Source organism: Pinus tabuliformis, chromosome 2_2, assembly GCF_031772625.1.
Source record: "Pinus tabuliformis cultivar Carrire ecotype Pingquan chromosome 2_2, CPIR1, whole genome shotgun sequence".
Taxonomy (NCBI): Eukaryota; Viridiplantae; Streptophyta; class Pinopsida; order Pinales; family Pinaceae; genus Pinus; species Pinus tabuliformis.
In genome coordinates, this window is record NC_142300.1 from 910,378,799 (window position 1) to 910,522,977 (window position 144,179).

At 36.4% G+C, this 144,179-nt stretch overlaps 3 protein-coding genes and 2 pseudogenes across 3 annotated transcripts; 2 read left to right on the forward strand and 3 right to left on the reverse strand.

Annotated features, from left to right (window-relative positions):
* Positions 1 to 3,315: 3,315 nt before the first annotated feature.
* Positions 3,316 to 3,867, reverse strand: LOC149195972 (mitochondrial-processing peptidase subunit alpha pseudogene; annotated as a pseudogene).
* An 11,673-nt stretch (positions 3,868 to 15,540) lies between these two features.
* Positions 15,541 to 16,485, forward strand: LOC149195973 (uncharacterized). The gene has a single exon (XM_089408085.1). It carries the CDS (start codon positions 15,541 to 15,543, stop codon positions 16,483 to 16,485), a length of 945 nt encoding a protein of 314 aa, XP_089264211.1.
* Positions 16,486 to 70,784: 54,299 nt separating this feature from the next.
* LOC149195974 (uncharacterized) lies at positions 70,785 to 71,303 on the reverse strand. The gene has a single exon (XM_089408086.1). The coding sequence runs from the start codon at positions 71,301 to 71,303 to the stop codon at positions 70,785 to 70,787; it is 519 nt and encodes a 172-aa protein (XP_089264212.1).
* A 17,520-nt stretch (positions 71,304 to 88,823) lies between these two features.
* On the reverse strand, positions 88,824 to 110,711 carry LOC149195975 (uncharacterized). Its single transcript, XM_089408087.1, has 5 exons — positions 110,583 to 110,711; positions 105,402 to 105,504; positions 105,174 to 105,218; positions 104,637 to 104,732; positions 88,824 to 88,975 (listed from the first exon to the last, which is right to left on the reverse strand). Exons 1-5 carry the CDS (start codon positions 110,709 to 110,711, stop codon positions 88,932 to 88,934), a joined length of 417 nt encoding a protein of 138 aa, XP_089264213.1. The 3' UTR covers positions 88,824 to 88,931.
* An 8,785-nt stretch (positions 110,712 to 119,496) lies between these two features.
* Positions 119,497 to 124,954, forward strand: LOC149195976 (uncharacterized; annotated as a pseudogene).
* The last annotated feature ends 19,225 nt before the right edge of the window (positions 124,955 to 144,179 follow it).

The following is a 144,179-nucleotide window of genomic DNA, read 5'->3' on the forward strand; positions in this document are numbered from 1 at the left end:
TAAAAGCTTCACTCATGGCCTTTCATTCTTCACGCACCCTAAAATTATTTTTTTCCCTGTTTCTTAATAGTGGGGTTTCCTACGAGGAGGTATTGGAAGTTTCCGGGCATTCAGCGATTCATTACGCGCGAGTGCTTTCGTAATACACTCGTATGACGGTACATTATTGATATTCAAATTACATGATTTTTCAGAAATGAAAACGTCCGGAAAAATTAGAGTGTTTATGGGCATAAATATTTAAAAAATAAATAAATGAATGCATACTATTCAATTTTTCTGTGTTTTAGTTTAAAAAAATAAATCGGGGACAGCTGTAGTTTGTGAGTTGTGCTACAACACGTTTTCAAATCAATGTGATATAATTTTTATTTTGTACAGATATGTATCATTATGATGAAGAGTTTGAGTAGCTAGTTGTATTATAATAATTATATTATTAAATTTAAATAGGCTTGATGATTATGATTTTTTTTTTTCTAAATGGAATATCTAATTATTATGGTTTATAATTAAATTATTTTAAAATTAACTTGGGTTTACGTTTACTATGGTTAAAAATTAAATTTTTTTGATGCTTAAACTTATTTTAGAATAAAAAGAAATTTAATCTCTATACTTAATAAATCTACAATTTAGATAAATCCACACTCATTTGATTATTATATATGTGATTTGTTAAATTAATCTAAGTATCAATTTATCATAATTGAATATTTTTATTATTTTATATTTTATAAAATAAAACTTTAGAAAATCAATTAAATTCAAAAAAAAAAAAAAAAAATTAATATTATATAGAAATTATAAAAATATTCTATTTAGTGGTATAATTATTGATAATCAAAATTAAAAATATATATTAGAAAAATATGAAATTATTAATAATGAATATGATATATTTTCAAAGTATTAATTAGAAATTAATTAATTTAGTGCAATATTTTCTGTATTCAGGGTTTTATGATTCATAATGAACTAAGCAATCATATAAGAGAAATTCCAACAAGTTTGCTTCATCGTGAGGACTAGATGATGAACCACACTTGTTGGTTCAAAACACTTGGGCCAAAAAATTATCTTATGTGATTTCTACCGGAAGACTTTGCTTAGTACAACCATATAAATTAAATGGCTAGTGAGTATCAATACATAATAAGTATCAACATACTTCATCTTACCACCCAAATTAACTACACTACAATTTTATTTTAAAATATTATTATTATTAATAATGATAAAATGAAATAATATGATTTAAATACATACAATTTAAAAAACGCGTAACAAGATTCTTACCATGAGCATTCACCCCACTTTATCATTGAGATTCTTAATCTATAAATAGGTTTTGTCACAAACCAATACTATGACTTGCTAATACCACATACCCCAAAATACTTAACTCATTTCATATACACTTATTTTATATGAAATTCTTTTAATTAATGAATATAATTAAAAGGGAAAAAATATATAACCTTGAAAAGAAATTTCAACCTTTGATTTTTGTATACTACTAATAATATTTGCAAATATTTGATGGAGATTAAATTCCTACCATTAACATTTGGCTTGAGAAATCCTGACTCATGAGCATCTAAGCCATAAAAATCATTTGGAGATGGATATTGTTGACATATGAATGCAAATTATTGAGTTCACAATATCACATCAATGGGGACCCTTAGATAACTTTCTATCTGGCAGTATAAAGATTATTCTCGCTAGTCGTATAGAGATTGTTCAATTTGAAATGGCTTCAAATCGTATAGTATCAATCATCCTAAAAAGTAGGTTTTTTTTATGGTGCATGCTCGAAAATGATATCCCTAATGGTGATAATCTAAAGAAGAGATGCATTATTAGGCTTAGTTGGTGTACGGTTTGTAAAGTGTGGAGGAGACAATGGACCATATGTTCCTTCTGTGTCCATTGCCACTGTTATGTGGAATATTATGCATCACTCCTTGACTTTAAATTCTATGTGGCATGGCCCTTCATGCAAAGAAGCTGGGAAATCATGGGGGGAACATGTTGCCTCAAAAAATTATGAAACATATCCCACCCACTATCTGCTAGGGAATCTGGATTGCAAGGAATAATGACATATTCCAAGCAAAGTCACAAACTGTTGAAAGGGTGGAAACTTGAATCCCAGCTACTTATGATTTTGATTCTTGAAGTTATATTGGCTCACAAACCCATAAATAATACTAACGAAGAAGTGGATCACTCCCGCCACTAGGCTTATTTTGGTGGGACTTCCTTTGTTGGTGAGATTGTGGGGTGTTGTTGTTTTATATTTATTAGAGAAGAATTGCTATAAACTTCAATACGGGCTAGGTAGGGGCACTAATAATTATGCAAAATTACTCAGTCTTAAACTATTTCTCTTGTTCATTATTGAGAGGGATTCAAAAGGCTACAATTTTTGGGAATCTTTGGTTGTTATTGTTGGACACGTAATCCTTTAAGGGTTATGGTGTGGAAGACAAAATGTAAGGGAGTCCAAGAGACGTTGGAATATGAATCCAACAGTCATATGAGTGTATTATATATGTGTATCATTTGTTAATAGCAAAGGTATTAATGCTTTACCTTATTTGGTTGTCCACGTTCCATGTATATCTAACATGGTATCAGAGCTGGCAAAGTCCTTCCCTGCTCTTAAGCCACTGGTTTTGTGGTCACTATGCATTTCAGTTCTTCCATTGTGAGCTTGCCATAACACATATCAGAGGCCTTGCTTTAAATGTGTTGACAATATCTACCATCCAATCAGGTTTTCTTCTTGTCAGTGACATTTAATAACTTCTACATTTTCACATGTCCTCCCTAGCGCTCATCAAAATCTATTACTTCATTTGGGTGCTATTTTTTTCCACTATTTTCTACCTATTCTAATGCTTTTAAGCCGTGCTCATGACCATTGTGAGCCTATTACTATCAACCTCCACTCCTTATAAGGCGTTACTCTAAGCATTTTTGGCATTCTATCGCTCTTTCTAACGCCTCTATTTCCCTAGCCTCGTAGAAACACCTCGATCTCCTTATATCTCTTATTATGATAACTATGTCCATTATTTTATTAGAGGGTATGCACATCTAATGTTACCGAGGCATTACTGCATCATCCTAGTTGTAATGTTTCTCTTGCAGAACTGTATCAGATCACTGAGTCGCTTTATTCTTTAAAATTTAGTCTGAAAATCATAGAGGAGGAGTTGATCACATTTCACTATTTGTGTTGTGTGGCATTCATTCAGAATTCAAAGCTATAGGATGCCTATCTTGACGATTTAAGTTTTCATCTTAAAAAATTGTGTCATTCAATCTGTTTATAGGAGATTCAGGAGCCATGAGAGGGTTCCCTAATGCACCAGCATAGCCAACTGAATGTAGTGCCTCTAGAATCAAATTTTGGGGATTGTTCGAAATTTTTGCAATCTCTGATTTCACTTTCGCTAGCAGTTCCTGAACCTTCCTGTCAAGAAAAAATGTGTTCTTCACACTATCAATCAACAATTCTACCATCTCAGAGAGATATGTTTCGAGAGCATCGAAAGTGTAACCCATATGTTCTTGGGATGTTGATGTCGTAACATTCCCTCTGATGGCTTCCACCTCACGCACCATCTGAAGATGGCTTTGGTTCTTTGTAGTTTTGAACACCATTCGTTCCATGAGGTGATTTTCTCCGCTGGACAACGGGGTCTCATACACGGAACCATAATCAATGCACAATCCAATTGATATAATGGGGCTCAAATAGTTTTCAGTTGCAACTTTGAGACCATTTGGAAGGGTTGTGATAATGGTATTTGTTGGTTCCACATAATCTGGAAGTGTAGGTGGAAGATTCATGTCTAGCAAAGGAAAATCTAAGGGAGAAGAGATTCTAATTTGTTTCGTGTAAGCCATGACAAGAGTTCGCTAGAGGAGGAATGTGCAATAGTTTCGAGAAATCCTCTGTTTGTTCGTGACAAAAGCCTTTCTTAGCCATGTTGAGTGCATCATGAAACCACCATATTAACTTTCTCTAGGTATGTTGTTTCTTTCTGGTAATTCATTTTAGTCAATGGTGGAATGGTACATCAGTGAATTGGTTTGGTATGTTACAATTTTTACATGAGAGCATATGTTCATATCTGAAGTAGTAGTATGATCATAATGGTGTTGTAATAAACAGTTGCATTACAAAGTCCATTGACTAGTGCCGCCCCTTTGGATATACAATATTGGTCTCCTTGTGGTTGTTGATGGTGGAATTTTCAGGTAGTTTGGCATAATGGAGCCATTTTATAGTCAATTTTAATATTATTTGAATGGTATGTGTTTTACTGTTAGCCGATGCCATAAGGACGACCCTCGTCAATTTTATAATGCCTGTACTCGAGATGAAATATTTTACATCTTTGCACATTGATATTTTATAGCTTGATGGCATGTATTGGTTGGTCGTTGGACTAGTTGTGAAATGTTGTGCATAAGTTGTGAACATCGGGAAGGTCTCTATACAAGTTTGAATTGAATAAGTAATGTGAATTGGTGTCGATAAAGTTTGTATGTGCATTAAATGCAAATTTGTTTCCCTTCTAAGGTTCCAGACAACACATAAAACAATATTCCATTAGGAACAAATATTGATCTTTTGGCATTCTTTAGTATTGAGATATATAAGTCTCCACCAAGAACCAACTTGCATTGTCTAGTTTGTTGGCTCCTTGCAAGTTTTGGGAAAGAAAGAATTATAGTTTTGAAGAAATACTCAAACTTCTTATTAGCCTCGTTTAAATAATTTTTTTGGACTCCTTGCACAAATTTCTTGAAACAAAGATGCTTATTTGTTTACTTTGAGCCTTTATTCTAAGATAATGGCCAGTCTTGATGATGCATTAGAGTTTTTGAACACTTTGATACTTTCCACTATTGATGGTATGGTAAATGTTAGCAAAGCCTCTCTCTCTCAAATTCAAAACTGTTTGCAACATGCACATGAAATATTTAGTTTTTCCAACTAGAACCTTAATTTCAGCAAGAAGAAATACAACAATGGAGTCATCATTTTGAACCTGCTTCTATTCAAAACATTGAGACACACTCCCCTTAGCAGTGAGAATATAAAGTTGATTTTGATTGACATTTCAACATTCTCACTGCAGTGTCTCCATGCTTCCCAGTTCAAAGTAGAGTTGCATGCGGAACGAGAAACTCAACATATGCTTCCCAAGCCCATCATCATACCTTGGGAAGAGCTTGTACATATCAATTACATAACCAGTCTTGGATATGAAAATGATGTCTCCTTTCATATTCTAGATTATCAAAGCCCATCAAATTTCAGAGTGTTGGATTTCTTTTTGGAAGTTCACCTTCACCTATTCCAGACTCTGCTCCACATTGGCAGCCAAAAGTTGTTAAATGCCAACATTGTGACCAAGTTGGCCATATGAAAGATCATTGTTTTGATCTTCACCTGTGTAATCATTGTGGTCAGTGTACTCACTCTTCACACAGATGCTTCAAAAACAAGCCTCCTACAAGAACAAAGATTCATCTTGGATGGATTAGTTCATGGAAATGGGCTTCAACAACCAAGAATATATTTCACTCATACAACATGATTTGTTCTCAAATATTGAAAAGTATTGTAGTTGAGATCTCTTCATATTCTCACCTTGTATCCAACAAGGGGGAAATGATGGTCATATATAAGTCTCAAAGCCACAACAAGTGAGCCAGAGCCACAATCTAACATACTAGATTTAGAGTTGTGAGCAGAGACAAAGATGCCTCTGAGAATTCCTTTGGTTGGTGTTTAGCCTTAAACCATCTATGTGGGAAGAGATCTCCTTTTCAGGTTGAAGGATTTCCTCTCCAAAGCATTCGGGACACTTATTCTAGCAGAAGATATCATCTTCTTGCTAGACTTGGAAGAGTTCCACGAACTGTACTAAGTGTTCCAGTGTTGGTGGTCATCCTTAAACCACCCTCTTATACCAAAATTTCATAGAGCACATTCAGCCTAAGGCTTCCATGCATTTTTGCACGTTTTATATTCCAACTCTCTTCTTAGACTCATACATACCCCTTCAGATTAGGGGGCGATGTTGGACACCTAATCCTCTAACGATTATGGTGCGAAAGATAAAACAATCAAAGGGAGTCCAAGAGACGTTGAAATATGAATCCAATAGTCATATGAGAGTGTTATATATGTGTATCATTTGTTAATAGTAAAGGTATTCACACTTTACTTTATTTGGTTGTCCATATTCCATGTATATCTAAAATTTATAAATTATATATTATTAATTATAATTATATAGCCTCATAATAAATCCATTGAAATAAAATTAAAAGATTGTAATAAGATTCATAATTTAAATAAGGAAAATGGAAAATGAAACATTAATAAAAAATTCCTATTTCATAACAACCCTAATAACTAATTAAACCCTAATTTCATATTAAAATCAATATATTACATTGGACAGTAATATTAAATCCAATTAAAATATCACTAATAATGGAATCTCCATTTTTAATTAAATCAACTAATGATCTAAACCACACAATTCAATTAATAAATTAATAAACAATTTAAGAAAATGTAATTCTACCCAAAATAACAAATAACCCTGGCCAACTAAATCATTTCATATTGATCCTTTCCATAAACTATATATATACTTAATATTAGCTCTATGATACATCATTAATCTCCTCTTAAACAATTGGCGTATCCCCTGAGGATGGACTCACTTGGAAGTCCAAAACGTTGGGTTAAATAAACTCTATAAATAGGTTATTCCTCTCTTATCTATAAAGTTATAAATTGGTTCAATGTTGGTTGTTAGATGTCACATGCACACTGTTTTTAATTCTTGAAGATTTATTTCAGTTGAAACATGTTTTTGATTAGATTTCTCATTGTCACATCTACAGGGAAACGAATGCTATTGCAGATGCACTTTCCAAAGTTGGTGTTGAATAGATTTTGGGCATGTAGAAGATCATTGAGTAGCTACAAAACACTTGTTATGAGTACTATCACCAGCCTTTCATAGAAAATAGGAAGACAAATGATATTGATGCCAAAGAATTCATTTTTCCTTGTGTCTCTATTTCTTCTCTGGTATATTCTTCCTGGATGACTAATTTTTCAAAAACATTTTATATGTATTTATGTACTGATGAACTCATATGACAGAACATGGGAAGGGCTTCAAAGGCGTGATATTATATCTCTATTTTTATGTATGGTTGTTGCCCAAAACAACCTTTTTTTGCATGCACTTTTGTGCATATTTAAAAATATATTTTTCAAAATATTTAATGAAAATTATGATTTTTCTTTGGAAAAAAAATAACATTAATATTAATAAATATTGTCGTTAATAATAGTTGTAAGAATAAAATTCAAAATATTATATAAAAAAATATTATTAATAACATCATTAATACAATTTGTTATGCAGGCTCCTGCAATGACTAGGGTTTCGACCTAACCGACCATCTTATTGGGTTGTGTTATATTCTTTCCACGACTAACCCACGTAGTTAACTGGGGGTTATAGGGGAGGAGGTCACAGGGGGTTTGATGTGTACCCATAACCCCAGTTTATGGGGTCTAGGGCAGTGCCCCAGAAAATTTTGGTTTTGGACCCTATGTTAGGTTGGGCGGACCCACCTAGGGTTTTGTGCATGATTTTCACACATGTTTTTTGGATGCGATGGTTTTCAGTCCATGGTATTGGATATACGTAATAAAAAATCAAGGTAGTCCTGGTTTTGGGATCCAGGGGAAAATCTATGTGTATATGTGTTTTATGTGTTTTTTCTCCCGCATTGTTTATTTTCTGTGTTTAGAATTTGTATGCATGTAATTTCTGTACGGGGTTAAAACCTACACATCTGTTGTGTGGATCTTCTGCAAACCCTGATAGAATGATGAATTCTTGTGACTCAATACTAGGGGTGTAAGTTTTTGTGTCTGCATGTGCCCATACTAGTTAATATGATTTGTCTCTTAGTCTGACGTTGGACCTGGACAGTTCCATAATGTAGTTGTACCATTCCTCCCTCCATTCTAGGTTTAGGTTTAGGTTCGTCCCTGATAGCCAGGCTTGACCCCAGATGGTGGAGTAACCAAGATTCCCAATCTGGCTTAATCTCTGAATTCCTGTTGAGTCGAGTTGATGAATAAGGCCCAAAGAAAGTGAATATTCTTCGCTGCATCCCACCCATGGGTTCTTCCCTATCTTGACTTGTTGTACATTCCCTACTTGTCAAGACAGGCCATGTTCTACAATTTTAAAAGCATCTATAGTGGCTTTCCACACCACTAAAGCATTTCCCTTTTTTTTATTGGACTCCTAATCCACTCCTCCAACGAGATGGGATCGATGTATTTCCTCTTGACCACCTTTGTCCATAGATTCTCCACATTTATTATTCTCCATCCCAACTTAGTTGCTAAAGATGGAGCAAAGGTTTTTAAGTCTTTGATTCCCCAACCCCCCCACTCCTTTGGCCTTGCCACCTTTTCCCATGCCACCCAAGGCAAGACTGGCTCCTCCTTTGATCCTACCCAAAGGAATCTATTGCAGACCCTTCTAACTTTTTCTAGTATTCCTTTGTGAACCCAAGTAAGCGTAGTCCAATAGACCGGCATAGCCATTAGGACTGATTTTATGAGGGTCAGTCTACCAGCTCTAGACAACCATTTGAAGCTCCAATGGGTGATCCTCGCTTATATTTTTGCTATTAGCCAAAGCCAATCCTGTTTCTTGTATGAATTTGGTTTAAGAAAGAATCCCAGGTATTTAAAGCTGCCTTCTAACTTCCACTCTTCAAATGGAAAATCTTTTATTATTTCATGTGCTTCCAGTCTGTTAAACCCTTCTAACATCAATTGAGATTTTTGCTTGTTCACTTGCATTCTGGTAGCCTTTAGGAAGAGATCCAGAATCCTTTTTAGTTCCTTTATTTCACTCCTTCTTCCATTACTAAAAAGTAGGATGTCATCCACAAACAAAAGATGGGTTATATACATATTGACAGCCACTTCCAAACCTTTGATTTCACCTTTCCTTTTGGCTTCTAAGAGCAACTGACTAAGACCTTCAGCTACTAGTAGGAAGAGAAGGGGAGAGAGGGTGCATCCTTGTGTTAGCCCTCTTTGACTTCGGAAGAAAGTGGATGTTGCCCCATTAATTAGCATCACAAATCTCACATTGGTCAGACACCCCATAACCCAATTTATGAAGTCTATTTGAAAGCCCAAGTGGGTGACAACCATACGAAAGTACATCCAACTGATTCTCTCATATGCTTTGGAAAGGTCTATTTTCACTACTGCACCCTTTTTTTTTTTTTGTTTAATGCTATGAATGGTTTCCTGGGCTACACCAATCGCTTCATGAATCTGTCTCCCATCCAGGAATCCAAATTGTTCTTTTGATGTGTGCCTGGAAAACAGTGGCTTTGGTATTTCAGCGATCACCTTTGCTATCATTTTGTAGATACAGTTAGAAAATGATATTGGTCTGAACTCCTCAAAAGAGGAAGGTTCTTCCTTCTTAGGGATGAGGGCTATGAAAGTTGAGCTAAAGGGGGGTAGATTGCTCCTTTCTTTCTGGACTCTTCAACTACTTCAGTCGGTTCACCTCTAATTTTCTCAAAGAAATGTTGGAACAGTTCCACCATCCATCCATCCGATCTGGGGCTCTTGTCTTTCTACATATACTTTAGGATTCCTTCAACATCCCCCCTCGAGACTTCCTCCATGATGTCACTACTATCCCCTTCATCGACATAGTGAGGAAAGTTCTAGGCTATTCGGATTACTTTTGCAAGGGATACTTCCGATGGGGCAATGAATAGACTTTTGAAGTGACCAAATCCCATCTGTGAGAGTTCCTCAAAGGTTCTTGCCTCACTTCCTCCTTCTATTTTCAAGGACCAAATAGCGATCGAGTCTTCCTTCCTTTGGCTTAATTATGGAAGAACTTTGTGTTCTCATCCCTCACCTTTAGCCAGATGGCTCTGCTTTTCAAGTGCCACTGTTCTTCTCTTGCTAATAGGATTTTGCTCCTTTGAGATTCCAACTGCATTATTCTATCCCTTTTTTCTTTCATTTCGTATCTGTCAAATTTGGGGCTTTCCAGTATTTGTAAATCTTTCCCTATTAGTATGAGGTCCTCATCATCTTTCAGCTTCTTTGCCTTTTCCCAGGCCATAGTTGCTTTTTTAAGGCGTTTCAGGTTTTCCATAAAAAGGAAAGCTTTGTCCTCGGAGTCATTGTCCCTCACAGGTCTCCATGTTTCTTTGAAGAGGGAGTTATAGGACTCCTCTAGTAACCAAGCTGAATTAAATTTGAAAGGTGTTGCCAGATTTTTGGGATATTTTGATAATTCTAATAGAATTGGCATATGGTTGGAGAATTCTCCTTCTCCCACCCACTGACGGAAGGCTGGAACCTTTTTTCCTCTCTCAGGAGAAATCTATCCAATTTTTTTGCTACTCAGGCTTCCCATATTCTTCTATTCCTCCATGTGGATCTTATCTTCAGTAAATTTGTGTCCAACAGCTTATTTTCTCTAATAAGGTTTGTAAGGAAATTTGAGAGTGGGTCTTCCATAGCTGAGGGGCCCCAAGCTTCCGTCGTGCCTATGGAGAAATTTAAATCTACCCCGATCACCAAATTCGGGTTGTTCAACAGGGATTTAGAGTATAAGGTTTTCCAGAAATGGGCTCTACCCTGGTAAGGCCCATAAATGTTTAGGATCACTAGGTTGTTGTGGAGCTCTAGGGGGAATACTTCAATCCCCATGACCTGGTCCATCCCCCAAGTATTCAACACTTTGAACTTCCTATTTTTAATCCCCATAGTTAGGCCCCCAGAGTGGCCTTTTGCATCCAATTCCTGAATGCTCCAACCATTCATAATCTTTTCAAGAGCTTTTATGACTTCTTCTCCAGCACCCAAAGTTTCTTGAAGCAGTATAATTTCTAGATTATAGTTCTGGATTACCTCTTTTAGGGCCAGTTTTTTAGGGTTACTAGCTAAACCTCTGCAATTCAATGAGAGAATTATCATTGTCCAACCTCTTAGGGGGATTTCACTACTCTTAACTGAGCCTTTGACAAATGGTTTTCCTCCCTCTCACCTTGTGATCCCCTGTATGGGGGTTTTGCATATCAATTCCCCCACTACATCCCAGGGAGGGGGCTTTTTCTCACGAGTTCTGAGATTGTAAGGGTTTATAAAGGATAGAGGTCCTTCGAATGAATGGTCACCCTTACCCAATGCATGCTCATGGTTCAGATAGGGGATATATGTGATAATACGCTCCATCTGAATGTTATCTGAATTAGAAATAGGAACGAAAATGTTTTGTTGCCTAGAAGAACTAGGACCAGATTCAACAGTAATTAAAGAAATTACAGGAGTAAAAGAAGGTAGGGTTAAGGTTGGGCCCATACCCTCTTTGATGAGAAGGAGGCTCCCAGTATTTTCTACTACTTGGTCCTAATCCTGCACAAGTCCTTCTTGCTGCTACAATGGCTGATTTCTAGCAATGATTATTTCTTGTACTCCCATACCCTTGTATGGTTCCCCATGTTGTCTATCTATGTCCATCTGATCTTCTTCCTTGCCTTCCTCTATTCGCCTATCCTTTGGTTCCTCCTCTTCTGCAGCCCTTACTTCTACCTACCTCTGTTTCCTTCGCCACTTGAACCCCATTGGGAACTCTTTTGCGAGGTGTCCATAAATATGACACTTGTGGCATCGAAACAACAAGTGTTCATAGTCTAATTGTTGGACATACTTATAATGTTTGTAATGAAGTTGTATCTCTTCTTCCAATCCTGTCAGTGGGTTTAAACTTACTAGTATATGTGCCATCCCCTGGTCTCTGGTTTGCAAAAATGACAATTCTACCTCCATGAATTTTCTGAGGTGGTTCCCAATAGCCCTAAATACAGGTTTTACCCATAGAAACAGTGGGAGCCCTGGCATTCGAACCCAAACCAGTAACTCATCCACCCTTTCCCTCTGATCATCAAACATAGGATTCCAATTTTTGAAAAAGAGCAGGTGTCTCCTAAAAGCCCAATTCCTTTCCAGAACCCATTCCACTGTTTCTTTCCTTTCGAATTTTACCATAAACTAGCCTTTTGCCAGTGTCGTGACCTGAAATGCATTATCTGGTGTGGCCTGCCAGTTTTGAGAGGTCCATTCCTAAATGAAATTGGTGGAATATTTTTTGCCTCGCGCCCTTCCAACCAGAGTTAAGTCTGCTACTTCCATGGCTTCATCAATTTTAACGTCCATTCCAAGGACCAAGTTTGCTATGGGTTCCCTTCTTCTAATTATTTTGGGTTTTTTCCTCTTCTCCCCCACCTGCCTCTGTCGTGGCCCTTCCTCCCTGATCTGTGAGATCGATTCCACATTTTTTGTTTCTGCCAGAAGTGTTCTTGCACTCCCTAATTCTTTTGTTTTCTAGCCCCCTTCGTCTAAACGCCCTCCTACAGGTTTGTATCCTACTTCTCCTACACCTCATGTTTGGTCTGCCTCCCATTATATCTACCCACTTCCTCTCCTATCATCCACCTCTATTCACTCTATCCCCCTTCCCTTCTTCTACCTTTCCCCAAGTTCCTTCTAAGTATCAGCCAAACCCTTAGTGGTTTCCAAGACCCCCGCTATTCTGACTTCTGTGACCAGATTTTGAAACAGGCCCTTACTACGTCTGGGAGTGTGAGGGTTTTTTGCCGGTTGGGCCTGTGTCAATCAAAGCTCTTTCTCATCTTGCCCTAACCCTACCCCCAAAATATGACCTGAGCTCCATTCCTCTTTACTTCTAAGCCCATAGTTAATCACAATATCCTCTAACCCTCCTGAGTAGAAATGGCTAAGAGGATAAGAGGGATCCAGAATTACTTGGAGATTTTCATTTGCTGCTGCTCCGTGCTCCGACAAGGACAGCTTCGTCTACAGTTGATACTGCTCCTCCCGGCTTTCTAGAAAAGACAAAAATAAGCTCTCCTTTAGCAAATGTATGGTTTTACCCTGCTTCCAAACCACCTCTGAGCCTCCCTTCTTCCTCCCAGTTCATCCAGCTAGACAAATATACCATTTGATGTTTTGGTTTCTTACCTCCAGACCCTAGACCGACAGGATGTCACCAGGTTCGGGGTCCAAATCAACTGTGTCATTTGGTTTGACCATTTTTTTGATGTCTGCTCCTTGATAGCTGCTTAGAGGATAAAACGCCCGTCACAAAACTATCTATGATCGCGTGCAGGGAAAATTTTAAGAACCCCCCCTAAATTTATAAATATAATAAATGGGCGAATCTCCATGGTATATAGGAAAAATGAAAGGCGATTTTATCAATAATATAATATGTATATATAATTTTTTGGCGAATCTCTCACCAGGCATGGCGAATATTTTACTCAATTATAAAATCTTGTAAGATCTTGGCAAGCCTTTCACTAAATAATAAAACTTTGTAAAGTCCTAGTGAATCTTAGCATAGGCGCTACATGCTGGTTTAATTCCCCCATTTAAATAGGCTACATTCCAGGTGAATACCATGGGTCAATACCATGTGCCATTTTGGTGAATACCATGGGTCAATACCATGTGCCATTTTTATTTTTATTAATTCTAATATTAGGGTTAATAATGGTTTTTTTGCATGCTCCTAAATTTATCCTAAGAAACGGGAGCTCTGGAGATCGCTGCTAGGGTTCTGCACCGAGCTCAGATGGCGCAGACTGATCTGCACAGATAACCAACAAGGATCTGACTACTCGAACGGGCATCTCTAAACAGTGGTGTAAGAAGGCGCATGGCACATGGGCGACCCCAGGGGTGGGCCTTGGTGACCTCCCCCATCGTACACGAAGTGCAGCACCAAAACGAGAGAACAATACGGTTTGAAACGATCCATGAGAACGTCATCAATCAAGAGAACCTGCACCAGAATGAGCGCAGAGGACAAGAAAACCTGGAAGCTAAGGTAAATGGAGAGAAGTGAAGCAAAACCATACAGATGGTACCCAGAGGGTCTCTTCAACCACCTGCAAACCAATAGCTACAGATCGACCCAGAATCGAATTGCCGGGGGAAAAAATAGAAGCAAGAATACAATACATGATGGATCATGCACTCATTGGGAAATTCATAGGGTTTTGGCCGACGGAAAAAGCCCTCTACAGTTGGATTGCAGCGAAATGGAAACCTAAGGGAGATGTGACTCTGCAGTTAGGCCCAAAAGGATTCTTCACAGCGATCTTTTTCTGTCCGGAAGACAAATACAGAATCCTGGTTGAGGGTCCTTACTTCTTCAACTCAGCCGGCCTATACTTGCGGGACTGGGCCCCCAGATTCAACCCGGATCAGGAGGATCTCTCATGGGCACCAGTCTGGATAAGACTATACTCATTGCCAGATGAATACTGGGATGAGGATATTCTGAAAAACATTGGAAATGGTTTGGGGGAATACATAAGAACTGCTGAAGAAACGAAACACCGAAGATATACATCTTACGCCTGCATATGCGTCTTCATGCGCCTAGACAAAGCCCTGCCAGAATCGGTAAGTCTCTCTCACCGTGACTATGAGTGGAACCAGCCTTTAGACTATGAACATGTTCTGTTTCGCTGCCGCAAATGCCATGCCATAGGGCATCTCTTTAGAGACTGCCCCCTGAATGCTCAAGCTAAAACCCCCTCCCCCACCGATTCTCAGACCAATGATGGCTACACCAAAGCCCCTACTCGCAAGCGAGCGCATAAAAAACCTTCATCAGGGAAGAAACCCAAACAGAACTCCACCCCTGACCATGCAGTCAGGAATAGCTTTGGAATCCTGGCTCATATCACGGACGAGCATACCACTTCCTCTCCTCCAAGCGCTGACCTCCCCTCATCCTCTTCCCAGCCACCTCCCGCGGCCCCTCCATCCAAACCCCCTCCCTCTAAAGATCCCCCAACCCACAACTCGGAGAGCAAAGAGAAGCAGGGGGACAAAGACAATGAAATGGAGGTTGATGGATCCTTTGGCCCCTTTCAAGGTCCAGATATACCTACGGAAGGAGATAATCAGGTGCAACAAATGGAGGAAGAACCGGAAAGTATAGATCTACATGGATTAGACATACTCGAACTAGAAGCAGCATGCAAGAAGAAAGCATATGAAAGCATCCCAGAGTTCCAGCTTGACAAACTGGAAATGGTCATTTCCAGGGCCTATCATCAAAATCAGCTTGGCATCCAGCCAGGAAGTCAATGGGATTTAAGCCAAACCCCAAAAGATTCCAAAAAAAGGGGAAGAAGAACCGACCTCCAAAGAACAATAGCGGTCGGGAAGATTCTGGTAGACTCCGGTAGGTATGCTAAGCTTACGAAGTACTACAAGCCCTCCACCAATAGTGACTCATGAAGCTCATTTCATGGAACCTTAGAGGGCTCAACGGCCCAGGAAAACTCAGAATGCTTAAAAATATGGTAAAAATGGAAAAGCCACAAATATGTTTTTTCCAAGAGACAAAATGTAATAGTACAACTCTAGAAAGAATCCTCTCTAAAGCTTGGCCAGGATGTCAATCAGTTGCTGTAGATGCATCCGGCGCTTCTGGGGGATTAGCCATTGCATGGAACTCTCAAGCACTCACTCTGTCGGACTTTCATGCTTCACACAATTTAATACAGGCTACCTTCCACATAGTTGGCACAAATATTCATGGGAATCTCTCGAATGTATACTTCCCTCAGGAAGCAAGGGAAAAGATTGCCCTCCTCCATACCCTAGAAGCTCTTAACGCCAATAGAAGGCACCCACTGTGGATAGCTGGAGGGGATTATAACATGATAACAAAATTAGAGGAGAAGATAGGAGGCAAAAACAAGTTGGAACAGGAAAACACCCACTTCAAAAACTTTATTCAGAGTGCATCCTTGATAGACTTACAGTTCTGCAATGGCACTTTTACGTGGAGCAATCACAGAGCAGGTTTACATCAAATAGCCTCCAAGCTGGATCGCTTCCTTATCTCAGATAACTCGGTCTACCTGGGGGTAGATTTCTCGGCGGCCATTCTTCCTCACTCTGGCTCTGATCATTGGTCGGTTGCCCTTCAATGGCAGCGTCCAGGAAATAACACACGAAGACCTTTTCGCTTTGAGGAGTTTTGGTTCACTCATCCCTCACTCAGAGACTTCGTTAACTCCACATGGACATCCTTCAGCCCTCCAGAAGGATCCAAGATGTTTCAGTTTCAACAGAAACTCAAACATCTAAAGCTTAACCTCAAGAGATGGAACAAAGAGACCTTTGGAAACATCTTCAAGGTGCAAAATGATCTTCAAAAAGCCCTGGAGGATCTCCAAAGAGAAACAAGTACATGCGGCCACACAGAGAACCCTCGAACAGGAGTAGCACATCCACAATTAGCTTGAAGAAAGAAGAAAGCAGGAGGAGATATACTGGAATCAGAAATCAAGAATCAGATGGCTAAAAGAGGGAGAAAGAAATACCAAATTCTTCCATAGAACCACAGTGCAACGCAGAATGGGCAACAATATTCCTTACATACAAAATTCAGAAGGAGAAAGGGTGGAGCAACATGAGGAAATTGAGAAGGTACTCCTCGAACACTTTAAGCAGGTCCATCAAGAACCTGACATCAACAGACATCCGGCAATTGAAAGAATCACCCGCAATATACCAAAATTAATCACAGCGGAGCATAATGAACTCCTCCTTAGCCCAATTCAAATTCAGGAAGTGGACAATGCAATGACTCAGCTTAAAGAAGGAAAAGCTCCCGGCCCGGATGGATTTACCACTACTTTCTTTCACAAGTTTTGGGATTTAATAAGGCCGGAAGTTTGGGAGGTGGTGGAGGAATCGCGGGTTTCTCACTGGCTGCTTCCCTCGCTCAACACCACCTTCATAGCTCTGATTCCTAAAGAGGAGGACGCGCTCAAACTGGACAAATTTCGGCCAATCGCACTATGCAATGTTATATACAAAGTCATCTCTAAAGTCATTGCAAATAGGCTAAAGCCCCTCCTGCCCATGCTCATCTCTCCGGAACAGTCAGGTTATGTGGAAGGAAGACAGATTTTGGACGGAATCATCCACACGCATGAGATCACCCACACTCTCAAGCATTCAAAGCAGGCAGGTATGCTTCTTAAACTTGATCTTTCCAAGGCTTTTGACAAACTCAGTTGGGATTATATACAGCAAGTGTTATCTGCTTTTGGATTCAGCCCCACCTGGATCCGATGGATCATGAGCCTTATCTCCTCCACCAGCTTCTCCATCCTAGTAAATGGGATCCCCTCTCGCCCCTTCTCCCCCTCCCGGGGTATCAGGCAAGGTGACCCCCTTTCCCCCTTCCTTTTTGTTTTGATGGCTGAGGGCCTGGGACGTCACATTAAGAATGCCCTCCACTCGCACCAGCTTAAGGGTATCTCCATACACCACCTGCCAGCTACTTCCCATCAGCAATTTGTTGATGACACGATGTTATTTGGGTACCCATCAGTTCAAGAAGCCTCCATATTTAAAGCAGTGCTAAATGATTTTTCCGAAGCCTCAGGAACTAGCATCAACTGCTCCAAATCGCAGATCTTCTTCTTCAACACCCCCCCGGTAGTCAAGTCTGCCATAGTCCGCATTCTGGGGATCCCCATAGCCACCCTGCCCTCTAAGTATCTCGGTGCTCCCCTCACTGCCTCAGCCATCAACCATTCCTCTTGGCGCAATTTAATTGAAAAACTTGAATCACGTCTCAATCAATGGACTCACAGAACTTTGAATCTAGTCAGCAGGGCGGTACTTATTAAAGCCATTCTTCAAGCAATGCCGCTGTACCTTTTCTCCATCCTGGCAGCGCCAAAATGGGTCCTAAAAAGACTAAGGAAAATTCAGAGAGATTTCCTTTGGGGAAGCAATGCAACCAACCGCAAATGGGCCCTGGTAAAATGGAGCACAGTATGCAAACCGAAGAAAAATGGAGGAATTGGTCTAAGAGATCCGGAGCACAGCAATGCCATCATGGGAGCCAAGATCTGGTGGCAGTGGCTCACCAACGCAGGCAAGCCATGGGTCACATTATGGACAACAAAGTATGCCAATCAGCGACCCCAGGAAGAGCTTATCAGATTGGAGCCCAGTGACAAAGGATCACTAATCTGGAATGCAGCCAAAGAACATTATAAGATGATCCAGCAACATAGCTTCTGGGAGGTAAGAAATGGCAATAATGCTAGATTCTGGATGGACGCATGGAATCAAATGCCTACCCTCAGCAATGTTCTGAACCTGCCTCTAAACAACATGGAGGAGGAGACACAGCAAGTCAAGATCAGGCATTATTGGACCCAGGAAGCGGAGAAAGGCTACAGAATCTGGAAACCGGGTAACCAAATCCTCACAAATGAAAATTGCCAAGCTGCCATAGCATTGGAACTGGAGCTCAGCAAAAGAAAAATCAGGTGTGACGAAAGGGAAGATATCCTAAGGTGGGGTTATAAACCAAAAGGAGCGTTCACTACGTCTGAAGCATACAAGATACTCTGCAACGACTCTGCTCCTCAGGATCCAATCTGGGGCCAAATCTGGAACTCTGGCTCCTGGCCCAAAATCTGTCACTTTCTCTGGCTGGTAGGGCATCAGAGAATCCTAACTTGGGACAAGCTCCGAAGAAGAAATTTCCATGGTCCCTCCATCTGTTTCAACTGTAATGCTCATGAGGAAACGCTCCAACATCTGTTGGACTCATGCCCCCTAGCCAACCAGCTTTGGGAGAAGGCAAGCTTTCGATGTCAAAGAAGATGCAGACTTGAAAATGAAATTACGAACTCTATACGACAGTGGCAAAAGGACCCGTACAAGAGCAACATCCTCAATCATCTATGGCGATTGATTCCCGGGCTAATTCTATGGAGTATATGGAAGGAGCGAAATAAACGCATTTTTAAAAATCAATGCTCTTCGCTGGACAATATTTGGCATATGTTATGCAGAAATATTCAAGAAACTGTGATGCTAAGACCCTGGAAGGAGGAGGACTGGCCCTCACTAGCCAACGAGAAAACTATCATGGATAATTGGCAAATCAGCTGCACTAAAAGCATGCACCAGCAGAACCACCCTGCAGCCAGCATTGAAAATCAAGTCGCATGGAAGCCTCCGCCAAAGCACACATTCAAACTCAACTTTGATGGTGCCTCAAAAGGGAATCCCGGGTTAGCAGGCTTTGGTGGAATAATTAGGAATCATGAAGGTGTTCCCATGACACTCTACTTTGGAAACATTGGATGGGATACCAACAACTCTGCTGAATTGGAAGGGCTATGGCAGGGACTTCAACTTGCTGGGGAGCTCAACCTCCACCCTCTGGAGGTAGAAGGAGACTCCCAAATCCTCATCAATATGGCCAAAAAAATCCTAAACGGATCTCAGGCTAAAAAAATAGCCACCAGTTGGAGGCTTGAAGCACGACTGGAGGCAATAGAACAGAAGCTTCGCAGCAACAGAGCCATCACCTTCACACACACAAGGCGGGAGGGCAACAAGGTTGCGGACTTCATGGCCAATGTTGGGGTGGGGAGTAATCACTCTCTGATCACAGGACAGTTGAATGCTATATTATCGCATGTGGAAGCTCAAGAATGTTCTCGATTGGTCCAAAAGGATGCAACTCCACCAGATGCGGGTGATATGTGAGACGGGACAGGAGTGGGTGGCTGGACACATGCCGCCCCTCGGCCATCACGTGGAACCCACTGCGAATAACTGGAAAGGACGAGGGAGGTTTAAGGCGAGGGGACCTGGAACAGTTAATGCTCGGAGAGCGTATTCGACCCAGCGTAAGGCAGCAGTAATGGCGGATAGGATCCCGAGCAGGGTAGGTGAGGAAGCTGAGAATAAAACAGGGTATGGGCAAGGAATGTTGGTAGTTACGTAGTTGGCTGGCCTTTCTGTCGTTGTTGAGATCCCTTCTCAGGTGGACGGGTTCATCACGCGGTCGGCTCTGGTTTCAGAAAGCCTGGTTCATCTTGTGGTTTGCTGGAATTCTCATCCCTCAATGGTGAGACCTCGACAGCGTATGCTCAGTCGTCGAGGCTCTTCCAGAGGAGGGGTCTCACGCAGGCCTGGAGGGGACAGTGCTGGTCATTGTTGCCACTGCAATCTTGCCATTTCTATTGGAGCCACCCCCTTGCACTCCAGTCAATTCATGGATGCAGGGGCATCAGGCTCGACCACCCTGCCAGCCTTTGGTTCCACCATCTTCAATTTTACCAGTTCGACAAACAACCCAAGGATTAGCGCGCATGTTTCTATTCTGTTTATTGAGAATGCTCCAGATGATGACGACCCCATGAATGTTCAGGGGCAAAGGATGCAAGTCAACCCAGAGGAAGCAGAGCAGGCTCCGGATGCTGATATGGAGCAGGAAGCAAAGGTACCGGCTACCGACCCGGAAATTGCCAAGCATACTCAGAATGTTCCAAAGGCGGGAATTGGGGAAGAGGCAGCGACCTCTCCAACTGACGCTGAGCCGGAATACTATGGGTGGTGCCCAATTGTGGAAGAGCAACCGGACGAATGATGGCGCCCGCGCTCAAGGTTCGCCTGGTCGCTCAAGTTTCAGTTCTAGTCTTTGGCGTTTTCTGTTTTGTTATCTATGTCATGTAATTTTTGTTAATGATGTGGGCAAGAGCAGTCTCCCCTGCTGGGAGGTCATGGATGGAAACCCCTTTTTTTTTGTGTCCGTTGCCCCTGCGAGGGCCTAAGTCTATGGTCAGCGACAGTCAGTCTCAGTCTCGGTCTCAGTCTGGTGCCCCTGCGAGGGCGTGGGTATGCTTTGGTGTCTGATGCATTATCGGCTCTTGGGTGTAATGCCCAGAGCCTGTCTCATACTGGTATTGCCATGATGTATTTACGAACTTTGTATATATTTTAATAGATTAGTTTTTCACCGAGAAAAAAAAAAATAATGGTTTTTTTGCATGGTATTAATAACAATCTAGTCCATGGTATTTGTCCCATAGTGTTTTGGCCATAGGTTTCACCTAAATATAACCCATTTTTTGAGTGTTCGTAAATATAAGGTGACTTATGGAGTAAATATAAAAAAATGTTTTATTTGTTTACCATACCTCTAGTTTATTTATATTTTTATTAATTTACCATACCTCTTTTACAAATATGGTATTTGGCCCATAGGATTTACTTAAATAAAACCTCTTTCTTGAGCTTTCTAAATAGAACGAGGTTTATGGACTAAATATAAAAAAAGGTTTTATTTATTTTTATTAATTTACGATACCTCTTTTACAAATATGGTATTTGGCCCATAGGATTTACTAAAATAAAACCTCTTTCTTGAGAACCTCTTTCTTGAGCCTTCTAAATAGAACGAGGTTTATGGACTACTTTCTTGAGCCTTCTAAATAGAACGAGGTTTATGGACTAAATATAAAAAAAGGTTTTATTTATTTTTATTAATTTACGATACCTCTTTTACAAATATGGTATTTGGCCCATAGGATTTACTAAAATAAAACCTCTTTCTTGAGAACCTCTTTCTTGAGCCTTCTAAATAGAACGAGGTTTATGGACTAAATATAAAAAAAGGTTTTATTTATTTTTATTATTTTACCATACCTCTTTTACAAATATGGTATTTGGCCCATAGGATTTACTAAAATAAAACCTCTTTCTTGAGCCTTCTAAATAGAACGAGGTTTATGGACTAAATATAAAAAGAGGTTTTACTTATTTATATTTTTATTTATTTACCATACCTTTTGAGTAAGTATAAAAAAGCGTTTTATTTATTTACCATACCTCCACTTTACTTATATTTTTATTTGTTTACACCCTTACATGTATATAAGGTGACTTATGGAGTAAATATAAAAAATGTTTTATTTATTTACCATACCTCTCATTTATTTATATTTTTATTAATTTACCATACTTCTTTTATAAATATGGTATTTGGCCCATAGGATTCACTTAAATAAAACCTATTCTTGAAAATGGGTGAATGGATTCACTTAAATAAAACCTATTCTTGAAAATGGGCGAATGGAAGGTTGTAAGTCCTAATTTCAAGGGCTAAATTTACCTTTTTACCCTCTCCCTAGAAATAAGGTGGGCTATTTGAGGTGATTTGTAGAAATGTACTATGATACAAAATATTCGCCCACTAAAAATTTAAAGCCCCTTAATTTTGCCAAAGGGCGAACATTCGCCCCTAAAATTATCCTTGATCACGTGATATGGGTAGGAGGCCACAGCATAACTTACCCTCCACCATAACCTCGTTTCACTGCCCAAAGTCATTTTCTAAGGGCGTTCATGAGCGTATAGGTTTCCTTGTCCCAAAAAAAATTCCTTCAACTTCCACCTGTCCCCTTTTGCGCTTCCATTCCTAACATCCTCAAAACTGCCTCGACCAGCTGTCCACATCCCGTACGGCCTCGTGTCACGATCTTGACCCTCTTGCCTCCACATACGAAAACTCTCAGCCCCTACGCCTAATCACCATCCATTGCTTAAACCCTAGCTCCCCTTACTACATTAATACCACAAATTAATCATTGTAATGGACTACATTAATATCTACATGATTATGATTATGTGGTATATGGAGGTTAAATTAAAAAATATTAGGAAATTTAAATAATAAAAAATGGGTTTCTTCTAAAATACTTTCTTAGTTATCCAAAATTTCAACATCTTTTAGATAATTATCTATTATTTTTTATTTCAGTAGATATTTTAGGAAAAAAGTAAATGCACCATTGAATTTGATATCTAAAGATTTTTTATTATATATGTAAATAATTTTATTGTAGATTTTATTCAATTTCAATTGGATATTGAAGAATATTTAAAAATAAAATGTTCTCTATTAGATTGTAGAGTTGAAAAGTTATTTGTTTAAAATTTTCATGGTATATGCATCTATAAATCTATGTACCAATTTACCTTATGCTAATGGACCACAATAACCAAATTCACTTTAAGTACAAAAATGAATACATAAATTTCCTGAAATCCATTATAATCCTCATGCCTTAGTGCATTGAAATATGGATAGCACATGTGAAAGTTGGAAAATTAGATATTATTGTGACAATGAAGTAATATTTATCCCAAATAACTTGATGAATCTTCAACCATCATTGATCTAACATTTGCTTTGTTGAAGAAAAAAAAGTGAGTACATGCACATTCTAGATTCACGTACATTTTAGTGTGATTTGGGAAGGATTTTAGTAAAATAAGTGGATACAACTATGAACTCCACACCTAACAAGGCCTTCTTCAAGGAGGAAATGTCTATATCTCTCTCTAGATTTTCTCTTGTAATATCAAAATCAAATGTTTAAATTCAACCTTGAATTCCTATTCCATATAGATATAAATACTTTGAGTAATTTTAAAAGGGTTATCTATCTCAACAAATCAAATCAAAAGGAGAATTTAATTACATTGATAATTGGATAATAGAAATAGATACTTCAAGAAATTTTAAAAGGGCTATCTATCTCAACAAATCAAAAAATTGAATTGAAATATATTTATAGCTTGCTAATAGAAATGGATATGATGATGTTAATGCAATTTTCTAATAGAATCAGAAAGATAATTGAAATATATTGATGGCTTGCTAATAGATGCAATGTGAGAATTTCAGGAGTAAGACATCCATCCAATTGAATAGAATGGTGTTTAGAGCTATATCTAATTTTTTCAAAAGAAATATTTTACAAGGCTTTTAAACAAGTAGAAAAAGGTGTGACATTCTTTACAATGAACAATGAATAGAACAACATATGGGTAGTAGTAGAAATCACAATTCAATATTTCATATATTGAGTTTCTTTAAATTTTAGAAGCGAGATTCCACTTGTTTGGGTGCCAAAGTTAATTTATAGTGCGGCATAGTTAATTTATAGTCAACAATTAATTTAGGTTATTTATGAGTAATTTAGATTCATGATAATTATGATTAATTATAAGTAACTCTGGTTTATTTAGGTTTATGAGTAATTGACTAATTCTATGTTTCAGATTTTAGGTTTATTAGTAATTTTTAGTAATTCAGGTATATGAGTAAACAAGTTATTTAATAAATAGTTATGATTTAAATATTTATTAACTATTTGTGATTTAAACAATTTTTCATTTAATAAATATTGTTTTAATCATTATTGCAAAACTTATCTGGTTTCATTAGTATAAACATCAAGATCATCGTCAAATTAAATCATGAATAATGAATGCTACATAAGTAATTTTATATTTCAAAAAATCATGAATTATAAGTAACTTAGATTTATGACTAATTATCATTAACTATGAGTTATTTAGCTTATGAGTAATTGACTAATTTTATGTTTTAGTTTTCAGATTTAGGAGTAATTTATACTAATTTAGGTATGTGAATAAGCAATTTATGATTCAATAAATAATTTTGATGTAAATATCTATTAACTATTTAGAATTTAAACAATTTCTCATTTAATAAATATTTTTTTAACCATTATTACAAAGCTTAATTAATTTCATTAAAATTAGTATAAATAAATGAAACCTAGTATTAAAAAAAGATGAATTTTTTTTTTTCATTTCTTAGATGTAATGAATTTTTAGTCAGCATAGATTTATCTTAAATGCAGATCTAAAATGCCCAGAAAGATTCAATTTCTTGAGAAGAATCCAATTTCTTGAGGTATAATTTTTTGTATGAGTCTACCTTATCTAAATGTTTTGTATAATTATTATTTTTTTTTTATTTTGACAGAGATGAACAAAATTCAAGTTTGATGACCTACCTGTTACACATCATACTCGGTTGTAAAATGAAATTTTCAAGTCAATTAAATATATATGAAAAATAATTTTAATATATGAATCTAGATTCCTGACAAATGCTTATTGTTAAATAAAAACAATCTTGTTACACCCTAGAAAGCCAATACCCAACTATAAAAAGCTACAGAGTTAAAAACCCTCCAGTCTAATCAATTAAGAGCTAAAGACTATGTAGCCAAGGAGAAAAATAGGTCGAAGGTTGTCTCAGCTTCATAAAATAATGGTAGCCATGTCCAGAACCTTCCAATTGTAATGGTCATACAAACATCGATGCATAACCTTCGCTCGGAAGAAGTCGTGGTATAAATATCCCTTTCCATATTTATCCAAATCACGGAGGTGTTGTGTATAATTTGAAAACATTGAAGATGGTGTTGTCTAGAGTTGTGCTTCTGTTTGAACATATCCTAAAGGATTAAAGGTATTAAGCAATTTTTTTCAGGTGGTATATGTTTATGCAATGACATGGATGCACTTGCTCAATGCACGTTTTTTTAAAACAAGGTAAGATGTTGATGTCAGAGAGAGACAGGGCGTAATAAACAAGAAAATGAAAGAGGCTAATGAAAACACAATATAATATACATTGCAAGTGGAGATCAACTTCTTATTCCCAAATGATGAGAAATTTGACGTTGTTCGGGAATCATGGCGCGCGACATTATATGTGCATACAATATAGTCAAAAGTGGCTAGCTATGTTTAGGGTTAGGTTTTTTTTCTATGTGTGTGCATTCAATATGGTCGAAAGTGACTAGCTATGTTTAGGGTTAGGTTTTCTTTTTTTTTTACATATGAACACATGACCTAGTTTGGAATAGGGTTATGATCCTATACTGTAAACAGAATAAAGCCCTATAAATTCCCGGAATATTCCAGAATCTGCAAGGTCAGGCATAAGTTCAGCAAGCCAAAAATGGTGACAAATCTCTGTGCTGGACTTCTCCGTCATGTGTTTAAAATTCTAGAGCATAACTTCACAGAAAAATATATATCCAAGTAACAGCGTGCGGTAGTGGATTATTCTTCCAACGCATTTTCACAAGCCTGGAATTCAATAAAATATTTTCCAATTTGTTGGGAATCTTGCTATTTAAACGTATCAATATTTCCTAGGTTAAGAAGACATGGTCTACTGGTTTCTGTGGTTAAGAAGGCATGGTCTACTAGTTTTTGTGGTGTGTATACAAGATTGATGGATGGCACTGATGCATTGACTAATTTTAGAGATGGTCAGGATCTTGGCAAAGAAGAAAAAGTTATCTGTGTGAGAACAGAGAGCGCTGAGAATATTATTGATGACGGATACGAATGGAATAAATATGGTCAGAAGCGCATCAGGGATAGAATTCATCCCAGGTATTTTCTCTCAAGTGCCCTACCCATTACTTCTTGGAGCAGAAGGCTATGAAAGATTTCTCACCAGTAAGAGAGTCGGAAGTTACCTAGTTGTTGGGAAAAGCAATTAGGATTCGATTCTTTTCAAGGGTTTTGCACAGCGAGAGAGAAAAAGTGAAAAAAGCAAATGCAGTGAGGGTCTGAGGTGGACGGAGGGAGCGGTTACACCAAAATCTAACGCCTTTTACCTCAATCATAGGATCATACCCTCATACATATGATGGTGAAAACTTAATCTCGGTGTGGAAACATCCTGGTGATCGCTCTAATACATGTAAATCTACAAAATCTGATTCTGACCACATTTTTTTTGCGATATATTTGAAAATCTCTATTCAACAACTGGGCTGATCATTGGTTTATATTATTTCGGATCATGGTAGTATAACCGACCAGCCTTGCTATTAGACTTAGCACAATTTGGATTTGGGTTACACACTAATGAGGATAAATATTGATTAGCAGTAATATTGCAGCTACTATACTCCATGAACACAATAAACTTTAATTAACGTGAACCCAATCAGAGGTATGCCGTAAGAATGGATGTCATTAATCTATATATTATTTAATTTTTTTTGGTATGGACGGTTCAACAAGATTTCAGCTAAAATGAACAAAGCCATTCCACATTAGAGTAATGACAAATCTAGTTAACAGTGACCACTGAAAACAAATCTAGTTAACAAATTGTGCACCTTTGTTAGGAGATAGAAGCAGAGAGAAGCCCCTTCAAATCATTTCAGTAATCCTTGCACCAATCCTTACACTAATCCTTCAACAATTCCAACAACCCAATCACTAATAAAGGGTTCCTCCAATACATCTTGAAGGAAACCTGAAAAAACACTAGGTAGAGAAAAGGAAGGCTATGAAAGATCTTTCAGATAGAAACCAAGAGAAGCCCCTTAAAATCTTTAGAGTAGTCCTTCCAGCAATTGTTCCAATAATCCTTCAACAATTCTGACAACCCAAGCGGTAAGAAACAAATTCATGCATCCACAGAGCCTTTGATTATAACAGATGGAATGGTAATCAATAATAAGTACAATAAATATTTAATGACAATTAGAAATGCTCAAGATGGAGTGACGGTGTTATTCTATTAATGGTCAAGGTTACAATCAGACATGGAGTGGGAGAGTTATTCTATTATTCCTCCCCGTTACAACCAGAGATGGAGTGACAAAGTTATTATTAAGAGCATGAATGGTAAAATTGATGGGCGCATGTTTTTTGGAGTTATTTGTTATAAAATTATATATTACGGAGCAATGGAACACATAAAATATTGCAAAAATATAAACATAGAAAATGCATAAAACAAGAGAGACACAGATACACGTGGTTCACCCACTTTGGGCTACATCCACCCCGAACAGCAAGTCCTTCCTTTCTATTATCTAGCAAAATGAAGAGACACAACCTACAGCAGATCTGCTGTAATATCCTTTGTTTTCTCTCACAGTCTCACCTCTCTGTTTCTCGCTCACAGAATACACATCTATATCTCAGCCTCAAATACAACACCCTCATACAAAGGGAGGGGTTGCCTTATAGGGCAAAAAGCCCTAAACTAAACATAAGTTCTACCGTCAGATCATCCGCCTAATGAACGGCCCAGATTGACTCGAAATTACTATATTTTACAAGGCAATTTTACATCTGCTTTTAGCTTCGGGGGCGCTACCCCCGAGCCCCCGCCGGGGGACCATTGGCCCCAGACCCCAGCAGGGGGAGATCAGCCCCCCAGACCCCCGTGGTGGGGACAAGTCCCCCGCGCACTCCCCGCATGGAGGGGTGTACAAACTTCCTGGGGTATACATCCAGCTGAAACAAAGACCTCTGAACAATCATGTTCCACACACAACATTATTAAGAGCATGAATGGTGAAATTGATGGACACTGTTTTTTGGAGTTATTATTTCCATTGCAGATTACTGAAATGATTGCTGGAATGGTGAGATTGATGGACACCTATTTTTGGAGTTATAAAGACCCCTGTTTTTTGGAGTTATTATTAACAGCACGAAATGGTGAAATTGATGTACAATTTAATGAAACCACAGACAATTGTTAGATTGATGTACAATTTAATGAAACCACAGACAACTGTTAAATTGATGTACAATTTAATGAAACCACACACGACTGTTATTTCGAATTGGACAAGTCACCAATGGTTTGATATGGGTGATGATCTTATTCCGAGATAATTAAAAAAAAAAAAAAACATATACTATACTTTCATATCTAAATTTTAAAATGGTAGAAAAATCTTTATCATTATCACTATCCCTCTTACTACTAAAATTTTTTAAATAATTAATAATATACACATTATCACTCTTATCACTGAAATTTTTTAAATAATTAAAAATATACACACTATTAACTTTAACTTTTGTTTTCTTTTAATCTTACTCTAAAAATAAAAATAAAAATAAAAAAAAGAGGAGTTATCAAGGGTGTGAAATTGGTTGGAGCAATGGTGTAATCACAATTCATTATGGTTCTCAGTTTCTCAATTCCAAACAATTTGTTAAGGTTCTGAGGAGTATCAGAAAATAAAAACAATTATCATGCAAGTGAATAAAGTTTATTGAATTACATAGAGTGTTTAATCTGCCACCAAATCATTGTATGGTGTTTGGTAGAGTCATTTGATAAAAATATTTTTTGAAAATAAATATTAAAATTATTTTAATTAAAGTTTATTTAAACCTTATTTTAATCAACAAAAAATTATATATATATATATATATATATATATATATATATAAAAGTGATATGATATATATTAAGTGGAAGTAAGAGAAGTAAAGAAAAAATTGAATTATTTAATCAAAGAATATAAAGGAATTTTGAAGTATAAAATGGAGAATTCAAAAATGACATAATAGAGATTCTTTTATGAGGCTTTTCCAATCACACATTATAGACTAATTACATTAAAGGGGAATATCTAAGGAAAATCAATTAATTAGCAAACTAATTATTAATTCCATAATGAAATAGAGAAGGAAAGGAAGATATTTATCATTATTTATTAATATATTAGTTCATCCATAAACTCAAAAATTAATTTATAAAATTAATTTGTCCTTCCTTTAAATTAATTTTTTTAACAACTTAAAAGCTTCATAATCATTAAATTATTATATATTGACATCTCATTATATATCAATATCTACATATGCATATTCAACACATTTCTTCATTATTTTATTCCAATATCTACATATTCACAATATTTCATCATTAGTTTATCTCAATATCTAATTATATTTTATATTATATTTGAAGTAATTTTATAATTACATAATTTATATGCTTCAAATCATTTTATTATAAAGGAAACTAGGGAAAAATAGTGAAATTTACCTATGTGTAAATATATGCAATTTTATGAAATCTTTTGATATGGATAAAGAAAGAATGCTTTCAAGATAGGTACAAAAATATACAATAAGATAGCTTGTAATAGTTGGTACAATGAAAAATATAAGTCAACAGAAAAGAAATCATTAAATGTCAATTGAAATGAGGAGATTCATAAAATGAGTGAATTCCAAAAAACTTATGCATACTCGGAATAATCCTTTAAAAAAAAAATACAAATTAATTGGCATTGTAAATTTTTATCCTAAAAGAATGTGAATATAGTTACATTCACAAAGTTTATTGCTAAGGAAAAAATTAAAGATTAAATGATAACATATTGAAATTAAGGAAAATTTCTCCTTTCTAACTAAATGTATAATAGGTTATTTTACAAGGAAATTTATAGAAGTGTTAAACATGTTAAGAGAAAACACCCTTGATCTTTGTAAGTTAGTTTTTAACTTACACTGGTTATTTAGAATTGGACACACGTTACCAATGGTTAGAAACGAATGATCATCTTATTCAAAAATACACATTTCCACTCCTATTCCAAGTGTATGTGTAAGGTGTGTGTTACATTTTGTAGTCTTCCCATTTTGGTTAATCTTGATAGGTGTCAACTAACAAATGGCATGGTAAATTTTTAATAGAGCTTTGTAAAAAATTAATTTAAACAAGGGTTAATCATGTGATTTAGATATGCAGGGAAGTTAGTGGTGTGAATTCAATCCATTGATATTGTGGCAAGAAGGATCTTTAAATTCAAATTGTCCCATCAATTTTTTTGATTAGTAAAATCATTAAAGTGCCCAACTCTAATAGGAGGGACGCCTATGGCTGTAAATATACAATAAATAAAATTTTATATAATAATAATTTTAAATATAAAATAAATTAGGTTGAGAGATGTATTTGTTTGGCACATGGGTGTAGAATAAATAATGATGGGGCGTACTCTTAATGCATTGTAATGTGGTCATAAATTCTCAATTTCGTGGAAAAAATTTCAGCCATGTTAATCGCTGGTGTGGCCTCGACACAATGTCATCTCCAATTGATTTTTAAGGCTTAGATGCCCATGAGTCATGATTTTTGAAGCCAAAGGTTAGCCATGCAGTCAAGACTCACAAAAATTAGCGAACAAAAAAGACGAGTGTTTGTTTTGGAAAACAATTTTTATAATTTTAATTTAATTTAAGTGAATGGTAGGAATTTAACCTCCATCAAATATTTGCAAATATTATTAGTAGTACACACAAATCAAACATTAAATTTCTTTTCAAATTAGTTATACATTTTTGCCCTTTCAATTAAATCTATTAATTAAGAAAGAAGTTATATGAACAAGTGTCATATGAAATGAGTTACACTTTTTGGGGCGTGTGGTATTAATGAGTCATAGTATTGGTCCATGATATTGTGACAAAACCTATTTATAGATTAAAAATCTCAATAATAAAGTGAGAATGAATGCTCATGATTGAAAATCTGAATTGTTTTAATACTTATTATGTATTGACCCGAATAATTATTTTATATGACTATACTAATTTAATTAATTTAAAAATATATCCTATTATTATCTATAACGCTGTCTTTTTTCTAATATATATTTTATTTTTATAAATTTTCTATAATATTTTTTTAATAAAATAAAATAATATCATACTGGTAAATCAAATAAATACTAAGTACGTCCGAGTTCAATCTCTAGCATATCAATGTTCAATGAAATGGCCACACATTAATATATATGAACAAATAGTAGCAAAATATTTGGAAATTGACTACGTGGTTTTGTTCGCGTGTGAATATGAACATACGTAGCTTTGTGTTGATAACTATGACGTGTTGTAGGCGGTCAATATCCACATTATTGTACAACATTTATCTGTGATCCATACCATACGATTTGAAACCAAATTCTACACCACCACACAGCAATAATTTGCGTTCATATATCTCCAGAGGGAGTAAAGAGCGTAAAAATGATTATCAAATTCATGGTGTGAATCATAAATATTGAAGTTAGATTTTAAAATGATTGTATATAATTATTGGATAAGAAATTTACAATTTTTTTAGTTTATATATATATATATATAATCTATGAGAATGATGCTCTGCAAAACATAAATAATATTAAAGATATTGTTACTTCTAAGTTCAAAGAAAAATTGTGGTGTGAGAAAGATTTAGTGTCTAAAAGAAAATTAAGTTATTATAAAAGGGTTATCAACCCCACCCTTGAAGATCAAAAATATCTCTCTATTTTAACTAGCTCAAAGAAGAAAATTAATATAGCAAAGATTAAACGAATTATCATGAGCTCCATAGTGAAACTGGTCGTTGGGTAGTCCCTAAAAAGCCATGGATAGAAAGTATCTGCCATATTTGTGAGAATAGGAGCATCGAGGATGAAAACCACTTCCTCTTAGAGTGCCCTGCATACAAGCACATTAGATCTCAATTTCACAACCTTTGTCACAATACTGACCTTCCTAGCCTTTTACAATGCCAAAACTATAGTGAACTCGGGAGGTATCTCTCCAAGCTTTTTGAGCATAGGAATAAAATCTTAAATCAAAATAAATAATTTGTCTTTTTAGGTCCGATAGATCATTATTTGGTCTCAGTGGACGTTAACCATCATCATCATCATCATCATAATTTGTTTTCTTAAATATGTAATATATCGAGATGGATTTTAGTATTTGAGTTATTTTTTTTATATTATTATAATTTTTATTATATTAAATAAGAATAATTTAAAAATATATTTTATTTATATTTATATAAATATAAAATATTTTAATAAAATTATCTTATGGATTACTCACAATTTTATTATTAATATGGATCACAAAAATCTAAAATCTAATAATAAAATATTTTATCAATTTAATTAATTTTGGAAAAAAAAAATTTATAAAATATTAAATATTGAAGAAATTCAATTATAATAAATTGATATTTAGATGGATTTATTAAGTATAGAAATTATTTTTTTTAATTCTAAAATAAATTTATATTTTATGAAATTTTATTTGTAAAACATAATAAATCTGAAACTAAATTGAATTTAAAATAATTTAACTATAAATTATAATTAATTATTAATTATAATTTTATTTTATTTTTTATTTATTTTATTCAGTGATTTGACAGCGTCAAATTATTTACGTAACATCAAAATAAAAACGTTATAATAAAATAAAAAATCCCTTGAGTTCAATAACTTTTTTTTTTAATATTAATATATATGGATACACCCCATTACTAATGCTTTTATAATAAAATAAAAAATCCCTTGAGTTCAATAACTTTTTTTTTTAATATTAATATATATTGATACAGCCCACTACTAATTTTTTTTTATTTTTTTAACAATAATTAGACATTCCATTTAAACTCGTGGTTTGAAAAAAAATACCGCCCTGATCATCAAACCTATTTAAATTTAATGATAAAATAGTATTTATAATACAGCTGCCTACTCAAACTACTCCATAATGATACATTGCTATACAAAATAAAATAAATTTCAATGTTATATAAAAATTATATCATATTGGTTTGAAAACGTGTCGTAACACAGCTCACGAACTACAGTTGTGGCTATTTCTTTTTTTAACTAAAACAGAGAATAATTGAATAATATGCCTTCATTTATTTATTTTTTCAAAATTTATGCCCATAAACACTGTAATTTTTCGTAATGTTTTCAGTTGTGAAAAATCACTTAATTTAAATATCGATAATGTACCTGCATACTCAAAAAAAGTCAATATAGAATAATGGTTCTGTGAACTATATAGGATTTTTATGTCATTTAACTAAATCATTCAGGTTTGGATTGTGTATAAAGAAAAGTAGCAGACAAAAATGGAGTTGTTTTTAGTGTGAATTTTTGGAGTTTCTAGTGCTTGAATCCGGCAGAAAAAATTGTGGTGAAATCTTGATTTGTGTTACTTATACTAGTTTTTTTACTGTATATATGGATTCAACACCTTATGGCACTTCTATTGTGCAGAGATACCCATTAAAACTTATGATTTCAATGAATTCCTATCAAATTTGAGAGGAATTAGACCGGAAAAGTACACCAGAAAATCTTTCAAAAAAATCAAAAAAATCGCACTAAATACAACTCAGACAAAAATGTCTGGAATAGGAAATTTACTATTACACAGCAGATATCAGGTAAAATAATATACATATGTTTTTGTAGGTTCCAAGCACTAGTGATGGAAATATCAGGTAAAATAATATACATATGTTTTTGTAGGTTCCAAGCACTAGTGATGGAAATAAGTTCTTTGAGTTGTAAAGCTAGAACTAAGGAAAGTTTTGAAGGAAGTGACTCTAGGCAAGAAGTGAAAGCCAAAAAAGTTCTACTACAAGTAACGTCCGTGTATTGCCCATCCCTCACCCTCATTTGGAATCGTCGCTCAGCGACTTCGTGTAGTTGAGAGCAGGGGTAAATTTGACGGGTTCCCCCATACATCAGAGAAATTTTTTAATGAAGGTTTTATTTTTAAATTGCCCTTCAAGTAACTTTTAATAATTTAAAATCCAAATCTTCGACATCAATATTAATTCAGGTTTAAAACTTCGACATCAGTATTGATTCATGTTTAAAATCTCCCTAAAATCATATTGTCTATAATAATAAAAATATATGATGTACAAAAACCGAAAACGTCCAACAAATTGAATACTGGCCTAATCTGAAAACAGTGTGGAAAATCAGTAAATACTAAATCATTAAAACCTGTACTGTCTGGCAACAATGGAGAAATTATATCAATTTTATGTGTTTAATCACACTCCTTTCTCCTAACGATTAAAACTGTTAGCAAGACATGTAAAGGTCCAAGCTCAAGCGATCCACCAAAAGACTCTTCGACCAAAAGCTGAGTTCAGGCACAGAAACAACACATAGTCAACGAAAAAAATCAAAGAAGAGCTATCCATCTACATGATTTCCTATGAAAAATACTCACCTATCCATCTACATTTGACGTTTGATTAAAAATAAAAATTATCCAGTGAATTATGATTAGTTAATTTAACTCATGTTTTAAAATAGTATTTTCAAAATGCAGACACTTCAAAAGCTTTTTTGGTTTTTTGGGTTTAAGATTCTGAGTTTTGGAAATTTTTAAACGAGTAATAATTTTAAAATAATATTCTCAAAATGCGAACACTTACCGGCAGAGCATATATGCAAGGGCCCAAATCAACTTTTCTGAGTTTTGGCTTTTTTAAATAAGCATATACACTGAAAAAGGGGAAAAGGAAGCAAGTCAAACAGAAATAACAAACATATTGATTTTGAACAGATGAGGCTCCAAGATGATATATATCACATTCTAAGTGTGACATGACTTAGACTGGCCAGCAATGGTAACTCAGTGTAATGAACAGGAAAGAGTTCAAAAATTAGTGTTACTTGACAACTTATCAGTGCAATTTACATTTTATGAACATAAAAGAAATGCTTCATTTTTATTTTGAAATATTAATCTTTTGTTTATATTTTCTATATACCTTCTCTGTAGGGTACACAAATGTCCAAAGTGTATAAATATGTTATTTTCATTTTCATTTTATAGTCAATTAGAATAAATAAACGAAAAGCACATTGCCTCAATTCAAAATAAATAAAAGTACGGACAGTTGTGCCTGGAGGCTCGTGTTTTAAAAAATATTTACAATTTCAATGAAAGTTCAAAGCATCAAAAGGTCAAAGGTGAAAGGTTTTTTATTACATCCAAATTCATAGGAATTAGTAAATTTCGAAACTCTTAATATTATTTTGTGTGGATGGTTAATTGCATGTGGGCAGATTTCTAAACCCTTATTATTATCTTTAGTGACATTTAATCTCAGTCAAGGTTTTGATATCATATTGGGCATTGATATCCATAAATATTAGTAAATTTCCAAATCATTACAATTACCTCGACTAGGCGTTTAGGCCCTATTCCTAAAATACCTGAACAAAGGAAAAGCTCTGAATAGATCCTCGGTCCTAGAGCTTCTAAGAGGAGCATCCACCATCAAATAAGACTAAAAGAACCTCTCAATGTTACAGTGGAGGCTAGCATTTTTAGGTTTAGGTCATATTTTGATAATGATTGCACTTCATAGATTCTAATATAAACTCTGCGTAGTGTTTTCTTTCCATTTTAGTGTTTTGACAGGGCGTTCAATTACTAGCTCTCGCTATATTTTCTTGATAGGATTTCTCCAGTGACTTCAGAAAGTTGTGGGCCGGGCTAATCCAAGAGGATAAATTTTAGGTAAAAATGCTTCGTTTGGCTGTTGTTTTCCATTTTTATCAAATCTATAAAGATCTATACGAGTTAATGATGTTTTACGGAGCTTGATGATTTGTATTCTAAAAAATTAAACATTTTCTCGTAGCCAAGTTTCGCAGTTAAAAAAAAAATTGTTCTGTAAAGAAACATTGTTGCATTCAGCCTATGGAAGCCCTACGAAAGAATTTCTGCAATAAATTGTTAGGAAGTGCCTTAAGAATTGTTAGGAAGATTTGGCTAATCATATAAGAAGTGACCCTATTTTGGGAATGGATCATTAATAATTTCAAAAATGAATAAAAATTTTCAATGGCAAGGAGAGATAGAAACCTTAGTATGCTTTTGAGATGACTGTTCATTCTCTAAGCCTTCAGGACCCAGAAAGTCAACATCTGTCCCAATATATAACGACTAACCTTGCACTCTTTGTCACGACTCCCAGCGACTCAATGACGATTATTCATATCCAAGGATTAAACACATGAAAGAGGTCATTAAAAAAATACAACAACACGTCGAGTGTCTTTTTTATTACGATATCCAATGAATCCATCTCCTTTGATACGTAGAGTATCAGAACTTCCCGGGTAGTTTCGGTAGAGCTCAGGAGTCAAAGTTGTTCAATATATGAAGGCACCAATGATCATAAAATCTCATTAATTGTAATTAACTTACGACCAACTTTTTCTCTCGGTGGCAAGCTCGAGATAATGCCCTGTGCCAAGAAAATATGTATGCAGATTCCGAGTAGGACAAGATTTCCATGCAAATTTTATAAAACAGACAAGATTTACTTAGAGAAACCACTCCATTAAGTGATTACTTAAGCAAGTGTGTATACAGTGGATATAGTTATTCTGGTGGGTAAAGACTTGGTAACCAAAGGTAAGGTAGGATAAATGGTGAATAACTCCTCATCCAACACAAAGATTCTTCACATGTAAAAAATAAATTCGATTTTTTTTATATGCCCATCATTATGACACTTTTTAAAATTCCAACACAAAGATTCTTCACATGTAAAAACTAAATTCGATTTTTTTTATATGCCCATCGTTATGACACACTTTAAAATTATTAGCCAGTTCAAAATGACAGGTTTTTTTTGAAATAAATTGTATTTGACTGTTAAAACGAGTGAAAAACGTGCATACCGGCGTCAATTTTAAAGCCTGGTTGAGAGCCAAATACTATGTGGGAGACAAGTGCTCGACTACGGCACCCTGATGACGTCTCATATTTAACCAGATAATCGTGAAACAAAAGCATGCAAGGAAGCACCAATAGTTGTTTCAATCATTGATCCGGTCCCGCACCAGGATTTAGTACCTAGTGTTATTCCCCTTGGTGACCAGGTTGCAATTTCTTTAGTTATTTGCCTTGATTCATTTGATCTATCCCAGAGGCGGATCTTATTTACCCATTTACCGACATAAATGCAAAACTCCTCTTGACTACTTAATGTATCAAAAATCCACTCTACAATGTAATAAAAAATTAAATTAGCACAACTACATTTACTAATGTGAACGGTTGATATACGCTTATAAGTGTCATTTTCATACATTGATTGGCTTATAAAAGGTGGAAATTGTAGATGATCAACATTTATCAATCACAATAGTAAATATGGTTGTGCTACTTATATATAGCATGCATGTGTTGGAATCATTGACCATGGTTGATGAGGGTGATCAAGGTTGATGAGGTTGGCTCTGGACAAGATTACATCAATGTTAATGCTAATATTACAAAAATGGTTACATTAATGGTTGAGATAGTTCATGGGTTTGACCATGGTTGAAGAGGGTTGACCATTATTTACAATATTTCAACTATAAAGAACTTTATTGACCATTATGGTTAACTATATTCAAACATACAGATCTTGGTCAACCATGTTTGACCATTCTAACCATGGTTGGCCATTAGGAGCCATTAGAGCATGGAATATTCTAGATTGACTATGGTTAACCAAAGATTACCACGCTTGAGCATGGTTGACCACAGTTGATCATGGTTGAAAATATTAAACCATAGTTGATCATGGTTGACCATATTGAGCCATGGTTGACAATTTTCAACCACAATTGATAATGGTTGACAATGGTTGACACTGGCATATTCTCATTGACAATGGTTAACCATGGTTGACAATGGTTAACCATAGTTGATCATGGTGGACCATGGTTAATCATGGTTTACCATAATCAACCATAAAGACCTTGGTTAACTATGTTCAACGATTCTAACCATATAGATCTTAATTGACCATTATGGTCAATCACGGTTGACCATGGTGGACAATGGTTCACCATGTTCGACCATGGTTGACCATGGTTGATCTTGGTTCACCATGTTTGACCATTTTAACCATAGAGATCTTGATTAACCATTATGGTTGATCATGGTTCACCATGGTTGACCTTGGTTTACCATGTTCAACCATTCTAACCATGTCGATCTTAATTGACCTTGCTTGACCATGGTTGACCTTGGTTTACCATGTTCAACCATTCTAACCATGTCGATCTTAGTTGACCTTGCTTGACCATGGTTGACCTTGGTTGATCTTGGTTAACCATGTTCAACCATTCTATCCATAGAGATCTTGATTGACCATTATTGTTAGTCATGGTGGACCATGGTTAACAAGTTTTGACCTTGGTTAACCATGTTCGACCATTCTAACCATGTTGATCTTAGTTGACCTTGGTTGATCATGGTTGATCTTAGTTGACAATGGTTTACCATGGTTTACAATGGGTTGACCATGGTTAATCATGGTCAACGATCGTCGGCCTTGGTTGACCATTCTAACCATGTTGATTTTGGATGACCTTAGTTGACCATGGTTGACCATAGTTGCTCATGGTTGACCATATTTGATCATAGTTGACTATAGAGACCTTGATTGACCATTATGGTGAACTATGTTTGACTAATGGTTGACTTTGTTTGTCTATGTTTGACAAATGTGGTTGACTATGTTTGATTATTAATATCAAGCAATAATATTGAAAGGCAATTTTGTTTTACCAAAGTTGAAGAGTGTTGATTGTCAAACATAGTCAACAACATTAGTAAATATGATTGACTAATTTTGTAATGTCACATTGCGATGTTGGATAAATTTCAATGTAATGCAACATTGCAACAATATTTTTCGCATGTGATGTTGGATAAATTGCAATGTAATGTAACATTGCAATAATGTTTGTCACATTCTAATGTTGACTAGAATTTTGTACTATTATTATTATTATTATTAAACATTTTTAAATCTTGATTTTGGCCAACCAAGGATGACCTTAATTGACTAAAATTGACAATGTTTGACTTTGGTCAACCATGTTTGACTATAATTGAATATGGTTGAGTTACGTTGGGTGGATAACTATGAGTGAACAAAGCTGCCTATTGTTAAATATGGTAAACATAGAGTTGACCAAGTTTGATTATGGTTAACTATTTAAACATTGACTATAAAAGTTGACTTTGTTTAACTACATTTGACTAGTGTGTTTGATTATGTTTGACTATTAATATTAATCAATAATAATAATATAGAATTATGTTTGACCAAAGTTGAAGAGTGTTGATTGTCAAACATAATCAACCACATTAGTAAACCAATGTGTTTTAAACCATATTAATATTAATATTATTAAACATTTTTAAACATTGACTATGGGTGAGCATGGTTTAACCATGGGTGAACATGGCTTGACCAAGTTCACCATGGGTGAACATGGTTTGACTAATTTGACCATGGTTGACCATAGTTTTCTATGATAGATTATGATTGTCTATATTGATAATGAATGATTTTACCATATTTAACTGTGGTTGAGTTTTTTTTACCATGTTTGATTAGAATGTAAATATTATTAATATTATTCATTAATATTAATCTTAATAATATTTATATTAACAACGTTAATTTTAATATCATTTATACTACCATTAATATTATTAATCATATTATTAGAGTAAATACAATTTTTAAATTTAATTTTTTATTAATTATTCTATTATTATTTATAAAATAAATATTATTAATAGTATTTATCAATATTAACGTTAATACTATTTATTAACAATGTTGATGTAATCAATAATATTAATATTACAAATTAAATATTATTAATGTTAATATTATAATTTAAATGTTATTAATAATATTAATGGTATTATGTTAATAAAATTCAATGTTAATAATTTAAAAAAATTATTATGATTATAAGGTCACTGACATTATTTTTTAAACATTATTAATATTTTATTAATGGTGTTATTTATTTATTTTTTAAATGAAAGGAATATAAGATTTTTATTAAAAAGAAAGTTGGGATTAAGCTTTTTCTTCAAAATTACCATTATACCTTGCAGATTTGAGACCAAGCATGATGACCCTATCTAAACCCTCAAGTAAATATCCCATACACAAAAAATTTGTTCCCTTTCTAGCTAAAATTTTTCAAAATACTCACAAGATCCAAATACATTTACAAATTCCCATTTTTTACTGTGACTTTAGTTGATTTTGACTCGCTTCTCATTTTCCTTGGCAAAGTAGTTTTGACCTTTTTTCCAACATGGATCCAACCCGTGTTTTCTGCTAAATCCGAGGGGTCACACTTCAGTGAGTGAGCATTGTTGTCTTTGGCACTTTTTTCATTTTCTCGATCATCCAAAGAAATTGCATTTTCAGTCCTATTTCTTGAGAGTTGAATGGAGAAACTAGGATTTTCAAGGGTTTGATGGGCCTCCGCTAACTCTGCATTCAGTTGATCCTCTTTCACATGCATTTATTCTTAATTTTTTTGCTTCCTATGATGGATCCTCTTTGACATGCCCTTCTTACTGGCTTTCTATTGCTTTCTCTTTGTCCTAGGTCTCTTCTTCCTTGAATACAATATAATGTTTGAGTTGAACACCTTCCAACCATTTGAGCTTCTAGCTATATTTTCAAGCTCCATTATTATGTAATCACTTAGGGAAATTTTTTATTACATGCACTCTTTCATAACATCGAAATTAAACATTTCCATAATCGTGTTTTTGAACCCATACATAATCTAGAGTCGTTAAATTAATATCAGCACGAAAACCTTTACTAAAATCCATCTCCATGCATATTTGAGCATCTAAGGTCTTGAGGAAATGCTCAGTGTTTTAACTTTGGCAATAAAATTTCTGTATTTCATTCCTAATATATGTTAACAAGGGGGGATTCCAAAGATGTGGGGGAAGGTTCGAAATCCTTATCCAAACTGGAGCTGAGGATATTGTCACCATGATTGGATTAGAAGAAGGATACCAAGGCTGCATGAAGAGACCAATGCTACCCCATAACCAAGGCCTGGAATCCCATATAATCTTCTTATCTTCAGGATTATCAAAGATAACAACAAAAAAGCCACAAGATAGGGGGTAAATATTGGGATCATCATAAAATAGAGGTTTCCACAAATTTGAGATCCACTTATTGAGATCAATTAGCCACAACCAAAACCCATTAAATCTGCAAACCAAACATCAATATGAAAAAAAAAATGCAGAGCTAAAATATTTTTTGCCCAAGGGAACATTAATGGCTAGAGCTTCTTGAATTATTAGAAGAGAGAATTTGGATTTCAACATGCCAGTTAAGATACTTTAGCTTGAGTTTCCTGAGAGCAAGAACTTGTAGATCCACCTGCCATTCCTTCACGAGAGGTTAATTTCATTGTTGAATCACATGTATTCATCATTCTATAAGGATTTACAAAAGATCCACGCAACATAGGGTCAACTAGATCGAAACCCTAGCCACCGAAGGAGTCTACATAGCACATTGTGTTAATTATGTCATTAATAATATTGTTTTTAATATTAAATTGAATTTTATTACTAGTATTATTATTAATGATGTTATTTATTAATATTAATGTTATTTTTTCAAAATAAAAAATTTAATTTTCATTAAAAGATTTGAAAAATACATTTTTAAATATGCACAGAAGTACATGTAAAAAATGTTATTTTAGGCAACAAACATCCATCAAAATAGAGCAATAATATAAGGCTTTTGAAGCCCTAGCAGTGTTTTGTCATATGAGTTCATCAGTACATAAATACAGTGCACAAAATTTGGAAAAATTAGCCATCCGGGAAGTATATCCGAGAGAAGAAATAGAGACACAAGGAAAAATGAAGTTGTTATGCATTAATATCATCTAGCTACCGACCTTCTATGAAAGGCTGGTGATAGTAGTTATAAAAAGTGTTGTTTAGATACTCAATGATCTTCTACATGCCCAAAATCTATTCAACACTAGCTTTGGAAAGTGCATCTCCAATAGTGTTCCTTTCCTTGTATATGTAACAACAAGAAATCTAATTAGAAACATGTTTCAACTTAAATATCTCTTCAAGAATTAAAAGCAGTCTGTGCATGTGACTTCTACTGACCTCATTAATCCAATTTATAACAACCAAAGAATCCCCAAAAAATTGTAGCCTTATGCATCCCTTCTTAATAATGAACAAGAACAATAGTTTAAGACTAAGTAATTTTGCATAATTATTATTGGCCCTACCTAATCTTCTTTAAAGTTTATAGATATGGTTCTCTATTAAATATAACACAACACCACCCCCACAATCTCCCCTAACAAAGGAAACCCCATCAAAATAAGCCTAGGGGTAGGAGTGATCCACTTCTTCGTTAGTATTATTCAGGGTTCTCTGAGTCGAAATAGCTTCAAGAATTAAATCATACATAACTAAGACTTAAGTTACTACCTTTTGAATAGTTTATAATTGTGTTTATTGGAATATGTCATTATTCCTTGCCATCCAAATTCCCTAATAGATAATGGGGGAGATTTCTGAATTTGTTGAGCTAACCATATTCACACCATGATTGCCAAAGTTCTTTTCCTCAAGGACCATGCCAAATAGAATTTAAATTCAAAGAGTGATGTATAATATTCCACACAATAATGACAAAGAAACCCAAAAAAAACAAATGATCCACTATCTCCACCTTTGCAAAATATACACGGGCTAGCCTCAATAATACATCTCTTCTTTAAATTATCACCCATAATTTTTTTTTGAAGTGCCCAAAAAAACCCTGACTTATTATGGTAATTGATACTATATAATTGAACCCAATTCAAATTGAACGACTCTATACCACCATACAACAACGTACATAAGAGTTACAGACTAATTTTATTACGAATATTTGAAAAAATTATCCATATTTTTAAAAAATATTTAAGTGGCCTGTGAGAGATAAGATTATGCAAACATATTTATAAAATTTTATATATTAATATATAAATATAATTAAATATATTTATTATCCATTTAATATTTTTTAAAATCTTAAAATAGTTGATCATTTTTAAACAATGTTTTAACTAAAAGTAAAGTTATACATTAATTTCTCTAAATCTATTGTGTCACATCAAACTGAAAGGATTAGATCAAAAAAAATTAAAATAGTTAAGAATTTTTAAAAAATGTTTGAACTAAAATTAATATTATGCATTGATTTCTCTAAATTTATTGTTTCACGTCAAATTGAAAGGATTAGATCAAATGGTTATATATATATATATATATATATATGTATACTCTGATTATTTTGGAATTAGGGATATAAAATAACAGAATGGGATGGAAAAAAAATGTCGTGTATACTCTTTTTTTTTTAATTTAATATTAAGATAATAAAATGATTTGTTGGATGTGTTTTTAACAAATAATTATAATATATAGTTATCATTTTTTTCTTTATAAATCTAAATAAACAAATTATATAATTAATATTAAAATTTGAAAGCAATATATTTTATTATAAAATAAAAATTATAAATTATGATCAAATATTAAAAAAGTCAGATTTATTTAAATAAGAAAAATAAGAAATTTATTAAAAGAAATGTTTAGGGCATCAACACACCAATTTTCAAATATATAAGGCACCAAATTTCACCAACTTTCAAATGTGTAGGGTACCAACTTTCAAATGCATAGGGGTGGGAGGCCATGCCCGATAATATTGTTTGCAATGGTTGGTCGAACTCTAGATTATTCTTCTATGGTTTCCTGATAGAGATGAGCTTTTATGCCTTGGGTTGTTTTTTCCCCTACTCAGGTTGGGATTTTCCTCCCCCTCTTCGTGTATGGTTTCTTTGTTTCATTCTAATAGTTGGTCCAAGGTTTGGAAAGTAGAGGGGAACTTTCTTGTTTTAAATTGGTATGTCATAACTCTTGTTGTGAGGGTGAGGAATGGTATTGACAATTCCTTGGTTCTCTAGGTGGTAGAGAGAGTTATAGCACGTAAACGTTGTTTTACATAAGTTCTCAAAAATAAAAGGCAGCCATATATACTAATGTCTGGGACTCTTTTTATAGTCAGACCCTCGTGCATGCCAAGTAAACCGAACTTAACTTTATACACAAAATCTAAATAAAACAGGGATTCGACAAGTTAAGGTATAAGCCTATGTCGTCAATCAACCCATACACTTAACACTTCACAGAAAAATCATGTATGGAACCAGAGGAGAGGTTTTCCAACCTGAAAGCAACCACGAAGCAGACAAGCCTTGAGAACTTCGGCATATGCTATCATAACCATGAACAGAGCTAGTTGTTGGTGGTAGCTTACCTGCAAGCTAATACCATCGATAACCAAGTGATTGGGAGTGAAAATCTTGCTGAGGAAGCAAGATAAATGAATGACCAAAGGGTGGTAGAGTTACATATGCTTGGAGGGCTCCCATCGATGGTGGTTCACCTTCCTTGCAGCAAAAGTCATTAACCAATTAGAACTAGAATTCTAGACTATAAAATAATGACAAATCGACCAGAGGAAACAAAAGGATTCGTATGCTTACCTTCTTTAAACCAACATCAGTCCAGGTCACCTTCCATAGAGCCAGAACATCCTCGAACCATTCCTAAATGGTGAAGGCCACGAGTTAACCACTAATCCAATCGAACAATGGAAAAAGAAACCAAACTCAAGTAGCATGAGAAGCCTGAACTATGAGAAGGTAATGGTTAAGAATACCTTGTGATAACAAGTTAACGGAGGTCGCCATAGCTCGCAGCGGGAGAGGTTCTGAGCCAGACTGAAACCTGCAAGCCAAACCAGTTGCAAAGCGACAAGAACCTCCAACATACAACCACAAATGACCACCCATCTAGCCCAACATATTGCATCAGGTAGTTGGATAAACCCTAAACCCCTCTCACAGCTGGATCACATCCCGCAAGTCAATGAATGAGAGTGAAGCCAACTGTCGCATACTATCCCGTCTCGCTGACAAATGCAGGCAGAAGGACAGGCCTTCATCATGCCGTGTGTCCCAACATTCAGTAAATATTTAATAACAAACCGTGTTACAGGTTCAAACTGCGAGATTCCAATGTGATGGTTTAATGCTAAGTATGCCCATTAATAACAACTGTGTACATAGTAAGTGTTAAATCAGAGATAACAACTGTAAACTCTATATCCGCCCCTCTATATATTTAATATAATTCGATTTTTCAATTAATGCTGCAGTGATTTTTATTTATTTTCATTTAGTAGGTTTATTAAAGGTGTGTAGGTGTTACAAATGGTATCAGAGCTTAGGTTCGCACACCGAGACTCTTTGGGAAATATATGTACATGAAATGAATGTGATTTCTTAAAATTAACTGAGTAAATATGTATGTGAACACAGAGACCCGCAGCAATACAAAAAAGGGTTAGAATGTAGAGGAGCCTAGGACCACCAAACCTGCCGGAAACAACCTACATGAATGTTAACCCTGACATTTGGATACAGCTCGGAGAAGAATCTCGTCAAGTTAACGTTGTTTTACTCGAAACCGTTCAGCAGCTATTTGCTGAGATGACCAATTTAAGGATAGACAATGAACGACTATGACTAGAACATGAAAGAATTCTCAGAAGTATATCCAATTGACAGAACCAACGAAATCCATACCCCAGCGCTGAAGACAAAGGCAAGGACCCAATGGCCCAGCATGGAGAAGAGAATGTTGTGTCAGCAGAAAAACACAGGGAAGACGAAGAAGGATGCTCAGACAATGTTTCCGATCAGCACAAAACAAAAAGACAGAAATCTAAATTACAAGGAGAATTTAAAAAAAAAAATCTTCACTCTTTGAGGGGGAATCCGAAGAAGCAGTTGAAGCTTGGTTAATTGATGTGAGCAAATATTTTCAGATTTATGATTACACTGATAAACTGAAAGCATGTTTGGCAGTTTATCAGTTAAGGGGTAAGGTTACCCTTTGGTGGGAAGAAATCAAAACAGTAAGGAAAATTGATGAACAGGTTACTTGGAAATACTTTCAAAGCATTTCAAGGATAAGTATTTGATCAAGCGTTATTAAGACAAAAAGGCAAAGGAATTTCACGAGTTAAGATTGGGGACCTTAACCATGGATGAATATGCAAAAGCGATTCACATTCCTATTGTGTTATGTGCCTTATATGCAAGAGGGAGAGGCCAAAATTCAGCGCTTCATCAGTAGCCTACCCAATTTTATGAAAGAAAATCTTGAGTTCGATTGCCCAAGGACAATGGTTGATGTAGTATGGAAAGAGCGCATCTACTACCAGCAAATGAAACAAAAAAATGAGGGACCTAAAGGAGGAGTGAACAGAAAGGGAAGGAACCTGATCCCAAATAGGCAAGAAAAATTTGTTAATGGCAGAAATATACAGCAAAATCCTCTAAGTAAATTCCGAGTAAGGAACCAGCCTAAAGTTGCATATTCTGAAAACAGAAAATCAGAAGGAGCTAATAAATCGGTTAATGACTAGTAGTCAAATCTACCACTGCAATGTTGGTGATGCAAAGAACCCCACTATTATAAAAACTGTCTGCAAAAAGCAAGAACGGAACAACTATCAAACATGTAGGAAGCATTCATGGTCGGAGAAGTGGCAAGGAGCATGCCCAAAATTAATGTTGTGTTGGATGATCATCAAGCAGAATACCAGCCCAACATGATCGAATGTAAAGGTACGGTCGATAAGCAACCTATCTCTGCTTCGTTTGATCCTAGTGCTAGCCTAAGCTATGTTAGTCCTAAGGTGGTAGAAAAACGTCAATGGCAGAGCAGTAAATTTCCAAAACCTTGACTAGTCCAGTTAGCCACCGGGAAAAAAAGAAGGGTAGTTGAAAAAATAAAATGTTGTCCTATAACTATCTCAATAAATCCCATTCACATTGATCTTAATATACTTCCTTTAGGTTCATACGACATTTTAATCGGGATGTATTGGTTGGAAAAATATTGGTCCCTAACTGACTGCAAGCAAAAAACCATTAGTTTTATCACTAAGTCAAGGAAAAGGAAGGACCTTTAGGGAATCAAGACAAGTACCAAATTCCATCCTATTACCACTAGTCAGCTAGGAAGATGTATTAGGAAGGGTTGTCAGATATTTGTTGTCCAGGTGGGATTTATGAACACCAAAAACAAAATTACCTCCCTAGAAAACATTCTGGTCATCCAGGAATTTTCTGATGTATTTCCTGAATCCATTCCTGGATTTCCACCCAAGCGTGATATCAATTTCACCATTGAATTGATTCTAGGTGCAGCCCCGGTATCTAGGGCCCCTTATCGAATGATCATACCTGAGTTAACAGAACTTAAAATGCAGCTCTAAGAGATTTTGGATAAAAATTATATCTACCCCAGCGTTTCCGCTTGGGGAGCCCCATACTACTTGTACAGAAGAAAGACGGAACCTTGAGGTTATGCATAGATTATTGTCAGTTGAACAAATTTACCATCAAGAACAAATACCCCTTGACACATATTGATGATCTATTTGATCAAGTGCAAGGAGCCAAAGTATTCTCAAAGATCAATTTAAGGTCTGGCTACCACCAAATAAGGATAAAGGATGAGGACATATGCAAGACTGCATTCAGAACTCGTTATGGACATTACGAGGCATTGCCTTTTGGTCTCACAAATGCCCGAGCTACTTTTATGAGTTTGATGCACGGTATTTTCCGGCCATATCGCAATAAATTCTTATTGATTTTTATCTATGATATCTTAATATTCTCTAAGAATGAAGAGGAGCATAAAGAGCATCTTAGGATAGTGTTGCAAACTCTACGGGAAAACCAACTATATACTAAATATAACAAGTGTGACTTTTTGAAAGACCAGATTTAGTACTTGGGTCACGTTATATCAGTAGATGGGATAGCAGTAAACCTGAAAAAGATCAAAACCATTATGGAATGGACTGCGCCAAAGAATGTTGTTGATATCAGGTCGTTCCTAGGATTGGTTGGGTACTACCGTAAAAAAATGTTTTTCCCATGACCTCTTTATAGAAAAAGGGACATGATTTCCAATGGAAAACCAAATGTCAGCAATGCTTTGAAAAATTAAAACACCTACTTACCACTACACCCATGTTAAAGGTAGAAGATCTGGAAAAATCTTTCGTGGTTTGCACGGATTCTAGTAAAGAGGGTGTTGGCGGAGTGTTAACACAAGAAGGGAAAGTTATTGCTTACGAATCACGGAAATTGAAGGAATATGAGCAGCGATATTCAACTTACGATCTTGAATTAACGATGGTAGTGCATGAACATAAAATGTGGCGACACTGCCTATTGAGGAAGAAATTTTTGTTATTAATAGATCATAACAGCCTTACCAATTTCTTCAATCAGTGTAACGTGCGTTAAGGAGAATAATTAGTTGGGAAAATATTTCAGTGATCAGTTAACGAGAATACTTAACTTTTGGATAAACTATTTTGGAAAAATTATGACTGTGAATTTCTATATGCAGGTTGAACCGGAAGGAGAGTTTCGGACATAACCTCTTTGTATTCTCGATCGGAGAGAAACCACCTTGCGGAAGCGGGCCATAACCTAGGTTAAAGTGCAACGGAAGAACTTTGGCCCGAACGAGGCCACATGAGAAAAAGAGGGATTTATGCGGGAATCTTACCCGACATTATTTTCTTAAATCAGAAGAACACCAAGGATGGTGTTCCTCTTATGGGGGGGAGATGTAACACCCCAAGCTACGTGAAAAATTACTGCAATTACTGAGCTTAATTTTATGTTTTACTACATTAAATTCTTAATTTGTGTTGTTGAAAATAACAATGACGGAGGCTGGAAGGCCAGTATACATTTGGTTACCTAATTAATGGATAATTAGGAGTTCAGATATGTTAATTAAAATAAAATTGAATCCAGTAGTTAAAAGAAATAATTACCATCTGCCCTGGAAAGGGAAATATAGATGTGGAAAGTATCCAGTGAGAGCTCCTAGAGCTGGGTGGAATAAACCAATGGGAAAAACACTCAAGAACAGTCTGGAAAGGTACAGGACTTGAGGCTGGACAGTGAAGTCCTGAGGCCCAAGGTACTTGACTATAGCTGGATATACATTTACTGACTGTAAGGAAATGAAAGTGCTCGGGGAGGGTTTAGACGTAATCGCGAGACTCATGGTTGGGAGGAGAGACTTTCAGACGAAATCAAGTTATATGTTCACAAGCACTAAGAAGATAAGTAAAATAGAATTCCTTCAGAAATGATAGTGAAATCTAGAAATTATTCATTAAAGTACTAGAACAAATTAAGGAAAAACTTCTTGAAAATATATCAGAACAAAAATAGAATTGAAGATTCTAATTCAGGTACAAATGGCAAAACATTACGTTAATTCCTAAACATTAATTAATATATATAAGCATTGCATGAAGAGTGTTTTCCCTTGTATTCAATAGTTACAGTACATAATCTTAAACTGTAGAAATCCTTTCCGTTAAAGCTATCTGAACAGTTCCTTGGATAAACATTATCAGAGCAAAGAACGATATTGATAACAACAGTTCCAGGGTTTCCAAACTGATAGCATAAGAAACTAGGCCTAACAGTTATTAACCAACTATCCAAATATCTGTTAACTTGTTGCTTGAAATAGGAAGAATCAGGAATAAACCATGCAGTAATTCTAAAGCACGAATAGCGATAGCAAACCATACATTTATACAGATTTTCCATTCTTTTAAAAAAGTATAATCATGTCCATCGGCAGTAGAAGCTGCATAATTCAAGTACACCTCAAGCAACGGTTGAATAGCCTAAAGGTGCCAACATCAAATCAACAGCAAAACTATCGAATATTAATAGAGAAACTTTGTTTTACATAAGTTCTCAAAAATAAAAGACAGCCATATATACTAACGTCTAGGACTCTTTTTATAGTCACACCCTCGTGCATGCCAAGTAAACCGAACTTAACTTTATACAAAAAATCTAAATAAAACAGGGATTCGACAAGTTTAGGCATAAGCCTGTGTCATCAATCAAACCATACGCTTAGCACTTCACAGAAAAATCATGTATGGAACCAGAGGAGAGGTTTTCCAACCTGAAAGCAACCATGAAGCAAACAAGCCTTGAGATCTTTGGCATATGATATCGTAACCATGAATAGAGCTGGGCATTGGTGGTAGCTTACCTGCAAGCTAATACCATTGATAACCAAGTGATTAGAAGTGAAAATCTTGTTGAGGAAGCCAGATAAATGAATGACCAAAGGGTGGTAGAGTTATTTGTGCTTGGAGGGCTCCCATCGATGGTGGACTGCCTTCCTTGCAGCAAAAGTCATTAACCAATTACAACTAGAATTCTAGACTCTAAAACAATGACAAAATCGACCAGAGGAAACAAAAGGATTCGTATCCTTACCTTCTTTAAACCAACATCGGTCCAGGTCAGCTTTCGTAGAGCCAAAGCATCCTCGAACCATTCCTAAATGGTGAAGGCCACCAATTAGCCACTAATCCAATCGAATGATGGAAAAAGAAACCAAATGCAAGTCGCATGAGAAGCCTAAATAGTGTGAAGGTAAGTGGTTAAGAATACCTTGTGATAACAATTAACGGAGGTCGCCATAGCTCACAGCGGCAGAGGTTCTGAGCCAGCCTGAAACTCGCAGGCCAAACTAGTTGCAGAGAGGCAAGAACCTCCAACATACAACTGCAAAGGACCACCCATCTGGCCTGACACATTGAATCGAGTAGTTGGGTAAACCCTAAACCCCTCACTGTTGGATCGCCTCCTGTAGATCAACGGACGAGAGTGAAGGCAACTGTTGCAGACTATCCCGTCTTGCTGACAAATACAGGCAGAAGGACAGACCTTGGTCATGTCGCGTGTCCCATTATTCAGTAAATATTTAATAACAAATCGTGTTACAGGTTCAAAATTCGGGATTCCAATGTGATCATTTAATGTTAAGTATGCCTATTAATAACAACTGTGTACATAGTAAGTGTTAAATCAGAGATAACAACTATAAACTCCGTATCTTCCCCTCTATATATTTAATATAATCTGAGTTTTCAATTAACACTATAGTGATTTTATTTATTTCTCTTTAGTAAGTTTATTAAAAGTGTGTAAGTGTTACATAATTGTATTAATTATCTCAAAATTCACAATATAATTAAAATAAAATATATTTTATTTTTAAAATATATATTTTATTCCTTTATTTTTACTAATAACATTTTATTTCATTTCATATTTTATTTTAATAATTTAAATTGACATAATCATTAAATAGAATCAAAAAGTGGAAATCATGATTCTACCGGATTTTTTATTAGCATAGAAACTTAAAAAGTTGAAGTGCATTTAGATTAACCTAAAAAGTAGAATTGCATTTAGATTAACTTAAAAAGTTGAAATGCGTCATGATAAACATTTTTATTGATGCAGTTTCGAGTGGCATCATTTTCAATGAAAAGTTGAAGTGCATTTAGATTAGGACTCGTTTAGAGAGGTGGAGGAGGAGGAATTGTTTAGAGAGTTAAAAGTGTCAAATTTTAGTTTTAATTAAGAAATTTAAGAACTTTTACTTAGATTTAAAAAAATCTCTGCCAAATTTTTTGAGATTATAACCAAAATTTTCAGACTACAGCTTTAGATTAACCTAAGCTGTAACCTAAGAAGTTTGAAAGTTAGAGTGCATTTTGATAAACACTTTTATTGAGTGAACTTTGAGTGGCATCATTTCCAATGAAAAGCTCATGGAAACTAGTTCATTAAAACATTAGGTTACCTAGGAAGGTTTGCATAGGAAAAAAGGCCCAGCCAAATCTCCATAGATTTCGCATCTTCTCTATCTTCCACCCATTCTTTAAGACCTTCGAATGAGAGATCTCCATTTTATGAGTTGGTGTGAACGATGCGTCCATCTAACATGGTTTTAATTAAGTTGACTAAAAGAATTTGATAATATTTCATAAATTTATTTTAAATGCTGGATTAATGTCAAAATGATAATATTTCATAAATTTATTTTAAATGCTGGATTAATGTCAAAATGATTTTGGATGGAGTTGTTTTTCTTGAGAAACATTTTTAGATAGAGTTGTTAGGGAAAATATTGTTTTTTTGGAGTTTTGCATTTAAGTTTTTGAAGAGATGTTATATCTTATTTATTTGTTATATTTAAAAATATATATATATTTGGTATAATAATAATTTGTATAAAGTGTAATTGTAATTATATATTTTTCAAAATTATAGATCATTTTTAGTTATTATAAAAAAATATCAATTATATGTATATTTTTTAATTTTATATTTTATAAAATTGTTATTTTATAATTAATATATATTATTTTTATTTAATATTAATAAAATAAAATAATGTTTGGTTTTAGACTTTTGTAATCTATATTGACTATAAGATTGTTTTTCATATTAATCACATCATTAAATTATATTATTTTTTATATAATATAATAAATATTAATTAATTTGTATCTAATTTTTTCTCATATATGTATATGCCTTTTGCAAAAAAAAATTAAAATCTTGTTTTAATTCAATCCTCTTTTTATTAAAAAATAAAATATTTTTATAATTTAAATAAAATATTAATTAAATAAAATTGTAATAATCTATAATAATAATATGATAGATTCTACTAAAAAAATAATGTATAATTTTATGAAATATCTCTTCTAAAATAAAAATAAAATATTATTTAAAAAAAAAACAATGTTTACAAATTTTCTATTTCATAATCATTTAAATTATCCATCTTTCTTCTAAATTTGCCACCATCTTTGAGTTATTTGTATGTGCTTATCTTTGAGGAACTGTTCCCACTTGTTTGTGCTTAAAATTATATTATCCCGATTTTTTTCATTGTTTTATTTTCTATTTTATTACATTTTTCATACACATGTATATAAATGTGTTAGCGTTATCAATATTTTTTTAAAAATAATTTAACATAACCATAATATTTTTCGCATATATTAATAATATCTTTCCACATATCAAAATATGAAAGTGTGTGGAATAGAGTTACAAATTAATTTTATTATAATTTACATATCAAAAATATTTGAAAAAATTGTCCTATCTTTTTCAAAACGATTTAACTTGCCATTTTTGTGTTAGGGATAAGGTTATACAAATGTATTTATAATTTTTTTTATAGACTAATATATAAATAAAATTAAACATATTATTATCTTGACAATTTGTTTGTATGTGCTTATCTTTGAGGCACTGGTCCCACTTGTTTGTGCTGAAGATATATTATCCCGATTTTTTTCATCGTTGTATTTCAAAACGATTTAACTTGCCTTTTCAAAACTATTTAACTTGCCTTTTCTGTGTGAGAGATAAGGTTATACAAATGTATTTATACTCTTTTTATACACTAATATATAAATAAAATTAAATATATTTATTATTTTGACAATTTGTATTCTAAAAAATGGTTAAAGGGTGTTTTAAAAATATTTTAACATGCATTAGTGTTTATGATAAAATTAGAGTTATACATTATTTTCTCTAAATGTAAATTGAAAGGATTAGATCCAATGGTTACAAACTATTTATATATATATATATATATATATATATATATAAAAGCCTTTTTCAAACATCCATTTTTATTTACTTTGGAATTGAGAATAAAAAAAAAAAAAAAAAACACAAAATAGGAGGAAGGAAATTTTTTGTAATTTATTTAAAAAATAATAAAATTATTTGTCTAATACTTTTTAATGAATAATTATAATATATATATTTTTTATAGCAATTTCTGGACACATCTAAATAGACAAATTATATAATTAATATTAAAATTTAAAACAATATATTTTATTATAAAATAAAAAATAAAAATTATGAACAAATATACTTTTAAAATATTAAAATAATTCAAATTTTATTTAAATAAGAAAAGAAGAAATCCCCGATGAGGGTGGCTAAACTAGAAGCAAATGTGAAAGATAGTAATGTTTCCAATGCCTAGTCGAACTCTAGATTATTCTTCTATGGTTTCAAGGTAAAGGGATGAGATTTTATGCCTAAGGTTCTTTTCTTCCCTAATGAGAGTGAGATTTTCCTTTCTTCCCTAATGAGAGTGAGATTTTCCTCCCCCTCTTAGTGTCTAGTTTCTCACTATCGTTTTGACGAGTGGTCAAAGGTTTAGAAAGTAGAGGCAAACTTTCTTATTTTAAATTGGTATGTCACAGCTCTTGCCACCAGAGTGAGGAATGGTATTGAGTATTCCCTGATTCTCTAGGTGTTAGGTAGAGTTGTAGTAAGTGTGGGTAGTAAGGTGGAGGATGGAGTCTACAACGAGCACTCAAACAACTAGTCAGGTTGCACTGGATGGAGTTTAGACTCGAGGTTCTTGATTGTCTAGGTCATGGCTTCTCTCCTCTACGTTAAACTAGTAAACTTGTTCTTTAGGCCTTATGCACTTCTTCCCTTAGTGTTTATCTATGGTTGGTTCATTGTAGGATTTGGAATAATATTTGTGAAGGTGCCTATTGTTGTTCTTTTCCTTTTATGTCTAGAGGTTTTGTTTCATTGTCAAGGATTGGCGACCACCCACTTTGGATGTTAGGTGATCTCTCCTAGTGACTTGTTTGGTGGATTGGCTTGCCACAATCCCACATTCTATTGTATGTTCTTGAGTTTGTGGGGACATTTTGGGGGTTTAGTTGATTGTTTGTATTAGGCATCTATAGGAGAAGTAGTTTGTCTCTTTTATTTTACTTTGTTGTTAATCTCTCAAGGGTTCACTTTTGATTGGAGCTATGGAAGTTGAGGGATTTGTATTTTTTGGCTCTTTATTGCCTCAGTGTTCGTGTTTACTTCATGTTGCATTGGCATATGAATTGGCACCATAGGGCAGGTGGCTATGGCCAACAAATCCACTCACAATCCCAATCGCAAGCTCAAGAGGTTATGCCTACATATTACTCAGCTACCTCTGTGAGTATTTGAGGGGATATTCAGAGGCTTGAGAGTCATGTTCCATAGAAATGGTAGGCTTACTCAAATTTTGCGTTATTAGATGAGGTCTCTCACTAGATTCCTGACCCTAGCCATACTAGGGGAAGGAGGAACCATTACATACATTTTGTAACTCTCCATTGGTATCTCAAGACCTTGTTAGGAAGGGCCTTAGGAGAAAAACATGAGGACATGAACGACATCATTTCCTTCCTGAATTATATTCAATGGAAGTTGTGGAAACTATAGGCTTCCCTCAATAGATTTGAAGCTCGCTCAGCTCATAATGAAAGTCACGTCCAATGTGAGTTTAAACCTACAATGCCACTAGGTTTGAGTGCAAAGGATCTAGTGCTTGTGACTTCATTAGACACATGAATTGGCTACCATGTTCTGGTTGTCTCTTCTTTTAATTTTATGTTATTAATGTTACTCTTTATTTCCAATAGATACTCTAAATTTTTACAAACCTACCAAGAACTTTATTTCCCTATATGGTAGAGTGAAGTCAATTCATTTTGGTTATCAATAATGTAATCCATTTTTAAAATTAATATAATTAATTTATAAAAATAGAAAAGGCATTCAAATTTACATTTTAAAGTAAATATTTATATTCAAATAATACTATATAAAATATTTTGTATTTTAATATTACAATTAATAATAAATTATTCAAAATCCATAATTTTGTCTAGATAAATATAACCCAATTATTTTACTTATAAGAACCAATAATGTTTTTTAGTTAATAACCAATAATGTTTTTTAGTTAATAACATTTAATGTTTTTAAAAGATAATGGAAAAATGGAAAATATACAAATGTGTTTGATATTTTGTGAGAAATGTAATATTCTTCATGTGAGGAAAAAATAATTATTTTTATTTAATTAAAATAGTAATTTAAAAAATAATTATATATATGAATTGTAAAATTAATTTATATCAATATAAAGTTTTACATTAAAATAATAATAAAAATGAGAATAATTAATTTTATTTTAAAATGAGAATAATTAATTATATTATGAAGAAATTAGATATATATAAAATGTATTATTAAATGTCTATGGGGTGTAGAATAGACTATCACACAAGGTTTCTATAAGACATTTAGGGCATGAAAATAATGAGCTGAAAACATTTTTGAAAAAATTTCAACTATACTAGAAAGCTAAGGACTAGTGTAGCCCAAGTCAAATGCAATCCGTGATAATGTCCCTTGGTTATGACTACTCAAACATCAAATTAATTACACCAATTATCTCAAAATTCACATAAACTAACATTAAAAAATATTATCAAATATTTTATACCATATAATTAAAATAAAATATTTTTTTAGAATATAAATTTTATTCATTTATTTTAAAATTTATAATAGCATTTTATTTTATTTCCTACTTTATTTTAATAATTTAAATTTACATAATTATTAAATAATTTAAATTTACATAATTATTAAATAGATATCAAAGTGGAAATGATGATTCTACCCGATTTTCTATTAACCTAGAAACTTAAAAAGTCGAATTGCATTTAGATTAACATAAAAATTTAGAAGGATGAAAGATGAAGTGCATTTTGATAAATACTTTTATTGAGGGAGCTTCGAGTGGTATCATTTCCACCGAAAAGTTGGTGGAAATTGGTTAGGTAAAATGTTAGATTATTTATGATAGATTTGTTTTAAGTATGGTTTAGGTTATTTATTAATATAAATTTATTTTAAATATAGATTCAAAAATTTAGAAAGATGAAATATGAAGTGTATTTTGATAAATATTTTTATTGAGGAAGCTTTGAGTGGTATCATTTCTATTGAAAAATTAAGAGAAATTGGTACCGAAAAGTTAATGGAAATTGGTTGGGTAAAATGTTAGATTATTTATTAGTATAAATTTGTTGTAAGTATGGTTTAGGTTATTTATTAATATAAATTTATTTTAAATATAGATATGAGTTTTGAGGAATTAAATTTGTTCACGTGTAATTTTTTTAAAGTGCAAAATACAATATGTAATATTTCACTATTTAAATTATATTGTTAAATATTATATAAAATATATAGAAGATCAAATTATACAATATTGAGACCATTTCAAACATTTTAATTAAAAAAAAATATATTATTATTATTATTATATATATATATATATATATATATATATATATATATATATATATATATATATATATATATATTCTAAAACTATGTAGTTAATATTAAAATTAAAATATTATACAAATTAAAATGTTTTTTTATTAATATATTTTTAAGTATACATCAATATTAATTTGTATTAAAATATTTTATTGATAATTCACATTGAATATTTTATTATATACAACACTAAAATATTTTCTTTTAACAATTATTTTTCTATATTTAGATATTTATGAAGTTGATATCAACATAAATTAGTTAACATGACTCTTCAATTAGTTTATTAAATATTATATTCAATTTTTTTTACTTTAGTCAACATTAGAGTGTATTTTATTTTTATATTAAGAGGGACTTATCAGCTCCACTTTGAGCACTAACATACTTGCACATCCCCCTCATATTGGGTTATAGAACCAGTATATATCTATTTTAAGCATTGATCTAATATGAGAAGAAAAAGATAAAATTTCTTTAAAGTGAATATGTAATTTTTCACTATTTAAATTGTATTTTTAAATGCTATATATGATATATATAGAGGACCAAACTATAAAATATTTCAAACATTTTAATCATAAAAATTTCTTCTTTTCTATTGTTTTTTATTATTAATATATTTTTAAGTATGCGTTAATATTAATTCATACTAAAATAATTTATTGATAACCCACATTGAATATTTTATTATATACAACATTAAAATATTTTCTTTTAACAATTATATATATATATATATATATATATATATGAAGTTGGTATCGACATAAATTAGTTAACATGGCTATTCCAATAGTTTGTTGAAATATTTTTGAAAAGTATAAGGTTTAAACATTTTACTTACACATTTTTTTGACTTCTAATTACTTTACATGCATACCATATTCATTTTTCGTTATTATAGCCAACATTAAAGTGTATTTTATTTTTTAAGAGGGAAGCTTCTGACCTCCAAGTTGAGCATGTACTTACACATCCCCTTCATACTAGAACCACTATAGATCCATTTTAAGCATGGATCTAACATGAACCGAGAGGGATCAAATTTCTTGAGGCTCAAACTTCTTTAAGTGAAAAATACAATATGCAATTTTTCATCGTTTAAATTGTAATTTTGGAAGCTATATAGAGGGCCAAACTCTAAAATATTGATACCACTTCAAATATTTTAACCATAGAACTTATTTTTTTAATGATATATGCATAATCTTTCTAAAAAATTTATAGTATATACATAGTTAATATTAAAATTAAATTATGATACATGGAAACATTTTATCAACACAAATTAAAATATTATTATTATTACTATTATTATATTTTTAAGTGTACTTCAATATTGAATAGTATTAAAATGTTTTATTGATAACCCCCATTAAATGTTTTATTATTATACAATCTTTAAATATTTTCTTTAACATTTTTTTTCTATATAGATATATATGAAGTTGATATTGAAATAAATTAGTTAACATGGATCTTCAAATAGTTCATTTAAATCTCGCATTCAAAGATTTTTTAGAAGTGTAAGGTTTAAATATTTTACTCGTACGCTTTTTTTACTTCTAATTACTTTACATGAAATTTCTTTACATGCATATCATATTCATATCTTTTTAGTCTAACCAACATTAAAGTATATTTTATTTACATTTTAAGAAAAACACATATCAACTTCACATTTTACCGAAACATATTTACACATTCCCTTATACTAAATTATATAATTATCGACTTGCTAAATAAAAACTTTTGAAACCTTGCTTTCCCTCCAACCACTTACCATAAAAATCTCCATCGATTTCACATCTTCTCTATTTTCCACCCATTCTTGAAAACCTTCGAATGAGAGAACTTCGTTTCATGAATTGGTGTCGACGATGCTTCCATCTAACATGTTTTTAATTATGTTGGTTAAAACAATTTGATTATTTGATGATATTTCATAAATTTATTTTAAATGATGGATTAATGTTAAGGGGTTTTAGATAGATTTTGGTGAAATATTGTTTTTTCAATTTTGTGTAAGTTTTTAGAGATCTGTTATATTTTATTTGTTAATTAAATTTTTTTTAATTTATTTAGTATAAAAATAAAAATGTGTATAAAGTATAATAATAATAACATATTTTTTAAAATATAAAAAATTTAATATATTAATTTTCTATATATTTTTAAATTTCACAATGTAATTATCTTTTCATATAATTAATATATATATAATTTTTATCAATCTTAATAAAATAAAATAAATTATATTTTTATATAATATATTAATTTTATATAATAATTTAAAAAATAAATATTAATTAAATTGTGTCTAATTCTTTCACGTATATATCTATATATGCTTATATTTTACAATTAAAAGAAGCTTTCCTATTCTAATTCAATTGTCCTTTAATTAAAAAATAAAATATTTTCATAATTTTTATAAATTATTAATTAAATAAAATTGGAATAATTTATAAATAATAATTGCACAGATTTCACAGTTTACTATGAAAAGAATGTGTAATTTTGTTAGTGGTAGATATAGTGTATTTACTTGTAGCATTTAAAATAAAACAAAATATTATTTAAATTAAAAGTAATATTCACTTTAATTAAATAAAAAATAAATAGACATATTTTTATTTAAAAATATTATAAAAAATAATCTCATTATCTTACTCTTCCTATGTTAGGGTAGTTGGTTGTTGAAGGAAATATGGTAAAATCATTTCACTCTCATACTCAAAGATAGAATAAAGTATTTACAATTTAGCTTTTTTTAAGAGGTAATTTTGAATGAAACAAATATTTGTCAAAAATGCATGTCTAAACTATGTTGTTTACACAATCTAGATATCCAAAAAATATTTAAGGAATTTAATCCATTCATACATTCAAAAATGCAATTTTATATATATATATATATATATATATATATATATAATTGAGAGAAAAAAAATGGACTCTTAGTGAATTCATAGATAACATGAATCTATACTTGTGTATTAAATAATGGAATAAAATAAAATAAACACAAAATTTTATTATAAATGTCAGAGTCCAATCTATTAAATCACTTCACATCATTAAGAATAATATTTACATAATTAATTAATAAGGAATCAAAAAAATGAATGAATAAGTTGATAATAATTAATAATAATAATCGTATTTATAAGCTTTTAAGCTTATATCAACCACATTTAATAATGTGTGTGTGCTAGTTATTATTATTATTATGATGGTGGAATGATACAAAAATCTAACCAACATTAGAATGTGACAAACATTTTCGCAATGTTACATTACATTGCAATTTATCCAACATCTCAATGTGTCAAACATTGTTGCAATGTTGCATTGCATTGCAATTTATCCAACATCACAATGGATCATTACAAAATTAGTCAATCACATTTACTAATTTTGTTGACTATGTTTAACAACCAACACTCTTCAACTTTGGTAAAACATAATTGCCTTTCAATAATATTGATTAATATTAATAATCAAACATAGTCAACCACATTGGTCAAATATAAACAACCAAAGTCAAACATAGTTCACCATAATGGTTAATAAGGTATCTATGGTAAACCTTGCTCAAATATGGTCAACCATCAGCAACCATGGTCAACTAAGGTCATCAACGATCAACATGTTACACTGGTCAACCAAGGTCAGCCATGGTAGACCATGATCAACAATCATTGTCAACCATTGTCAACCAAGATCAAACATGATCAACCAATGTCAACTAAGATCAACATGGTTAGAATCGTAGAACATGGTTAAACAAGGTCAACCCTTGCCAACCATGGCTAACCATGATCAATCATAATGGTCAACCAAGATCTCTATGGCTAGAATGGTTGAACATGGTTAACCAAGATCAACCACGTTCAATTGAGATCAACCATGATCAACCAAGGTCAACCATGGTCAAGCAAAGTCAACTAAGATCGACATGGTTAGAGTCGTTGAACATGGTAAACCATGGTCAACCATGGTGAACCATAATATATATCTATGGTTAGAATGGTCAAACATGGTGAACCAAGACCAACCATGGTCACCCGTGGTTGAACATTGTCAACCAAGATCAACAATGGTCAACCATGATCAATCATGGTTCACCATGGCCAACTATGATCGACCATAATGGTCAATCAAGATCCGTTGATCAATAATGATCAACCATGGTCCACCATTATCAACCATGATCAATAATGGTTCACCATGGTTGACTGCCATCGACCATAATGGTCAATCAAGATTTGTATGGTTAGAATGGTCGAACATTGTCAACGAAGGTCTTTATGGTTGAATATGGTCAACCATAATTGTCAATCAAGGTCTCCATGCTCAACTATGATCAACCATGGTCCACCATGACCAACCATGGTTAACCATTATCAACCATGGTCAACCATTGTTAATGAGAATATGCTAGCATCATCCATCGTCAACCATGGTCAACCATTATCAACTGTGGTTGAATATGGTTAACCATGATCAACCATAGTTTAATTTTGTCAACCATGATCAACTATGGTCAACCATGATCATGGTATCTATTATTAATTAAGGTCAACCATAATGGTTAATAAAGTTATCTATGGTTGAGATATGGTCAATAATGGTCAACCCTCTTCAACCATAGTCAAATCCATGAACCATCTCAACCATTAATGCAACCCTTTTGTAACATTAGAATTTACATTAATTTAAGATGGACGAGGGCCAACCTCGTCAACCTTCATCAGCCTCATCAACCCTCATTAACCATGCTCAACCATGGTCCATGAATCCAACCCATGGTGTCAAGTATAACTAGCACAACCACATTTAATAATGTGGTTGATAAGCCAATCGGTGTATGACAATGACATTGATCAGTATACCAACCACATTGGTAACTGTGGTTATGCTAATTTAGTCTTTTATTACGTTGTGGGGTAGATTTTGGATACACTAGGTAGTCAAGGGGAGTTTTGCATTTAGATCTATCAATGAGTAAATAGGACCCACCTCTTGGTGAAGAGAGTTTGTTCCTAGATCAAATGGATCAAGGAAAATAATTGAAGAATTTCAAATGGGTAGAAGATGGGATAAAAATACCATATTTTTTCACATAGCTGCTTCCAAAAGAAAAGCTACAAAAAGGGCAGGTTACTTACATCTCTCAATGACATCAAGAAAGAGGCTTTCAGAGACTTTCGACAACAATACAAAGAGTTAGAGGAGGACAAAATTTTGGAAAAAATGGAGATGGCAAGCTTATTCCCTCATCGAATCAATGATGAAGATATCAACCTCATGGATTTCCCTGCTACCGAAGAAGAACTCTTACACATTCTGAAAGAGATGGAAAAAGATATTAAGCTCGGGCTCGGACGGGTGGCCCATTGAGTTATTCATCTCCTTCTTCGACATTATGGGCCTTGAGATTCTCCAAATGGTGGAATAATCTCGCCGCTCTAGCCTCATTTCAGGTGTCACCAATACCACTTTCCTTACTCTCATTCCCAAAAAAATCACATTCTCTAGGCTTTTCTGATTTTAGACCTATATCTCTCTATAATTTTGTTTATAAAATGATTTCAAAGTTAATAGTTAACAAAGTAAAAAAGATCATTTCTCCGTATATCTGTCCGGCGCAGTTTGGTTTCCTTCCTGACAGGATAATTCAAGATGTTGTAGCGATTGCACAAGAAAGCATACACTCTATCAAATCACGAAACTTAAAAGGCTTGTCTTATGAAAATAAACCTTCTGAAGGCTTATGCTCGGGTGGACTAGGACTTCCTCCGCATGATTGTTCACAAAAATTGTTTTCCTCATAGACATGTAAAATGGATTATAGCCTGTGTTACTTCAGCTTCCAGGATGTGCAATTTCTCCCGTTCTCTTCCTGTTGGTCATGGACTCCTTAAGCAGAGGAATTAGAGCAACAAAAGTATGCCATCACATGTTGCAAGGTCTCTAACAACATATCCACCACTCATCTCCTATTTGTGGACGATGTTTTGTGCATGGGCAACTAAAATTTCTGAGTGGGAGGCCTACCATCATATTCTCACCAAATTTGGTAGACCCTGAGGCCTCATCCTAAATAAAGACAAATCCGAAATAATGCCTCATCCTAAATAAAGACAAATCCGAAATAATTTCGGTTGAGAAGAACTCAAAGACAATTCAACAAATAGCGTCCCGGTTTGGGATCAAATCTAAACTGGGTTCAAATACTGGGGATGTTTTCAAAAGCCACGTAACTACTGAATCTTGGACTGGAGTTGTTGGTTGATCGAGTTGGCTGATTAGCGTAGTTGAGAAAAAACTATCCTTATGGGATCATAGTTGGCTCACTATAGGAGGCCAAGTGATAACGATAAAAGCGGTCCTGCAAGGGATTTCTGTATTTTGGATGCATTTATTTCTTCATCCCTCGACTGTCGTTCAAAAAATCGATGCCATAATGGCTATGTTCCTTTGGTCCGAAGTTGGAAACATCGGAAAATTCCACCTAGTCAGGCTTGAATCTCTTACTAAACCCACTGAGTCGGCTGGTTAGGGAATAAGAGACAACAAATGATTCAATCTATGCCTTCGCTCCAAAAATGTGGCCGGCTTTCAACGTTCAGGGCATCTGTATGAAAATCATACAGGGGAAGTATCTCCAACACTGACGACTAGATGAATGAGCTGCTGCTAGCACACCTAATAATGGAAGGCGATCCTCCATTTGAAGCGGTATGATGTCGGCCAAGCATTGGCTTTGTGGAAAATTGAGCTGGCAAGTTGACAATGGGGAAAAAATTCTCATTGGGTTGGATTCGATTAAGGGCCTGATTGGAGATCATAGCCTCTCTCCCCAAATCATTCTTCATTTGTATTAAATGGGTGTCTAGTTGACTTGCAAAATCAAGGCCCTGTTGCTTTTTCCTCTCACCATTGACCACACTCATGGGAGTTGAGACTTTCAGCTATATTCGAATTTGAATGGGAATCTTACAAGCATAAATTGTGTGAAGCAGGGATTGCATTATCAAACATATCTAACTTCCTTGCATGGGGCGGCCGATCTGCTGGGAAATTTATTCCTATATTTCTGGCTCCCCCCTATCAAGCCATTTTGCTGAGTAGACCATACCAATGCGGAAATGGGCAGCGCCATTAAACTTAAATGATTTTCCTGGCTGACCCTCTTCAATCATATTCTTACCTGGGAAAATTGGATGAAGAGAGGCTTTCAAGGCCCTCGCAGATGCCAAACTGTGGCACAACCTTCGAAGATTGTGACCACGTGTCCCTGAAATGCCCCTTTGCTATAGACATTTCAGAGAAAGTATCTGAGATGCTAAAGATTACTATTGATAGGAATTGGCCTTCTATTATTTCATGCCTTTGATACTGGTCAATGGAGCTAAGGCCCTACAGAGCGATCGATCCCTTTGTATGTTTTCTGGGGGATTTGGGGCTCCAGAAACACTTCTGTTTTTTAAGGCAGATTCCCAGACTATTTCTCCACATGTCTTAAAATAGTTGGGTACTTTTTTGAGATTGGACCATGGATTCCTAAGCCTCCCAAGGGCTTTGTCTCTTTTAAGGACTTGGGGGATTCTTATCTTTTTGGCCTCTTTGATGGAGCATCGAATGGTGGCAGATGTAGATGTGGTGCTCTCATCAAGCTATGACTTATGAGTGAATACCGTTTTTACTGGAATGGAGGAGATGGGATCAATTGTAGGGCAGAAATCTTTGCCTTGTGTGGTATTCTTTAGGGAGTTGTCTTTAAAGAGATTTTTTGGAAGTTTTTCTGGTGGGTTTTTCATGTCAAAATCCCGAAGCAATTGCTTTTCTGGTGGGTTTTTCATGTCAAAATCCCGCAGCAATTATTGAAATCGCAAGTTTGATAGCTAATTTCTGCACAATCAAAGCGTCCCAAGGTTTTCCAGGGTGCTTAATCCAAATATGCAATTAAAAAATCATTTTAAATAATACAAATCAAAATTTAACCTCAATTTTTCCCACCAGATTTCGTCACCTGAATCTCCAAAAAATCGCACTAAAGACAACTCCATTCTTTAGTGCAGTTTGGCTCGCAATTGATTTGATCAGGATAGCCGGCCACAAAGTCCCTCTTCTACACCACTTGATGGACAACGTTTTGTGTTCCCTTCTTTCTGTGTCATCTCCTTCATTCATGTGCATCGAGAGCAAAATTTAGTGGCGGATGCCCTGTCCAAGAGTGGGATTCCTCTCCGCCCCCGGTTCATGTTTTTTGAGTTTTTGCAAGATGGTTATGTTTGTGAATCATGATCCTTCGATTTCTAATGCGACATGATTTATGGTCTAGTTACTCTTTGTCGGGTGGCCATGAGCCGTTCCTAGCTACCTGAAATTATTTCAGATTGCCGCGTGGTTGGGCACAACAATGGTTTTGTTTCCTTACGCATTGCATAGGACTTCTGGGTGTTTTTTTTCTTTCTTGTCATGACTGCAATCTGTTGACATACTCCTCTTTAATTTTATTTTCTTTCTTGTCATGACTGCAATCTGTTGACATACTCCTCTTTAATTTTAAAGGACATTATGTTTTGTCTTTTTGGAAAAAAATAACTGAAGAAATTGCAACAAGGTCACCAAGGGGAATTGCACTTCACACTGAATCCATGTGCGGGACCGGGTCGGCGACTGAAACGACTACTGGCGCTCGCTTGGATGCCTTTGTTTTATGGGTATCTGGTTAAAGATCCGTCGTGATCAGGGTAGCCGAGCAGCTGCTTTCCCACGTAGTGGCCGGCTCTGGGCTGCACGAAGTCACCTATCAATGATTCCAAATGGGGCAGATGGAGGGACGCATGACACGCTGTTTAACGTGTGAGAGTTAGGTAGTTAAACAGGTGGCAATTATGAATTGGATGCTAACAGAAGAAAATCTCCCGAAGGCCCCTGCCCTTAAAAGAACGCGTTAGGCGTAATTATTGACGTCATCCGTTGAGTGGTACCTGGTAATCTCTTCTCCAGCGGTGACGGCAACAGTGGGGTGTACGGATTCATTGTCAGCATCGTCCACTGAAAGCGTGCTCACAATCTAGTTGTATACAGTCACGCATTGTCGGTAGAATTATTGCATGATAGTGAACCCTGTGCTTATCATATAGCTGTGAAGTAAATTATTCGACCTTGAATATTACCGGGGTAGCTGGATCGACAAAAGGAGAGTTACTTTTTGACCAAAATATTATTTATATATAAGCCAATCATATATATATATTCTCCTTACAAATAGAATAAAAAGGAAAAATATTAAAAACAACTTTTAAGTTGTTTGACCGAAATTATCACGTACTTAGAGACTTGAGGTTGTTCCTATATTATTAGGTTAACTTCGATAGTCGCATCATTTCATCTCTATAAATATATGGCCTATATTGCATCACACTTTTTATGGTGCTACACAGTTAAATTGTCAACTTCGATAATAAATGATGTCCATATATTGAATTGCAGATTGGGACATCTAGTAGAATTGCACGTAGATTAATGCCGGCCATTGTTGATTTACAAAACCACAGATAGAGCCAATCCTATATATTATCGTGTTGGTTTATTCTATCTTAATGTATCTTAAGAAGTTAAAAAGGAACCAATCCTATACATAAACAAGAAAGAAAATGTCAAATAAAATTGCTTATGGAGAATTACGCTGTTGGTTTACTCTAATTATAAACAAAACAAGGTCTATGTGCTGTAAATCAATTACCTTGCACAAACTGAAGTCAGCTTTTCAGCCATTTGGGATTTTCCATAATCAGAAATTCAATTTAAAATTTGGTGATATTAGAAAAAAAAGGCAAATTATTGGCCACATGTATAGATTGTTCATCCTTATCCCAATTATTTGGGGTTTTGCCATAATCAGAAATTCAATTTAAAAGCAAATCATTGGCCACATATATAAATTCTTCATCCTTATGTCAATTATTGGTTATGAAATATTCTTAAAAATTCAAGAATTTGCAATAAAATTGAACTTGGATCAACAATTTGCAATAGGCATAAACGTAGATCTAGAGAACATTGGATCCAAAACAGATATAACACCGATGTTCTATTGACAAACTGCGCATTTCAACTATCTGTGGTTTGTGATTGAGAAGGTACTCGAGTAAACATTATAGTACTTAACATCAAAAACCAACAGCATGCCGCATTTCTCTTCTCTCAGAGAAAGCAGTTATGTTTGCCAAATAAAGTGTTACAAACATATGAAGAAAAGAAAAAATTTAAAATAGCGAAATCGTTGCAAACCCAATGCCAAAGAGATCCCTGTGAATTGCCCCGAGAGACTCATTTCGATCTATGATTTATCTAGTTTTGGAAGAAATATATATATAGATACATAGAGCTATATATTTCAGGAAAAATTTAGAGCTTAAATTCTAATAAACTGACTACGATTGGTGTAGATTTAAATCCTCTGGGATTGGTCTTGTAAATTCAGGATAATTGGTATAACGATTTAAACTGGGATTGGTGTAAGGCAGAGGACTAAAGATTTAAACTGGAAATGGAAATGTATTAATATGAAATCAATTAAATACAGAACAACATGATTAAAAGAAATCTCTTATAAAGATGTAAACTACTCAGAAAGAAAACAGAGACCCACTGTAGAACATGTATAGCATATATAAGCATAACAATCGAACATGTGTAGCATCTACCAGCGTAACAATGACACACAATAAATGGAAAAACTCTTTATATTATAAATCACACACATCAACTGCTCAAAGACTGCAGAGGGTTGAGGTACTGAAACCCTGTCCCGGATAAAATCTCAAATTATTTCAAATAATACCCACATTTATCAAATTCTTGGAGCGAAGAGGAAGTAAAATCTTTTCCATCACACAATCCCAAATTTTATTCAAATCACACCAACATCAATACCTGATTAGTGCATTAAAACCCTTGCATCACGCAATCCCACATTCATTTCCCTTCTCCCAAAGAAATTGTGTGCCTCAGACGATTTAATAACTGTCCTCACTACATTGATAAGGAATTTTATTATATTGTGGTAAAATACATCTACTGCTCTAGAACAATTCAACTTTTGCATTAAAAAAGATACCATAATCACCAGCCTTGTAGAACAAATTTACTTTATTACTACCTTTGTTGGTGTTCGATTTAATAATTTTCTGATTCTCACTAGCCACTTTCAATTTTCTCCTCCTTCGCTTTCCTCCGATTATTTTCCGCTTCTGGCTCTGGTTCTCATAATCGGCCACTTTGTTCTTCATTGGGAAGGGCCAAATTCGTTTAAAGAATTTCTGAAGCCTCCAAATCCAAGGTCGGTCAATGAAGGGAACGTGAACGATCTCATAGTCTACTCCTGCCATAGCCAAAGCTTCAGGTGAAGCAATATCATCCCTGTTATCTAGTTGCAGACAATCTAACATCAATTTTCTAAATATACTCATTTCGAAGTTGATCTGATTGCTGCTATTTCTCTTTGCAGCAGCCACCCATTATGGGAATATATTCATTTTTCAGCTCCTTTCATGGCCTCTATATCCATTTTTCAGCTTCACGGCCTTTCATTCTTAACGCGCCCTAAAATTATTTTCTTCGAAGTTTCCTTAGTAGTGGGGTTTCCTACGTGGAGGTATTGGAAGTTTCCGGGCAATCAGCTATTCATTACGCGCGAGTGCTTTGGTCATACACTCGTATGCAGGTAGATTCTAGATATTCAAATTATGTGATTTTTCACAAATGAAAACATCAGGAAAAATTACAGTGTTTATGGACATAAATATTTAAAAAATAAATAAATGAATGCATACTATTCAATTTTTCTCTGTTTTAGTTTAAAAAAATAAATCGCGACAGCTGTAGTTTGTGAGTTGTGTTACAACACGTATTCAAATCAACGTGATATAATTTTTATATCAACATTGAAGTTTATTTTATTTTGTGGAGGAATGGATCATTCTATGAAGAGTTTGAGTACGTAGCTATATTATAAATACTATTTTATCAATAGGTTTGATGATTATGATTGTCTTCTTTCTAAATGGAATATCTAATTATTATAAAAAATGTATGGGTCTATTTATATATTAATATAAAAATAAAAATTTAGTAAGTTGAGAGGGGCTGATGTTTTTTTATATTTTGTAAACAATTGGTCTAGGTTAAATTGTATCAACATAAAATAAATATAATTAATTATTATGGTTTATAATTAAATTATTTTAAAGTCAATTTGGTTTCAGATCTACCAGGGTTAAGAAATCAAATTTCTACAAAATTAAATTTATTTAAGAAAAAAAAATTAATCTATATACTTAATAAATCTACACACTCATTTGATTATTATGATGATGATGGTTAACGTCTATTGAGACCAAATTTTGGTCTATAGGACCTAAAGAAACAAATTATTTAGTTTGATTTAAGATTTTATTCTTATACTCAAAAAGCTTGGAGAGAAGCCTCCCGAGCTCATTATAATTTTGACATCCTAAAAGGCTAGGAAGGTCAGTATTGCAACAAAGATTATGAAATGAAGATCTAATGTGGTTGTTCGTGGGGCACTCTAAGAGAAGTGGTTTTCATCCTAGATGTTCCTATTCTCACATAGATGGCAGATCTTTTCTATCCATGGTGTTTTAGGAACTGCCTAACTACCTATTTCACTATGGAGCTCATTAGAGTTCGTTCTAATCTTTGCTATATTAATTTTCTTCTTTGAGCTAGTTAAAATAAAGAGATACTTCTAATCTTTGCTATATATGTGATTGGTTAAATCAATCTAAATATTAATTTATAATAATTAAATTTTTTATTATTTAATATTTTATAAAATAAAACTTTAAAAAATCAATTAGATTGATAAAATATTCCATCTAAATATAAGTAAAATATATTTTTAAATTGTTTTTTTTTTCCACTGGAAAAATCAGTAATTTTCATTAAAATTTAGAAAATTACATATAGTAGATGCCCTTGGCATTGTTGTGATGTTCATTCAAAATCACCTCGCAGGGTGTTGTATCAGATCATGTTGCAAAAAAGGAGATACATATATGTGTCTGACTGTTTTAGCCTGTTCGAGATCGCATAGGATCCATTTGCATACAAAATATCATCCATTATTATGTACAGTTCATCATGACAAAAATGCTTCGCTACTGTCGTCTATCGGGACTATTGTCCCGCTGGTCTCTGTGATCGATATATGGTCTATGATAAAACCTGTGTTCTTCAGTCCCCTGCTGCTCCACAATTAGCCATTCGCCTCTGGGAAGTACCGAGGCCTCTTTGGATAGTTTGTCAGCCTCGCAGTTATGTTCTCTGTAAATGTGTAAACAGGAGAAATAATTAAAAGCAGCTTTGAGAGTGTGTGCATCAAATAATAAATTGCTGAGAGTGTGTGAATGACATGTGGAGTCATTATTGATCCAGTTCACAACCACCATAGAATCCCCATATATATTCAGATTTGTGCACTGATGAGATAATGCGAAATGCATTAGATTTCGGATGGCAGATAGTTCAGCGTAATTATTCGATCCTGTGTCGAATCCCATTTTTACAAGGAATCTGTGTTGTTCATTTATATGCAGTATAAATCCACCTCCACTCCCCGTTTGATTTGCTGCCCCATCGAAGAACGCCCATGGGGTCGATTTATCAATAGCAGGCATCGCCCGAATCGTCCTGGTTCGAGTGGGGGGAGGGTCAGGTAATTCATGGTATGCGGCGAGGATTTTCGCTTCAATCTGAGGCCAATTTACAGCCTATTCCTCGAATATAACACGGTTCCGCGTAAGCCAAGTGTACCATGATGCCACGAGGGGGAGGTTTTGTAGCTTGGAGCCCGGGTGGCTTTGGGTCCAGGTGGACCATGCACCGGTGAGATCATCTCCATTCCAGATCCTCGCTATGCCCAGGTGAGTGCAGATATTGTTCCAAAGAGCGTGAACAGCCGGACAATGGAGGAGAATGTGGTCTGTGGTTTCGGATGCCGCCTTACAGAATATACACCAGGTGGGACCGAAGACGGCTCTGTGAGTGAGGTATTCGCCCGTGGGGACGATGCCTTTGAGGGCACACCAGAAAAATAATCTGGAGCGGGGAGAGGCGTTTAATTTCCAAATGTTATGCCACCACGAGGGCAGGGTATCAGGTATCCTGTGAGTGATGAGTTCTCTGTAGCCATATTTGGGTGCGTATATACCATGATCCGCCTTGCACCATATGAGTTCGTCAGGTCCTTGCTTGATGCGGATATGGGATTCGGTCAAGGCACGAATGTAATCACTCCATTCCTGATGCCACTGCGGGGGGAGATCGAGCTGCTGAGCAGATTTCCAAGCTTGTGAGAAGATGTCCGTGCGCTGTTGATCTGCAATATGGGCGAAATTTCGAATATTCCGATTATGAAGATGAGTAATGAGGTCGCGGGTGAGGGTGTGCCTGCCCCCACAATTGATCCACGGGTCCAAGCCAATCCTGCCCAGCGACCCATCATTAATTCTCCATACAAGGTTATCTCGGATGAGGGGAAGGGAGTGTATCAGAGCCTTCCAGATTGATGAGCATCCCTTCGATGACCAAGATGGTAATCTAGCCCAATCCATTATATCCTGGGGCCAGATGTATTTGTGATAGGACACATGCGCCCAAAGGTTTTGACTAGTTAATAGGGTCCATCCCATCTTGGCAGCAAGTGCCCTAGCGAAATCAGGGAGGTCTTTGAGACCCCAACCGCCCCATTTTTTGGGCAAAGAGATCTTCTTCCAGCTTATCCAAGCAAACATTCTTTTGTCCTGATTTCCATTCCAGAGGTAACGGTTGCATAGCTGCTGTAGTCGTCCTAGGATATTCCTTGGTATCCATGCTAGTGCCATCCAGAAAACCGGTGTAGCCTCTAATACGGATTTGATGAGCACCAGTCTGCCAGCCCTAGAGAGGTATCTGAAGCTCCAGCCCGAGAGTCTTTTTTCCAATTTGGCAACCAACCAGACCCAATCAGCTATTCTTTGACTGGTAGGCTTCAGATTGAAGCCCAAGTATTTGAGGCCTCTGTCCAGAGGGTGCGCATTGTAGGGGAAAGCCTGAAGGGCTAGCTGAGATTCTTGTACCGAAGTATGGGTGCAGGTGATGGTTGATTTCAACTGATTTGGTAACATACCTGTTGCAGCATAGAAGAGTTGCAGGATCTTTGAGAAGGTTCGAGAGTCACGAATACTGCCATCAAGTATGATGAGAACATCGTCCACGAAGAGCAGGTGAGTGAGAGAGCAATGATCGGATATGCGAAGGCCCCTGATATCTCCAGATCTCTTGGCAGAGTCCATGAGGCGGCTAAGTCCTTCCATGACCAATAGGAAAAGCAGAGGAGATAGAGGGCAGCCCTGTCTCAGTCCTCTCTCAGAGTGAAAAAAGGGGGAGGCCGATCCATTTATGAGAATGCTGAATGTAGGGGATGATATACAGGCCATGATCCATGATATGAAGGTGTGGGGAAAACCCAGGTGGATGAGGATCATTTTGATATAGAGCCAGCTGACCCGGTCAAAGGCTTTGGAGAGGTCAATTTTGAGGAGGATGGCCTTTAGGTGTCTGGACCATATGGAGTGTATGGCTTCTTGTGCCAGGCCAATGGCCTCATGAATCTGCCTAGATTCGAGGAAAGCGAATTGTTGCGGGGCAATGGATCTGGAGAGGATAGGTCTAAGACGATTCGCAATTGTCTTTGAGATGATTTTGTAGAGGCAATTGCACAGGGAGATCGGTCTGTAGTCATTGAAGGATTCAGGCGAATCAGATTTTGGTATGAGAGCAATGAAGGTAGAGTTGATGGCATGATAAATGGATCCAGAGGTTCTGCTCTCCTCGACTACGTCCAGTAGATCCTGTCCCAGAACATCATAGAAGGCTAAATAGAATTCGATGGTCCATCCATCCGGGCCGGGGCTCTTATCTTTTTTGAACCATTTCAGAACGCCTTCCAGCTCCTCCGCCGAAACTGGATCATTAAGAGCCTCCTCGTCATCCTCCTCCACAAATCTCGGGAAGTGATTTGCCACATTGATGATATCTGGCAAATTTACTTCACGGGGACACTTGTATAGATCCCTGAAATGTGAGATGCCCAAGTGTGCGAGCTTGTTAAAAGTGTCTGCAGTTCCACCATCAGGGGTAGGGAGCTTCCAGATAGTATTAGCTGCTTTTCTGCCTTTGGTGAAGCTGTGGAAGAACTTCGAGTTTTCATCCCCTGCTTGAATCCATAATGCCCTACTCCTCAGTCTGATGGATTCCTCTCTCTCATTGAGGATCTTTGCTTTTTGATTCTCCAGAGCAATTAACCGGCATTTGTCTGCTGCTGATATGAACCCCAAGCCCCTCTCGTCGGTGAGTGAGGATAACTCAGCCTCAATATGGGTAAGCTGAGCAGTATCTCGAGCTTGTTTCTCCTTTGCCCAAACAATAGATATATGTTTGATCTCAGAGAGGTTCCTGCAGAATCCTTTAGCAAGTGATTCTGAGCCTCTGATAGGGTGTGAGGACCAGTATTCAGAAATCATCTTGACATAGGATGGGTCCTTTAGCCAGGTATGATTAAATTTGAAGGGAGCCTTGGGTTTTTTGAAGGGGCCCTGGATCTCCAGGTATATAGGGGAGTGATCCGACAAACCCCCCGAGCCAACCCATTGTTTGTATAGCTGCAGTCGCTGAAGGAGTGTCTCCTTCATAAGGAATCTGTCTAGTCTGCGGGCTAGTGCAGCTTCCCCAACCCTTCTGTTCCTCCAAGTGGGAAGAATTTTCTGCATGGGAATATCAATAAGATTTGTACGCTCGAGGAGGTTGGTCATGAAGTCTGAGATGGAGTCAATTTGTGCAGCCGAACCCCAAGATTCCCTGAAGCCCAGAGAAAAATTAAGGTCTCCTCCAATAATAACCCGGTCCTCACTTGTTATGGAGAGATGTAGAAGATGTTGCCAGAACGATTCTCTCTGGGTGCATGGGGCATAAACATTGATAATACGGAGGTTCATACCCAGATCAGTGGAGAATATGTCAAGTCCCAGGAAACCTGTACCTCCCCAAGTCGAGTCCACCTTGATAGAGCGAGGGTTTGTACCAATGGCCAAACCTCCAGATCGGCCAGCGGCATCAATAGCAACGTAATTCCAGCCAGGGGTCAATGCTTGCATAGCACGAGTAATCTGATCTGCGGGGCAGAGGGTCTCCTGGAGCATAATGATATCGATAGGCTCAGTTTCAATGAGCCGCTTCATGGCTAGTTTCTTGGAGGAACTAGCCAATCCTCTGCAGTTATAGGACAGGCACTTCATGGGGGAACACCTCTCGGGGTGTGTCCTGCTCTAAGGACCCTGTCAATGGTGGATTGCCTGCCGGATACAACCTCTGCGCCGGCTAGTTTGATAGCCTTAGATAGGTGGGATTTGCGTCCTCTGATATTCATGGTTCCCCCCTCTGATACCGCAATGCCCAGACCCGAGTGCTTGGTGGGGGGCTCTTTGGCTAGAGATCTAGACCGAAGGAAGTATGAATGTGGAGGGGAGGATTCCAAAGGAGAGGGGGAGGCGCTAGCCAAGGGAATGGAGGTGGCTATGATGGGATCAGTGCAGATCAGGGAGGGGGATGATAGTGCACAGTGAGCCATGGAGGTCTGTGAGGAGGATCCACATTCAAACATAACATCAATAGAAGATTGAAAAGGAGGGGAAAGAGTGCCGGAGACCATACCCGCTTCTGCCGCCGAGCGAGCCCTGGTTCTTGGCGGAGAGGGTTGCCGAAGTCCCGGATTGACCACAGGAGAGATAGTCGCAGAGGGCGGACCCGAAGAGGTAGGTCGAGCAGTGACAGGAGATGTCGTTCTGGTTGGAGCCGGGGTTGCCCTCGGGGATTCATCTGCTTTCTTGTTGAGAGGACAGTCCTTCGCCAGATGTCCCACTTTGTGACATCTTCTGCAACGGAAGGGAACTCCTTCGTAGTCAAGTAACTGTACTCTGATGCACCTTCCCCACTGAAGCGTGATCTGTTCCTCGAGTCCATCACGAGTGTCTAGATGGACCAAAATTCTTGCAAGGGTTCGGTTCCCAGATTCAACATATGTGCGGTCGTAATCCAGATATGTCCCCAGGGCATTGCCAATTCTAATGAAGACTTCTTCAGCCCAGAAAGGCAGTGGGAGACCTGGCAGGCGCACCCAAATTGGACCGGCTCCGAGCTGTTCGCGCTCTGGGTCAAAGAGGGGATTCCATCTCTTGAGGAGAACCGGTGCCATTTCTATATGCCAGTATCTGCCCAATACCAGATTGGTGTGGCTTTCCTTGGAGAACTGAAGGGAAAACCATCCTCTAGGGAGAACATGGACCGCAGGAAGGTCGGATAATACCCCACCCCAGATCTCCTTTACCCACAGATTGAGCCGCTTCGCCGAGTATGTCCTTCCCCTGACATGCCCTACCAATACCGTGTTGGCCATGTCTATGAGTCCGCCGAGAGGCTTTGATTCGTCAAACTTTATGGTAATGTCCTTTGTTGTAGACTTAATGCACTTGATCTTCTTTTTGCCGGTGCGAGGAGCCGACGGGTGGTCGACCAGGGGGTTGGTAATACCTTCCAGCGATGGGGATTTTGCAGGCTTAAATTTGACAGCGGGGGTTTCGAAACAGCCGGAGGGTCGAGCTCCCGAATGTGGGGGGTATGATGCAGGGGGATCCGGTGGAGGGGGAGAGGGAACCGAGAGGAGAGGGGGGGAGGTCGGATCGAAAGAGGGCGAAGGGGGAGTGTGAGATGCCAGGAATTGCAGAGAGCCCGGTGAGAGTGGGGGGACCTCGAATGGCGGCGAATCGATAGGGGTGGTTCCGGCAAAAGCCTGAGAGGCGCGGTGGACGGCCAGCGAGACGGAGGGCGGGTACTGCGGAATATCCGGTAGATCCGGTGCAATAGAAGAGGATGCAGCAAACTGTGAGCGGGTCGAGAATCTAGGGTTTCCGAAAATAACCTTATCCGGCGAAGGATCCTCCGAGTAGTCCACCGCCTCTAGCTCCCTAGAGTCGTCCATAGCTGTCTCCAGATCGGCAACCGAAAGTGATAGGCGGAGAATCCAATGGAGGTGCAGAAACAGAGAAAGTCCTGATCTGAGACCGCGACGGTGATGCGAAACCTGTAATAAGACCGTGTAAAAAATAAAAAACCCCTAATAAAACCCTTGTCCGCGTCGATCCTGCGGTCGACACGTTGTATTACTTCAGCCGAGACCTTTTCGCGAGTGCGCCATCAGAGCCTCCAGTGACGTGGATAGATGTTCTCAACCAATATTAACATTATTCTTAAGATCATTAAATTGTTTTTTATTTATTATAATAACAATTTTAATAATATCCAGAAATGATGATTCAAATACTAAAATCACCGAGAAATATATTACATATTTAAAAAATAATAATAATAAAAAAATAAAAAATAAAAAATAAAATAAAATTATATATATAATCATTTTAAAATTTAACTCCATTATTTATGATTCAGACCCTTAATCATTTTACTCCCATTCAGTGCACGTGCTCTGGTGATATACGAACGCAAATTATTGACTTCACAATATTACATCAAGGACGAGCCTTGTCTACGTTACCACCAGATCATTTTCAATAGGAATTGGCTTCAAATCGTATTCAAAATTAAAATATATGTTAGAAAAATACAAAACTATTGAGAACGAATATGATATTTTCTCAAAATATTAATTAGAAATTAATTAAATTAGTTACAGTAATATAAATAAAATAGAGCTCGTGAATATTAATATATAATAAGTATCAAAATATTTTATCTTATTTTTCAAATTGTAAAAAAAATATAAAAATAACCACATTACAACTTTATTTTAAAATATTATTATTATAATTATTAATGATAAAATGAAATAATATGATTTAAATATATACAATTTTAAAAAAATTGTAACAAGATTTTTAACCATGAGCATTTACCTTTACTTTATCATTGAGATTCCTAATCTATAAATAGGTTTTGTCACAAACCAATCTTATGAATCCCCAATACTACATGCCCCAAAAAGCATAACTCATTTAATATGACATTCTTTTAATTAATGAATATAATTAAAAGGGAAAAAATGTATAACTTGGAAAAGAAATTTCAACCTTTCATTTTTGTATACTACTAATAATATTTGCAAATATTTGATGGAGATCAAATTTCTACCATTCACTTAAATTAAATTAAAATTATAAAAATTATGTTCCAAAACAAACACCCTCATCTTTTTTTGTTTGCTAAGTTTTGTGAGCCTTGAGTGCACACTTAACCTTTGGCTTGAGAAATCCTGGCTCGTGGGCATCTAAGCCTTAAAAATCACTTGGAGATGGATATTATTGACATATGAATGCAAATTATTGAGTTCACAGTATCACATCAATGGGGAGCCTTAGGTAAGTTGCTATCTAGTGATATAGAGATTATTCTTGTTGGTGGTATAGAGATTGTTTAATTTGAATTGACTTCAAAACGTATAGTATCAATCATCCTAAAACTAGGTTTCTTTTATGGTGCATGCTCGAAAATAATATCCATATTGGTGATAATCTAAAGAAGAGATGCATTATTGGGCTTAGTTGGTGTACAATTTGTAAAAGTGTGGAGGAGACACGGGACCATGTGTTCCTTGTGTGTCCCATTGTCATTGTAATGTGAAATATTATGCATCACTCCTTGACTTTAAATTCTACGTGGCATGGCCCTTCATGCAAAGAACCCTAGCAATCATGGTGGGAACATATTGCCTAAAAAAACTCAGAAATCTCCCACCCACTATCTACTAGGGAATCTAGATTACAAGGAATAATGACTTATTCCAAGCAAAGTCATAAACTGTTGAAAGGGTGGCAACTTAAATCCCAACTACTTATGATTTAATCCTTGAAGTTATATCGGATCACAAACCCATAAATAATACTAATGAAGAAGTGGATCACTCCTACCACTAGGCTTATTTTGATGGGCCTTCCTTTGTTGGGGAGATTGTGGGGGTGGTGTTGTTTTATATTTAATAGAGAAATCATTTCTACAAACTTCAATGCGGGCTAGGTAGGGGCACTAATAATTATGAAAAATTTCTCAGTCTTAAACAATTTCTCTTGTTCATTATTGAAAAGGGATTCAAAAGGCTACAATTTTTTGGGAATATTTGGTTGTTATTGTTGGACACCTAATCCTTTAAGGGTTATGGTGTGGAAGATAAACAATCAAAGGGAGTCCAAGAGACATTTGAATATGAATCCAATAGTCATATGAGTGTATTATTACATAGGGGCTTCACTCAATGGACCTCTGACATATCACGTGTGTTCGTGGCATACTAAACAATACCCCTAATTTGACTGCATATTGGAAAATAACTCTAAAAATCACATTATGTAACCCCCTACTAATATGAACCCAATAAACCTTCCCAATTTAAAAAACCATACTTTCACTAGATATTGTAGGTATCCATGTTTACATTAACATTTTTTATACCTCCTTATATTTTCCCATTATCTTTGAGCTCCATTTTTTATGCTTGCCAATATAAAATCCCTTTACCCCCTATATATCCCCCAATATATTATGTCATTTTTTCCTCAATATATATCCCCCAATATGAACACACGTGGTATGATATTTCTCCCCCAGTGAAGCCCTTATGATTATATATGTGTGTCATTTGTTAATAGTAAAGGTATTCATGCTTTACCTTATTTGGCTATCCACAATCCATGTATATCTAACATGGTATCAGAGCTGGTGAATTCTCCCTCCTCTTGAGCCACTGGTTTTGTGGCCACTGTGCATTTCAGTTCTGCCATCCTAAGCTTGACATAACACAAATCAAAGGCCTCACTTTAAATGTGTCTACAATATCTACCATCCAGTCAGGTTTTCTTCTTGTCAGTGACATTTAATAACTTCTACATTTTCGCCTATCCTCCCTAGCACTCAAGAAAATATGTCAGTGCATTTGGGTGCTAATTCTTCCACTATTTGCTACCTTATCTAATGCTTTTAAGTCCTGCTCATGACCATTATGAGCCTATTACTAGCAACTTCCACTCCTTGTAAGGTGTTTCTCTAAACATGTTTGGCATTCTACTACTCTTTCTGACACCTCTATTTCGTTGGCCTGGTAGAAATGCCTCGATCTCCTTATCTCTCTTATTATGATAACTATGCCCATTATTTTATTAGTGGGTATGCACATCCAACGTTACCAAGGCATTATTGCATCGCCATAGTTGTAATGTTTCTCTTCTAGAACTGTATCATCCAATTATTCCATCAGATCACTGAGTCACTTTATTTTTGACAAATCTTTCTTCTTTCCCCCTTGGCTGGATTCTAGTTTGGTTTGAGATTTCTTCCCTTTTCCCTTCTTTCCCTTTCCAACCAATGCAAAGTTTTATTTATCATTTCCCTTGGACGAGGCCCCATCTCTTGTATTCTGCCTTATTTCCTCATGTACCAAATCGTACCATAAGTGTTTACAATTCGGTAGTTTCTCCCTCCCATTCACTTAATTTGGATAGCTATGCCAACTTTTGGGAAGGCATAGAAGGGCTATGCTTACCAAGTCATCATTTGAAATAGTAAAACCAACTCCTGCAAGCTCATCACGAACTTGTGTGAACCTCCTCAAATATTGTAGGATAAAGTGATTCTTCTACCTCTTGATGTTTCAAAGTTTATCCTTCAGCACCAAATTTTTGTGGTCACTACTAGTCTAGAATAGATTTTTCAATGCCTACCACATTGCATAAGGATTTTATTTCCCATGGATATTGTTGTCAATGTGGTCCAGTACTCCCTCCAATATTATTCTCCACACCTTGGCTACAACTTTCTTCCACTGAGCAAGGTTTTAGGCATCAAATTATATTGGTTTTGTAACATCTCTCTTGATGTATTCTAGCAATCCACTGTCATCGAATACCTCCTCCATGCGATCCTTCCAGTCAATGAAATTGGAGTTGCCTTGCAAGGCATACTCTAGCCTCAGCCCGTTGAAGGTCATATTCTCAGCTTTTAAGAGATCTTTCTACACTGAACTGCAAATTCGAACCTCCTGAGAAACAAATTCGAAATTCCTGCTCTAATGTTAATCCTACTATGATATGATGTAGAACTTATGGTGTAGATTTGCAACCACTAATGAAGTTTTTTCCAAATCATAAGACACACACCTACTCTACTACTCTACGAAGTTAATTCATAATTTAGAACAAAAAATTCAGACATGCAATAAGAAATAAAACACATGCACACAATATTTTTCTTGGGGAAAGCAATCTGCTAAAAACTCCAATGCCTTCTTGCATCAATCTGATGAATATAGATATATTAATTTTTTTTACTCAAATGTGTACAACCTGTAGGTGAATAACCTATCTCTTTGCTCACTAAGAAGCCAAAACCCAAACTTTGTCAATTTCTACCTCTACTTGAGCCCCTATTTCCTTGTGCAATTCCTTGAGAAATTAGGCCCCTATTATTTAGGATTTTTTCCAAAATGGATTGCACAATTCCTAAGGTTGATCATGTGACTGCATGCAACACCTATACGCTCAAGACTAGTCTACAACTAATGTTACATTGCCTTGGAATTTCCACCGTAGCCAAGGAACTTGAATTCTTTGCATGCACTAGCTATTTTGGGTTGATTGATCAGTTAACTAGATGATCACTGCATTTGACTGAAGTCCCACTGCACAACTAGCCTTCCACTAGTTCCTCCAACAATTAGAACTAGTTTAACTGAAAACAACTTGAGATAATTGACTTTGATTGCTACAAATTAGCAATCACACATGCTTAACTGAACTCTAACTCCTCCAACTCGAATTTGTTGAGTAAAATGGGTGACACAACCCATGTCATACAAGTTAATTGCATCCAAATTGTTTGTTGATGTGGAAATTCAAATTTTCTCAATTTAATCAAGGCAAAATCAAATTGAGAATTTCTTGTTGCATTTTTCAATAATCCTTTCGCTGAATCTAATCCATGTTGCCAATCTAGCACAACAATGTGTTAATAACAACAACCAACAGACATAAATAGCGTTCAAAATAAATAAAACAGTCAAAAAAGACATATTAAATCACAATTAATGGAGACCCTGAAAAGTACTCCAACTATGTTACCACCTATCCATGTTCATCGAAAGTGCCTCCATTGTTCCTCTCATGACGCACACCTTTGTTGTCGGCCTTCAACACTCTAAACCCCATTATTTGTTGTCACCCTCCATCGCTATACTTCCCGAAGAACCCATCAATAGTGTAAAGACGAAGCCCTAATCCTTTACCTTTTTTCCTAGCGCCTCATATTGAAAATTTTAAGAAAAAAGATTTATTTTGTCTTAAAATTCTCATTGTGTAGTAGTGTCGAATGCAACGACATACAAGTTGTCTCTAATCGTATCAACAAAGATTGAAGGGACAAAAGAGTAATTAATATCTGGGAAATCTTGCGAGGGAAATTTTTCACGTTATTTAAAGTTGGCTACCCCCAGAAAGCAAAGAGCCCAACAAGTCGTTGTCTTTATATAAGATGATGTGAATGGAAAGTGAAATAGCAGTGTTGGTATAGGCGCAATATAAGCTGGCAGACTCAGGTTTGCACTGTCAAAGTCAATTTTGTAGTTGCTAGATAATATTTTCTTAAATTGATATATGTTTTTGTCTTAATTGTTAATTGTCTTATCTTGAGTGGTCATTGTCTTAAATATATAGTTGTCTTAAAATATTTTTGTCTCAAACTGTTTTTGTCTTAAATATAAAGTTGTCTTAAAATAATTTTGTCTTAAACTAGATTTTTGTCTTAAAATAAAGTTTTGCCTTAAAATATTTATGTCTCACACTGTGTTTGTTTTAAAATATTTTTGTCTTAAACTGTAAAGTTTTGTCTTAAAATATTTTTGTCTTAAATTTAAAATTTTGTCTTAAAATATATGTCTTAAGTTGTTTTTGTCTTAAATATAAAGTTTTGTCTTAAAATATTTTGGTATCTAATTGTTTTTGTCTTAAATTTTATATTTAAGACAATTCAATTGATATTAAATTTTAATGTAAAATAATTAAAATAAAAAGTGATTTTTTAAGACAAAAGATTTCTTGTCTTAAAAAATCCTCTTAAAAGTGCCTTTGGTGTAGTAGTCAATAATCAAACATGGTTGAATATTGTCAACCATGATCAAGGTCTCTATGATTAATTATGTTCAACCATGATTAAGCATGGTCATCTTTGGTTAACGATATTCAACCTAGAACATTACATGCTCCACTGACTCTTAATGGGCAATCATGATTAGAAAGGTCAAACATGGTTAGCCAAAGTCTCTATGGTTGAATATGGTCAACTATAATGGTTAATCAAGTTCTCTATGGTTGAAATATGATCAATAATAGTAGCCCCTCTTCAACTATAGTCATACAACATCCTAACCATTAATGTAATCATTTTTGTAACATTAATGTAAGTTTTACCAAAGTCAACCTTGATTAATCTCATGAGCCATGGTCAATGAATCCAACTCATACACATAGCTATAACTAAAACAATCAATATATGAAAATGACTATTATAAATGTATATTCATCACATTAGTAAATATAATTGTGTTAATTAAATTGTGGAGTGGATTTTAGATACACTAAGTTAATCAAGGGGATTTCTGCATTTAGATCAATCAATGGGTAAATAGTATCCGTCTCTGGCTAAGAGAAGTTGTTCTTAGATCAAATGAATCAAGGGAAAGGCAAATAACTAAAGAATTTGCAACTAGGTGACCAAAGGGATTGCACTTAACAATGGACCCATGTGCGGGACCGGATCAGCCACTGAAACGACTGCTGGTGCTTGCTTGGATGCCTTTGTTTCACCGGTATCTAGTTAAAGATCAGCCTTCATCAGGGTGACTCTTTGATGACGCAGTCGAGCAGCTGCTCTCCCACATAGTGGTCGGTAGATTCTTCGTCCTAATGTCAACTATTGGTTATGGAATATTCTAAAAAATTCAAGAATCTGCGATAAAAATTAACTTAGATCAACCATTTGTAATAGACATAAACTTAGATCCAGAGAACATTGGATCCAAAACAGATGTTCTAATGACAAACTGCGCATTTCAACTATCTGTGGTTTGTGATTGAGAAGGTACCCGAGTAAACATTATAGTTCTTAACATCAAAATCCTACAGCATGCCACATTTCTCTCCTCTCAGAGAAAACAGTTATGTTTCCTGAACAAAGTGTTACAAAGATATGAAGAAAGAAAAAAATTGAAAATAGCCAAATCGTTGCGAACCCAATGCCAAAGAGTTCGGTGTGAATTGCCTCGAAAGCTCATTTCGATATATGGTTTATTTATAAGAAAAATATATAGATACATAGAATTATATATTTTATTGAAAAAGTGTTGGGAATCATGATTGTTTTTTACTAAAATTTGTAGCGGCTAATTAACTATCACATCATCATAGATAAAGATCACAAGATACTATCAATTCATGTGGCCAAACATATGGAGCTTAGTTTATCCAATGTCTAACAAAATCTAATAAAGTGACTACAATAGTATTAAATCCTCTCAGATCCAAAATGTTATGAAATATCTTGGATATCATATTAAACCTTGTAGTCACAGAGTTGTTGATTAGCAATGGCTTGTAGATCGTTTTTTCAAAAGGATTTCTGGGTGGGAACTTAGGTGTGTCTCTGGGGTCGGGTCATACTTACCCAAGTTGTCCTTACTCAATTGGGGGTTTACTGGGCACATCTTTTTCATATCTCTGTCTCTATTATCAACAGTCTAAACGGTATCATGGCTAATTTCATCTAGGGGGAGTCATGGTAAAAAATAATATCATTTGGTCAAACTACTCAACATCTCTTATCCAAAGGGGATTGGTGGATGGGGAGTCATGGACCTGTGTTGTTTTTGGGTGTCACTATTGGTCAAATCTCTTTGGAGGGGTATATTTGGGTCTGGCACTTGGAGTAGGGTCATCCGGCATAAATACCTTAAGGATCAAGACTTCTTGTTATGGTATCGTAAAGGTACCATTGGAAACAGTCGTGCATTGGCTACCTGGCTTAGTTTTCTTAAGATTGCTAAAAAATTTATCCAACATCTTGCATGGAAGATGGAATCTGGAAACAGAATCTTCATTGGTGTTGATCAGATTCTGGGTGCTGGCATTGACTGTAATATTTCTGAGGGGCTTATACATTTCTTAAATGGTCGTGGCATATACTTCTGGTGCCAAGTCATTGCTCATTGGCAGGGCCCTTGCCCCATATGGAAAAGTGCACAGGAGAGTGGTCTGTTTGGGCAAATGGACCTGGAGTGGAACCGAATCATTGCTGGAATGAAGCAACTTGGTATTTGTCGTACGGGATCACATGATAAATTCATATGGTCTGGGAATATGGCATCTAATAATATTATCATTGCTGATACATACCTAACTCTATGCAACATGGATGCTAGACAGGGAGAGCATCAAGTCTTATATGCCTTCTGGAAAACCAATATCCCAAACAAAATCATCATCTTCACATGGTTGTTCAACCACAACAAAAATCTTATATGGGAAAATTTGCAGAAGAGGCAATGGCATGGACTTGGCATATGCTCCATATGCAAAAGGGATGTAGAGAACAATAACCACATATTTCTCCAATGTCTGTATATAGTACAAGGATGGAAAAAACTTTCATCACACATTGGTTTTCCTTATATTCAACATGACTGCATTGTGGAATCTTTGAAATGGTGGAGCACTCAAAAATCTATATGGAGAATCATCCCACTTTTCCTTTTCTGGGTGATTTGGAATTGGAGAAATAAGTACATTTTCCAGAATTCCTTAGAAGATTTTTCCATGGTTTTTGAAAGAAACATCACCAATCTTTCCATACACTCCACACAACCCACGTGCTCCAGAATCAGAGAACACAAAAAAATCGACCTGCAGATGGAATATCCAATGGGCTTCTTTGATGGGGCTGCACAAACGAACACCTGTAGTTGTGGCTTTTGGATAGCAATTTCAACTGATATGTGTTACAGGGTTTACTAGAATGTGGGTTGGGGCACCAACACCAGGGTTGAAGCCATGGCACTATGGGGCCTCCTTTGGTTCCATAACTTCCTTGCCATTCTTCACATTCATATTTACGGTGATTCCAAGATCATCATTGAATAGGTCAAAGGCAAAGCAACCATAAACAATCCCTTGCTACTCGACTGGCTGGGGAGAATCGATCTTCTACAGAAACAACACAGCGACTCCACATTATACCATATTGGCAGAGAACAGAACAAGGAAGTTGATGGACTATCAAAAAAAAGACTGCACAATAAGATCGGTAATATGCATATGGAGGTAACATGGGAACAAAATGTTTTTGAAGTTGGAGAATTTCCATTTCAAGGATACCTTCTTTTCTTCTCCAATCTTTTCTTGTAAAATTTTGTATGATGAATTTGTTTATCCACAACAGCTTTCCGATTTGTATAAATAAATAGACACACTGAAAACTCACTTGCCTGGATAGAAGGTATGGATCCATTATTAGACCATGTTCTGGTGATTATATCCTTGCCTACTATTTATTTTAATGGACAGTCCTGGGCTGATGGCCTGTAAGTTTTGTTTAGTTTATTATACATATTATTTTCGCATGATATGGGTATCACCCAAATGTCCTGAATGTTGTAATGGATTGGATGATAAAAACCATTTCTTGTATATCTGAACCTATGATATAATATCATTCTTTTTTCGTTCTTAAGAAAAAAAACAAACAAAAAAAATCCTCTTACATTGGTCCTGTAAATTCAGGATAATTAGTATAATGATTTTAACTGGAATTAGTGTAGAGTTTAGAGAGATTTTAGATAAAAGCAGAGGGGCGAGTGCTTTCGTCATACACTCGTATGCAGGTACATTATTGATATTCAAATTACGTGATTTTTCACAAATGAAAACATCAGGAAAAATTACAGTGTTTATGGGCATAAATATTTAATAAATAAATAAATGAATGCATACTATTCAATTTTTCTCTGTTTTAGTTTAAAAAAATAAATCGCTACAGCTGTAGTTTGTGAGTTGTGTTACAACACGTTTTCTAGATGGTTTGATTATTATGATTATCTTTTTTCTAAATGGAATATCTAATCATTGTAAAAAATTCAGTAATGGGTGTATTTATATATATTAATATAAAAATAAAAATTTATTGAAATGAGAGTGGTTGTTTATTTTAGTATGATGCTTTTTATATTATGTAAACAATTTGAATATGTCAAATTGTATAAAAGAATATATATAATTAATTATTATAGCTTATAATTAAATTATTTTAAAATCAAGTTAGATTCAGATTTATCACGATTAATCAAGTTTCCTAAAGTTTAAACTTATTTTAGAATGAAAATGAAATTTGATGTTTATACTTAATAAATTTGGAATTTAGATAATCCACACACTCATTTGGTTATTATATATATGATTTGTTAAATCAATTTATGAAATTTTTTTAATATTTAATATTTTATAAAATAAGATTTTAAGAAATAAAATAAATTAATAAAATATTCCATATAAATATAAATATAAATCAAATATATTTTTAAATTATTCCCGAAAAGATCGTTCAAATACTAAAATCACCCACACATCTATATTATATATTCATTTTAAACTTTGAGTTCAGTATTTATGATTGAGACCATTAATCATTTTACTCCCATTCAGTGCACGTGCTCTGGTGATATATGAACGCAAATTATTGACTTCACAATATTACATCAACCACGAGCCTGTCCTGTCCACGTTACCACCACATAATAAAACAATGCATTCAATTTCCAATATAGTATTTATTTTACTTAAAAATATGATTTTTATTTTATTTTATTTAATAATATTATATAAATATTATTGAAAAAAATATAAACTAGCATTTGCACTTAGTGTTGCAAAGGAAACGCTGTAAGGTATAGTGCGTGGAAGAATATTGAAACGTGAATAGGTTTTTGCGGTGGAAGCAAGGGTCGATGAATTCGATTTTTAATTGGAAGAATATTGAAACGTGAATAGGTTTTTGCGGTGGAAGCAAGGGTCGATGAATTCGATTTTTAATTTGAGGGAGCGATGCCTAAAACCGTTGAAATGGAATGCAAGTAGCCATAAATATGCATTAAACCTGTTTAGAGACGTTTCTTTGTAGTTGGTAAAAATTGTGGAGTTAAAGGTGAAGATAAATGAATGAATCCATGCGAACAACAACCGGGCAACCATATTGATTTGGAAAGGGCTATTTAAGAAATCATTATTCAAACGGGAAATTAAATTAATATGCGATCAACAACCAGGCAACCATATTGATTTGGAAAGGGCTATTTAAGAAACCATTACTCAAATGGAAAATTAAATTAATATGAAGATATATTGAAAACATGTATTATAATCATTAAAGTAAATTGATTTTGTAAACAGAATACGTTAAAACCCATTGACAATGAAATGGTTGTGAGGACATAAACTATAAAAATGGCATTGATCTGGAAACATCCCTTTTTAAGTTTGAAATGGGAAATACAAATAGTTGTGAGGACACAAACTATCAAAATGGTATTTGATGTTGAAACATCTTTTTTTAAGTGTGAAATGGAAAATACAAATAGTGTATTGTAACATCATTTTTAAAGTTTGAAATGGAAAATACAAATAGCGTGTTGTAACATCCTTTTTAAAGATTGAAATGGAAAACACAAATAGTTGTGAGGAAACAAACCATGAAAACGGTATTTGATCTTGAAACATCCTTTTTCAAGTTTGAAATGGAAAATACAAACAGTGAATTGTAACAAAAGAGGTTCGAGGAGGAATATAATAGTCTAAAGAACATTGTTCTTGTCATTCCATATTTGAAGTTGTACGAAAACATGGTGGAGGTAGCGAAGGCCTGAAGAAGCAGCAATGGACCTGCAAAATTTATATTTTGTTAGAATTAGTAATATGTAAATCAGTTGCAGAAATTTATAAGCAATATTTTGCAGGTCAGTTGTGTTAAAATGAATTTGGAATGAATGGTAATGAAGTTACCTTTGCTATGGGGATCCATATATTGTTAGTGGAAGATGCATGGTGAATAACGGCATATTGAACACCATTGGAGGTTAATGCACAGCTGGAGATGCAGTTTTTTTACTTGCCAATCTACATGTAGTTGTGCAGGTATGTTATTTCTGAGCCCATGTGGCCTGCTACAAAAGAAAGAAAAGGTTAGAATGAGATGTACAGATAATATAAAGACATTCTAATATTTGCTTATTTACTAATATTGATTAAAGTTTGTTGTTGTTGAAAGATATGAAAATTATGTTATGAAATAGAATGAGGTAAATAAATGGAGGAAACCTTTTGGTGATGTCAAAGTACGGGTTGGAGTAGATTATCTGGAAGCGGCATTGAACGGAGAATTTCTTCTGCGTTTTTTCTGCGAGCAATGTTTTTGTTGTCCTTCATTTTACTGTAACGATCGAAACTGAATGCAGGGTTAATCCGGAGATCTTGTAGAGAAGGCACTCTTGAAATAGCTGTGAATGTGAGACCTTGACGTTCTGTTTTTCTAATGTCAATTGTTGCTTTTGGAAGTGTCATACCTTGAGATTTATGTATGGTTAAAGCCCAAGCCATCTTCAGTGGAATTTGTGCACGACCATTTCTTTTTACTGCTGGAACAGGCAAGTGAGTGGGGTTTCTTTCATCCCAAGGAGGCCCAATGTACTTGGGGAAATCTACGACAACAAATGTTGGAATTTGTGGTGGTGCAGTTGATTCTTTGTAAAAGATGGTTACAATTTTTCCAAGGGAACCATTAACAAGACCGGCTGAAACCCAAAGGTTGGAAGTCAACATAACTTTTTTGCCATTGCATAGCAATACAATTCGCTCAAGTTGCTCATCTTCAGAGGAAAGACTGGAATATGTGTTGTCATCTTCAACAATGGATCGTGCGATAGGAGTGTTTAGAGATTTCATCATTTGCTTATTATGGACCATTGTTTGAGCATTTGTTGGAAATAGATGCATGGAATCATGGAATGAACATATTTCTTCTTCTGATAAAAAGGAATCTGTGCGCGACATGAGTACGTTGTAGTCGTCGATTGTTGGATTCGCATCTCTAATGTTCTGGAGAATGTTCCTGAAAGTAACCTATGCGATGTTGTCGCCTTGTTTACGAAATATTGTGTCTAATGTGATGACTGTGTTGAAGGTGTTCCACAGTGCGCTTCCGTGGCTCGTCCCTACATATAGAGGTATGTCTTTGACGGGTGGTAGCTGACCGAGATCACCAACCAATATTATGGAACAACCACCGAAAGGAGTGTTTCTTTGGTGGGGAAATGCCTCGCGAAGACGTTCATCAATATGGCTGAGAAGCTTTGGCCCAATGAAGCTCATTTCATCGATTAGTATGTATCTTATATGCCTTAGTTCTTCTTGGAATTTTGCAAGAGCACTACCTTCTAACGGCATAAGATCCCTTATAGGAAGGTGCAAAGCAGAATGGATTGTCGATGCTTGTATGTTGAAGGCGGCAACCCCTGTAGGGGCGAGGAGCATGATCGGTGAAGGTTCCAGGCTTGCAAGGCCTATGAGCATATCTTTGATGCAATTAATAAGGAGGGATTTTCCCGTACCAGCAGTGCCTTGTATTATCATTCTGAGAGCGGGTAAATAATCCTTCCTAGCAAAATGATTAAAAATAATATTTAGAGCTTTTCTTTGCATTGGAGATAATGTAGTAAGGGTCGGCAAGGTATGTTGATGTGTTTGATGAATAAGGTGGATGGAGCGGCTATTCTCAATGAATTGTATTGCATTATTTTGTAGACCCAATGGGATAGTGGTATGATTCTAGTTACGGGTGTCATCAAAGCCACGAAGACCAAGCATGTCAAGGTCGTTTATGAGAAGCTCATTTGTAGGGTGTAATTGGGAAAGTAATTCCCATTCATTTATTTCCATGGTGTCTGTTGGATTGGCTTCATTCATAGTTGAGGTATCATTTGCGACAGATTCAATATCAGATAGTGTGCGGTGTTGATGCCAAGGATTGTAGAATGGGCGAAATGTTTGCCAATTTGCGATGAATTCTGCAGCAGAATCTCCTATATCTTGTACGATACAACGAAAAGGTTTGTATAGCATAAGTTCAACCCTGCAAAATTCAGCGTAGCAAGGTTCTGTTGTGGATGGTATGGAGGAGTAACGTGGTATGACCCGAACTATTGCTTTTGCAGGCCTTTGTTTCCATTTGTTTGTTTTGCGACGAGGATCATATGACCAGGATCTTGCCAACTCTATTAGTGATGTGGACTCTAGGGTAGAAGGGCGCTGGATATATGTATCTATGAAGTGCGGGGATGTAGTGGAGGTGGTGTCCGTTTGTGGAAGGCGCATAAGAATTTTTTGGTTTACATTTAAAGAAATGAATGGCCGACTACATAATGTTAATGGTAATTTTTGCAGCATATGGCAGGTTTCTTGTGCTCCAATGTCACGATCAACAAGGGTTTCTGCAAGAAATTTTCGAAATGCGGATGTTGCTGGGTCAGCATTGGGTGAAGCCAAGACAATTCTACGTAGCATGTCGTGGAAGCTTTCAGTTTTTTTTTCTGCTTTGGATGCATATTTGGCGATATATTTTTGTACAGCGTGTATGGAGAGTACTGGTTGGCAGTCAACATTTGCATGCCAAATAGATAGGATGGTAGGGTTATGGCTATTGAGTCGATCGTCGTTCCGAGCAGGGGTGTATGTTTTTTGGCCATTGGAATCAATGAATAAGGCCGATTTTGGATGTAATTCCCACGGTGCTTTATAACGACATTGGAGTGAGGATCCATTTTTTCTTAGGCACGTGCTTTCTGAGCATTTTGTGTGACGTTCAACACAATTGACGAGCTGTTCATAGTCACTGAAAGGATTGGTTCTGATGATTTGCGGTGTGGACAACAGGCAAGGGTCTTCGGGATTTGTCCAAGCATTTGGTTGGTTTGAAGTCGAAGGAGCACGAGGGTTCCAAGCAGAAATATATTTGTCGAAGAACTGCCTTGCAATATTGACTGCTTCTGTGTCTTCCCAGTTGAGATTCTCCATATCAGGTGCATTTTCTATCCAAAGGAAACCATGGATGTGCACAGATCCCCTATGTTGCCATTCATACCTAGCAAGTATGCGTTTTTGTAAGATAATTTTGCAATAGGTGAGGAATGGTGTTTAGAGTTATTGGAGGAAAAAAAATGCGGTAGAATGCGAACCTGTACCAGTAATCTTTTGTATTCAAGTGTTTCTCTAAGATAATCTCACGAAATGCTGTGAATCTATGGTGCATATATAGTGATGTTAAATGTGGGTTAGAGATAATGTTATCATTTCTCCACTTTTGTTGTTTTCCAATATCAGTAGGAAGACATCCGGGCATGACTGCATGAAGATCAGGCCATTTTGTATCAGCTGCACTTAATGTGAAGAAGAACGTCGGGCAACCGAGTTGAGATATCATGTCCATTAGTTCATTTTTAGCTTTGTGCCAAAATGACCTTGTTCCACGTAAAGAGCTACCGAATCGCATGACTTGCTCTGCCAATTGCTCATCTGGAAATTGTTCTAATCGAATGTTCAGATCTTGAATAGATATTGGAAAGTTATCTGCGATGTTTTTTTCACAAAAATCGACGCTGTTGCTTGACTGCGATGCCGCATCATGAGATTATATATGATCCAGATTTAAACAGGAACGCAACAAATTACAGAGATAACCATATACACAAAGATGCAGCGGAAATAATACTTCATTTCATTAATGGAAAATACTGAAATATGCTTACAACCAGAAATGGAAATCAACCAGCTAGGGCGATGGTAGCTTATCTCTGAGAAGAGATGTGTTGGCTACATGCCTTTGAACTATGTTACAATGAGGCTCGAAGGCCTATTTATTGTTGAGAAACAAAGGAAAACCCTTAACATTCCAAAACCTAACCCTAGGAGATGAAACGCCAAACTGTGGGCCTCGTTTGGGGGTAAGTTGGTACATCAACTTCCCGGGGTCATAACTTTGGCATATGATCTTCGTTTGACGCGTACAATAGCTCATTATAAAGATCTATCCGAGCACTATCATTGTTGGAACGGGCAACATCGGTCCATTCCATGGACCCATGTTGCCCCCGGATTCCCCAAAAAACGTCGTTTAGGACTCAAAACGGCTCCGGAAGTTCAGGACCCGAAAAGCTGCTAAAAATAGTAAGTTGTGCTACAATTAAGGAAACTGAAAATGCTGAGAAAGACAATGGTGGGGGTCCAGGTGGACTTGGTAGGTGGCCACCAATATCCACCTGGATCATTCCTCCCCCCTTAGGAAGCAATGGTCCCCATTGTGTTGAGCTCCTCCATGAGATGAGGAAACCTCTGCTGAACTTGTTCCCTGGTGAGCCACTTACCCTGCTGAAGGAGTTGGCCTGCTTTGACAACTCGATACAGTTGGATATTCTGTTGGCGAGTGTTCTTGATCTGTGTGTCCATGATCCGATCAGTTGCAGCTTGTTCCATGCAATCTGGATTTAATTCTGTGGGTTTGAGCTGTTCTGCAATGTCGGATGTGTCTAGCAATGGTGGAAAGTATGGCCGAAGGCGGTCCACATTGAACACTAGGTGCAGGCCAAGGAATGGGGGAATGCTGAGCTCAAATGCATTGTCTCCCATAGCCTTAGTAATGGTGTAAGGACCATATCGGAGTGGTCTCAATTTCCGATAGGCTCCAATAAGGCATTCCTTTTGCAAATGCAACCAGACTTTGTTGCCCACCTGAAACTTGTGTGGCACCCGATGTTGATCATGTCGCTGCTTGTACTTGGCATTTGATTTCTCAAGCATGTCATGGACCTGCTGGCGAATATGTTGGATGCGCTCAATGACGTTGGTGGCCTTATCTGTTTTGGACTGGACATGGGCTAAATTCATGTGAGTAGCTGCAAGTGGCATGGCCACATCAATGGGGCATAGTGGCTGGAATCCCAAACCCACCTGAAAAGGGCTATGGCCAGTGGAGCTGTGAAGAGCTCGGTTGTAGCTGTGGTGAACATAGGGGAGGCTCTCGTCCCATGTGCGTGGATGCTTTGAGTTATACATGCGCAGAATGTGCATAATCATCCTATTGACAACCTCTGTCTGGCCATCAGTTTGAGGATGGAAGGCTGTGGACTTCGTGAGTTTGGTGTCCAGCATTGACCAGAGACTGGACCAAAATGTGCTGAGAAACCGACTATCCCGATTTGAGATGATAGACTGTGGGATCCCAAAGTGCACCCACACTCGTTCAAAGAAGAGTTTAGCAGTGGCTTCTGCTGTGATATTCTTCTTGCAAGCCACCATAATGGCCATCTTCGAGAACCTATCGATGACCACAAAAACACAGTCATTTCCATGCTTAGTGGAAGGAAGGCCTGACATGTAATCCATGGAGATGGATTCCCAAGGTCGACTAGGGGTAGGCAACGGGGTATAGAGGTCGTGCTTCTTAATGGCCGGTTTGGCAATGGCACAGGAAGTACATGATTGGATGTACTTCCCAACATCCTGTCGAAGATTTGGCCAATAGAAATAATTTTGCAGTACTGCCACTGTTTTCTCGACTCCGAAATGCCCAGCAGCCCGACTGTAGTGTGCTTCCCAAATCATCTTGGCACGCTCGCTTGAAGGAACACAAAGGTGACCGAGGTGGCATAATAGGGCATCCTGGAGGTGAAAATCTGCAACCTCCCGACCCTCCAAGAGTGTCTGGTATGTGTGGCCGAATTCTGGGTCGCTTTTGTAGAGAAGGGGCCAATCAGAAGTCTCGTGCCCACACGAGTTGAGCAAGGTGGTTAGCGCCATGATCGGTGGTCGACTGAGGCAATCTGCAACATTATTGGTGCTGCCCTTTTTATACTTGATATTCAAGTGAAATTGTTGCAGGTATGTAGACCACTTCTGATGGCGATCATTCTGTAATTTCCCTTGGGTCTGTATGAACTGCAGAGGTCGGTGGTCTGTGTGGATGACCGTTTCCTTCCCCAAAATGTAATGCTTCCATTGTCGGCAGGCCTGTACAATAGAATACATCTCTTTATCATAAGTGGGGTACTTCCGGACTGTGTCTGAAAGTGTTTCACTGTGATATGCCACTGGATGTCCATGTTGAGTAAGGACTGCCCCAATAGCATAGTCAGAGGCATCTGTCTCGACCTCAAATGGTTGTTGTAAATCTGGTAATGCGAGCACTGGTGCCGTGCAGAGGCGATCCTTCAACTCCCTGAATGCCTTCTGTTGAGATTCAGACCAAAAGAATTTTTCTTTCGCCCCGCCCTTGGTGACTTGACTCAAGGGCCAAGAAATATGAGAAAACCCCAACACAAACCTGCGGTAGAAGTTGGCAAGACCTAGAAAGCTGCGGAGCTCTGTTAGAGTGGTTGGAGAGGGCCAATCCTGGATGACTTGGATCTTGGCTGGATTGACATGCACCCCCTGTTCATCAATGATGTATCCCAGATACTGAACCTGGGTCATGCCAAAAGTGCATTTCTCCAAATTGGCACATAGCTTGTGTTGCCGCGGTGTTTGGAGAACCTGTCGGATGTGGTGGAGGTGCTCTTCCCAACTCTGGCTGAAGATCAGAATGTCATCCAACTATACTACTACAAAGGAGTTGGTGAATGGCCTCAAGATGTCATCCATTAGCCTCATAAAGGTTGCAGGAGCATTCGTCAATCCGAAAGGCATGACCAACCATTCGAAGAGGCCCTCCTTGGATTTGAAGGCAGTCTTCCACACATCGAAGGGTTCGATTGGTACCTGGTGATATCCCGACTTCAGGTCGATCTTGCTGAAATATTTTGCCCCCTTTAGTTGGTCTAGGAGGTCATCAATCCGCGGGACCGGGTACCTATTACGGACAGTGATCTTGTTCAGCGCCCGATAGTCAATACAGAGTCTCCACGTCCCATCCTTCTTCTATACCAACACAATCGGGCTCCCACAGGGCGATGAACTCGGACGGATGTGACCTTTCTGCAGGAGCTCCTGAATCTGCCTCTTGATTTCATCGTTATCTAGAACGGAGCACCGATAAATTGGTCCGTTGGGTAGCGGCGCACCTGGGGTCAGATCGATGGAGTGCTTGACTTGACAGTGCAGAGGAACCCCTGCCGGGGAGGTGAAGATGTCCTCGTACTCCTCGACAATCTTGTCCATCTGTAGTTGTCGTGCAGAGGGGCCCCGTTTGGAGGCTGTGGCCACTGTCTTCTTCTTTCCTTGAGGGCGTATCATCAGGAAAACAAATTTCCTGGTTTTGGAAATGATCTTACTGCATTGTTTTGCAGTAATCAAAGAGAGGGCGGCAGGTGGTGCTACCTCTGGTATCCTGAACAACTTATTTCCCAATGTAATAATAACAGCACGGGGCCTTGATTCATACACATCATGTCGCTTCCACAAGTATGGTTGTCCTAGTAATACATCACAAACTTCAAGGGGAGCAATGTCACACAATACCTCATCCGTGAAGGGCTTGATGTTGTATGGAAGGTGACACTGCTGGCTCACGCGAAGATCTCGTCCTTGGTGAAGCCACCCAATGGTGTATGGTTGTGGATGTGTTGTGGTCGGTAAGCCCAACCGCTTCACGACCTCTGCCGAAATGAGGTTCTTTTGACTCCCACTATCAACAATGAACTGTATCGGGGAGCCCTTTACCCACATTTGGGAGTGGAAGAGACGCTCCTCCTCCTCTGGATCTTCGGGTTCATTTTTCTGGATCTTTGCGGTAGCAACAGTGGCACTGGGGTCCGCATCAATGATATGCTTCCCTTTTTCATACCCCTTATCAGGTTCTGACTCAGAGTCGGAACATGCATCTGATTCTGAAACCTTTAGCTCAGCCACCAGTGACTGCTTGGCCCGAAACTCACTTGTGTTGTGAGTGGAGCTCTTATGGAACTCGCACCATTTTCCAGTGTCCTTTCTCGGCTTCGCGGCGCTGTTCTTTGCTTGCAGCTTCGGCTGGTTGTCTTGGGCTATCCCGCCTTGGCTTTGTCCTTTGTTCTGTGGTTTCGGGGCACCTTTCCCCTGCTTTGGATTCGCAGATCCAAAGTCTCGCTTCTTTTGTTTAAACTTCTGCTCGACCTTGACGGCATACCGGTATGTTGCGCCGAGCGAGGGGATGTTTAGGAATTGTATTTCTTCCTGGATGTACTTGTGCAGGCAGCCACGGTATTTGAGTATCAAATGTTGCTCTGAATCCTTGATACCCAACTTTGTGCGAAGGGTATGGAAAATATTGGTGAACTCTGACACGTCTTGGTCCCTTCCCTGCCGCAGCGTGGTCCACTTTATGTATTCATCCTCATAGCTCTCGATAGGGTAGTACTGTTCCTTGATGGCATCCCGGAATGACTCCCAGGTGGGTGCGGCTGAAAATAGTGAGCCAGTACTTTCATCCTTCTGCTCGCAGTAGGTTTCCCACCAGTACTTGACGTGGGGGGCTGCTTTGAGGAGAGCAAAAACAATCTTTTCCCGACTCGAAAATTCATGAACAAAAAAATAACCCTCTAGCAGATTTAACCATTTATCTACGGCATCTGCGTCTATCTGACCCTCGAATATGGGGATTTCAAAATTAACTTGTACCTTAAAGGGTGTGGCGTTTCCAGAGTAGCTGCTGGAAGCCGATGCGTTGCTTCTGGGTAGCCGCTGAAGGATCTAGGCAAAGCTATCCATCATCGCGTTCCGTTGTCGCTCGAGGGATTCTTCGAGCAAGATTTTGATGGGATCTCCTGCCCCCTCGTCTTTCTTCTCGTCCGCCATGGGAGGCCGTCGGGATTTGCGAGGCTGGTCTTGCAAAGGTTCAACCAGTTCAAGCCCTAACTCCTTATATCCCGACCTTGTTGGGGACATGCAAAGAAAAACAGAGAAAAAGCAGACCGCTCTGATACCACTGATCCGGATTTAAACAGGAACGCAACAAATTACAGAGATAACCATATACACAAAGATGCAGCGGAAATAATACTTCATTTCATTAATGGAAAATACTGAAAGATGCTTACAACCAAAAATGGAAATCAACCAGCTAGGGCGATGGTAGCTTATCTCTGAGAAGAGATGTGTTGGCTACATGCCTCTGAACTATGTTACAATGAGGCTCGAAGGCCTATTTATTGTTGAGAAACAAAGGAAAACCCTTAACATTCCAAAACCTAACCCTAGGAGATGAAACGCCAAACTGTGGGCCCCGTTTGGGGGTAAGTTGGTACATCAACTTCCCGGGGTCGTAACTTTGGCATATGATCTCCGTTTGACGCGTACAATAGCTCATTAGAAAGATCTATCCGAGCAATATCATTGTTGGAACGGGTAACATCCGTCCATTCCATGGACCCATGTTGCCCCCGGATTCCCCAAAAAACGTCGTTTAGGGACTCAAAACGGCTCCGGAAGTTCAGGACCCGAAAAGATGCTAAAAATAGTAAGTTGTGCTACAATTAAGGAAACTGAAAATGCTGAGAAAGACAATGGTGGGGGTCCAGGTGGACTTGGCAGGTGGCCACCAATATCCACCTGGATCAATATATGTAATAACGAAAGCGTGGGTGGCTTCCAAATCTATTATCGTAGTAACGTATGAGATGAAGTGCATATTCATGTAACTGCACTGCTTTCATTCTTGGCTGATTTGGCATTGCAGCGCCTGTCGGGAAAAGGGCGGGGAAAGCCATAGAGAGTAGACCTTCTGTGTTGTATTCATTGACTGGCGATAAACCAATTGTTGGCCACTCAATTGTAGTATCAGATTGGTGGTTGTAAGCATGCAAATAATGGCAGATTTCTTGGATTTCTGTATTTCTATTGGGTATGATGGGTACGAACGATGATGTTTGGCCAACAGATGGGTCTGTGAAATCTTCGGTGAGCTCATGGGGTGGTTCAAGTGGAAGGCGAACATTGGTTTCTGTAGTATTGGAATGGTGAAGGGAGGAGGAGACATCGGTGGGGATTGCTGGTAAGGATGCCAGTGCGTTGCAATCAATACGAACATTCTTATAGTATGGGTCATTAGCCAATTTTTATTCCAATGCAGCGAGAATGTGATGTCTACTGACAATGAAATCATAAGCCTTATGGTCATTACTATGACGCGTGACAATTAGGATGTCCAAGTGCTCAACACGTCGTGGCAACATGTTTGCGATTTTTGTAATGTCTTGAGGAAAACAAATTGTGTGGCCACTGTATTTATACTGGCCACCACGTTCATGTGTTACCTGCAGTATAGGGTTAACCCTAGCAATGAGCATTTCTTCTATTTGTGAAACAGACGTAAGGGTAGCTGGTTGAGGGCCAGGGTCCATGTTGTTTGGTAATGAGAAGCGATGACCCTTTGTTTCAGAGACGCATCCGGAGCAGCAATACATGTGGTTGGAATTGCGGATATGTATTCCAGGATATGATTCAAGACAAATGGAGCATGGGCATTTAGGTGGAAGTTTATCAAGCTTTGAACGGAAATCTCGATGTGCTTGATCAGTATAAACGTCGCTGAAAGCATGTGCAAAGGAGGGGTTAGGGCAATGAGGCATGGATGTATTTGTTTGAGAGGTTTGCTAAGAAGATAAAGAGTCTGATAATTGCAAGGGAGGATTGTTTTCAGGGTGGGCCATTCCAGACGAGGAAGGTTGGTCACCCTTTTGTTTTTTGTGTTTTTGACATTCTATGATGTTTTTTTTTGCTTGGTAAAGCTCACGGCACCGTGCATTTATTTGTTCTTTATTTGTTGCATAGTATCTTCGAGCACGTTCATTATTAGAAGAAGAAGCCATTCACAAAATTTATGGTACCTATAAGCAAGGGAGGGGAAAAGAAGAATGTTATTTGGAGACAACAACCATGTTATTATATGAAAGCGAAAGAAGGGTAAAAAATGCAAGCGAAAGCGAAAGAAGGGGAAAAAAATCTAAGTTCTGAACAGTGCCATGTGAATTTTTTTATTTGAGAAATGTTTTTGAAAGAATGTATTAGTATTTTTTCTGCACACATGTAGGTAGTTTCATGTGTAAATCTGATAAAAGCAAAAAAAAATATGTGATTTTTCCTACTAACATAATGCTAGATACAATGGAGAACGAATATTTATTTCAATGGTATATAAGAAAATTTCATAAGAATACATGCAACAATATATCTTGTAAAGTTGTATTTATAAAATTTGGACAATAGGAATTGCCAAAAAGCAAGGAACACATTCTGCAATATTTATCTACAATGTCGAGATGGTCTGAATTTCTCGGAGGATGTTGTTGCATTCTGTCGTGAAATGCAGTTTTTCTTCTTTTATGATAACGTATTTCAATCGTGGGACTTCTTTAAAAGTTTATGTCTTCACCGATAGTGTGAAGATATGATCTGTCCATAGAGCTCTAGAGACAATTCCCTTGACTAGTTCTGGATCTGAAGATAATAGATAAAGGTCTTTGGCATTGTTTCCAAGAATTGTAGAGCCCGTGTCTTCGAAAGCAACAGTTGAAGCCAATTCACCAGTGTGATCTTGTATGTCGATTTTCAATAAGTATCTGTAATCACAGTCGCTTACTTCAGCGTTGCATTTTGGACAGAACCACATCCCTGTATTTTGTGGAATAAGTTTTTTCATGCATTTTTTTCCCACCAACAATCGACGGGCAAGAAATGTAGTAAAAACTATCCATACCAATTTTTGTTATTTTGCCCTTTAATTGGAAAAATGTTGGTTTATCTAAGGAGTCCATACTGTAGATATCAGCAATTGTTTTTTTTTTTGTCGGGGGCCAAAAGGAGATCTTGTTGTCAAAGATGTAGAAGCTGCAGTCGAGCCTTCTTTTTTAAACCACGACTTTAGCACATGGGCCTCTTCAATGTCAGGATCTACAAGAACAATGGATCTCGTTGTAGTGCCGATATTTTTTCCATTAAATTCTCCAACACGTGCAGATTTGATTGCAATGATGGGGTTATTTCCTGTAGCACATAGGGAGGAGATTTCCTGTGACACGGCATTAAAATTATCTCCCCAAAAGATTGCATCTATGCTATACCCTGACATGTCTCGAAGTTGTACTGTTTGTTTATTGACTTCAGAGCCATCTTTTCTACGTATAGTGCATACACTGGAAATGTCTGTGACAACGCCAAGAATATCAACAATGGAGTTGACGTTTGTTGTTCTGATATCATCAATTGATTTTATATTGAATCGCACTATTGGATTATGTTTTTTTTCATTGGCAACATGTTCTATGGTAGATGCTGCATTCAACAAAATTTCCCAGTCATTGTTCAAGTGGTTGTATTGCTTATTAGCCTTTTTTACATTCCCTTTAGAGACAATGTAGACATTTCCATTTTGGATTTTGTCGAAAAAATAATCTGCGACATTGTTGAAACATGTAATATGTATTTCTCCACCCTCTGTATCGAACAGGCCAAAACCAAACACTTTACCGGGTCCGTATTGATTTTGAAACTGTCGAAGAGTTGTTTTCCTTTGGACGTATCCTTTTATGCACCAGTTTGAGTGGTAAGGATTTAACGATTTGATGGGAATTTGAACTAGTTGAACGAGCGGGGTTGGAGTAGTTGGAAGAGGGCAGTGCCTTTTTGATGGAGGATGTGGATCCGATGAGGATGGAGAGTTTTCATCAGGTGTGATGGGGATACTCATAGTTTTTGGATTGCCAATCAAGGGTGCAAATGAAGTAGATATTTCAAAGTCTATTAGCTTTATAGACCTACATGACAAATGAGAGTCAAAGGAATAACTGTTAGAAGCGGTTGTGTTATAAATAAAAAAATGTTAAATTTGAAATAAGAAATTTATAACAAACTTACATTGAAGGACCAATAGCTGAGGTAGTCCAACTTTTAACATTTATAATAGAACCCTTTTGTAGCAAGCCTATTGCTACAAGATCATTGAAATCTTTTGGAAGCATGATGTGTTTCTTATGTGTTCCGTCTGAAATTGCAGTACGATATCGTGGAGTTGAATTTTGCATTGATTGTATTGGATCAAGTTCAGCAATTTGTAGGTATGGTTGAATATGAGTTGATCCAGATAACATTGAGGAAATTGCATTTTTAGTGAGGTTTGATGTCATTTTCTGGTACAAAACAAAACAAAAAAATGTTGAAAGTTTTTCTCTAAATGAGTGGGCATCTAAGCTTGTAAACATAATGAAGAAAGATATTTATTACAACAACTTTTATACGTCCATTTTTTTTTAAGCATACTTCCACGAAGCGCAGAGGAAGGAGAGGGAGAAACAAACGAAATAGAAGGTTTGGGGGTAACTCTAGTATCAGCTGGTTGTTGATTTGATTGCCCAAGAATCATGGTGTTTTGAACGACAGAGGTCGAGAAAAGCCATACCAGCAGGCGAAGTGCAAGCCCTGGAAGGGACAATGTAGCCATATGAGGTACACCAACAGCTCCCCTAGAGGAAAAGGAAGTAGGATTCCTCCAAGGGGAAATCCTTGATTGGTGGGCTCCATTTTGTCAAACTGAGACCAACGAGGGAGCAGTGATGTTATTCCGATTTGAATAAATTGTATGACACTTTGACACAACTTGATTTTTCAATTTTTAAGAGCCGAGAAAAGGCTAAAGATGATTCTAGTCGCCTTCGATTTGGGTAACTCTAGTATCATCTGGTTGCTGAGTTGATTGTTCAAGAATCATGGTGTTTTGAATGACAGAGGTCGAGAAAAAGGGATACTGGCAGGCCAATTGCAAGCCCTCGAAGGAAGAATGTAGCCATATGAGGTGCGCCAACATCTCCCCCTAGAGGAAAAGGGAGCAGGATTCTCCCAAGGGGAAATCCTTGATTGGTGAACTCCATTTTCTCACCCTAAGATGAACGAGGGAACAGTGAGGTTATTTGGATTTAAATAAATTTTATGACGCTTTGACACAATTTGATTTTTCATTTTTTAAGAGTCGAGAAAAAAGCTAAAGATGACTCTAGTCACCTTCGATTTTTAATGAGCCTGAAGTGACAAGTGCTCAGATGATCCTTTTCTTTAAAGGAGTCCGAAAAGGAACCAAAGTGAGTCACGGTATTTTGAACGGCAGAGGGCGAGAAAACGGATACCGGCAGGCCAATTGCAAGCCCTGGAAGGAACAATGTAGCCATATGAGGTGCGCCAACATCTCCCCCTAGAGGAAAAGGGAGTAGGATTCTCCCAAGGGGAAATCCTTGATTGGCGGACTCCATTTTCTCACCCTAAGACGAGCGAGGGAACAGTGAGGTTATTTCGATTTAAATAAATTTTATGACGCTTTGACACAATTTTCTTTTTCATTTTTTAAGAGTCGAGAAAAAAGCTAAAGATGACTCTAGTCACCTTCGATTTTTAATGAGCCTGAAGTGACAAGTGCTCAGATGGTCCTTTTCTTTTAAGAAGTCTGAAAAGGAACGAAAGTGACTACTTTGGATATCTAGACAAGGAGATTACCAAACCAATCGCAAAACTGCAGAATACTTTTTATGGTACGGCAGTCAATCTTCCCGAATGTTGTGTTCAGTGCATTGCGATCAATAGGGCGGCAGACACGGCTTCTTAAGGATAAAGGATATAGCCTACTGTGGTCTCCCAATATATACTCGACGGTACGTGGGAGCACAAGTCTGTACTGGCACTTGTCGTTTCAAAGAGGAGGAATCACCCAACCTACGATGAAAGTGATAGTTACCAGGCTTAACGACGCCGGAACACGTCTCTAGCCTAGACTTCTAAATGGTGTGCGTTAGGTTCCAAAGCGTTTTTATGTTTATTGAAATGTATTTTACAGTTGATCTTTCTTAAGAAGTTTGCCTTTAAGGTCGATCGCATGATGTACATATACAATTCCTAAATATGCAATCTAAGATGATAAACAATCATTTACTTTCTTTTTGCAGTGAAAATCCTAGCTACTAAGGAAAGAGAAGTGAAATTGTTCCATAAATCAATTTATGCATGCATTCTAAATGTAAATGTACATGCATGTATTTGTTTCCCGCTTTCTTAATGTGTGCATGACAAAAAAAATGCCAAGTGGAATATAATATCAATATAGGGATATGACTATTCAAGAATTCTGACAGACATAAGCAAAGCTATTGAAGTTTGTATCTAAGATTTTCCAGAGTTTGTTCACTAGAAACAAGACAGGCATGATGGCACCACTTTGCATTAGTTTAACAGAAAGGAATAAAGTTTAAATTATCAAGAAAGCATATATATAACTAAATCATTTCAATTAGGAAATAATTTTGAATCAAATCTATAAGACTCTGTAGCTGCTCAGTGGCCAATGTACAATTGATGGAAAAGGATTTTCTATCATGGTCCATGGATGAAATAGAAATGAAGCAAAAATTCGGAAAGGAGATTAAGGTTGTTACCGGAGACGAAGAAACACAGAAAACGTCCAGAAAATGTCCTTCAATGCTGAAAGTTGAATGGCCCAGTGAGAAAATACAGTAGGCAAAGGCAAAGTATCTGTATTTAACATTACTGTGTGAGTAACCAACATAAGCTGCACAGTGCTATGCAAATTAATAGTCTTTGCGGGAAGAAAACCCAACATAATCCACACAAAGGAATAAAGTTTAAATTATCAAGAAAGCATATATATAACTGAATCATTTCAATCGGGAAATAATTTTGAATGAGATTTATAAGACTCTATAGTTGCTCAGTGGCTAATGTACAATTGATGGAAGAGTATTTTGTATCATGGTCCATGGATGAAATAGAAATGAAGCAAAAACTCGGAAAGGAGATGAAGGTTGTTACCGGAGATGAAGCAATACAGAAAACGCCCAGAAATGTCCCTCAATGCTGAAAGTTGAATTGCCCAGTGACAAAACAGAGTAGGCCAAGGCAAAGTATCTGTATTTAACATTGTTGTGTGAGTAACCAACATAAGTTGCACAGTGCTATGCAAATTAATAGTCTTTGCAGGAAGAAAACCCAACATAATCCACACAATCTAATCCTCAAGAGGAAGGTTTTGCAGGAATTTAAAGGTTTTCTTATGTTATAAAATCCTAGGCAAATGTGGGTGCCCCAGCAAATAAAAATGTATACCATAATACCCACTTACTATTAAGCATTGTCTCCAAAGGAACTTGAACAATATGATAAAAGATTCGTCTTTTACTTCTATAATATACATAATGTTAAATACATGAAAAACACTTTCTGCTTTCAAGTAAGACTCTATAGTTGCTCAGCGGCTAATGTACAATTGATGGAAGATGATTTTCTATCATGGTCCATGGATGAAATATAAATGAAGCAAAAACTTGGAAAGGAGATTAAGGTTGTTACCAGAGATGAAGCAATACAGAGAACGTCCAGAAATGTCCTTCAACGCTGAAAGTTGAACAACAACTACAAATTAGTTAATATCATATTTAGCTTGCAACTGCTTGACACATAGTAAAAAATGGATAATGTCAGATAAAGGTAGGGAGAAATAACTGCAAATTCAATAACAGAACAGAGATTAAACTACATGCAGGATGATCCGAGAACAAGTAGTAAAGAAAAAATTACCACCACTTTCTCCAAGGTGCGTAGATATCGAATTCAGCTGTGCCCTGTTCTCATAAAGGCACTTAATAGCTTGCCTCGATCTTACAAATTCTTTTGCCAAATTCTGCCCAAGAAAATATTGACTCATTAAAGATAAAAGCAAAGCCTGTATAATGATATTTCTACTTTAAAAGAACAAACATTTTGACTAATAAAAAACCTGGGAAAAGAAGATCTGAAATAAAAGTAACCCTCAACACAAAAATTTCATCAATACAATAGGCACCAAATCCTAGTTCATCACATAGTAGAATTCAACTTGCTTAGACACATCTGCTGTTAGTTCTTTAGAAAGAAGTTCGTTTGCTGCCCTTGCTCCCCTGAGGACTTAGGACACACACTACTAAGGAATAGAATTTGTTTCCATTTGAAAGGAATTTTGATTTTGATTTTGAGCTAGCAAAGCTCATGGCTCAAGCCTCATATGCAATTCCATGCTCATTAGGCAAGCCATATTCTCACCGTACCTTAGGAGGTCCATACAAAGATATCTTCATGCTTATACTTGTTCCACAAGGGCGAAATCTCTTTAATCCCCTAAGAGGGCGAGTGATTACTCCACTAATGCCATGAAAATTTATTTTCACCAATAATTCTTAACAATAACGTGCATAGTACAACATAATACATTTTCCCTTCTGCAAAGTGCAGAGACTTGAATCTTAGAAACATGTAAATATTACCAAAACAAGAATAAGGGGAAGACAAATGATAACAAAATATGAAGACTAATATATCTCCTTTCAGGAAAATATCTAGTTATTAGAGGCATACCTCATATGACATGTAAATAGTGCCTTGGTTACTATATGATTAAATGTAAATGAAAAAACTCTGAACGTGTTAGATGCTGAAATTTAGAGAAATTTGTCAATGTCTTTTGATGTTACATTCATAATTTAAAGTGATTACACAAAACTTTTGGCAATTTACTTTGAGGAGCAATGAACGAAATTTTTTGTTTATGGATAGAACAACACATGATTACAAGAAGATCACAAAGAAGCAGAGATCGTTAAATCTGAAGCCCTGCAAACAATACACAACTATCTGCGTATTACATGAATGCCAGAAAAAATCACGTTGTAACAACTTTAGAGTCCACTCTCCTAAACAGAGGAAAATACACAAGATAGAGCAACATGTCATTACATAAGAACTGTTAACAACAGCTTGGCTATATTTGAGAACTGCCAACAAAATGGAAAGTGTTGGCATTAATCCAGGGAGCTGGTAAGATCATGATTCAGATTTGTGTGAGGTGAATCAGGTGGACAGGCTGGAATGAACAAACAAAGAGGACCACTATTGACATTGTCTGGAATTTCATTCTCTCGAGTCTCAATACCCTTGGATGGATCTTTCAGTTCTTGGAGACCTAGCATCCCAGTTGGCAAGTTGTAAAAGTATGGTTGAGGATATTGATTTCGGATTAACTACATACAACTAAGAGGCAACTATATTTCTACAATATGTATGTTTTGGGTTGATTATTATGGTTTGGCAATTATGTAGGAAGGAAAATGGGTTGTCTATTTGTTATTTCTTTTGAGATGCTTGTAACTATTACTTATATTGAACGGATAATATAATGTTCTTTTTGTCTCCTAAAATGTGCTTGGCTGTATGAATTGGTCACTCCATATTAACTTACAGAATTTCAATTCTCATTCTTGGTTGTTTGAATTGGTTACATGTATATTAACTTACAACAATTTGTCTGGGAATATTCCTATCACACAGACATTGATATTGTCAAGTCTGTACATTTTATCTGATGGGAGGACGGACTTCTATATGGGTGTCTAAAGGAAATACATAAGATACTACCATTCCTCCTACATGCTGCAATGCATAGTGTATATCAGGTATACATACACAAGTTTCAGTTCTTTATTGTCCATAGCGTAAAGCGATTACAGTTATATCAACTCGTAGTTATTCATACTGGAAACGATGGCAGCACATCAATGATACAATCCTGGCTTCACTAAAATACTAACTTGACAATATATATAAGCTCTATCAGACATAGTAATGACAACTCAATAGCAATAGTGTATTTATGCAAGGAACCCAACACATTCTTGAAATCAGAAATATCAACTCAACCATATTTCAACACTTGAACTATAACCTATAGCTTAAATATTTGGAATAATGGATCATGAGACTCCAGAAAATAGGCTTTATTTAATTGCCAATTATTTTCATTAGTATCCTTCATGCTTATAAAAAGTATGTTATTGTTTTGAGATCTGAAAACACCTCCCAGGTATTGTTTCTGATAGGGGAAGAAATTTACAACCACACATTTTTAAGTTCCTTAAGAAAAATACTTGAGGAGCTGCATCACAAAGCACAGACTTCCTTAGACTCTTGTGTCAGGTCTGACCTATAGTTTTTCCAGCAATTATCACCATGGACTTGCACTGTGGCTCATCTCCTTGAAACTCCGTTTGCAAAAAGAAAGATCCCGAAATGTCTTATCTAAGCAGAGCTCTGGTCTTAGAAGGACTATACCAGGTTGGTGTTAAAGGGTCTTTCCTGAGCTTTCCAAAAATAAACTTCCCTTTGCCAAAAGAAACGCCCTGAAAGGTCCTATGTAAGTAGAACTTCAGGTCCTGAAAGGTTTTATATAAGTAGAGCTTCAATCATATAGGCTTAGCCCTTATTAGAGCTCTGGTCCTAAAAGGCCAGCCTACTAAGTCAGGTCCCAAAAAGACCTTACCAGGTCTTAGTAGCACATCAATGATACAACCATGGCTTCACTAAAATACTAACTTGACAATATATATAAGCTCTATCAGACATAGTAATGACAACTCAATAGCAATAGTGTATTTATGCAAGGAAACCAACACATTCTTGAAATCAGAAATATCAACTCAACCATATTTCAACACTTGAACTATAACCTATAGATAAAATATTTGGAATAATGGATCATGAGACTCCAGAAAATAGGCTTTATTTAATTTCCAATTATTTTCATTAGTATCCTTCATGCTTATAAAAAGTATGTTATTGTTTTGAGATCTGAAAACACCTCCCAGGCATTGTTTCTGATAGGGGAAGAAATTTACAACCACACATTTTTAAGTTCCTTAAGAGAAATACTTGAGGAGCTACATCACAAAGCACAGACTTCCTTAGACTCTTGTGTCAGGTCTGACCTATAGTTTTTCCAGCAATTATCACCAAGGACTTGCAGCCTGCTAAGTCATGTCCCAAAAAGACCTTACCAGGTCTTACTTGAGCATGGCAAAGAGTTGGTCCTAAATGGTCTGAGCTAGAATGTTCGATTGAGAACAAGTTGATGTATCCAACTCTGGTATAACTTGATTGACATAAAAAATGTAAGAGGGTAGTCCAGACTCCAAACTGATAATAGAACCTATGTGAATCGCTTGATGCTAGTCATGAACCAATGCCTTTGGCTACAAGTATTCTTTGATTTTATTAATTTAGACAGTGGAACTAGTCCAATAGAAAAAATGAAACCCTAACCTTAGCAATTTCATTCTAATACCAGTTGGACCCAACTCTACTCGAAGATATCTCTGGCTAAGGAACTATAACTTTTGTTGTTTATATTAACCGATACTGAGGTTCTAACATCAAATAACATCATTCTGATTATTTCATATTTGGTTAATTGATTACGAATGTGGCCCATCAATTGTTCACAGGAAATGCTTTTAGTCCATCCACAACGCACGATTACAAGAAGATCATAAAGAAGCAGAGATCATTAAATCTGAAGCCCTGCAAACAATACACAACTATCTGCGTATTACATGAATGGCAGAAAATACCGCGTTGTAACAACTTTAGAGTCCACAGATTTGGGGAATTGTGAAATTATGATCTCAATATTTGACAGAAATTCAGATGGTAGAATTGATTTTGAGGAATTTGAGAACATGATGACCATGACGGACAAATCTTTGCAAATGTGTTAATAAAAACTGTCTCTTGGATTTCTTTTTGTAAAATTTTGTTCACCAAATTTCTTTGATCATATGAGAATAATGGACGATGGACGGTTGCAATGACATATTACCATCTTATTCTCCCTAGTTTGTATTATATTTTAATGCATTAAACCCAAGATTGAGTTCTGGAACATGCCAAATGTGGTATATACATACTTCCTGTCTATATAACACGAGAGAGGTTTAGCCCTCTTACAGAGCAGAGCAACAGAGTTCTTTCCACAAGGGCTAAAACGAACCATTTAAGAACGATAATGATTAATTGCTATAACAGTAACAAGACTTGCTTACTAAATCAAATTTCTATGGCCAAGTTCGGAGTTAAGCATGAACTAATAGTAAATTTTTCACAACATATTAGACATATACTTGCACATATGACTAGATTTAACTTCTTGCTTGTGAATGAAAATTGTTGTTGCAAGAGTGCCCTGAATCTATATATGACTTGCTTCCAAGTTCTTTTTGTGTTTTCAGATTATACCCCATATGCGCAAAGGGCAGAGTTCTGCATACGGTTCAACATTTGTAAATCGTTTCCATCACTATAAAATAGTCCGACAGAATTCTCCATACTTTGGGGAAATTGGTTTCTATAATTATAAATTCCAGAGCAACATGTCATTACATAAGAACTGTTAACAGCAGCTTGGCTATATGTGAGAACTGCCAACAAAATGGAAAGTCTTGGCATTAATCCAGGGAGCTGGTAAGATCATGATTCAGATTTGTGTGAGGTGAATCAGGTGGACAGGCTGGAATGAACAAACAAAAAAGACCACTATTGGCTGGTTGTAAAAGGGCTAAAGACTACGCTGAACAGATTTTGTAATGATTTGGGAAACCACTTGAAGAACAAGTTGACAACCCTGGCTTCATATACAACCCTGGCTTCACTAAAATACTAACTTGACAATATATATAAGCTCTATCAGACATAGTAATGACAGCTCAATAGCAATAGTGTATTTATGCAAGGAACCCAACCACTGGTCATTAATGTTGAGGCACACAGATCTTCAATCAAACATTCTTTCTTCGGAGCGATTGACCAACCACTAATTACAGAGGAAATGAAAGCAATTACAGTTTTACGATTCGAATCCAGAAACCAAGAAAGAAACGAAACTGTCCGTAATCTTACCCGGCTGCTGTCGTAGCGTGGCTTTGGAGGAGCGCCTTCTCCTCTGTAGCAGGTGCGAACCCCAAACCGGTGACCAGAATCTCTGTCAGGATTACAAGCCACATGAAAAAGCTTTATAAAAGACTCCATTACTTCCTCCAGGCAGCTGAAACATCAGAGGCAACGCACGACTACGCGGCCCTCATGCAGGTCCGCCTCTGCAGGTCCGCCGCCCCCTCAACACCCGCATGCAGGTCCGCCGCCGCCCCCTCAACACCCGCGCCCTCTGCTGATTTTTTCTAAACCCTAAAAAACTTTAACCTCTTAATCAATGGTTCATTTCTCTCCAATCGTCTAACATTAGATCTAACGGCTACGATTACGACACGAAGACATTTTGGGAGGTTGATTTCAGAGGGGAACGCCTTACGGCGTAAAAATAATTAATAATAGATAGAAACTATAAAAATATTTTATTTAGAAGTATAGTTATTGTTGAGATTTTTTGGAAAAATCATATTGAGAATAAAAGGTCCAAGTGACTTAAATTTAGGTTCATCATCAAGATGAGGGAAAAGGTTAATTGATAGAAATTTATAGATCACAGAGATGAAATGGTAAATTCCAATAGTTAAATAAAACATATTGACCATGTGATCTATATATTTCTGATAGTTAATCTTTCCCCTTGTCCTGGTTTTGATGATGAACCTAGATTTAGGTTCAAAAAGCGTCGACCCTTTGTTTTCATTGTGATTTTTCCGAAAATCTGAACAATATATCATGAATCACAAAAGCATAAAGTCTGAAAGTATAATTATTGATAATCAAAATTAAAATATATATTAGAAAAATACAAAATTATTGATAATGAATATGATATATTCTCAAAGTATTAATTAGAAATTAATTAAATAGTTGGTGAGTATCAATACATAATAAGTATCAAAGCACTTCATCTTACCTATCAAATTGTCAAAAAAAAAAGAAGATAAAAATTAACTACATTACAACTTTATTTAAAAATATTATTATTTAAGTAAAGTCTTTCGATAGAAATCACATAAGATAAATTTTTGGCCGACTTTTCCCAAAGATCTGAACAATATATCATGAATCACAGAAGCATAAAGTCTGAAAGTATAATTATTGATAATCAAAATTGAAATATATATTAGAAAAATACAAAATTATTGATGATGAATATGATATATTCTCAAAGTATTAATTAGAAATTAATTAAATTAGTACAACCATATAAATTAAATAATTGGTGAATATCAATACATAATAAGTATCAAAGCATTTCATCTTACCTCTCAAATTGTCAAAAAAAAAACAAAGAACATAAAAATTAACTACATTACAACTTTATTTAAAAATATTATTATATAAGTAAAGTCTTTGGGTAGAAATCACATAAGAGAAATTTTTGGCTGGCGCTTTTAGAACCAAGTGTGGTTCATCATGAGGACCCACACTTGTTGGTTCGAAACGCGTCAGCCAAAAATTTCTCTTTATGTGATTTCTACCGAAAGACTTTACTTAATTCATTATGAATCACAGAAGCTTGAATACAAAAATATTATTATTATTTTTGATGATAAAATGAAATAATATGATTTAAATATATACAATTTTAAAAAACATGTAACAAGATTCTTAACCATCAGCGTTCACCCCCACTTTATCATTGAGATTCTTAATCTATAAATAGGTTTTGTCACAAACCAATACTATGGCTCACCAATACCACATGCCCCAAAAAAACATAACTCATTTCATATGACATTCTTTTAATTAATGAATTTAATTAAAAGAGAAAAATGTATAACTTTGAAAAGAAATTTCAACGTTTCATCCACTTTATCATTGAGATTCTTAATCTATAAATAGGTTTTGTCACAAACCAATACTACGGCTCACCAATACCACATGCCCCAAAAAATATAACTCATTTCATATGACACTTGTTTATATGACATTCTTTTAATTAATGAATTTAATTAAAAGGGAAAAAATGTATAACTTTGAAAAGAAATTTCAACGTTTCATTTTTTTATACTACTAATAATATTTGCAAATATTTAATGGAGATTAAATTCCTACCATTCACTTAAATTAAATTAAAATTATAAATATTCTATTCCAAAACAAACACTCTCATCTTTTTTTGTTTGCTAAGTTTTGTGAGTTTTGAGTGCACGCTTAACCTTTGGCTTGAGAAATCCTGACTCATGGGCATCTAAGACATAAAAATCACTTGGAGATGGATATTGTTGACATATGAATGCAAATTATTGAGTTCACAATATCACATCAATGGGGAGCCTTAGGTAAGTTGTTATCTAGTGGTATAGAGATCATTCTTTTTGGTGGTATAGAGATTGTTCAATTTGAATTGGCTTCAAATTGTGTAGTATCAATCATCCTAAAAACTAGTTTTTTCTTATGGTGCATGCTCGAAAATAATATCCCTATTGGTGATAATCTAAAGAAGAGATGCATTGTTGGGCTTAGTTCGTGTACAATTTGTAAAAGTGTGGAAAAGACAGTGGACCATTTGTTCCTTGTGTGTTCCATTTCCATTGTTATGTGGAATATTATGCATCACTCCTTGACTTTAAATTCTATGTGACATGGTCCTTCATGCAAAGAAGCCTAGAAATCATGGTGGGAATATGTTGCCTCATAAAACCCAGAAATATCCCACCCACTATCTGTTGGGGAATCTGGATTGCAATGAATAATGACATATTCCAAGCAAAGTCACAAACTATTGAAAGGGTGGCAACTTAAATCCCATGTACTTATGATTTAATTCTTGAAGTTATATCAGCTCACAAACCCATAAATAATACTAATGAAGAAGTGGATCACTCCTGCCATGATCCAGGTTCGGGTGTGACGAAGGACCCTTCCAAGACCTTTTACTTTTGTGATGTGTTAAATTGCATTCTTAAAAGAACATTAATGAATACATGTGCATGTTGTAAAGAAGAGGAACATGACAATCATCAGCACATGAAAACATAAGTCGTTGATAACGGAGTTCGTCCAAGAGGGACTACGTCTCCGGGCTCCGGTGTCAAGATGGTGTAGGTCGCTGCATTAAGTGCTGTCAATAGTGATGATGTACATAGAGATGATGTCGCTATCATACAAGGATAATTCCCTCACGTAGGAGAGGCTCCAAGAGATGTTCCACTACACGAACTCTCTGTCAAAAGACTCCTCTCAGTATGACACAAAACTCATGTATGATGATTACCTCGCTAACATGGCATAAAAGGATCTCAAAGAAAACATGCATGACAGCAAAATGAGTATCCCATGAACATACAACCAAGGGATCTCAGAACATAACATGACGAATCATGACAACAAGTACATCACATAGATGATTATGCATCACATCAAGCTGGGATCATGAAAACGAGTAAGAAACAAGATCCCACATCAAACATCAAGCAAGGACCTGTGCAGCACAATGCATAAAGAAGAAGTACATGAACTGAGCATATACTTCACAACCAAGGGCCATATGAAGAAGTGGATGTCAAACTGCTGAAGTTGCTCAGACCATTGATCTCACGGCATCAATCAGATGGAAATGGTTGCTCGCACATGAATGCTAACACCTGCATTCCACTTAGAAAAGTGGCTGAAGAATAGAATGAGAAAATGAAAAATCTGAATGCACCATCAGATTTGTGACGTCGAATGGTGTAAAATTGACTATCCAATTTCTGAATTTTGAGAAGTTGAGAATCTGGGGCTCAAAGAATATTTTAGATTCCCCCTAGATTCCTCAAAGATTCTTCTCCATGGGTGGACTATAAATCTGCAACTCAAAGGGCGAGTTTGACCTCGCCATTGCGATCCCTGTGGAAAACCATGAAAAATGATTGTAAACTTGACTATGTTCCGACAAAAATAATTTTTATCTCCTCAGAGAATCTTTGGGCATCAAAGAATACTCTGCCTCTTCTGTCTCAAAATCCGTGCCCACTCCTAGTTCCTCCTCATTGGCGCACTAGGAAAATGGATGGGTTTATATAAAATTTGGTGGGCGGAGTTTGCAAATAAGTCCACTTGGGTGGATTGGTATACACTCTTAATAGCAAGGAGGAGGTTGGGTGGTCAAACCCCGACCCCTCCATTTTAATGCTCCTTTTGTTTAAGAAACCGTAACCATATTCGTTTTCGGGTCGGGTTCGCATTGGGCGGCCAGTCCCATAATCCCCAACAGTAGTTTGAATTGGCATGACGTATGCTAGCACGTTGTTTTGATGTGATATGGGCGCATGTTTTGTTGGGTCGTTGTTTTGTTATATGGCGGTGCGTTATGAGGCCGCCACATGGGTGGGGCCGGCCCTCCCGCTGGTCGTGGGTTCAACTCCCACCAGCCCCTCCTTAAATTAATATGTAAGGTCGATATGTGAGGTGTGGGGTGGTGGGGGTGGTGACCCACCACCTCCTTTATATACATACATACATACATACATACATACATACATACATACATACATACATACATACATATATATATATCTATATATATATATATATATATATATATATATATATATATATATATATATATATATATATATATATATATATATGTATGTATATATATATAAGGCATGTCAAAAATTCGAATTTTAGGCCAAAGGAGCGCTTTTAACAAGGCCACGAATTTTCTTGGATTCTGGCATGAGTTGGCTAGATTCCATCCACCAGAAAAGTCGAAATTGTGGCCTCCTTAAGCCCGCCCATTCAGCGAAAGTCAACCCAACTTTGACTTCTTCTAACTTTCGCATACGGACTTGATTTGATGAACCGTTCGCACCACCGCGATCACGATGATGAGATATTCAACATGAGTTTGGTTCAGTAATAGTCCAAGCACTTTGATTTTTGAGCTTTCCTGAGTCCTCTTTGTCCTGTGTGTGTCTCTCGAGCCACCTAGATCATGCCACTAGGCTTATTTTGATGGGCCTTCCTTTGTTGGGGAGATTGTGGGGGTGGTGTTGTTTTATATTTAATAGAGAATCATTTCTATAAACTTCAATGTGGGCTAGGGAGGGGCACTAATAATTATGCAAAATTACTCAGTCTTAAACTATTTCTCTTGCTCGTTATTGAAAAGGGATTCAAAAGGCTACAATTTTTTTGGGAATCTTTCATTTTTATTGTTGGACACCCATTGCTTTAAGGGTTATTGTGTGGAAGATAAAAAATCAAAAGGGGTCCAAGAGACATTGGAATATGAATCAAAGAGTCATATGAGTGTATTATATATGTGTATATTTTGTTAATAGTAAAGGTATTCATGCTTTACCTTATTTTGTTGTCCATATTCCATGTATATCTAACATGGTATCAGAGTAGGCGAATTATTTCCCTTCTCTTGAGCCACTGGTTTTGTGGCCACTATGCATTTCAGTTCTGCCATCCTGAGCTTGCCATAACACATATCAGAGGCCTTGCTTTAAATGTGTCTACAATATCTACCATCCAGTTAGGTTTTTTGTTGTTAGTGACATTTAATAACTTCTACATTTTCGTTTGTCCTCCCTAGTGCTCATGAAAATTTGTTAGTGCATTTGGGTGCTATTTTTTCCACTATATGCTACCTTTTCTAATGATTTTAAGGCCTTCTCATGACCATTGTGAGCCTATTATTGTCAACCTCCACTCCTTGTAAGGCATTACTCTAAGCATTTTTGGCATTCTACCTCTCTTTCTGACGCCTCTATTTCCATGGCCTGGTAGAAACGCCTCGATCTCCTTATCTCCCTTATTGTGATAAATATTCCCATTCTTTTATTAGCGGGTATGCACATCCAATGTTACCGAGGCATTAGTGCATCGTCCTAGTTGTAACATTTCTCTTCCAGAATTGTATCATCCAGTTACTCCATGAGATCACTGAGTCACTTTATTCTTTAAATTTTAGGTTCAATATCATAGAAGGGGAGTTGATCACTTTTCAATGTTTGTGTTGTGTGGCATTTCATTCAGAATTCAAAGCTACAGGATGTCTATCTTGATGATTTAAGTTGTCATTTTGACAAAATTGTGCCATTCAATTTGTTTATAGCAGATTCAGGAGCCATGAGAGAGTTCCCTAATGCACCAGCATAGCCAGCTAAATGCTTTGCATCAATAATCAAACTTTGGGGATTGTTCAAAATTTCTGCAATCTCTAATTTCACTTTCACTAGCTTTTCCTTAACCTCCCTGTCAAGAAAAATTACGTTCCTCACACTATCAATCAACAATTATACCATCTCAGGGAGATAGGTTTTGAGAGCATCGAAAGTGTAACCCATATGTTCTTGGGATTTTGATGATGTAACATTCCCTCTGATGGATTCCACCTTACGCACCATCCGAAGATGGCTTTGGTTCTTTGTGGTTTTGAACTCCTTTCATTTGAGGAGGTGAGTTGCCCCACTAGACAACGAGGTTTCATACATGGAACCACAATCAACGTAAAATCCAATTGATGCAGTGGGGCTCAAAGAGTTTTTAGATGCAACTTTGAGACCATTTGGAAGGGTCGTGATAATGGTCTTTGTTGGTTCCATATAATCTATAAGTGTAAGCAGAAGATTCACACCTAGTAGGGGAAAATCTAAGGGAGGTAGAGATTCAGATTTGTTTCATGTAAGCCATCAGAACAGTCCACCAGAGGAGGAATGTGCAATTTCTTTTCGAGAAAGCCTTGGTATGTTCATGGCAAAATCCTTTATGAGCCACGTTGAGTGCAACATGAAACCACCATATTAACTTTCTCTTAGTATGTTGTTTCTTTCTAGTAGTTCATTTTAGTGTGGTGGAATGGTACATCAGTGAACTGATTTGGTACGTTGCATTTTTTATGTGAGAGCATATGTTCATATGTCACAGAGTTGTATGGTCAGAATGGTGTTGTAGTGAACATTTTGCATTACAAAGTCCATTGATTTGTATCGCTAAATACATGAAGATTTGTTATGGCTCCCCTTTGTTTGAAGATTCATGTTAGATATTGTTGGAACTATAGTAGCTAGACAAAGACCATACTATAGTTGAGAGGCTTGCTTGCCCTAGTGTTTGGCAAGTGAAGACTCTTCAAAAGCTATGGTGGCACCTCATTTGGCCTGAAATGCCAGATATAGCCACTAACGATATTCTCTGTGTTACAATTGTAACTACTGGCCTTAATGGGCCCTGACTTGGCCATTGACCCATTTTTCTATCATGTTCATTTATCTAGGGTTTGTTATTGCAGGCATGATGACAATGACTTCTTGACCCATTGATGTGTGTCCTCAGTGTAATCAAAAGCAAGATTGACCAGAATTTGAGCCTTAAGCTCAAGCTTGACTTCATAAAACTTGGATCTCATGTTGATGATGTCATTTGAAGCCATGGATTTACAAATCCTCAATTTCATGCATTGTCTTGAATATTTACTTAAGTCACTTGTTTATAACTTTATATTAATATTAGAAAGAGACAACATGCAGATCTAAACTAGTTCATTAGCTACCCAAACAATATTCCTATAATTCCACAAGTAAATTAACTTTTCAAGCCAAATTATATGCCAAGTTTTGAGATAGTTGGTGGTTCACGGGTGGTCACCCCTTAAAAGAGTAGATTTATGGAACATTAGAGAATGGATAAATTGGCCATAATAGGGACTTAGGAAAAGATGATGAAGTGGTGAGAGTACTTCGAATTAGGCAAAGGTGATGAAGCAATTATTCAGTTTCAAGAAGAAGAAGACCACCCCTCCTCCCACATCTATGGAAGAGGTTTACGAGAAGGTAAGAATTTAAGAAATAATTACCTATTTAATGTAGCTGCTATGGACTATTAGACTAAGTAACTATGATAATGTATCATGTAAATTTTTTATTGGTTGTGGTAGATGAACAAGAGAGGCAATGTGATTAACGAAAATATGAATAAATTGGACACAGAGCTCTGGATATACAAAGAAAGGTCTGAGTTTGTCCTTCTCATAACACTCTCAAAGCACAAACTATGCACATCCTCAAGAAGAAAAACATGTATGTAAATATGCTCTTCATTTTGAACATTTGTGTGTTTTTAATTTGTTTAAGATTACTATGTTTAATCACAAAAAACAAAATTATGCACAACTGAATATTAGAATTTGGATAAAAATTGTAAAATTGAGTGGTGTTTGAAGTTTTGTTTGGTTGGGGGGAATTTCTAACTAGTGGGTTTAGGGATTCAAATACTGCTACCAAAAAAATAGAACTCATAAGCTAAGGTGGATGTCCTAGGCTATGTTGTGTGGGTGGGTTGGGGGTTTGAATCTAGCTGGAAAAAGATGCATACACTTATAATATAAGGTAGTTATCCATGCTTCTGTTACCATTCAACATAACAGGGACAAAATCTATAACACACCCCTGATCCACTTTGATAAAGGCAAGTGGTTACTATGTTAACTCAATTGCCCAGTATAGTTATGAGGATGTTATTCATAGGGATAATGCACTGAAGTTACCTATATTCTCCTGGAAGTTATACAACATGGAAGAAATGGCTCATCGCCCTCACATTTAGGCCGTATACTAGAGAAAACTACATCACTCTACTATAGGGGTCTTGGAAAAATTATTGACTACCAGACACACACTAATAGGTCGATATTGATTAGTTGATAGTAATAGTTTCCCCTTACATTAGGATGATATAAGAGAAAAGATTGAGTTTCATTGACTATATGGTTGGAGCCGAGCAATAAAAGGCCAAAAAATGGAGCTTTTTGCACTTGGAGCATGCGATATAAGATATGTAGAGGTGGTTTTTACTTTTACCAGGGAAGGCAAAAGAGGAAAAGGGTTTTCACCTTTCAAAGTATCTACTTTAATGGCTTGTTATTTCTAGAGTGTTATGTGCAATGGGGCCTCAAAGTTCAAAAAAACAAAGGACCACTCAAACAACTTCAAGATTTGGGTTGATTTATGAAAGTCCTGATGTTTCCCACATGTTTGTACAACACGGATAACTGACTCCACACCATTTTCCACAAGTACTGAAATCATATACAGATCCAAAACAAGCGCTAACTTTCTTCACATGGGCAGCCCTTAAATGAAAATTCTTGCACCACATAGAGGCATACAATTCTATGTTAGAAATTTTGGGGTCATCCCACATGTTCAATTCAATGACAAAAATTCTAGATCTGATGGAGAAAAAGCACTGTAAGCCTAATTCCCTGACTTTATAAAATTTGTTTGGGTCTTTGGGTTTAGAGGAGTTATCCAACAAGCTCCTCTAGCCTTGGAAGAGATGGAAGGATATGTATTTGTGCTAAATAGCATGTCATATAATGGTCTGATAACTCAACTATTAAAATATGGATTTCAGAGCTAAGCCATGGATGGATACAAGAAGATGATATCATAAGACTTGTACATATCATGAAATGATATTCTACACTTATGAGTTCCTAGGGGAAAAAGGGAGAAACAAGATAAGTATCAGAAATTTTTATAGAAATGCAAAGTCTAGGCTTGAAGCCCAATGTTTACACCTTCACAATCTACATCAAAGTTCTAGGGAGAGCTGGGAGAGTGGATGAACCATGTGGGATGTTGAGACAAATGAAGACAGAGGGTTGTGAATTGGATGTCATGGTCATCATTACATTGAAGGATGCTCTTTGAAATGTTGGTAGATTGAATGAGGCAAGGGAATTGCTAAGTGAAATGAGGAGAAGAAAATGTGGGTCTAATTTTGTCACGTACAATACTCTAATCCACAAGTATGGAAATTTCAGAGACATCATTGTTGTCTAGGATCTTTGGAAGGAGATGGAGGATAACGAGTGTGTTCCAGATGTGATTACCTTCACTACTCTTATCAATGCCCTCTGCATAACAAGAAAAGTTGATGAGGCCTTTGGAGCATTGGATAAGATGGTGAAGAAGGGAAAATATCCCAATTTGATTACTTACAATTCTTTGATTATTGGGCTTCTCAAGACTAATAGATAAGAAGAAGCACTAAAACTTTTGCAGGTAGTGCATATCAATGAATAAAAACCCATTTATTTTACCTGTAATTTCTTCATGGATTACTATGTTAAGGAGGGCAAGTTCAATGAAGCATATCAAGTCTTTTGGCAGATGAAGTGGAAAGGCAATGCTCTTGATTTTGTTTCCTTCAATATTTGTATCGATTGTCTTGGAAGAGCAGGAAAATTTAGAGAAACGAAGGACCATTTTGAAGAGATGAGACAAGTAGGCCTTTCTCCTGATACAATTACATATAACATGATGATAAGATGCTATTGCAAAGCAGGGAAGGTTGATAAGGCCACTAAGCACCTCTTTCAGATGATGAAAGCAGAGTGTGTTCCAGATGAAATGATATTTAATAGTTTGCTGAGTATTCGTTACAAAGCAGGTAAAGTAGATCAGGCATGGAAATTGTTCAACAAAATTCAACACATTCATATATCTCCTACCACTGTGACATACAATATTTTCATAAATGCGCTTGGTAAAGATGGTAAGATCAAGGAAATGATAGAGTTACTTAAAGAAATGTGGGTAAGAAGATGTCCTCCAAATGTTATTACATTCAATTCAATCCTAGATGGCCTCTACAAGAATGGCGAAGTAGATTTGTCTTGCAAGATGATGCAAAGAATGGAATAAACTGGGTGCAAGCCTGATGATTTTACTTACAGTATATTAATTGATGGTCTCATTAAAGGAGGGAAGATATATGATTCTTTCTAGTTGTTTAATCGGATGAAGGATGAGATTTCTCCATAACTTATCAGCTTGGGTAATCACCTACCCGGGCTAGCGAAAGTTGGGCAATTATATTATGGTTTGGAATTTTATAGGGAGTTATATTAAGTGAGGGGATTAATTCTTGATGATATCATGATTGTGCAATGCTAATTGATGGCATGAGAAAAGATGGTAGAGCAGGTGAGGCAATCTTGCTTTATGAAGAGATGTTGAACAAAGGTGTCAGTTGGGATGTTTATGTGGTATGTTCTCTTATTGATTTACTATGTAAGGTAGGGAGAGTGTTTAATGCCCATAGATTTTTTGAGGAATCAATACACAGAGGTGTTACTTTTGATACTGTAGCATATAATGTGTTTATTAATGGCCTCTGTAAAGCTGATTGTTTCCATAATGATTGGAATCTTTTCAAAGCGATGAAGACATTAGGCCATACTCATGATGTTTTCACTTATAATTCATTCTTTGATTCTCTTGGAAAAGTTTCCAATATGGTTGAATCCTTCAGATTGATTGTTGCACAAAATATTGTCACTATGACATTCTGCAATTGGTGTGAGTCTATCACCACTCATACTTTCCTCCTTTGCAAGTCTTAAACCTCAGCTCTTCATGTCAAGCCTTGAAAAATAAGAGAAAGCCCTTAAAAGTCTCTAAAACTCTAGTTCCGCACTTTCTCTTAGCATTACCAGCGGTCCCGCACCTATTGGTCATGTCCCCTGTGCACCTAACCACTTTTTCTCTGTGTAATGGGTGTGGACCCCTGTAAAAGTCAGAAAGGTGCAAGTACATTCTTAAAAACTCACTTTGGGTTATTTCTGGAAGCTTCTAGAGAGAATCTTGAGGTGGCAAGTTCGCTCCTTTAAAGTTCATGCATCATGTACCTAAAGGAGCTAACCCCTTGATGTGAGGAGCTTATCCCTTTGAAGGAGGACTCTATCCCTTCATAGGTGGACCTGTAACTTCCTCCCTCTGTACTATAAAATGATGCATTGGGCTGGTTACTAAAGAGGTTGAAAGCTGAATATTTTTGAGGTGAAATGTTGTTGGAATTTAGACTTCCTAATTGAGCTTGAGAGGAGAGATTACATACCTTTTTTGATCTCATTGGGAAGAGTGTGAGGCTTGTCAAAGTAGAGGAAATTCTTGCTTGGACCTTGGGAGGAGCTTGTACAACATCAAGGCACCAAAGGTTGTAAAGTTCTTCTTATTTTCAAAGTTAATACAATCAAGTTTATTTTTCTCAATAAGCTACGTTTTATGGTTTATTTCATGGATTCCTTGATCACCATGATGAATATGATTTATTATATTAGCTATGTAGGTGTTATTTGATGTGTGCTTGTTTGTGTTTGCAAATTCTCAAAAGGAAACTCTCTTGGACGGTCGAAGCATGGCTGCCACAAACTAGCGTTGGACTTAAGGTAGGGTCTAAAACACCTCTTAGTTTTTATTAATGAATCACAATATATTTAAAGAAAGGTAGATTTTCTTGTTCTGCTTGTTCCTAGATATCTTTAGATACTAGGGAGATCGGCCTTGTCTGCAAGGACGATTTATTTTGGTTTTTGCCTTTCCTTTTTCTTTGAATTGAGAAACTTTTTCTTGTTTCTGGTTTTTGCTTGATGTGTGTGGGATTGGGTAGTTTTTAGGATCTAGAGTATATTTTGCTTTTTCCGAAATTTTGAAGAGGACTGCACGTTCTGTTTGTAACACAGTGCGGACATCCCCGCACTATTACTTTACTACACAGAGCGGTACCGCATCTAGTTATACCGAAAGACTGTGGACCCTGTCAAACTTTTTGAAAAACCTAAATTTTTTTCATCCAGTTAAGTTTAGGATTTATTTACGCTTTTTAGTTTCTGCCCAAATCTGCATGTGTCCTGTCAAAAATTTCTTGTAAGTGAGTTCCATTGGCATTTTGGTTTTAGGTGATTTTCTAGAAGTTTTGCGTGCCTGGTTTGATTGTCGCTTGGTCTTTGTAGTAACTTAGAGATTAGAAGCCTAAGAAACCTTAGATTACCCCGGTATTTTTGGTCTTCTTGATGAGTCTGATTGATTTGTGAAATCTGACCTTGGAGAGAAATAGATCTCGTTTTCTCTTTGCAAAGCTTTGAACGAACTTGTTTGAAAGTTTTGAATTTCATTTTTAAAAAAGAAAACATAGTTGGGTGTTTTTTTTATTAATTTGTTATTCTGAATGAATTAGTCCTTAGTTTGCTGAATAACTAAGTAAAACGTCCTCAATAAGAAATTTTGTAAGCTTTTACTTCCATGTAGGTTTTTTAGAATTTTTTAGATCTCAAGCATAGTTTTTTATAGTTTTGAGTGTTTTCTAGAAATTATAGAATCTCTTTTGAAAGAAGTTGTTTTCTGTAGTTTTTGAGTGTTGAAAAAGAAAAGGGATTTTTCATGAGCATAATTAGAAGTCTCGTTTTGAGTTGATTGAAAAAGACAAAAGATTTTCTTTTCAGTTATATGTTGAAGAAAAGATTTTTTTTTCAAATAATTGCATTCTCAACTCTTTCTTTAGCTAGAAATTCATTGAAGAAAAAGAATTGTTGATCATCTTAGGTGTATTTTTAGTGTTTTGGAGTCGAGTCTTCACACCATAAAGTTTCATCTCCTTTCCTATTGACTTAAGAAACAACCTATAAAAATAACGCTTAAAGTAAAATTGATCTAGCAATCTTTTTATTTCTAGGGCTCTTATCACCAACATAGCTTAGGCTAGTATCTTGGAGTAGGGAGTAATTAACTCTCCAAGATAGTTAAAACAAACAAGTATCTATATCTTGCGGTAGGAAATAAATCCAATTGTAATTGATATAATCTGGGAAGCTCCTCTTAAAGGAGTCAATCACGAGATCATGTCCGCACCTTTGAGACAATCAAGTTTGTCTCATTGGGAAAGATAGAAGATTTGCGCATATTAAAAACGGTAAACCTCAGATTAACCATTGTCGAGGAGCCTGGGGTCACTTGTTGGTAAACCTTGGATTGATCATGTCAAGGAGCCTTCAAGGGGATTGAGCTTTGATACTCTGCCCTTGCGCGTAGATCGGATTGTAGACTGTTCCCCCAGTTGTATTTGTTACTGTTGGTAACCTTAGTGACCATAATATTAAGATTCTTTCCTAAGGTGACGGTGAAGGACGGGTCTCACTGTCCCTGGAGCAGACATCGACTAGACTCATTTGGACTCTCTGGGGGTTCTCTTCACTCGAGACGGTTTTGTGGAGAAACTTGTGCCAGTCTGTTTCATTAATCAGGTTGCCGAGGTAACTTTTCCAACTGCCATTTTTGTATTGAATTTTGCGACATTGGATTTCATCACCAACTAGTGTTTTCGGTACAGAAAGTTACTATTTGTGTGTGGTTTGACCTCTTAGATTTTTTAGGTGTGTGCTTCAATTGTTTGGTTCTTTAGAGACTTTAGGTGGTTTTATTTAGATTTTTCTTTGTTTGCGTGTGAAGTAATTAAATATTTAATCGTGGCTGAATTACCGAGACAATCTCGTAGACTTCGAGGACAACCTCCCGAATATACAGCAAGTCAGCTTGAAGGGTTACAAGCTCTTGTAACACCTAGTGACAATAGATTTGGGTCATCGGAGGCCGGAGAGTCTTCTTTAATTATACATCCTGATTATCAAATTCAAGCAACAAAGTATATTTCTGAACCGATTTCATTTTTCGAAGTTACTGGTAGTATTTCCCCTACTAGTGAATTAGCTGACGAACCTGAAATTTCTGAACCTGAAACTGAACCTGCTGCTACTCCATCTTCAAGATTTTCTTCTCCAGCATCTAGTGGTCCTGGTTCACCCAGGGTAGGAAGTGTTATTACCCAAAATCTTCCTTATGGACTTATTTCCATTGAAGAACTAGTTAGTCCGGACGAAGATATAATTCTCCCTAAAAATCAACCAGCTTTAGAACTTAGGGAGCGTGAATCAATCTTCTACAGTCCAATTAGAGGTGACTCTTGGTACATATCATTGACGAACTTTTTAGAAAATCCGAGTCTTGCTTCTTCACCACCTCGAATTCCTTTCCATCCTACACCTAGAGGTTATTATCCTCCTTTGACTATGTCGAAACGGTCATACTTGTTTTCCCAGATGCCGAAAACATTTTTACATGGCGGTCCTTCTGTTCCTTCTGGGTATCAATCATTATCTGGTACTTTTTCAGGAGCATCTCCTCAACCAATTGAATATGTGATATCAACTGGTAATAACAGAACTGAACTGTTGAGCGTAGAAGAGATTCTTATGATGTCTGGTACTATTCCAAATCCGCAACCTCAAGGTAGTCCGTTATAGCCTGGGGGGCAACTGCAAGGTGCTCAAATATCGCCTAGGGGGCAGCCTCAAGGTAGTCCATTACTACCCGGGGGGCAACCTCAAGGACAGTGCATACCTTCGGGATAGTACATTCCTCAAGGTCAACCCCAGACTCAATATATACCTCAATGTCAACCCCAGTATCAATATGTACCTCAAAGTCAACCCCAGTTTCAATACGTGCCTCAAGGTTATCAACCTCAAGGTCAGTACCCATCCCAAGGTTTCCAACCACCTTCTGGTCAATCATTCGTACAGGGAGCTGGAAATGTACCTTTGAATTATCAATCCTGTGCTCAACCCGGTTATGGTCCCCAATATGCTCAACCTTTTATGGGTCCATACCCCGAAATGAACATGGTGTGGGATCCATCTCAAACTCAACAGATTTTGCAACCTAATGTGCAGTTGTCATCTCAATCTGGACATCCTTCAGTTTCTGGCCCAACCCAACAACCTATCTAGCCTACTATTCAAACTTCTGCACCTAGAGTAGTTCCTCATTTTGGGCCTAGTTCACATTGAACTCCGCCTCAAACGACTGCTGCAACTACTGTAGCTTCTGTTCAATCTACCCCACCTACTTCTGGAGTATCGGTAGGTCCAGTTTCTTTTGTTCCTGTATCAATTCCTCAAGCCTCTTTACCACAGTCCAGACCTACAATTCAAACTTTGGTTCAAATGCCTGTAGGAAAACCTGGACCAAGTACGGTTGTCACAAGTCAACCACAATTTACTTATCAACTGTACCAGGGACAGTACCAATACGGTCCTGTTGTGCAAAGCTCAGTCTATCAATATCAACCGTACCCTGGATATACTTATCAACAACCCCAGTTTGTTCTGGTTAACCTTGGTTTCCCAAGAGGATATAATATCCCAAATGCAAATCCAATTCCGAGTTATCCCGGATATACTCCTCCTGGGGCTAGTCTTATGACCCAAGGTTTTCGAGACCCTAACCGTCAGTTACCGTTTATTGCAACTTTGGACTTGCCTGATTTGTCGCGCCTTACAAACGATTCGATTAGTTATCTTCCGTTTTGGTCGCCAATGCCGAATAAGTTGCCCAGTGATATCCCAAAGTTTGAATGTAAATTAGGATAGGATCCGTCAAACCATGTGATGACTTATCACCTCTGGTGTGCATCTAATTCCATTATAGATGAATCAATTTGCTTACGTCTCTTTCAATGCACTCTGATTGGTCTTGCGGCCAAGTGGTACATTGAGTTACCGTGAGCCTCTTTTTATAATTTTAGTCAGTTAGCCACTTCATTCTTAACTCATTTTCAGTTGCCTATCAGATACAACAATGTCACGGAATTATTAACTTCATTAAAACAGTCAACATCCACATATATTTCAAATCATATTCATGAATGGCAACGTCGACGACGTTTAATGAAAGTTTTTATTCCGAATCAAATTTTAGCAGAATGGTTTGTTAAATCATTTCTACCTAAAATCATTGAGGATGTAGCTAAGGCCGGAGTTGTTACTGAAGAGCAATTAATTGCTCAAGCTCGGTACCTTGACCTCGTTTATACGTAGTCGGGTACTTTACATGAAAAAATCCCCGACTTTCCGAAACAAAATCAAATAACTGCAGCTCCTTCAGGGTCTCATGCCGCTGATGGTATGATTGGTTCAGTTAACACCAAAAGCAAGAAGAAATCTTCAAAGAATTCTTCTCCTATTATAACTTTACCAGATTCCCCGATAGGAGACTCTTCCGCTGAAATTCCTGCTGATATTCATGTCGTAGAATCATCTATGGCCAAATCAAAATCTGGCGGTAAAAAGAAGGGGAAGAAGAAAAATAAACAAAACTCAAAAGAGAAATCAGATAAAACTGAATCTACTGATGAGAAACGTAAACCTCACTATCCTTGTCTCATTTGTGATGAGGAGCATTTTACAAGAGACTGCCCACATCGAGCTAAGGTTGTGAAAATTGTCAAAGGTTCTCAAACACCTATTGTCTTGAAGGATCCTTTTCCTAGTCAAGATAGTAAGATGATAGGTTCTTCCTGAAATGCCTCAGAAGAACCCATAATGATGATCTCCCATGTCAGGATTGCGATGCGATCGCAAGATTATGGTAGTAAAAGTCCTGTTGGTGGTAAGGAAGCAGAATCTTCTAATTCAAACCCATCAACTTCAACTCCTTGTTTCGATCCACTACAGATCGAGAAACCTAACCCAGACTTGGTAATCAAACCGCCTGCTAAAGGTATACTTCGGAAGTCAACTTTCAATCCACACACGAGAGCTGCTCAGAATTATAACATTGATGAAGACTTAGCAATTTCCCCTTCAGCAATGTCGGCTTTGGAGGTGCTGCAATCATGTCCAGCACAGCGTAAATTACCATTGTTCGCTATAGGAGCTGTTGATCTTCAGGATTCAAACCTTATAATCTTCGATTTATAGAATAGTACACCTCGCCTACCTCATCAAATGGCTTTCCAAATTCCAGCGTTAGTCAAAAACAGACCTTGCTTTAGGACTGTGATTGATGAGGGAGCTTCTACGTGTATTATGTCGATCCAGTGTTGGAGATCACTAGGCTCTCCTACACTCAATCAATCCTCGACGATTCTAAAGGATTTTGATGGTCGAGGGTTTCATCCTTATAGTATTTTGCAAGATTTACCTATAGGGGTTGAAGGAAAAACTGTTAATCTAGATGTGGAAGTGGTTGATGCCCCTCTAGATTACAACCTTCTCTTAGGTCGCAGTTGATCTTATGCTATGAATGTTGTTGTTTCATCGGTCTTTCGGCTTATCAAGTTTCCTCATAATGGAAAGATCATTACAATAGACCAGCTCACTTATTTTTCATTTGACCTAACCTCTTTTGAGAGTATTCAACATGTCGGTAAAACAGCTATTCCTTACAAGGATATTCGGGTAGGTTTAGTTAAAGATTTTGGTTTACTAGGAACTTTTTCATTTCCTCCTCCTAATGTATCGCCTTCTTTTGCAACTATTCATATGATTTCACCAAACACCATTGCTTTTGATAATCCTTGGATCATTCCTTCCGAATCTGAGGTGGATTCATTTGGTGATGCAATGCCTTTGAGTCCCTATGAAATTGCATATCAGGTTGTACAGTCATTTTCTGACCCTTCTTCAACCAAAATTGATCTAATGAATGTGGTCCATGGAGAATCACTTTCAATATCAACCTCAGATTCAACAACTTTTTCTGAGCTTGTTCATACTGATGAGCAAATTCGAGAACTTTTGTCTATTGATGATTTACCATGGGAAGATCTTCATCATCGATCTTCGTTTTTACCTGAGGTTGATCATTTTTAAAATGGTTTTTCATCTATTTTTACTGCTGATTATGTAAAAGAACCACAAAATCCATTACAACATCCTAATTCTGAGTTAAATTTGGGAAATATCTCTCAAACGATTCCTATTGACATTTCAGTTAAACCTGGAATTGTTGAAAACATTCATATAGGTGATTCGTGTACGAAAAATGAACTCCAAACTTATAAAGCCCTATTTCAAGAATTCTTTGACGTGTTTTCCTAGTCATATGAAGAAATGATAGGAATCGATCCAGCAATTGTTGTTCATGAAATTAAAAGTTACCCAGATGCTAAACCTGTCTAGCAACGTTTGCGTCAGATACATCCGCGAAAAGATGCTACTATTAAAGCAGAAGTTGAGAAATTACTTCCAACAGGTTTCATTTATCCAATTCCCTTAACGGATTGGGTATCGAATATTGTTCCTATAAACAAAAAGCAAGGAACGATAAGAATATGTATCGATTATAGGGATATTAATCGAGCTTGTCCTAAAGACAATTATCCAACCCCCTATATCGATCAAATTATTGATGATTGTGCCGGAAATGAAATTTTCTCCTTTATGGATGGTTTTTCCGGTTACAATCAAATCAACATACTCCCTACTAATCAACCAAAAACGGCTTTCATTTGTCCATGGCAGACATTTGCTTATTGCAAATTACCTTTTGGATTAAAGAACACCGGATCAAATTTTCAAAGAGCTATGTCTTACATGTTTCATGACATCAAGCACATTGTGTAGCCATATCTCGATGATTTACCTGCCCATTCATTATGTAGAGCCGATCATCTCACTCATTTACGAGCAATCTTTATGAGATTTAGGCATTATCGAATTAGGTTGAATCCACACAAATGTGTTTTCTGTATAGAAATGGGTCGTTTATTGGGATTTGTTGTTTCAAAAGCAGGCATTCGTGTCAATCCCTCGAAGGTTGAAGCTATTGTCAAGTTGCCTCCTCCTTCGACTCTTTGCCAACTCCAAAGTTTGCAAGGGAAAGAAAACTTTTTACATCGTTTCATTCCTAACTACACCGAGATAACAAAGGGTTTTACCAGGTTGTTGAAACAGAATACTCCATTCTTTTGGGATGAGATAGCTGACAAATATTTTGATGCACTTAAACATGCGTTGACCCATGCATCGTTATTGCATCCTCCCAACTACAACCAGGATTACTTCTTGTACCTCATCGCTTCTCATTCCACCATTGGGATGGTTTTAGTTCAGGAAGATGAATCCAATAGTGAACATGTGATTTACTATCTTAGTCGAACTCTGAATCCGACTGAGCTTAAATATTCGCATGTGGAGAAATTGGCCTTGGCAGCTGTTCAAGCTTTCCAAATATTTCGTCATTACATCTTACTACGCAAAGCTACTGTTATTTCTGACTGTAACCCTATGATCTATATTTTTACCAAACAATTGCTAGGGGACAATTATTCCAAATGGATTGTTATCCTGCAGGAATTTGATTTGGAATTAAAAAAATCCAAGGCAAAGAAATATTTTGTTTTTGCGGAATTGATGTGTGATTTCCCACGTGCTGATACTGAAACTGTGGCGGAAGAACCCATTGCGAATGAATCCTTATTTCTTATTAGTACTATTGATCCATGGTATGGAGATATAGTTGTCTATCTCCAAACCCAATCTTTTCGGCCTAAAATCTCACGATATCAGCGAAGGAAAATACGTTTCCAATCCTAGCAATACAATATTATTAGAGATACACTCTATCGTCGTGGGGCGGATTCTGTTTTCCGACGTTGTTTAACTCATGAAGAAGCTGAAAAGGTTCTTAATGACTGTCACTCTAGAGCATGTGGTAGTCATATGTTTGAGTATGCCACAGCCCAAAATATATTGCGCGCTGGTTATTTTTGGTCGTCTTTATTTAAAGATTGTATCTATGCGGTCCGAAAATGCCACAATTATCAAATTTTTGATCGAAAGACGCGTGCTCCACCTGCTCCTCTCCACCCTATAATTGTCGTCGGTCCTTTTGCAAAGTGGGGTATCAAATTTATTACATGTAACCCTCACTCGTTCGGGGGCATGCGTATATCATCCTTGCGGTAGATTATTTTACTAAGTGGGCCGAGGCGATGCCTACATTTTCGGCAGACGGCAAAACTGCTGCAACTTTCGTTTTCAATCATATAATTACTAGATTTGGTGTTCCTCAAGTGATTATTACCGATCATGGGTGTCATTTTTTAAATATCATGATGACTGAACTAACAGATCAACTTGGCCTACGTCATGATAGTTCTACTCCATATTACCCATAGGCTAATGGTCTAGTTGAAGCTATCAACAAAGTTCTAGTCATTATGATCCGACGAATCATTGGTATTCATAGTTTGAATTAGCATAACATGTTATTTTCAACGCTTTGGGCGTATCAAACCTCAGTAAAAAACATCAACTGTTTTCACTCCTTTTCAACTGGTTTATGGTTTGGAAGCTGCGTTACCCATTGAATGCAAAATTCCATCATTGCAAATAGCCATATAATTACTCCCAGCCACTTCTGAAGAGGAAAAACATTTGTTGTACTTAGCTCAGCTAGATGAGAATCGATGCGATGTTGCGTTAGCAATCGAAACTCATGCCAAACGAATTAAAGCTCAGTACAATCGAAATGTTACACCATGTAATTTTTCGGAAGGAGACCTAGTCTTACTATACGATCAAGCAAACAATAAGCTAGGGGCTGGAAAATTTGTAACTATGTGGCATGGTCCTTACGTTGTTAAGAGAAATCTGGAAAAAGGGGTCTATTGTTCAAAATGCAACAAGATGATGGAGCTTAGTGAAAAGGAGTCGCCTTCACTAAGTGGGCCCGCAGGCTATTTTTGGCGCAAAGTCTATTTTTAGACACATGGGTCATGGTCTATGAGTTGCAGGATGTTATTTGTGGATGATTGGTCATGTTGGTAAAAATAGATGGACTTCTATTTTTAGACATATGGGCGGTTTCTATTTTTAGATTGCCAAGCTAAAAATAGAACAGTCGAATATTATTAGCTCATAATAATATTTAGACTATAAACATTATCTTATCCTATTGGAGCACTTCAGTTTGAGCTACAAATGTGTCACATGCAGATGTCAGAAGGAAATACGCTTTTCTTTGTGGGTCAGTTGAGCTGTTGCATGCAGGACTTCAGTTAGAACTCATGTGGTTGAGTTTCAGTGGAGTTGATTGTGGAGTTGATGGAGTTTTGTTCAGTTTGACTTGGTTGAACTAGTTGTATTTTAGTCTAACTAAAGAATACACTAGTGATGAGTTGTGTGAATTAAATATTAATCAATTCACTAATTATTAATTCATAAATCAACTGAAGAATACATCAGTTAACTCAGTGCATGTACAGTTCAGTGGAGACAGGTGTTAGAGTTTGAGATTGCTATCAGTCGTGACTATAGTTGTGCATGAGATCTTGCACAATCAATGGGATTGAATTATGCCAATGAGGATTGCGCAGTGTGGGCCAATATCCAGGCAATTGTAGCCTGTGCTCACATGATTTCTCTTGCAGATTGCACAATGGAGGCAGGCAAAGCAGCGGAGGAGATTTGAACCTGTGACTTGTTCGGATATGAGCTAGTTTTGTGTGTAACAGGTGGAGATAGTACTGAGTACTTGTGAGGAGTATTGTACTATGTATTTTTACATGTTCTCTATCATTATAATATACAGATAGTGTGGGGTTTTTAGCTGTATGCTTTCCCTGGGTTACATATTGTGTTAATGTGCGCATGCGATTGATGTTTCATTGTTTTTAATGCTGCTAAATTGATGATCAACGTAGAGGAGGTTATGTATTATGCATGTATTCTGCAATAGCGTATAATCGGTATAATTTCTGTGAATAAGTGTTTATTATTCAAAATTTCTACACCTATGAATTGGTAGATTTTGACGGTGTCTCTTTGGGTAAACCCAAAAATGGTCTTTATCTAAAGAGATATTATGCTTAAATATGGGTGTGGAGATTTTAGTTAGATTAGTTTTCTTTCTAGTTGGTGTGTTTTAGATTAGAAAAGTGTGCTTAGTTTAGAGAGTGTTTTTATCATTATTCCTGCTTATCTTGATTTTACTCTTGATATTGCAGATGTCGACGTCTCTTCAAACATACATTGGTTTCGCTGATGGTGCCTGTCGTAATACATGAAATATTTCTTCCACAGCTTGTGTTATCTATTCAGCCTCTGATGAGTTGGTATCTATGCATGGGGTAAGCCTCGGTCAAACAATGAACAACATTGCAGAGTATAGTGCAGTGATTGAATTATTATTTGAATCCATATCATTCGGGATTCGGAGTTTGATTGTTAGGTTAGATTCTGAACTCATTGTATTGCAGCTTAATAGAGTTTATGCCATTAAAATTCCAGTGTTATTAAAATTATTTTTGAGAGTTCGTCTCTTGGAACGTGAATTTGACTATATTGAATATCAACATATTACAAGATATTTTAATACATTAGTAGATGCAATTGCTTCTGGAATGTTAAATAGACATTTGCAATAATCAAACAGTAAATTTAGAAACATTCCATAACATGTTATACAAGATATCCAGTAATAGTGATATAGCATAGCATAGAAGTGTGTCAATTATACATTGTCTTCGATCATAGGTTGAAAAACACCTTATGATCGGCAAAAATGATAATACAAAAAGAAAAAATGTCGTATGAGTCTACAAAGGTGATCATCCTATCACTGGTGATGATCACGATAAGAAACCACTGCTCAGGCCACCCTACAAAGGAACCTCCTGAAAGGTCTTGGGACCCCAATCACATAGCGTTGTAACCTAAGTGGAATATCATCTATGCTAGTCTCTGGAATATCTACTGTCAAATGCTCTAGATGATTTTCCAATTCGGCCAGGGTCTTTGTAGATTCATCCCATGGGGCCGGTACTACTACAGCTAGGTGTCTCCTCTCATAGGGCCGGAGAGTGGCTGGTCTCCGTGGACCCACATCTGCAATTGAAACTTTTTATTATCAATTTTGGACGATTTAAAAACAAAAAAAAATTAGTTAAAACTTAGAAAATGTTGAGAATGATTTTACCTGAATCATCCCACTGCTCTTCTGGTGGAAGAGTCATGTCTAGGTCACCACGATAATCCATCCCAGCATAAGGAAAATCCTGAATCATGAAAAGTTGGCTTTCCAACCAACGAAAATACTCAGGCGGAAATGAAACAACCTTTGAACCCTCCTCAGGATGACGGGCCATAACTGTAACCCAGCGCATTAGCTTAAGTTCTCGGGGAAGTCCAACTCCAACGGAACGCTGTTGTGGGACCAACATCAGAACCCTCTCTAGACCAAAGCTCACAACTAAGAAACCATATCCAAAGTTTTTTAGTTGTCCTTTCTTTTCTCTAGTCAGTTGGCCTTTTACATTCGCCAACACAGCTTGACACCAGTTGAAGATGGTGCCCCGATAATAGTCTACTGCCATTCACATTTGGGATCCGGTAGCTACATGCAGTGTTGCGCTTCTGCAGAGTCTGGTGACAGTAAATGCAATTACCTTAAGTTCAGGACGGGAGATAGTTTTGATATCGATCCCTTTGTCCTTTGTTTGGTCATTACAAAACTCTAGTCGGAGACTATCGACAGACTGGCCACCTGGCCTAGTCCCGAATAGAGAGAATCGTTCACCTCTTTTGGGCAAACCAATCAAGAAGTAAATGTTCTCTAGCTCCATTTCGAGCCTGTGGCCACCAATAATGAAACACTGGTCTTGTATATTCCACCTGTCCACCAACCATTGCAAAAAGTCTACTTGGGCCCTCATGTCAGGTATGGCCCAAAATTTAAATAGCCCACATGCTCTCAATGCATCTATTCAGGTTTGATGATTTATCATGGCAAGTTCCACATATTCGTGCTCATTCCCGCCAAATGAGCATTTGTATATCCTACATTGCAAAAATGGTGGATTAGAACATTTTAGTTCAAAAAAATTTGGGCGGAAATGGAAAAAATTGGATTTTAAAAACCTATTCCGCGGGGTCCGCACCCGCTAGTTAGGGACAAAGCGTAGGTCTGCACTCTTCTCAAGTAATAGGTGTGGGCCCCTGGCTCTTTCCTTTGTAGGAAAAAGTCGGGGTCCGCAGGTTTTGCATGTTGCGCCTGCGGACCCCTGCGAGCAGTGTTTTAAACTATTTTTTCCTAAAAAATCAAAATTGAAGCCTAAAAATGAAATTCAAACAATTGAAATGCAAGATTAAGGTGATGTGGATTACCTGGAGCTGACGTGTTTCGTTTCCAACGGACAGATTTTCTGCAATATTCACAGGAAGTTTCTTACCCAAAAGCTCTCTTTTCTCACTCTGAAGTCAAATAGTAAAAATGAATTTACAAAAGCCCTTTTTATAAGCTTTTTTGAATAAATGAATTTTCAATTTGTTTATTTTTCACTTTAAAAAGATAACTTTTTTGACGCATTTTTATTTATTTTAAATAGGTATGAGTAATGTTTGAGTTTTTGTGCAGAATATTGGATTTGGATTTTTCAGTCAAAATTGATCATTTTCAACAAAAACATTGGAGTCCTCTTTAAGCTCTTTTATGACTCGTAAAATATGAAAAGATTGTCGAGTTTTTCTTTTTAAGCTCATTAAAATGGAATTAAAAGGACGGTCCACTTACAGCTCTTTTCTGACCGTATAAACATGAAAAGATTGTCGGGCTTTTGTCGTTTCAAGTTCGATATTGGTTATAAAACGACGTGTCGTTGATCGCTTTTTTACTTTTTCGGATCAAAGACACTAATTATGAAAAGTACTCCTTGATCGTAATGGTCAAGCGGTTCTCTCAAGTATTATTTTATACTTTTTCGAGCTTGGGAGACACAAATTTACGAAAAAGGACAACCATGGAGTTTTCTTAAGTTTTTCTTTTGACTCCCTAAAATTGAAAAACACTGATTTTCTCCTATATTGGACTCGTTAAAATTTAACAGTAAAGGACCTGTTCAATTTTAAAACAGGAACGAACCACTCCTTCTTAGGGTTCGAATTTTAAACTAAGTTGGACTCATCCGAAGGATGAGCTTATAACCAAGCAAATGTTATCCTCCTCAAGCTTGTCAAAAATAAAGAGGTACTTGCCAGAATTGGTGCGGGAAAAGAGAGAAAAATGAACCTGTTTGTTATACTTTGTGCTTTAGAAAAGCATTTAACCACTCTTGAACAAGACACTTTTTGTTCACCTGGGTTGGGAAATCCTTTGCCTAATAGTTAATCAAACCATATTGAAAGGTTTCAGCCGGTTTCTGGGTATTAGCTTTGGGTCAATTGTCACCAAACCATCTGCAGTGTCGTTATGTGTTCAAGAGGTCAGTTCAAATAAATCATTCATCTGCAAATTATCTGTCATCCATCTTGACCATCCCTGAGTTAGTCCTTGCCAAATATGTTTCTTCAAACTTGAGCTATGATTTCGTGTTGTAGGCTTGCCTACAACGGATTGCTTTCTATCAACTTCAGCTCATTATCTAGAAAGATGATCTAGAAATCGTCAATACCTTGGAATTTGCTTGCCTCAATGGCAGGTTTCTCGCCTTCGACGACAGGTTGCGTCATTGACCTTCGATCAAAGGATTCCATTACATGTTCGACATCAACTCATTTATTCGCATTTCATGGATTGTACTGAGTACTTTGAGAGCCATTGACATTACTGGTGGTTTCTCTCACACTTGTTAACAGTTCGCATCATTCACTGGTAATCAAGTGGTTTCTACCATGTTCGACTTCGACACATTCATTCACATGGATAGAATCGTACTAGTTCGGGAAGTAGAAATCAAGACCCTAGATCTAGTTTCCACAATCCAGGCTGCAAGGAATTTACACGGTAAGTTCCTCAGACATAACACCAAAGGACACCGCTCACAAACATATCGCAGATCAATACACCAGTACTTTTGACGTGGTTAAAACCCTCAAAGAGGGAAACAGTCCACGGCCTGAGCCAACGCAGCCACTTCAGGCAATTTATTAATAAAAGAATGAAAATTGACATAAGCTTCTCTCATGAACGATTAACCTACAAATGACCCTCCATGCTCTTTAAATATAGATCATGAACCAATCGGGTGTTAAGCCACGGATCAAGTGTCGGTAATACTGAGGAGAGAATGAACCGTCGGATCACTACATATCGTGACCATCGGATTGTAAGTTACAAAATGTACATAGTAAAGAAACACACTTTACCTAACTCTATACCTAACTATATACTAGACCAAGTTGTACTTAACTATTTCCTATGTGTCGAAATATCCTAACATCCCCCCTTAAGAACAACTTGGGATAGGATTGAAGGATTTACAAATATGACACAATAGGAGAAGGAAGGAGGCACTAGAGCCTATCCCCCCTTAGTGACAACTTCCTGAACTCCAACCATAATTCGAAGTTTAGTGAACTTCGCCTTTGTGAGAGCCTTTGTAAAGATGTCTGCAACTTGATCATCTGTTGAACAATATTGCACTTCAAGAACATGGTCATGAATGAGTTTTCTGATGAAGTTCATGTGCAGTTCAATGTGTTTGTTGTGCTGATGTTGGACTGGATCTTTGCATAGTTGAATGGCACTTTGATTATCACACCAAAGTGTAGTCGGATGCTGCTGTTGAAATCCAAACTCTAACAGGATCTGACAAAGCCACAAGGCTTCCTTACTAGCTTCTACGACACCACGATACTCTGCTTCTGCTGAAGAAGAGAAATGACACCTTGTTTCTTGCAAGCCCATGTAATAGGTCCTGAACCAAGAGTGAACACATAACCTGCAGTAGACTTCCAATCATCAGGATCACCAGCCCAATCAGAATCAGTGAAACAAACCAATAGAGGAGATGCTTCGGCACTGTAATGAATCCCAAACTGAATTGTACCTCGAACATAATGAAGTATTCTTTTAGCTACTTTCCAATGACTTTCACGTAGGTTTTGCATAAACCGAGCAACAAGGCCAACAACAAAGGAAAGGTCAGGACGAGTATGGGTTAGATACAAAAGTTTTCCTACAAGTTGAAGGTATAAGGTAGCATCAACTTTAGGAGAAGTACAAGTGACTGAAAGTTTGACTCCAGACTGAAAGGGAGAAGGGGTTGGCTTAGTCTTCCATGTGAAAATGGCGTAGAATATCACAGGCATACTTGGATTGGGAAAGGGAAATACCTTCCTTGGATTGCAAGACTTGAAGACCAAGAAATAATGTAAGTGTCCTAAGTCTGTCATTTCAAACTTCCTTTTAAGGCTAGACTTCACATGGTTTATAAGGTTGGGATCACTACCAGTCAGGATAAGATCATCAACATAAAGAACAAGAATGATAAGGGACTTGCCCACTTTCTTGGCGTAGACAGTATTGTCAGAATGACACCTAGAAAAGCCATTTTCTAAAAGAAAGTTATCCATTTTGGCATACCAAGCTCAAGGAGCTTGCTTGAGACCATAAAGGGATTTCTTAAGCCGACATACAAGGCTGGATTCTATTTGTATAAAGCCAATAGGTTGTTCCATATAGATTTCTTCATGCCAGTCCCCATGCAGGAAGGCGGATTTAACATCCATCTGATGGACTTCCCATTTGAAAGAGGCAACAAGGGAAAGAACAAGGTGGATAGAGTTCATTTTGGCAACAGGGGAGAAGGTTTCAGTATAGTCAATGCCCTTCAACTTGTGAAAAACCCTTAGCAACAAGACGAGCTTTATGTTTATCAACTTTCCCATCTAGTCCATACTTGGTTCTGTAAACCCATTTGCATCTAACAAGTTTTCGTCCCTTTGGTAGAGGAACAAGATCCCATGTATCATTTTCCAATAATGAATGATATTCTTCATTCATAGTTGCTTCCCAATCTGGATGGCCTGAAGCTTCTGCAGTCAGGATCATAATTCACTAAAGCTTGAGCTAGTAAAGAAGAGGCTCTCTCGAACTGAGAATGTGTACGTCGTTGATCTATAGGATCACTGGCAAGATCACCTGCTGCATCCCAAGTAGCACGGACCCATTTTGGAAGCTGAGGAGCTGAAGGGGGATCCTGAGAAGGTGGGGGAGGATTTTCATCCTCGCTTTCATCATTTGAAGAAGAAATATTTTCAAAGTAGAAGAGATAGGGAGAGGTGGCACATCCGCCGAACTAGGCTCGTAGGCCGATATATTTTCAGCAAACTTTACATCTCTTCTAATGATAAGATTTTTGGACTTAAGTGGAATAAGTCTATATCCTTTGACATCTTCAGAATATCCAACAAAAATACATTTTTCACTCTTAGGTTCTAAAGCTTTATGTTTCTCATCTGGAATATGGGCCCATGCTTCACTTCCAAAAACAAGAAAGTGACTTACATCTGGTTTGATTGAGCTCCATGCTTCTTCTGGAGTGATATTCTTTAAAACCTTAGTAGGAGTGCGATTTATTATGTAATTTTCACACCCAATAATTAAGACTAAGTCCCTTAGATTGAAGCATACAATTAGCCATTTCCTTTAAGGCGCGATTCTTCCTTTCACCTACACCATTTTGTTGTGGAGTATATGGAACAGTATGTTGCATTTGAATTCCATTCTCAGTGCAAAAGTTGATGAATGTGTTTTTAACATATTCTCTGAGATTATCAGATCTTAGCGTAAGAATTTGATGTTCAGATTGTTTTTCAACAAAGGCCTTAAAGGCCAAGAACATGTTAAATAATTCACTCTTGAGTTTTAAGAAGTATACCCAAGTGCGCATGGAGAAATCATCAATGAAAGTTAAGAAATACTTGTAGCCAGAGAATGAAGCAACTGGAAGTGGACCACATAAATCACTATGCACGAGCTGTAAAGGGGCTGAGGCGTGCCAAGAGGCACGTTTTTGAAAATTGTCCCAATGATGTTTTCCGAGTACACATCCGGAACAAACACCATCTCTACAAGATACCATTGGAAGACCTGTCACCATATTTTCTTTACATAGATTCTGAAGAGAGCGATAGTTTAAGTGACCAAATCGCTCATGCCAAAGTTTTCTCACTTCATCATTATGAGCAACAAATACTGAGGGAAGATTCGATGACCCAAAGTTGTGAAACTTATACAACCTTGTAGAATCATCAGCAATGCCAGTAGCTAAAATCTGTCTAGGATCTCTTAGGTCCTTAACTACCACATCGTGAGGTGAAAATTCAACGATTTTACCTTCACCTAAATGGGTTATCTGATATACAGATAGAAGGCTGCGGGATAAGGTTGGAATACATAATACATCATTAAACTGACCATTGTCTAGATGAATAGTTCCAATCCCTACAACACTAAGAGATCTATCATCACCAACATATATATTTTTGGTGTTCCAATCATTTAAGGAAGAAAACATGGCTTTGTTTTTGGCCATGTGATAAGAAGCTCCAGAATCAATGAGCCACTCATGAGAATGAGAAGAAGAAGATACATTTAGTGCATAGCCAGACCGAGATGCTTGACAACCACATGCAGAAAGTGCCATTCCTGAAGATGAAGTTGAAGTTGAAGATTTCTCTAAATGGATCAAGGATAATTTTAGGGGCGAATGTTCGCCCTTTGGCGAAATTAAGAGGTTTTAAATTTTTAGTGGGCGAATATTTTGTATCATAGTACATTTTTACAAATCACCTCAAATAGCCCACCTTATTTTAAGGGAGAGGGTAAAAAAGGTAAATTTAGCCCTTGAAATTAGGACTTACAACCTTCCATTCGCCCATTTTCAAGAATAGGTTTTATTTAAGTGAATCCATTCGCCCATTTTCAAGAATAGGTTTTATTTAAGTGAATCCTATGGGCCAAATACCATATTTATAAAAGAGGTATGGTAAATTAATAAAAATATAAATAAATGAGAGGTATGGTAAATAAATAAAACATTTTTTATATTTACTCCATAAGTCACCTTATATGCATGTAAGGGTGTAAACAAATAAAAATATAAGTAAAGTGGAGGTATGGTAAATAAATAAAACGTCTTTTTATACTTACTCAAAAGGTATGGTAAATAAATAAAAATATAAATAAACTAGACGTATCGTAAATGAATAAAACATCTTTTTATATTTAGTCCATAACCCTCGTTCTTCAATAAAACATCTTTTTATATTTAGTCCATAACCCTCGTTCTATTTATGAAGGCTCAAGAAAGAGGTTTTATTTAAGTGAATCCTATGGGCCAAATACCATATTTGTAAAAGAGGTTTGGTAAATTAATAAAAATATAAATAAACGAGAGGTATGGTAAACAAATAAAACATTTTTTTATATTTACTCCATCACCTTATATTTATGAAGGCTCAAGAAAGAGGTTTTATTTAAGTGAATCCTATGGGCCAAATACCATATTTGTAAAAGAGATATAGTAAATTAATAAAAATATAAATAAACGAGAGGTATGGTAAACAAATAAAACATTTTTTTATATTTACTCCATAAGTCACCTTATATTTATGAACACTCAAAAAATGGGTTATATTTAGGTGAAACCTATGGCCAAAATACTATGGGACAAATACCATGGACTAGATTGTTATTAATACCATGAAAAAAACCATTATTAACCCTAATATTAGAATTAATGAAAATAAAAATGGCACATGGTATTGACCCATGGTATTCACCAAAACGGCACATGGTATTGACCCATGGTATTCACCTGGAATGTAGCCTATTTAAATGGGGGTATTAAACCAGCATGTAGCCTATGCTAAGATTCACTAGGACTTTACAAAGTTTTATTATTTAGTGAAAGACTCGCCAAGATCTTACAAGATTTTATAATTGAGTAAAATATTCACCATGCCTGGTGAGAGATTCACCAAAAAATTATATATACATATTATATTATTGATAAAATCGCCTTCCATTTTTCCTATATATCATGGAGATTCGCCCATTTATTATATTTATAAATTTGGGGGGTTCTTAAAATTTTCCCTGAAATGGATGTTATGCTTCTTCATTGCTGCTTCCAAGGCTTCCATCTTCTTAAAGCATTTGGATTCTAAGTGGTCATCTCGATTACAAAAGTTGCAATGTCTATCAGTCTTCTTCCATTTGTTTTTATTTGTCTTATCATTTTGTTGAAATGATTTTTCATTTTGAGGCGGAAATTGCTTAGGACCCTTGTTTGGTTTAGGACCATTCCTTTTAGGATACGACTTCTTAGGATTCTTTGAATTTGGTTGCTGTTGGGTGGCTAACGCTTTCTTAGAATATTTTCCAAGATGAAGAAGACCAAGGTGTAAGAGTTTTTCTTGTTCTCTTATTAAAGAATCACAAAAGGAATCAAAGGAAGGGGACTTGTAGGCTTGTCCTTGAGAAATGAAGGTTTCTGTTGTAGAATGGAAGGTGGAAACAAACACAGAATAGGCTGGTCCCAACTTAGCAAGAATGGAGTAGATAAGGCTACTATCTTCTTTCTTAACCTTAACACCTTCCAAGAGAAGTCTAAGGGTCTTGAACTTGGACAAAAAATCTTCAATGCAAGAAAAATTATTGGGGTCCAATGTAAGCAATTCATTTTCAAGTTGATGGGATTTAAGTTCATTTTTAATTCCAAATACTTTAGTAATCTGTTTCATTGCTTCATCAGGAGTATCAAGTTCTGCAATATGGAATCTAAGATCTGGAGAAATAGACATCCCTATCAACCCACGTGCTTGGTCTTTCCTATTTTCCCATTTAGCTGCCTTGTCTTCATCTTTCGGTTTGGTCTCTTTGCCTGTGGCCATTCTGCAAAGACCTTTACTTCTAAGTAAATCCACAATGTAGGACCACCATTTGAAGTAGTTGGTGCTGTAAAGAATAACTTGGCATGGACTTTCCATTAAAAAAAAAAAAAAAAAACTGAAGCTATAGATGCTGAAACTAAGTGTTTCAATCTAAAGATCTCGAAAAATTAGGCTGTTTAAAAAAAAATGGTTCTGAAAACGGCTTCCGGATGAAGAAGTTATGGCTTTTTGAAGAAAATTTGATGAAGTCGCCGACGAAGTGCGGGAATGTGCGGAAATGAAAAATCCGCCCCCACAAAATGGAGACTTGAACCCAAGACCTCTACTCTCATAAATTATCTTTGCACCAAGTGAGCTATACAAAAAGTTTGAGAGAGAGAGAGAGGGGGGGGGGGGGGGGGGGGGTTGATGCTTTGGGTTGCGTGCTTGCTTTGAGAAAGCTCTTTTTCCCTACAAAACAAAAAACACAAAACCCAACACGGACATACAAAAAAAAATGAACCTTGCGGCTCGAAGTTAGCTTTAGCTGGAAACTAAATATTTTCCTCAATGTTTCTGATCTTCCGAGATCACACTAAGGTGCAACGGAAAAGAGCATACGCATGAGAAAAATCCTTCCTTTCTGTTTCTGATTTGCTCAGATCGCACAGAGTCGCAGGGCAAAGAGCATACGCAGAAATGAAACGTATAGATCTGGTAATAAAAAAAAAGCTAAATAAACCGAAAACCGAAATAAACAGAGAGAAAATAACTGTAAACTGCAAATAAACACTGTATACCTCCAAATCTTAAAAATGACGTAGCTAGGGCTACCGGAAACCTTTTCGCATGAAACAAAAGGGGTTCCTCACTAGAACAGATGCTCCCAACACAACAGAGCAGTCCTCTCGGCCTGAAAGTAGTCAGAAACAGTAGATCTAGGAAACGGTAGTCGGATGCAGTTCTACTGGCTTCAGATTTGGATCACCAACGGACGCGGCCCTCAAATAGCTCTGATACCATGTAGGAATTTACAGGGTAAGTTCCTCAGACAGAACACCAAAGGACACCGCTCACAAACAGATCGCAGATCAATACACCAGTACTTTTGACATGGTTAAAACCCTCAAAGAGGGAAACAGTCCACGGCCTGAGCCAACGCAGCCACTTCAGGCAATTTATTAATAAAAGAATGAAAATTTACATAAGCTTCTCTCATGAATGGTTAACCTACAAATGACCCTCCATGATCTTTAAATAGAGATCATGGACCAATCGGGTGTTAAGCCATGGATCAAGTGTCGGTAATACCGAGGAGAGAATGAACCGTCAGATCACTACAT

What these genes read in the sequence shown, in the direction of transcription:
- LOC149195974 (XM_089408086.1), bottom strand. Translation starts at nt 71,303, where the DNA reads ATGCCTGCTATTGATAAATCGACCCCATGGGCGTTCTTCGATGGGGCA.
- LOC149195973 (XM_089408085.1), top strand. Translation starts at nt 15,541, where the DNA reads ATGGAAAAGCCACAAATATGTTTTTTCCAAGAGACAAAATGTAATAGT.
- LOC149195975 (XM_089408087.1), bottom strand. Translation starts at nt 110,711, where the DNA reads ATGGAGTCTTTTATAAAGCTTTTTCATGTGGCTTGTAATCCTGACAGA. An exon ending in CACGCTACGACAGCAGCCGG is followed by an intron (nt 105,505 to 110,582) that starts GTAAGATTACGG and finishes TTTCTTGGGCAG; the next exon opens with AATTTGGCAAAAGAATTTGT. An exon ending in GCACCTTGGAGAAAGTGGTG is followed by an intron (nt 105,219 to 105,401) that starts GTAATTTTTTCT and finishes TTCAACTTTCAG; the next exon opens with CGTTGAAGGACATTTCTGGA.